This window comes from Thamnophis elegans, chromosome 3, assembly GCF_009769535.1.
Source record: "Thamnophis elegans isolate rThaEle1 chromosome 3, rThaEle1.pri, whole genome shotgun sequence".
Taxonomy (NCBI): domain Eukaryota; kingdom Metazoa; phylum Chordata; class Lepidosauria; order Squamata; family Colubridae; genus Thamnophis; species Thamnophis elegans.
In genome coordinates, this window is record NC_045543.1 from 45,228,276 (window position 1) to 45,372,454 (window position 144,179).

At 39.8% G+C, this 144,179-nt stretch overlaps 4 protein-coding genes across 5 annotated transcripts; 2 read left to right on the top strand and 2 right to left on the bottom strand.

The window, feature by feature from the left end:
* The first annotated feature begins 4,242 nt into the window (after positions 1–4,242).
* CORO2A (coronin 2A) lies at positions 4,243–67,064 on the top strand. Its single transcript, XM_032212685.1, has 12 exons — positions 4,243–4,672; positions 43,859–44,059; positions 48,025–48,141; positions 50,534–50,683; positions 51,602–51,781; positions 53,932–54,048; positions 60,330–60,434; positions 62,614–62,710; positions 63,662–63,774; positions 63,886–63,976; positions 64,982–65,241; positions 66,416–67,064. Exons 1-12 carry the CDS (start codon positions 4,658–4,660, stop codon positions 66,545–66,547), a joined length of 1,578 nt encoding a protein of 525 aa, XP_032068576.1. The 5' UTR covers positions 4,243–4,657; the 3' UTR covers positions 66,548–67,064.
* A 1,999-nt stretch (positions 67,065–69,063) lies between these two features.
* ANP32B (acidic nuclear phosphoprotein 32 family member B) lies at positions 69,064–99,852 on the bottom strand. Its single transcript, XM_032212686.1, has 7 exons — positions 99,367–99,852; positions 93,328–93,477; positions 82,087–82,209; positions 80,851–81,037; positions 78,892–79,019; positions 76,559–76,631; positions 69,064–72,697 (listed from the first exon to the last, which is right to left on the bottom strand). The coding sequence occupies exons 1-7, from the start codon at positions 99,418–99,420 to the stop codon at positions 72,621–72,623; spliced, it is 792 nt and encodes a 263-aa protein (XP_032068577.1). The 5' UTR covers positions 99,421–99,852; the 3' UTR covers positions 69,064–72,620.
* Positions 99,853–108,357: 8,505 nt separating this feature from the next.
* HEMGN (hemogen) lies at positions 108,358–117,075 on the top strand. Of its 2 annotated transcripts, none has more exons than XM_032214396.1 (4): positions 108,358–108,552; positions 111,873–111,966; positions 113,458–113,711; positions 116,863–117,075. In XM_032214396.1, exons 1-4 carry the CDS (start codon positions 108,471–108,473, stop codon positions 116,961–116,963), a joined length of 531 nt encoding a protein of 176 aa, XP_032070287.1. In that variant the 5' UTR covers positions 108,358–108,470; the 3' UTR covers positions 116,964–117,075. The 2 variants fall into 2 exon arrangements, with proteins under 2 accessions (XP_032070287.1, XP_032070288.1); XM_032214397.1 differs by having other exon boundaries at positions 108,361–108,552; positions 111,873–111,954.
* A 5,479-nt stretch (positions 117,076–122,554) lies between these two features.
* Positions 122,555–123,628, bottom strand: FOXE1 (forkhead box E1). Its single transcript, XM_032213142.1, has one exon. The coding sequence runs from the start codon at positions 123,626–123,628 to the stop codon at positions 122,555–122,557; it is 1,074 nt and encodes a 357-aa protein (XP_032069033.1).
* Between the last annotated feature and the right edge of the window lie 20,551 nt (positions 123,629–144,179).

A 144,179-nucleotide genomic window follows, 5' to 3' on the forward strand; every position in this document is an offset into this window, starting at 1 on the left:
AGCAGTATGCCTGAGAAGAGCATAACTGAATAAACAGAGTTGTTGCTAATATGTGATTTCATTGTTAGTTCTCTGTAAGCATTTTTATCCTCCCTAACGCTTATAACAATTTGCTGTTCTCATATGGATCACACTAGTTCTCCTTTGTATTCAATTTGAGGAATTTATCTTTTTTGGGATAAAACTATTCTACTCTGTAGTACTAAATACCACTTTGTGTTGAAGGAGTGAATGGAAGAGAACAATGTGAACAATGCAGTCAGAACCATTTTGAATCTATCATTTGAATTGATAGAATTGTATTGACAAATACAATTCTATCTCTGAATTGACAAATTGTATGTTAATTGTGACTAAAGTTTCATGATATGAGCTACTCCAGCCTTGACTTTTTGTCCTCCTTCTGATAAATGGTTGTATTGTTTGGACTTTATCACTGATAAGTTTGAAGCAGCAATAAATGCACTTAAGGAATCACTTTGATATATCTATTTGACTTGGAGGAAATCTCTATTTAAATATAAACCATTGTGTAAACTTCACAATAATTCTTTCTCTTTTGGTCTAGAAATGTGAGGATGAAATCTGATAAATTTTCTTTAAGAAATGAGTAACAGTGCCCATTTTCCCAAGATATTTCTTAGTGATATAGAGGTAATATACTTCCTGTTTTATTTTATTTTTTAAAACAGGAAGGTATGGGAACCTGTGAAGTCCCTTTGTATGAGAAGGACAATGCAGGTCTCCCCCACCCTACCCCGCTTCTGCCCTGAGTCTATACACTGGGGGCCCACTTTACTAACAGGAGGTACTATTGTATTTTTACAGTGAAGTCTCTGGATAATGACAATCAAAACAATTTCCTTACACTGTTTTTGCCAGGTGACCAGGGGATAAAGATTTTAAGGCATATGGGATCCAGAATGCCAAGAAAGCTTAGAAGCAAATGAGGAGGAAGCATGAACAGCATTTTTTAAAATTTATATTTTGGTTACCCGAGCAGCTCGTTTATGCAAAATGGAACTTTTATAAAACAGCAACACATAAAGAGCAACATTTAGAGTATTAAATATGTTTGTAATTCATTGTTTCTATTTATTAAATTTTAATATGTTTTGTGAAAATTTCCCCTGATAAAAGTTTGCTCCTAGGCTGAAAGATGTGTCCAGGTGCTTCTCACCTGGAATGAAAAAGGATCAAATTGCAGGACAAATACATGAAGGAAGAGGGAAAGGGGGGAAAGAAAGGGAAGCCTGAGCATCTCAAATATGCATAAAATTGAGATCTTCAAATAGAGGAAAGAAGATGGAAGAAAAAAGACAATGTATGAACAGGTGTATAGACATAGTGGAAGCAAGGATGACTTGCAAGATTAAGATCATTGAAAGTTATTGAAACTATTGTGAATATAAACTAGATTAAAATACATTTCTCTGCTTATTTGTCTCACCACCTGGCATAAATGCCACAAGTTAATTACATGGGAAGCTGAAGGGCAATGTCTAAAACAGTATTACTCAAAGAGCTTGATATTGACTTCCAAGAATAAACGGGACTATCGTTGTCTCTACACTGATTTTTCTCCATAGCGCTATTAGTTAAAGTAGTATTTAATAATTATTTTCATATTAATAAATGTTTTTGGGTCGATGAACAATACAAAACTTCATATAGGCATCAATAAGCAGCTAGTGAGTTTGGGAATTGCTTCTCTAAAATAAAATACAGGAGTTCAAAGTGATAATATTAATTACAAATTTAAATGGATATATATTTATAAAGCATTTACAAAGTTTTCAGAAAAATGGCCAGTGACGCTTTCATTAGATTTTTCCTCCTTAACTGGATGAGAACCTAAAATATTTAATATTCATATTATTAAAATATTATTTAAAGTATTTTTGTAGTAAGGGGAAAAAAGTAAGAATAGCTTAAATAGTCTGAGATGTAAGGCTGTAATTTTTTTTAAGTGGGCTTATGTCAGTGATAACAGTCACTGAACAAATCGACATTTTAAGAGGGGAATGGACTTTTAAAAAATCAGTCTCAAAAATGAAACAGGGAAGGACTGGATGGTGTGGTAAACAGGGATAAAAATCAAGACATCACATCCATAACCAATTTATATTTGCCTAAATATGTTGAAAAAACATCACTTAATATGATGACATGTTCAAGGGATTAAATATGATTTCAAACAGCTTTAGGATTTAAAAGCAAATGCCCTTCAGAAATGAGCTTGTGTGCAACCAGCTGAATATTCTACAGTCATTAGAAGGAGGCTTACTTCCTTAATAATTGGGGGAAAATGCCATTCTTGCACACTTACATTGTTGCTGTATGTTTCAGCTTTCTTCAGTTCAAATGAAAGCCCAGTTCACAACGGCTTTCCTGGCACAAGAAAAGAAGCTCCATTCTCAAAATGAAACTTATCCCAGGTAGCAATTCTGAACTAACTTCTTGGGAGTTTTCCAGTAGAATTTCTGGGCAGGGCCTCAAATGAAAAACGAAACACGCATCTCTTCAGCTGCAAAGCCACGTCAAATGAATAGCTGGCTGGTGCATGCCAGTTTCAAACATCCAGATACTTCATGGAGGAAGTGGAGGAGGTAAAGGAGAAGTAAAACTCCAGATATTTAAAAAAATAATGGGTAGACGGCTAAGAGAAGTAAAGCATGGAAGTTCCTAATTCCAATCACCCCAGTCTCCAACAAGTGCTATATTCCATTTAGCAAGAGTCTCAGTTAGTTAGGGAGGTATGATCAGCAGGGCAATGGGGAGGGAGATGTTTAAAACAATGACAGGCCTGGAAGGCACCATGGAGATTGTAGGAGGAAAAATCTGGTTTATTTGGTTTCCAGAAATTTCAGTGACAGTAGCAATGTTTCTGGGGTAGCTGACCAAATGGCTGAGTGAGTGGATGGATCTTTACAGGATGATTGAGATGCTCCAGGGGGTTATGCAATGTAGTGAGCCTTCTTTCTGTCTTTTGCTATTATAATGGTGGTGGGTAAATCTTATTATGTCATAAAGGTCATGTCCTGTCTTTAGACCTGGGTGGGGAATATAGATTTTAAGAGTCTTTGTTTATCTACCTTTATTCCCTTCTGAGGGATCTCTTGAGGGAACTTGTTAATGAATAGGCTGGCCTAGATTTCTTAATGGGCACAAAATATCCATCTCCAAAGACTTTAGGCATCTACTGGAGGCTGTTTCCTAAAGCAGGAAGACTGGGGCTGCTTTCTGCTTTTAAGAGCATGTTTCTTTATTTCTCCTTTGGAGAAATATTCTATCCTGCCTCTTTTAATATTAAAAATAACAAATATTTTAATCTGGGGAGGGGGGGGTTCCTACAAGATCTTCTGGTCCAACCTCCTTCTCAGGGCAGGAGTGTGGCTATATGACTCAACCCAGATTTGGAGGTGATAATAATGGTAAGAGTTCCCATTCAATGGAGATCTACAAAGTCCCCCATTTAGAATATGTAAAAGTTTATTAATGTTTTAAGCAGCATCAGAGCCTGTTTTGTATTTAATTAAAATTCCTTCACAGTCCTGAGACAGCACATTAAAGAAATGCCTAGTTCTTAGGGCTAGGAAAGTCATAACCAAGGCCCAGGGAAAATTCAGAAAACGAAATGGGCACCCAAACAGTGGCAGATTGGGATTGCACGGATTACGCTTGTTTTCCTCTTCATAATTAACCAATCCAGGAATACTGAATCAATAGCCTTGTCCACGATTATATAAGAAGCAAAGGACAGCCTTGGATGGGAGACCTCAAATTCTTGTTTTATTTTTAACAAGCTCTGCAAAACAGACAATGGCAAAGCATTGACATAGCGGGGCAGAAACCGCCCAGCGATGCCCAGAAAGTCAACAGGAAAGAAAGCCCTATGGAGAACTGACTTCGGAAACTGCAAAATGTTCTGCGTGGCTCTTATTTCTAAGTCGCGCGCGCGTTTGAACGTATGTCATTCTCAGCTGCAAAATTATTATTTTTTTAAAAAAAATGTATTTCTGAAAGCGTCTGCCCACATCAAGCGCCTTTTCTGGAGAAGCCCGCTTTCCTCGCAAAGGGGTCAAGGTCTCCCTCGGCCGCTATGCCATCGGCCGCAATGCCCTCGCCCTCCCCGTCAGAGCGTCTCGCTCGCGCACTAAAGAGGAGGGGAAGGGCGAGGAAGCGGCCTTTGGTTTCTTTCTCCTCTGGCTCCGCCCACCCGCTTTCCCTCTCACTCCCAGTTCGCTCGCTCGCGTGTGTGTGTGTGCGTATGTGTGTGTTCTGCAGTGACTTCGCAAGCGTGCGCCCTGCCTATCGAGCGCGCTTGCTGCAAGCGGGCGGATCTTTCCTATTAGAACAGGCTGTCTTTTTTTTTTTAAAAGCGGGTGGGAGATTAAAAAAAAAGACTCTTCCTTGATTCCTCCCCTCCCCTTTTAAACTGGCGTCTTGCGGTGCTTTGCATACGAAGCTGCGTCTCCAGACGCGATATAATGAATGAACGGGATTCTTTGATCGCGCAGCGACACCTGTAAGGGGAGAGAAAGCGTAGGCGGAGGTGTGGTGCAGACGGGGTCATCGAAGATCTTTGCTGCAGAAAGACAAGACTGGTACCAGACGGGCATCCAACATAAAACATTTTTTTTTAAATCCAGCCTGCATGACCGTCACGAAGGTAGGAAACGTTGCAAAAAAAGGAGGAACTAAGACGATGAACCTGCTCTTGAATTAAACTGCTTATTTTATTTTTTGCGGGCTGTAAACAAGAGCGGGCGATTTCACACCTCTCTTATAATACTCTGTAGATATAATATTCTTGGTGCGCTATAATAATTGTTAAGTCAGAGAGAGCTTCTGCTCCTGGAACTGAACGATATTCAGGAGGTGGACAAGACTGCATCATTCTGCATCTGAAGGGCGGGGTAAGGAAAACAATCAAGAGAAAATCCTGTCATTGAATTTACATATATTTGGCAGCTATGGTCCCTGCGTATATCACAAAAATATGGGTCTTATTTTGTGGTAGATTCCCCATCCCAGCCTTTTCTAGACTTAAGAGAAACTGTCTACCAGGAAGTTCTTGGGTAAGAAATGTTTCTCTTCCTGGAAAAGAAAGACATATTTTCTATTATAGTCTAGAAATTAGATCAATCAATTAGATGCATTGATCTGTATCTGCATTTTTGCAGCTCTGATAAGAACTAGAGTTTGTTTTTCAACATTGTTGTGCTTGGAGATGAATAACATTTGTTTCTAGCATCAGGAAGTAAAGAGGGTAATAGTTTGCAGAGATTTCTTGAATTGGGTGGAGCAGGGAATTAAGTGAAGTTGGGCACTGCTGGCAGAGTCTGTTCATTGCTTTTCAGACTGGTAGCTATCCTTTGCACCATTGCCTATGGCAAGGTAAGAATTTCCTCCAGGTAAACAGCCAGTGAAAAATCCTTTCATATTGGAAGTAAACTCTCCTTTTTACTGAGTCTATCACAATTTAACAAAAAAAGGACTGTAGCTTTCATGGACGTATCTTGAAATATTGTTGAAATATTGTTTCATGGACGTATCTTGAAATATTGTTGAAATATTGGCTTATTTTCAGAACTTTAAAAAAGGGAAATGCTAGGTGATAGACAGCCTTGGCCAGCTGGTTCAGTGGTTAGGTCAACAAAATGAGATTTAATGCTGATATATTTTCCCATTTAAAATATCCTGGTTAATTTTTATTTATTTATTTATTTTGCAAAATTAGGTACTCTGTTTAGTATATGGCTAGTAGAGAAACTTTTTTCCCACCAAGTACCTCTTAGATGTGTCAGACTACAATTTGAATAATCCCAAACCAGCAGAGATATGTGGCTGGAAGAGAATTTGTTTATTATGGTTATTATATCCCAGCTTTCCGGATAACAGTTTTCCCAAAGTGGCTTGCAAACAGTGTAAACAATTGTAAATGAAAATACAGTACTACACCCACTTCTCTTTCTCCTTCTCCCTCTTCCTTTAAAGACCTTTCATTGACATATTTGAGGGAGACCAGAGGAAGGCTGGTTTAAATAATGGATTTGTTGGAGGTATAGATAGAACTGTTGACGAATACAGCAGAATGTGTTTATTGCTCTGCCTTTGCCCTGGGGTTTTCGTCAGAAGGAATGTTGATGTGACTTTGTCCCTGGGTCCAAAGAAGCTAAATTGAAGTGTGCAAAAGGATTGCTTTTTTAAAAAATTGTAATGAGACTTTTGCTAAAAGAAAGACTCATGTGAATGATGTTTATAATTTATAGATGATGAAAAATATTTTTGTGCTCTGAGAAGCTTGTGGGTATCAGGTAGTTGTCGAAAGAGAGACCTTGCTTAGAGACTGTGGAGGTAATTATTAACGGTCAGGTGTCACTTAGGAAAACATGTGATTTATCTGAACCTTGAAATAATGACTTGGTCCCTGTTTAGCCCAACATATTAGTTCCGGCATTGAGCAGTTCTTCATGAAGCTCATAAGCAAAATATGAAGGTAACAGCCACCTATTACATTTACTCTTTAACACTTTCTGCAATTAACTGGAACTTCAGTAATGGATCCAAGAAATGTTAATTTCTTTCTTTGTTAAGACATTATGTTCTCACCCCTCTTTTTCTTTACATGTCCTACTTCTAGAGGCTGATGGCACAATAATAACCATTCTCAGAATATGATACAGCAATCCAGTAAAGTCTTTGATAAATAAAGCTTAGATGCCTACATCAAAATATGTTGTTTATGGAGTTGAATCTTCATTTCTTGAATTCCTACTGCTCCTTGGTGATTCTTGGCCAGCTGCTTTTTCAGATTCACAAATCACCTTTTTCAAACTCCCTGCTTCTTCAGCTCTTTCCATCTGTTGTCTGTGCTTGTTTTTTATAGATTCCCAGCAACTGTTCTGATGCAGGGCTAGAATAGCAAGGCTTCATCATTGTAACAGAAATGAGACTCAGTCATTCATCCATTATTATCCTTATTCTCTTCATATCCTCTCCTCCAGAAATATTGGCCTTCAGTCCCATAAACCATAATCTGTAGGGTTTGGAAGACACATTGCAGAAGGCTTCACTTCAGTTTATCCACATATGTCATCATCTGTTCAAATAGTATTTCTGGAAATTGCTCAGGATTGAACTCAGTAAACCTCAAGGGGAAGGGTGTTCCACAGTTTTCTGGAGTAGCTACAGATAATACAATTTTGCATGGTTACTTGATGTCAGCTTAGGCAATTCCAGATGTTTTGTTTTCCCAGCTATGATAGTTGTAGATCTGGACATAACAGAGAGAAAAGAGACCTTATGAGGACTCATACCAGATTTGTATAATGGTTTCTGTCATGTCAGTGCTAAACTTGCTAATACTTTAAGACTAGTGTAAATCAGTAATATTTGCTCAAGATCCACATGGAACTTGCATGATTCCACCTTCCTTCAGAGATCTAATAAAGAGGGGAAGGGGACCTGTAGGGAAGAACCCTTATTATTCTTGACAATTGAACTAGGCTAGCCGTAAGGATTTTCTGAATTCTGCTAGAATCAATAAAGTTCTGTTGCCTTTGGAGGTATGGATCAAAGACTGAGCTGTTTCTTAACCATGTACTTGCTAAGTTATCAGTGGCAAGCTGGATATTATTATAGTATACATTATTATTAAAGCCACAAAAGTAGTGCCATATAACTGATTAATATCATTAAAATATTTGAATCATATTCTTCATTTCATAGTCACCAGGCAGTATTTTAAACATGTTTTAAAATCCTAGTGGTATGTTTAGTAAAATAATTTTTTTTAAAAAATCAACTAAATCAATTAAAAGCAGCAAACACATAAAATATTCAGCACACATGAACCAGCTTAATAAATTAGTTTCAAATGTCTAGACAAAAATCTGATTTGGACGCGGTGCTTTAAAAAATAGAGTGTCAGCATTGATTGGGTGGCTTCTTCAGAGTCTGTGTGCCACAGTAGAAAAGGCACAATACTTTTTCATCTTTGGCCACTGGAGTGGGAATTCTGGGTGTTGCAATCCTGAAGCATTTGGAAAGTCCCAGTCTCCTCAAAGGTCTAGTGAAACATCCTTTGGATAGCAGTGCTGTAAATATCAGTGAGTAGGAACTGGCAGATAAGATCTCAGAACCACTGAACTATATCTTTCAGAGATCCTGGAGCACCGGGGAACTGCCAGAGGACTGGAAAAGAGCTGATGTGGTTCCCATCTTCAAAAAAGGGGAAAAAATAGATCCAGGAAACTATAGACCTATCAGCCTGACCTCAATACCAGGAAAGATTCTGGGAAAAATAATCAAGCAAAGAATTAGCAAACACCTAGAAGTAAACAAAAATAATAGTCAAAAGTCAACATGAGTTTGTCAAAAACAGATCATGCTAGACTAATCGTATTGCATTTTTTGACAAAGTGACAAAATTAGTGGACCAGAGGAATGCTGTTGATATAGTTTACTTGGTCTTTAGTAAGGCATTTGATAAGGTAGATCATAATCTACTACTAAATAAAGTAGAAGAATGTGGGTTGGACAGCATCACCACCAGATGGATTCGTAACTGACTGACCAACCACACTCAATGTGTAGTCCTCAAAGGAACTGCATCTACATGGAGGGAAGTATGCAGTGGACTACCCCAAGGCTCTGTTTTAGGCCCAGTACTCTTCAACATCTTAATCAATGATTTGGATGAGGGAATCAATGGGAAACTCATCAAATTTGCAGATGACACCAAGCTGGCAGGAATAGCCAACAATCCAGAAGACAGGCTTAAGATAAAGAAGGATCTTGACAAACTTGAACATTGGGCACTAACTAATAAAATGAAATTCAATGGTTAAAAAAGTAAGGTTCTACATTTAGACAAGAAAAACGAAATGCACAGGTACAGTCCTAGTGGACAACCATTTAAATATGAGCCAGCAGTGTGTAGCAGCTGCCAAAAAAGTCAACATGGTTCTAGGCTACATAAACAGAGGGATAGAATCAAGATCACGTGAAGTGTTAATGCCACTTTATAATGCCTTGGTAAAGCCACACTTGGAATACTGCATTCAGTTTTAGTTGCCACGATGTAAAAAAGATGTGGAGACTCTAGAAAGAGTGCAGAGAAGAGCAACAAAGATGATTAGGGGACTGGAGACTAAAACATATGAAGAACGGTTGCAGGAACTGGGGTATGTCTAGTTTAATGAAAAGGACTAGGGGAGACATGATAGCAGTGTTCCAATATCTCAGGGGTTGCCACAAAGAAGAGAGAATCAAACTATTCTCCAAGGCACCTGAGGGTAGAACAAGAAGCAATGGGTGAAAACTAATCAAGGAGAGAAGCAACTTAGAACTGAGGAGAAATTTCCTGACAGAACAATTAATCAGTGGAACAGCTTGCTTCCAGAAGTTGTGAATGCCCCAACACTGGAAGTCTTTAAGAAGATGTTGGATAGCCATTTGTCTGAAATGGTATAGGGTTTCCTGCCTAGGCAGGGGGTTGGACTAGAAGACTTCCAAGGTCCCTTCCAACTCTGCTATTGTATTGTATTGTATTGTATTGTATTGTATTGTATTGTATTGTTTGTTGATGTTTCAGCCCCTGGAGTGCAGTGCAGAACTTTCCTGTTTATTAATTATCATATATAGAGCTATTTTCTTTAAAAGTTTCCATGTCTTTCTGAAGCTCAAATTATCAAGTGGTTAATTATGAAATCACATTGTGTCATCCTTTGGAAAGTATAATCATGTTTATTAGAGAGAAACATAAAAATGTGGTTATATGTTATAAAAAAGAGGATGGCCCTGTGAACTAGCAAGCTTGGAGTATATCCAAAAATGAATTTCCAATTGATGGATCCTGAATATTAGGAGCTGCTAATAGCTGTGATTTATGAAAATTGGATCCTTCTAGAGAAGAACAGTAGGGACAACTCCCTGTTTCAGCAGTAGTTTTATTGAGTTCTGATATATTTCTGTTTTCTTTAGTCTTGCCTCTTTGACTTTTTTATTTTTTGGAAATAATATATACATATAGTGAATAGTGGCCGGTGTGACATTATATTGGATTTCAGCAGGGGTGTCAAACTCGAGGCCTGTGGCCCTCCCCTCCCCGGACCTCCATTTTCACTGACAGAGGCTGCAGGAGGCTGTTGCTGCTGAAAACGGAGCTTGAGAGCCCGTTTTCGCTGGCAGACCGCTCAGGCCACAGGCGCCCCTCACATGAATGATGTCAAGCTGGCCACACACCCTAGTCCCTTCAGTTCAAACACAACCCTGATGCGCCCTTCAATGAAATTGAGTTTGACACCTCTGGATTACAATATTATCTGTAATCTAGGAGTGTCAAACTCGATTTCATTGATTGTGTACATTGCTGGTTCTTACAACAGTTAGCCAGTTATGTGCTGTACTGGGCTTGAGTTTATTCTAGGTTGCTCCTTTGCTCTCTGTATAATACTGTATTACATCCATAATACAGCATGGGTGGTGAATTGTGGAGACTTCAATAGAGTTTGTCTGTTTACTTACATACATTAATTCTTCAGCTAGTTCGGTTCTGATCAATGTGACCAGCAACAGAATGTCACAGCTTCAGGGATCTTTTGTAACCAGGATAAAGGCAGAATATAAATCGAACAAATGAATAAATAACCTGGAGACACCAAGGATTGAACTGTGGAACCAAACCATCGTGTTTATATTTGTCACTGAGTGTTTTTCTTTCCATGCTTTCCCCCCCCTGTCTGTCAAAAGTAAGGGATGGGATATAACATTATTGCAGTATTCACAGGCTGGCCACGGTTATGAAGTGACTTATTATTAAGGAACCTATCTCAGGTGCAAGATATATAGAATTGTAGCCAATGACAGTTTTGCAAAATGAACTATTGGTTTTAAAGGTTGGGAATTCATTTTTGGCAATTCCTGCTTCCCTGCTAATATGTGGAAATAGCATAGGTTATGCCAGGGAGGGTTGCAGTAGTTATGGGACAGCTAACAAATGAGGAACCCTCATTATACACTATGGTAAGCTATGTGTCAGGGTTCTAAGTAACACCCCTAACGAAAGAAGAGGCTTGAGTTTCCTCAAAGTTCCATTTTATTAGAGATATCATATTGGCACATCTGGGAAAACGTGAATCTGAAAGCTTCCAGGTTTTCCCCACCCAATTAAAAGTTCAAGTCCCTGCCCAGCCCCCACATGGCCGTCACATGGCCCAATCAGACCCAGTCTCAACTGGAGATGCCATCCAGTCACACCATTACAAGTGCAGGGCAAGATGTCCTTGACTCTCTGAGAAAGGAATGTTATTTAGACCAGTGTTTCTCAACCTTGGCAACTTGAAGATGTCTGGACTTCAACTCCCAGAATTCCCCAGCCAGCATTTGCTGGCTGGGGAATTCTGGGAGTTGAAATCCAGACATCTTCAAGTAGCCAAGGTTGGGAAACACTGATTTAGACTATGTATCTCCCATACTCCATATAATCCCCCCTCCCATTTTCCCACAGCATTAAGTGTTGCAGGCCTGAAGGCCCAATGCAAAAGATGGCTTCCAGGCCTGACACTGATTTACTTAACTAGGATTTGTTGCATATTTTCTGTTGACTGGCTTCCTATACTTAAAGTGAATACCAAGCAAACCATGCCAAAGATCAGCATGTTGTGTTAATCCAGGTCAGGTTTCAGGTGCTGGTTAAATGTCATGTTAGATAATGGGAAATCTGTGACTTGCTGTTCCAGATCTTATTAAATCAGAGGTCTCAACAGATGCAGCCACAGATATAGGCTGGTTCAAAGATCAAAAATGTTGGAAATTGCAGTTCAATACACAGAAGGTAACATATTCACTGTAAAGTCATTGTTAAAGATAAAGAAAGGCCTCAACCTACATCCTTCCAACATTCCTTTCACTGTTTTGTAGGGATTACTACTTATACACACCTATTTTGTAGGTGTGAGTTGGCGGTTGATCATGTTAGAGTGGATATTGTGCTTGTAGCTGTGGATCTTGTTACATGATTTCATGTTTCATTATTTATATCCCTGTCTATTAATCTGTACCAGCTCTAAGCACAGCTGGCTCTGTGGTAAACAAAGGAAAAATGGCGATTCCCTGATTGTTGCTGTGATTGAAAAACCACTGCTGACGTTGCCATTTTACAATGTTGTGGGCTGGGCCTGTTGAGGAAATCTTAGGTTCTTGGTCAGCAATGACATGTTTGTCTCTGTTGGGAAGATAGAAGAAGACAAAGATGGAAGATCAAGAAAATTGTAGAAATAAGCAAGTTCCTAGAATAGCTGTTTTCCTTTTTCTGAAAAAGTAGGTTCTAAATGGATTGAACTATGTGACTGATTAATGAATGACTCGCTGTATGTTATCTTCTTTTCGGATTGATTTAATTATCAAAATGAAGACAGAGACTTTGGCAATGATTGCCCTCTTATTTAAAAAACAAACAAACAATCCACTCCCTCACAGCACCGTCTAATTTAATTATGGTCCTTCTGGAAAATGTATTACTCCAACTGCAAGAAAATAAAGTAAATCTTAAATTAAAACTCTTCTGTTTTGCTACAATTTCCACTCCCCTTCTCTTCAAAGATGATCACAAATTGTGAGACTGAGAACAAAAAACAAAAAAAAAACAAAGATTATTTTACCTTTGAGTCACCAGTTGCTCTGTAACAAGAAAACTTTCTTTGCTCTCATCCTATTAAAAAAAATAAAAAGAAATTTAAAAAAATTGTCTGTGCCCTCTTCCCCAGTCTATTCCTTTATTTCACATTCCATGAATTTGTCTAGTCATATGGACAATAAAATAATAAAATTAAATAACAAAATAATAGAACAAACAAAATAAAATAAAACCCAAAGTGGTTGTTGTAAAGGGTGTTGATAAATTGTCAAATATGATGAAGCAGAAGTTTATGGGCATTGAGGAACAGACATATTGCAAACAATGTAGAGCTACAATTTTTTAGGGAAAAAAAAGTTTCAGATGCACTGTGACTGAGCTAGAAGTTAATTAGTGTACTTGATGAAATCACCTGACAAGTATGGGATTATAGAGGTTCAAAGCTGCTTTCAAAATGCGTTCTCATTTGGAAATACCTTAGATTGCAGTGGTGGGTTCCGGATCCCGGTGCAACTGGTACGATGCAATGGGGCCTGGTGTCTCCCACATGTATGCGCGCACACATATGCACAGTAAGCACATGCGTCCTTGCCTCCACAACGCCTCTGCGATGCTCCAGCTGCTTGGCGGAACATCGTGCAGGCGCCGTATCCTCCAGGCGCGGAAGTGCCAAAGAGCTCAAATACAGGTAAGGAGCTTGGGCAGGCGGCCCCTCCAGAGCACCATACCGGAACAGTACTCAATGCTCGCGGCAGGCACCGATACGCCCATACCAGGGCATTCCACCTGTAACCCTCCACTGTTATATTGCGACCATTGCAATACCATAAGATAGAAGGTTTTTTTGAATGATATATATATGCCAGTCTTTGTACACCCCCCCGCCAAAAAAAAACCCTATTCATAATTAAAATGGAGCAGCTTTAATTAATTCTTGGGTGGCTTCTACAGGTAGTTCTAAACTTACAACCATTCACTTAGTGATTGTTCGAAGGTACAGTGGCACTGAAAAAAATGACATGACTGTTTTACACACTTACAATCATTGCAGCATCTCCATGGTCACATGATCAAAATTCATGGCAACTGGTCCATATTTAAGACAATTGCAGTGCCCAAGAGTCATGTGATTACTTTTTGTGACCTTATGATAAGCAAAGTCAATGGAAAAGCCAGATTCCCTTAACAACCATATTACTAACTTAAAACTGCAGTGATTCACTTAAGAACCTTGGCAAAAAAGGTCATAAAATGGGGCAACATTCACTTAACAACTGTCTCGCTTAGCCACATAAATTTTGGGCTCAGCTGTGGTTCTAAGCTGAGGACTACCTGTATTTCCATATCAAGCCAAGTTTATTTAAAAACAATTTTGTTGAATGGCAGGGTGGCCCATTGTTACTGATTTTTCTTTGCTAGTCCCCCGGAATCATTCAGCTTATCTGTGTTTCCTCCGCCCTCTATTCAGGACACAGAAACAATGAAAAAGCTTGGATTCCTCTATGATTTTTTACTTTCTTTGTACCTTCAAGTCAGTGTTGACGCCTGGCAACTGCCTGCCTCTCAGTTTTCTTTGCAAGATTTTTCAGAAGTGGTTTATCCTTGCTGCTTCCTAGGGCTGAGAGTGAGTGACTAGCCCACAATTTTCAGCCTGGTATCTTAACTACTGTGCCAAGCTAGCTTTTCTTTGATGTACCTTTACCAGGATGAAGCTGATTGCAACAAGGATGCAAAGCATTTCTATGCTTCCCCTGGGCTTTCCTACTATGGGAAGTAACAGAAATAATCAGAACATTCTGACACCTTCATATCTGACTGGAGAAATCAGGTCTCAATCTCTTCCCTGCATTATGATTCATTGGTTGGTTGATTTGCCAACGCAAAATAAAATGCAGGTCTGAAAGGAAAAGCTGAATACCCAATGGCTTATTATTCAGAAGAGACTGAATCTCAAATTATTGCAGTTTTAAAAATAGATAAAATCCACAGGAAAATCCATGGGAGAAAGAAAACTCAGTCAAAGCAATAGATGTTACTCATAGTAACGTCTATTGCTGAGCATCTTCCCACTCATTAGACCAGGCTTGTGGAAGCTGTGGCTTTCAGGATCAGTGATTTTCAAAGTGATCTTCAGACCATTGGTGATCCATGGATGTCTAGCATGTGCCCGTTTCTCTTTCACTGCTGATCAGTTGACTACAACCCATTCACTGCCTCAGTCTCTGATTTTCAACGTTCACCCCCAGTCACTTGGTCAAACCAGAGCCCTCTTGCCACCTCAATCCCAACTTCTCCCTCTTCAACACGAATCAGCTGTTCTAGAATGGATCAGTGGCTGAAAACTGCTTCATGAACACAGGGAAAATGTGTAAACAGCAATGTATTTAAATTCAGAAAATGGCAGAAGTCACCAGCTCTTGAATCTCATTGACTGTGAGTCCACAGGTATTCTCTTATGTAGAGCAGTGATCTCAGACAAGCAGTTTCAAAAGAGACACATAACTAAGAAAGATCATGATGAATAATGATTCATTGTTTTAGATTAGATTAAAAGCCTTCGTGGTGCAGGTTAAAAAATGTGGTATTGCAGGCAAGCTTTGCCCACAGCCTGGAGTTCGATCCTGACGGGGCTTAAAGTTGACCCATCCTTCCGAGGTCAATAAAATGAGGACATAGATTGTTGGTGGTAATATGCAAATTATGCTTACCTCCCAGAGAGCACTGTAAAGTGCAATGGGGTGATATACTGTATAAGCCTAAATGTTATCGCTATTGCTAAAATTGGGATTTTATTAAATGAGAATCATCTTCCCCTTTGTTCCTCAAAGATTTCTACTGAAGGGCTTTCTTTACCAGCATATTTGTCCTAATAATTTTTAGGATGGCAGGGATACATAAAATAATTTTAACGATATATAAATTCTTAATTGGGATTATGGTTGGTATAGAAGTTCATTTTAAAAGATCTTCTTAAAATAGAAGGAATGAAAAGACCTTCCCAAATGCAACTAGACCTATTATGATCTTCACTGAAAAAAATGTGAAGACAAAAACACTGGGAGCGCTCAGGGGTGGGTATTTGATATACTGTATTTGGTCTTCACATTGTTCAAACTTTTCTTAGTCCATAATGGCATAACATTTGAGAAACACAGTTTTAGTTTTTTGGGAAAAATACCCAGCAGCTGTAGGCAGCAGGAGAAACAATGCTGGAAATTGTAGTATAATAAACTCTTGAAGACCACATATATCCTAGCTTATATCTATCTATTGATCCCAGTTTCTTACCCAAAACTCCTTGAGGCAATTTTGTCTGCAGATGGAAAAAGCCGATAACTCAATAATGTTCTTTGTTGACAAAGACCATTGTGCTGTCTCTGTCTCCTCCCCTGCAAGCAATATTCATCAATTTTCAGGAATTTCTTCTCCGCTGAGAATTACCAGAGTTGTGGGTGAGGTGCATTTTACTTTATGCACTTAGCAAGAAAATTTATGTCAGCAATTCTGCTATTTTGTTGATAATTTGTTATTTCTTTTCTGACTCTCCCCGTTATTTGGATGTGTTCTCTAATTTTTATTTCTATTAATCCTGCCTTTCTTTGCTTGGTGGGATTATCACTAGGGAATTTAGAAGTCATCCAACAATTGCATTCACATTACAGCAAAGAGATTTTGTTATCATCTCGTGATAGCTGATGATGCTAGAAGTGGCTATAATCACTATGGGGGAAATGGCTTTTAGTCAGTGGATTTATCATACATCTACCAGCTGTGGCCCAAAGAGGCAGTACTAACCATTTTTAAAGGACATGACCTTTGTTTCATACCCAGCTTACAGCAAAAAGCTTTAACTATTTCAGTGTTAAAGTAATGTTCATCCTCTTTTCCCAACACAAGTCTTTTTGTGAAAGTGACCTACAAGGCATCATCAAGAATTGGGTGATGGCATGGTTAGCATCTGGGATCTGCCCAGCTCTTGTTGCATTTTAAGATACTGTGTTGGCATGCCTCCTCTCCTTCATGTCTGTTCAGCAATTTTCTCTCAGAAGAGCTATAATGATGTGGTGTCCAGTGGCCTGGATCATCTCTCTCCCCCTTTCCTTTCCCTCTCCCTCCCCCTCCCCCTTCCCTCTCTTCTGTGTGTGTGTGTGTGTAGGGGGTTACGGCTGGCGTTATTGCCAGTTTGCTGCGTGTGTGTGCACAGTTGCCTGTAAAATGTTATGCGCATGCACAGAACATTAAAAAAGGAGAAAAATCCATGCCCGCGGCGACTGGGGAACCAGTTCGAAGGCATGCTAGCCTAGGTCGCTGCCAGTTCTGTGACCCAGGCCAACAAATACCAGTTCGCCTGAACCAGTAGCAACCCATCTCTAGTATGTGTGTGTGTGTGTATTCCTCTTTCTTTCTTTCTTTCTTTCTTTCTTTCTTTCTTTCTTTCTTTCTTTCTTTCTTTCTCATATCTATCTGTCTGTCTCTGTCTCTTTGTGTGTCTATATGTGTTTCAACAACTTGGTGTGTAACGAATTGGCTCTAGCTCTTGTCTGCCAACCTGAAAAACAAGAGACAAGTACTGAAGCTATTTCCATTTCAGTATCCCCAGGGCCTGCTAGTTTTTTTCCCTCCCCAACATGGGTTTAATGCTTTTCCAGAAGAATGGTAAACTTGTGTTTAAAAATAGTCCTTAAAAAACAGCTGAACGACGCAGCGAGAGCAGTTGCATGGTGAAGTGGGAGGATCTCTCACTGGACTGAACAATCCCTTCTCGTTGCCTGATGAAATAGCCTTCTCCACCTGAGGATCCGAGGCACCTTTACCAGGCAGGTTCTGACCAGTGGTGGTTGTGGAAGGATATCTTAATGAAATAGCCTCTCTTGGTAGGTAGTGTCTACCATCCCATGGATCAGTCACAAGTCCAGTAACTGATCTACTTTTCTGGGCAGCCCTCATCTGCTCCACATAGATCAGGTTTTGACAGATAGCTAAAATTGAGGGTCTAGCCATCTGTCAACTGGTTGCCCCAGGTTAACCATATTTAGGGTAACTGATTGACAAAAGTTTTCCTGCCAGTTAGCAGTATTAGGTGAGAGGAGAAATGAAGCTTGGAGAGTCCATCAGTCACCTAATACCAAGCTCCTATGGTACAATATTTATTTCACTAGGATTAAGGCCTGGTCATAGGATAGAATAGTATTCATTGCTCCGATGGATGCTTTTCATTGAGACCTGAATATAGGAAATACAACTTGTGTGATCTTGCTTGACTTTTCAGCAGCATTTGGTCCCATTGACATTAATATCATTCTGAATTGCTTATAACATTCAGGGTTATGGTGTTTCTTCTCCTTCCTAAAGGAGCAGAGAGATTCTCCCAATTGCCCTCTATTGTGGGGTCCTCTTCCCCCTTCCTGTTATTATTTAAATAAGACCTGTAATTTTCAGGAAAGTATGCTGATAATTCCAGTTTTACTTTGTCATCCAGGCCAGGCCAGAGTCTCTATGGTTAGTCTGGGCCCAAGTGCTTGAAGATTGTGGGGTCTGGATGAGAAGAAACAAGGTGGAAGTAAACCCTAATAAGATCAAGACAGCATTTGTCCAGGAGCCATTAGGCTGTGTGTCTGCTCTGAACAAGTATTGTTTTGTAGAATAATCTTTAGCTCTGGCCCAGTGAGCACCTTTTCACAAAGCTGCCCAAACAGTTTGTCCATGAAATACCTGATATCTAATGTTGCTTGATTGTCAAATTGGTATTAGAAAAATTGAATGTATTTATTACTTATTTATTTTAATTGGTACATTGCTGTTATTGTTTGCAGTTTTAATTTAATTTCTTGTTCTGTTGGCCTGTTGTCAACTGCTGTCAGTCACAGATTTAACTGAGTAAAATCCATTTCTCATTGTTGATATGGGCTAACCTATCACACACGGAGACAAGCAAGAAGTACTTTCCAGTAGTAAGGTTTCTAGCATAAACGGTGAAAAGGTCATAGGAAAAAAAGCAGTTTTTTAGATCTCTGGCCAGAGTTGGCAAAAACTCTCTGTCCTCTTTTGTTTCTTTATAGGCATCATAATGCCTAGAATCTGATAAGTAGTGCTGTATAGACTCTGTACAAAGAAAATAAAAATAAAATAATCAAATACACTGTTGCAAATCTGGATGTGCATTATATCCAGTTTGTGCTTTTGGTTCATTGATCACGATAGGGTCACCTTTGAGTGCTTCCATGTGAAACATTTCTTATACAATTGCTTAGACTTGCTTGCAGAATTTTCTGTGGGTTGGGTGCTCAGTGATTGCTATCTTCCATTTGTAAGTCTCTAGTGCTTTCCAACTTTTTCATAATGAAGAATCCTAAGAAAGGAAAGATGGAACAGTCGGGTAGAACCTCTGTTGATGCTAATATTGCAACCTCTTACCTTGAGCCTTCGTCTCTCAAGAGAATCCATACAAAAGCACAATTACCTGCACTCAATGGTCGACACAAATTGACTCTAAGTCTAAGGCAATAGTATATCAAAACAACAGAGGAGAATGTGTTGAGTTGTGATATTCAAGATATACTGTACATTTTTCACTGGCGCTCTCTAAAATGTTTCTCTTAAGAGTTTTACAGCTGATGGACTCTAATTCATAACTCTTCCCACTTGGACTAAGTTCTTCTCTATCTTTGGAGTATCACTTTGCTTTTCTGCAGAGGTATCTTGACCAGGGCAAGTATAGTATATTCCTCCAAACTTCAAGAAAATGACTAAGAAAAAGGAAAAGCTTTGTAAGCTGGGGTTTGCTATGTCATTGAAACTGAAGGTGCCTGATTACTTACAGAGAAAGCTGATAAGGAGCTATGGATTTTTAGCATCCAAGCAGCCAAGGTTAAAATGAAATGAAGCATTGTCTCTATAGAAAGAGGATTTGGATTTTATTTAGTTTTAGTGATTCTTTAATATTGGTTCAGAAAGCTGGAGCGTGAAAGGTGGTATTTACACAGGGAAAACATTTGCAAGAGACATTCAGAGTCTCATTCTGTGTTTTGTTTACTATATCGGTATCTCATTACAAAAACCCAATAGCAAAGCTCACTAATTTTAGGTAGCTCTAGGATTTATATTTAAAGATGTATGTTAGAAAGTATAACCAATCTCTTGGATCAAACTTTGGTTCTTTCTCAACTTGGCCTAGTTTTCCCCTTGACAATAAATCTGCACTTCTCTAATTATATTACACCACAAATCTAACATATCCTCCAGATATGTTTGACTACATCTCCCACCACAATAGCCACCATGCCTAATTTTCTGGTTGGATTGAGATGTTTACCTCCTTGCCTGAACACTGATTTTGACATGAACACCTTTCTCAGTCTTTAGTGACAGAATTAGCCAAGATGCAGGTAGTCCTTGTCTTAAAACAATTCATTTAGTTCAAAGTTACAATGGCACTTCACACTTAACAATCATTGCAGTATCCCCATGGTCATAGGATCAAAATTTGGATGCTTGGCAACTGGTTCATGTTTATAACAGTTGCCACGTCCTGGGATCATGTCGTCAACTTTTTCAAGTTTCTGACAAGCAAAATCAATGGGGAAGCCAGATTCACTTAATCACTATGTTACTAACTTAACAATGGTGGCAAGAAAGGTTGTAAAATGGGGCAAAACTCACTTAACAAATGTCTCACTTAACAACATAAATTTTAGGTTGAATTGTGGTTGTAAGTTGAGGACTAGCTGTATAAGCTTCTGATCTTGTTGTGGATTTTTATGGCAATCTTGTTCTTTCTCATTTTGATTTTATTGACCTTTTCCTTCATTTGTTTATATTGATCTTTTGACATTTGCAGTTCCTTTGTAGGTCACCATCCTGTTCTAAGCCTTGTAGAGATAACCAGGTCTTTAGCTCCACAGCTTTCCCAGCTCCACTACTCCTACCTCAGTATGACCTCAGGAGAACCTCAATGATGATGATTCCTTCAAAGTGATCACCTATATCTTTCTAAAGACTTATTTCTAAACTTTGAGATAAGAAGGCAGTGTGGCCTCCAAGATGTACTTAGGGCTCTTAGTAAACATAGCATTGGAAACTACCTTCCTGCTAAACCACATCTGACTCTCATAGTTCTCCTCCACCATCCTCCATAGCCCCTCCTCAATGCATAGTTTTCATTTCAGCATTTTCTTTTTAAAATGTTTTCTGTCCAGTTATTTGTATCCAGGCTAATAAGGAACATTGGGCCTTTACAATCCTGTCCTGACAGCTACAGCTCAGAATTTCCACACAGAAACAACCCCATGTGGTAGGTTGGACTGAAAGACTGAATGAGTAGGTGAAGGATCCAAAAGTCACCTAGTGAATTTCCATGTACAAGAATGGAATTCACTCCGGGTCCTCCCCATAACTTCTTAACTACTATACCACATTGGTGGATATATGTATCTGTTAAACACATATAGAAATGTAGGAATTTCTGTAGAAAAGAATGGGAGGACCTGGGGTGGGTTGTTCCCCAGTTCTCAGTTCAAAATATAGCCACTATAAGAATGTGTGTGCCATTTAGTTCTATTGCTATTAAGTAAAGATATCACAATGGGACTACAAAATATGGACAGCTTCTAGAGTCTTGTTGTACAAAGCTTAATAATTTGAGAAAGAACATTCCAGAGAATGGAATCTCAGTAATCTCATTCCCCCTCCAGACCCCCCTTTTCTGGTTTGAAGGATTTACTTCCAGAAACTGTCACACTACTCCTTGTGTAGTCCAGTTCTGTGTTAAGTTAACATTTCTCTAATAGGTTTAACCATTCAACTCCTTGGATCATATGGAGCAAATAGCATTTACTGGGTTTATTATATCCATAAACCATAATATCATTTTTAATTTTTCCCCCACAAGCATTCTGTGAACCAAACAAGATGTAGATGTAAACCATGAATTATGAACATAATGTGTGGGTTCAGATACCCTGATTTATTCAGCACCTGAATATACCTAAAATATACTATGGCTTAACATGATGTGTAGCTGCTTCTTAACCCACCTCATAAAAAAGTGGTGAAGACAAAATAGGATAACCTTCAAGCATGCCAAATTGTACTGCTTCGAGAAATAACATTTGATCTCCTTTAGTAATGCTCAAATCCCAGAGTAATCATTTTATTGGGCCTTGAAAGAGATGGGTGCAGAGTATTATTTTAAAGGGCTTTCCTGACTAGTAAGTGCTCTTAAGTTGGCAGTGAACAAAGGTTTTGAGATAAGAGGAGTATCAATTATAGTACTTTGTTTTTATTGCTCTCTTTCTCCAAGACTCTCTCTGCCAGTAATTCATCTTGAGGTGGGGAAACTCAGTTGTTTACTTCTCTGTTGATAAGACATTCTTCCTTTCTTTTCCCCAACTCAAGAATTAGAGTCAATTAAAGGCTATCTTTGCTACTAATCAGAGAGGCGCTCTTCTATCTTTGGAACTAGATTCACAGTCTGGGGGAAAAAGTCTACTATAGGCAAGTGTAAAAGGAGTAGAAGTGCTATTGTTAAAACCCATCATGGCTTAGTATGCAGCTTGCACCTGGCTTTAGCGCTCTCTCTCTCTCTCTCTCTCTCTCTCTCTCACGCACGCATGCACACACACACACCCCCCCCCTTTTTTTTATTTTTCTTGTTCTTCTTTAGACACTTGACTAGAAGTTTTCCAGAAGGCCCCCAGAGTCCTTTGTTATAGAGTAGGGGCTGAATTCCCCTCAATTAAGCTTCCCAGATGGTGTCCTAGGATGTTCAGGAACCATCCTATCCAGTGGTGGGTTTCAATTTATTTTACTACTGGTTCACTCACGTGCTCGCTCGCATGATGCTTCTGCGCATGCATCCGAGTGGGCGGGTGGAGCCTCCCACCACTACTGGTTCACCCAATCCGGGGGCGAACCGGTAGAAACCCATCTCTGATCCTTTCCTGCTAAATGAATGTGTGAGGGAAAAATGACTCTTTAGATGGAATCAAACGTAGGGATCTATTTGAACCCACAATGATGTCACACAAACTATAATATTCTTGTGATGATGTCATTTGCTTTCTCTCTCCCCAACCCATCCCATATGGATACCTATGGTTTCAAGATTAATTTGTATGCTGCCCAGAGTCATGTCTTGTGAGTTAGGCTGCTACATAAATATGATAAATAAGTAATTAATCTATAATGCCATATTGTAGTCCACTCCTAAGATGGGTTGACACATTACCCAAAGTCAAAATTATTCTTGGCATCTGAACTGGGTAAGTATAGAAATCAAATGGATGGATGGATGGATGAATACATGAATGAATAAATGAATGAATGAGAGAGAGAGAGAAAGACAATGACTTGCTTCACACATCATGCTAAGCTATAAACTGTGGTTTAAAGTCATATTGGGTGTGGTCAAGACAATGTGCTAAGTAAAATCAAAACAACCCACATTATGGGTTAATATTATCTGCAAATGAAGTTTTTTGTGACCTAGTTTAGATGTACTCTTGAACTTGGAAACTACATTTTTCTTTCTTCGCTCTATCTATCCCAATTCAGCAAACTGAGCCTTATGGTTGTCCTCAGCACTTGATCAATAGCATGTATCAATCTATATATTTTAAACCTTGCCTTGATATTTAAGGCTCTGGTTTTTGAAGCCCTAGGTACAGTATATATAGTGTTTTGTGTTAAATCAGAAAAATTGAAGATCACATTATGTATAAGGTTAGAAGAGGCAGTGCAGTTATCCAAGAACCTTTTCTGTCTTGTTCAAGAAGTGCCAAACATTGATGAGATGCTTCAAGCTGCTTTCACAAACATTTCATGATTGAATTGCTTATAAACATGTACGTTAAATAGTGATATAAATCTTGCAGAGTTGTTGGGAACTTGACATAGTAAAGCTAACTATGTCAAAAATCATTCCTTCATGATAGATCACTCGACAGGTGATAAAAGTAGTGTTGACCCTTGTTCTACAGAATTGCTGCAGGGTGGCTGAATAGCCCTGACTATTGCTTGATTTTATGATGTAAGCACTATGGGAATGCGTAAAGCTTCTAACTTTGAGAACTGGAATTATACAGCTCAACAATGTCCTCACTTGTGAGAGCTTGCAGGATCTGTGCACCGCAGAGACGTCACAATGAATAACTTGGCTATCCACTGGTATTGATGCCTCGCCCAGCCTCTGGCTGACTCCTTAGCAACTGTGGTAAACAGAGATGATTTCACAGAGCTTGTGGTTGGTTTATAAAAACTGCCCTGTCCTAACTTCTAAGATAAAGTAGCCTATGTACCTGGTAACCTCTTAAGTTCCCAGATGGGAGCTGGGCCAGGCAAGGCTCTATCAAGATCCTTTTAAAGAAAATAAGTATTGTGTTGATGATTTAAAGAAGCTTTATGCCAGCCATGATTTTCATTTCCTGAGATAAATCTATTGTGTTACACTAAAACCTTGATTTTATAAACACCCATTCAGCAGATTTTGGAATCAACACCAAGCTTTATCCCCAAAGAATGCATATACATCTGTTATTTGGCAACTCAGTTTGGATAATTTTCTTATAATAGTGTAAATATATTTGATTTATTCTTGCCTGTGTAGATTAGGATTTGCAAGATATGCTGGATGACAGAATGGCTATGGGTCTTGTAAGAATGTGAGCAATTTGTTTTACCTATTATTTGATTTAATAAGACATGCAGTTACACATGTGCACATTCTGTTTCCTTTGGAAGGGAATCAACATTTAGGTTTAGTTCTCACAGGTATGGATACTAGCTAATTTCCTTACAGTTGAACATTGACTGAGATCCATTGAAAACATTCCATTTCAGATGATAGTACAGAATGGATGGATGCGTAGATGGATGTGTGGATGGTATGGGTGGGATAGATAGATATGGTAAGTATCCATATGTCTTTTAAATAATGAAGAATATATACAACTATATATTATTCTGTGATATTTGGTCTCTAATGAACTTCTATCACAATATTTAATTTTATGTTTTATTAATATTGGATAAAATGACAATGATTCTAACAGGATTAGCTAACTGTTGAGATTCTGTTGAGTCTTTCCTCCCTCCATGCCTGATGCTTCACAAACATACAACCCTTTCAAAATTGTTCTGCTGCAGGGTGTTGGGCATAGGATGCAACGTTATGGCGCCTAATTTTCTGTGGATGCTGGAAAACATAAATGCTGTGTCATTTCCAGAGTAACCAATCAGAATAGCAAAAGATCAGCTATCTCTTTTGCTTCTTGAACCCCATTTTGGCGAGGCTTTGGTTTGAACCTTGAAACCTCATCACACTGATTCATTACACATTTTCCTTTTGGAACCAGCAATATTATGCAAAATGCAGAAAACAAGTTAAAAAAAAAGTAAGCCAAAGAATTTAAGGCTTGAATAAAAAAACATTCACAGCATTGGTTCTGCATTATGCCTTTGTATCTTTACAAACCATCCTTGCTTCCATTTGTCACATTTGTATATCACTTCACATATTGCCTTTTATTCTTTAAATGTCCTACCACTCTTCTTTGTGGATCTCATTAATGCCATCCAATCATGACCTTTTTTATCTCCTTAATCTGTTTGCTCTTGTTTCAGATTGTTGTTTTATAATCTGATGTTTATATACTGTGTCTATTTTGTTAAGCCATCTCAGTGTATCTATTTTTTCCCCACTGGCAAACTCAATTTTGTATTCAGTCCACATTTATTCAGCATCCATTCAATTTTTACCCTCTCTCTTCTGGTATTAGGAAATATTGTTCTTAGGTAATGCACTCCTTGCATTCTATAGTGGTGCTTAAAAGTTTGTGAACACTTTTGAATGTCCAATATTTGATCTTGTTCAATATGCATAAATAAGACCTTGAAGCACATCTGTTCTCCACAGTTCTTCTAAAACTAGATAAAGAGAACCCAGTTATACAAATGAGTCAGAAGCATTATGTTTCTTAATCGATTTATTGAGGAAAATGATACCTCCTTGGCACTTCCTTTGGCAAAAATAAGTGAACCTTTATCAGTTGATTTGAAAGGAAAATTAGTCAGGTGTTCCAGTCAGTGGGATAATAATCAGATTTGAGTATGGAAGGTTTTGGATATTCACTATCCAAATATGATCTTCACAACATAGGTACGGAGAAGTGTGTCATAACTCAAACAAAGGAGATTTCTGAGGATCTCAGAAAAACAGTTTTTTATACTCATCAGGCTGAAAAAGTTATAAAACCATTTCTACAGATTTTGGACTCCACCACTCCACTATCAGGCAGATCATATGTAAAGGGAGGCAATTCAACACCACTGTTATCCTCCCCAGAAGTGGTTGACCAGACCAGTCAACTGCAATGGGTGTGGCACTCAAGTCTTCAGTGTTGGCAGGAAATGCTGCGTAGGACATACACATAACCAATCTACACATTTTCTATCTTTAAATGTGTTCACATGGTCAACCTTTGTGTGTACATCTGTTAGTAGCTATGGAATATGGATATAATATATGTTTGTTAATATATTTGGATATAAGTATAGGATGAATATTTACATAGATTACATAGATTATATGAAATAATATGGACTTGAAATGTAATGCAATAAAGACAATAAATGCTATTTGGTTTGACAGTGAAAAGGGAAATACTCTAAGTCATGTCCAAAAAAATCCAAAATCAAATCAAGTTATTTAAATATTGTATCTTGGTAGCATGTTTATTAAAGAGAGGAAAGTTAAAGAAAAATTTTTAATGAACAAATGCTAATAGAAACTTAGTAGTAGTATATGATATGTCACAAGGAATGTATGTTTGTCACAAGACGCAAAAATGGGTTCTGTCCACTTTGATGTACAAAATGAAGTATGCTTATAAATATGTAAACCTTTTTGAATCCTTTAGAATATTCAATATTTCTGTATAAATAAGGCCTAAAATGTAATCTATTCGCCACACAAATTCTAAAATTAAATAAAGAAAACCCAATTAAGTAAAGGAATCAAAAACCGTATGTTTGTTCATTTATTTATTGAGAAAAATGATCCAAAGCTACATGTTTGCTTTCAGTAATTGGTATTTATTACTTCTTTATTAATTTTTTTAAAGTTTTTCAGATTGATAGTTTTTGAGTGTGAAACTTGGACTGCAATCCCCAAAATCAAATGGGCGAGAGCACAGTTTTAAATTAATTTACATTTACATTTAATCAGACTACAAGAATCCAGATAGTCAGTAGATGGCAGCAGAGAGATCCATCTAGTTGTCATCTTGGTTTTTATGGCCCAGCTCTAGTAGTCTTTTGCTGCAAAATCTGTCTCACCACCTGGTGATTTTATAGATGTATGTTTTTCATCTTGATAGTCCCTATGATAATCCATGAATGTTCCATAGCCATTCTTTTTTTTAAAAAATTAAAAGATGTAAATATATTTCCATTTTCTTTATTCCAATGATATACCTGATTCTTTCTGTTTGCTTCATCCACTGTCTTCTCCTTCTTTTCTCAACTTGGAAAAGCGTAAAATTTTTTTCTAACAAACAATTTACTCCTTTATTTAATCATTATACATTTCAGTTTGGTGGCCACTTGAGGGTTTTTCCCCAAGATTTTTTAGGGCACTTTGCTGTCATCCCAGGCATTATACTGCCAGATTATACAATGGGCCACAAATATTCCTAATGTAACAATTTTCCACTTGAAATTGCTTTTTTTTTTTTTTTTTGCAGGAGAAAAGGCAGGAGAAACAATGCACAATAAGCACAAGGAGAGTTTAGAAAGAAAAAACAATGCCCTAACAAGGAACAAAGAATTAAAACAATGCTCTCATTTCTATTGATCTTGAAATGTTTTTTCATGATCAGTCAGCCCAGGAAGAATAAATCCAAATGAAATTTCTTTTTTAATTTATCTCTTTAATCAGGCTGATTATGAGCTCTATATCAGAGACCATTAAGCCAGAGGAAATAGAGAAGCAAAGCATCTGTATTATACTGCTTCCTCAATTGAGATACCCATTAATTTTTAGTATTATATAAATTTGTTTCCTGTTTTGAAATTTCTTTATGAAATACTCAAGAAAGAAATTATTCATTTAGGTGAGCTGACTTTTCAGTGTAGGTGAAATGTCTTCTGTAAATTTCCCTTCATAATTTTTCTAATTTGATTATTTAATAATTAGTACTTTATGTTTTACAGATAATAATGGATAGCCTAACGTATCACTATCTTGTTTCCCCAATTATAAAACTTTCTTATGTGAAATATTTCCAAGATGGGATACAGTCTTGAGGTAGATTAATGTAGGTAAAATTATATTCTCAATAACTGAGATTGCTCTTTATTGTTTTGTTATTCTTTTTAGTTATTTGTAGCTTACTCATGAAATACACAATAAATTAACGAGTTTCATGATATTTCCTGAGTATTTTAAAATCAGTATGAAATGAAGAATTGTTGAATCCCTTTCTGTAATTCTCTGATCCTAAATCATTTCTGCACTTCTTTCATATTATATGACCAATGCGATTTTCTTGGTTTTATATGTTTGATTTCTCAGTATGTTCTTGCAAATCAGTGGAATGATGGTCAGCTATGTGTAAATACAATTTTGATCTTGAAACATATTTTTCTCAACATTGCTATAAAAATGGGTTCCCATACCAACAAGGATTCTATTGGAAACCATTATGTCCACTGCAATGAAATGCAAGCTTCTTTGTTATCAATAAAGAGACTTGCTTCCTTGCAGATCTTGTGAAGGTTGTTGGATAGAAAAAGGAGAAAATCTTCACCTTGATGCCAATAGGATATATTACTGTAGTTGTAAATTTTAAAAAAAATCAATTCTGGAATTCTTGTAACCCACATTTTTAATTTTATTAAGTCTTGTTAAAGAAAACACTGTGGGAATCTTGTTTGGAAAAGAATTACTGTATTTTTCAGAATATAAGATGCACCTTCCCCCCCCTAAAAGAGGGTGAAAATTTGGGTGCGTCTTATACTCTGAATGTAGTCCTGCCTACCCACCGGCCCCCACCGTTTGGCCTCTGCCTCCCAGCAATTTACCTCCTTGCAGCAAACTGAGAAAATGGGGCTTGCAAAGGTGAAAAAAGGCTATCCCTGCAGCCTGAAACAGCTGATCATCGAGAGGCCCAGGCTGAAACTGAAAGTGAAACTTGCTGTTTGCTGCAAGGAGGCTAATTGCTGGGAGGCAGAGGCAGATTTTTTTTCTTCTAATCAGACTAAACTGAAACAGGCTGTTTGCTGCTTGCTGCAAGGAGGTAAGTCAATAACTATAAATGTCTATAGAATGTTCAAATTATTAGACTTATTTTTTTAAAGACTGCTTTATTATTGTTCTAGACAACTTAACAAAATGAAATGCTTGATCTGAAGAGCCCAGTGCTATTGTATCTTCTTTTAAATAGTAGAGAATAATATATACTTCCAGAAAGCCACATCAATTTTAACAGCATCTGTACAAGTATAGTCTGAAATGTAACACCACATACAGTGTATATCTTCTGTACTGTTTGCTGTTTGCTGCAAGGAGGAAAATTGCTGGGAGACAGAGGCAGATATCCCCCCCCCTTGATTTCCTCCCCAAAAGCTAGGTGTGTCTTATACTTTGAAGCATCTTATACTCCGAAAAATATGGTACTTTCAATTATAGATTGGTGCTAAAGAGCTTAGACTTAGATGAGGGAATAGAAGGGGAATTTAGCAAATTTGCAGATGATACTAAACTGGCAAGAATACCTAACACCCAAATGGATCTTAACAGACTTGAACAGTCGGCCCTATCTAACAAAATGAAATTCAGTATAGAGAAAAGTAAAATCTTACACTTAGGTAAGAAAAACCAACACTACACATGGGTACTGGGTGAAACCAGGCTTAATAGCAGTAACTGTGAGAGGGATCTTGGGAGTCTTAGTGGACAACCAATTAAATATGAGCCAGCAGTGTGTGGCAGCAGCCAAAAAAGGTAACACAATCCTAAATTGCATTTACAGAGGGATACAATCAAGATGAAGTAAGGTACTAATACCACTCTGTAAAGCCTTAGTAAGACCACACCTAGAATACTGCATCCAGGTTTGGTCACCACACTATAAAAAATATGTTGAGACTCTAGAAAAAGTGCAAAGGAGAGCAACAAGATGATTAGCGGACTGGAGACTAAAACATATGAAGAATGGTTACGGGAACTGAGCATGGCTAATCTAGTGAAAAGAAGGACCAGGGGAGACATGAGAGCAGTGTTCCAATATTTGAGGGGTTGCCACAGAGAGGAAGGGTCAAGCTATTTTCCAAAGCACCTGAAGGCCAGACAAGAAATAATAGATGGAAACTGATCACGGAGAGTTTCAACCTAGAAATGAGAAATTTTTTGACGACGAGAACAATCAACCAATGGAGCAGCTTGTCTTCAGAGGTTATGGGAGCTTCATCACTGGAGGCTTTCAAGAAGAGATTGGACTGCCATTTGTCAGAAATGGTGTAGGGTCTCCTGCTTGCTCGTGTGTGTGTGGACTAGATGACCTATAAGATCCCTTCCAACTCTGTTAATCTGTTAGAGATAACCTGTTAGTTTGATAATCCTTATGTTATCTAAAGAAAGGATCCTGAGAAAGGGAATTGTCTTGATGGTTATAAGTAGGCAAATCTGTATTAGGGACTGAGAAAGTGAAAGGTTCATCTTTCAAGGAATTCTAGTCTAACATGCTTCGGTGGCCCTGGAAGATGGCAATCATATGATGGATAAACAACTCATCATTATAAATTTTATGGCTGGGCAGATGATACTGTGAGAAGATGGTTCTAGAATATCAGGCCTAAACCATTCAAAGTGACAAGTAGCATCTTGAATTACACCTAGAAATCAGCCAACAACCAATGCAGCTATCTGAATATAGAGTTATAAAAATGTTGCCTGATGCCATGGCAACAGTCCAGTTGAAAAGTGACTGAAGCAGGAGTGACAATGAGTAATTCTCCTACTCCAAGAAAGGTTGTGATTGGTTCACAGGATGGAGCTGCAGAAAAGCCCTTGTGGCCACAGCTGCCACCTGCTCCTTGAGGAGGAGTTGTGAGTTGATTTTCAGAATTACATTGTTTTCCTTCCTGTAATTATAGTTTGCCTCCATAGAAGAAAGCGGAACATCAGGGATGTTACTTTTCCAGTAAGTGTACCAATAATTAATTAGGAATTGCAAGTTAAAATCCTTATCAAACCACAAAGCTTGCAAGTTAAACCAAACATGTTTCAGGAGATACTTGTCTCCTAAGCCACTGAAAATTAGAGCGTATATCATGCACAAGACCTCTGAGGAGTCTCATCTATGTTTCTTGTCATACTGGTGCAATGGAATCATGGTGAAGAGAACAGAATGCTCAAAAGAGACATGCCTTGCCCTCTAATCACTGTTAATTGCTATACAGACCAGAATGAGAACAATGGGTATTTGTATTTGCGGTTGGCAGTATGAATAAACCTCTTTGTAATAAATACACGTCTGTCCTTGTGTGAGAGAGATGAGCCACAAGCTCTACTTATCAAGAAGACCTGTTTTGTGCAATTATCCTTTGAGGGTCTTCCTCACTTTTTTTAAAAAAATCATTTTATCATTTTTATTATTATTGCATAGTTCCTGATGAACACCTGAACTGCTCAAAGATGTATCAGTTACGGAGGGCAGATTTATTTCCTTGACTTGTTCTGATGAGGTGAGGCATAAATATAACAAATTCTACACTGTAGTCTGAACAGTAGACTCGATTGTACAATTTGGGATCCACGGAGCCAAAATATACTTTTTAGTATATGAGGGGGGGAAAAACCTCACTTGTTACTATAGAAATAGTTGAGTGGGCATCCCAGTAGATTTGATTTGTCAAGTCTAGTTGAAATGAATTAAGCATACAGGCCAAAAGCAGAACCAGTGCCTTTTCCCTGGGTAGCTGAGTTTGCACAACATGCTTAACTCAGTTGTGAACTAACCCATTCTCTGGGTTCACACAAGGTGCCACAAAGAAAAAAAATAACAAAGATTAAAGTGAATGGAATTTAGAATGATGAGCAAATGAAAATTCCAAATCTTAAGTAACACTATCAAATAGGTTCAAGCATAGATAGAGGATATGTACCTTGTCCTGTTACTGCTTTATAATTCATTGTCATTTCATGTAAGGTATAAAATGTCTGATAGTGCACAGCCCCAGACCGCATCACATTTTGAAGATGTTTGAAAAGGCTTTTGTATTATTTAATCTTTTTCAGCTAAATATCTGGGGGATCCCTATAATAGTCTGCTCTTCACTCCTAAAAATATTATCCTTCAGATGTAAATCTGTTCTGTGTTCCTTTGGGAACAACTAGATACTAAGGTGTTAAATATAAGTAATTTCAAGTAAACAATAGTAACAATGAGAAATTAGCCCAAATATGCATTTAAGAAGGAAAGGCTCCATAATCAGAAAAACAGTTCTGTGACTAAGATACGAAAACATGCTGTTGAACATGCTGTCTTTGCTACAGTAGCATTGATGATGTTACCTAGTTTAATGAAATATCTGCAAGAAAACAACCAAGCTTAATTTCTTTTAGCTTAACAGATAATCTGTGCTACCAAAAGATGCTTTTCATTCTTAATTCATTCAAGGTAGATATGGGAGAAGATGAGATCAGTTTGTGTGTTACCCAAACTAGGTAGCATCATCCGTGTCAGTAAGGAGTGTGGTTTGCTCTCATTTTATAGTCTAGTGACTTGCCCTTGTCAGTGTAGGTCTTGGAGGTTCTTTGGTCTGTTTACTGTTGGCTGTTTGGCAGTTCCTTGATTGAGATATTGCTGCTTGCTTGCTTGTTGGTCTGATGTTAATCTTGGAATTAATCTAAGCTCACCTGGGTGGTGATTGCTGGTGGGAAGTTTGTTTGGTTTTTTGTTCCCTTTTTGGCTTGTTGATTGTCTCTTTAGTATAGATATTGTTTATGTCTATGTGTCTATTGATGGCCAAATTGTCAGAGTTCCAGGCTTCTTGAAATTTCCTAGTATTTTGGGATTTGACTTGGTCTAGGATGGTCACAATTTCCCAATTGAAATTGTGCTATATAGCTAAGTCTGTCCATATGTTATGAAATTAAAATAATTAAATTAAATTAATTAAATTCATGTCTTCTGATTAGTTGGTATTCATGGGTGCATTTTAACGAAACATCTGCAAGAAAACACCCATGCTATGCTTAAAGAGCATCAAGGACTCCTCATTTCAACCCTGAGCTACAAATATTCTTCTTTTTAATTGGATTCTCATTGTTTGTCTTGGTGCTAAAATAATTTAATATACTTTGTTTTTTTGTGGTTAATTTCTCATCAGCAATATACTAAGTACTAACTGTATAATCTTGATAATGCCTTATCCACTTACTGATAATAATAATAATAATGACTTAAGGATGATAATAATAATTACTTACTGATAATAATAATAATTAGTATCAACTAAGAAAAAAACAACAAGCCACAATGGCTGATTGTACTCAATACACTAAAGCAAAAGCAAAACCATCTTTGCAATGTATGAAACACTCCTCTAAATGGATTTCTATGTAAAATAAGCCAAATAGTGACTTATGGTTCATATCTTTTCTTTTTTAACATTTTGCAGTTCTAAAAGACATCTTTGGAATAATAATTATTTTTCTTCAAGGAAAGGTGGCTGATAATAATATTGTGGTCTGCCGTCTTACATTTCTTGCAGCTTGCCATTACACAAAAGGACCCTTCATTTAGGTAGGGCATCTAGTGTAATGTGTCTTGATGTGAATAGGAGGAGCAGATGGCAAGTGTCTGGCAATTTGTTAAACAGCGCAGCCTGTAAAGGAATGGAACGGCAGCAAGTTGCAGAGTCAAGCTGCTCGTGTCATGTTCTTGCGTCAAGTGGTTAAGCCAGCTGGATCCAGGGTTTCAAGACTGTACATGTAGCAGTTTCTACTTTAGCCTGAGATTACTTTAAAACACGGAACAACATCTCTTGGCCTGCCTGTGAAAGATCAGGATCCACACGGGGTCACTTTTTATACTGGACCACTGCCATTTAGAAAGAAAGAAAGAAAACAGCATTAAGGAGATTGTGTTGGTGGAGAAATTAAAGGAGAAAGACAGGGGAATGCAGATAATGCAAACTGCAGGTGATTTTACACTACAGTCAACTGTTTTATGTGTGAGGCTTATGACTAGGAATCGTCAGAACTACAATATTAATTGCTGAGGGTATTGGACATTTTTTGTCTGAGAGCCATAATTTTTCTTTCTTACAAAATTGCAGAGTTCCTTTTGATGAGGGAATGCCCATATGCAGCTTAAAATTCCTTGTGTGTCCAATCACACCAATAAAGAATTCTATTCTGTCCTGCCCTGTCTTATCCTATCCTATCCCTACTCCTACTCCATTCAAAATATGTCCCAAATGGAAAGAGATGAGCATATGAGACTAATATTAAAAAGATAGGTCTGCTCAAAGTTTTCAAACAAAGAAAAAAAATTCAAAAAATTGAAATATTGGAACTGTCCCTTTGTTTGTTCCTTTCCGGTATTTATACAAAAGGTGGTGCATCTTCTAGACAGCTTGGTGCCCCCTAGTTGTGCTATGGAATTCAAGTTCCAGAATTTCCAGCCAGTTGCATGGGGAACGTGGAGTTGAACTCTCAAGAAAACTGAAGAGCACTAGATTGGGAAATGCTGTTCTGAGGAGGAGGAGGAGGAGGAGGAGGGCGTTTAAAGGAGTGTTTTCCAACTTCTCTTAACAGAAGACTTCTCTTAGCATATAGATGATTTATGATACCTCAGTCCCAATCTTGATGGCAAAAGTGGTCAGAATTGACATCTGCAAAGTTCCAGTTGGCCGGGTTAGACTGCTGCAGGAATACTTCTTCCTCTCTGATCAGGAGGAACTATTCTCCCTGGGATATTTTGACCTGAGATGCAAGAGAAACCAGAAACTTGGCTTCCGTAAAGGCATTAGCCAGTTCTGTGCCTGACCCACCCTTCACAAAGTGCCATTTGGACATTATACGGGCTCTTTCTATATACAAAGTACTCTGATCTGGGAGTTCTGCTCCTAGTTGCTCTTGCCTTAGTGACTTTTTGATTGGATTATTGCAGTAAAAAAAAGGGAGTGGGCTGCTGATGTGTTGAAACTGGGAAGGAAATGTATTGCTGGTTCTGCTCCAAGTGTGCATTAGTGGTTTTGATTTTGCCAACAGGGTTTTCACATGGCTACTTTCTGCTGTCATTATTGCTTTGGGAGGGGGGGGCAGTGGTATTTTGCGTACTCCATGAGATGCTTCTGGGTATTGCCAGCACTGCCATTCCCTTGCATTATTTACTGAATGGCTACTGGGCATCCGGGACAAAATTGACAGGAGTTCTGCCAATTTTCCCATTTAATTCAAGTGTGGGAGGCCTGTCTGCCAGTCCTCGGGAAGAAGGGAAACTTTTGCCCCCAAATAACCCAGTTAGTAGGTTGGTGAGGTAGAGAATGACTTGAGAGGAAAGGAAACAAGAGCTCACTCTCAGGGCCTGGTGCAGACTTTTCTTTCTACTTCATCAGTCACTTTCCCTATTTCAAATCTGAACCAACTCAAAAAAATAATACCAATATAGATTTCTGCAAAAATAAAGATACAAAATGTGATCTCTGCTCTTGCTATTTTATTTTCCAAAGTGTCAATTTGTTTTATATTATGACCTGTATTTCCTTTAGTACAAATAGTCCTCAACTTAAAGCTATTCATTTCGCGACTGCTTGAAGTTACAATAGCACTGAAAAAAGTGATTTACAGCCAGTCCTCCCAGGTACAACAGTTGCAGCATCCCCATAGTCAGGTGATCAGCATTTAGGCACTTGTTAACCGGCATGTAGTTATCACAGTTGCAGCATCCCAAGGTTTGGGACCTTCCCAAACAGCTTTTGATGAGTAAAGTCAGTGGGAGAAGCCGGAATCTCTTCATGACCATATGATTCACTTAACAATTGCACTGATTTGCTTAACGACCATGGCAAAAGTTGTAAAATCAGGCATGGGGAAATTCTGGTCCCAGTTGTAGCTGTAAGTCAAGGACAACCTATAGTACTTTCTCTTAGGGGTTCATTTTGTTAATTTACAAGGTGAATTAATTAGGGAATGAATATTCTTTCTAAAATTATATTGTCTTATTTTATGAGAACTGTACATCCAGTGGGATGAAAAACAGATGAATAGATATTTTTGCAAAGGGAAGAGGAGATCTTGTGTGTAGAAGCCAATCAATTCATAAATGGTTTGAGAAACAGAGATAAACTTTTCTTCTCCCTCCTTCATTGAAACATTGCACACGAAAGAAACTGGCCCATCCAATGAGACAGTCTGGTACCTTCTTCCTTTCTGTAACATGTGACTGATTGCTATTGGCAGGAGATCTGTGGTGGATGGTCTGATGCAATCAGTTTCTTCTAATGTTAACTTTCCGTTCAACTGACCTGAGGATTCTGGGAATTATAGGGATCATTAGATTAGGGAAAGCTGTTAGACCTGTTATTTTCTCCATAGGACGGTTCACAATTTGTATTATTTCATGTTTATGTGTTGGCTTCACCACCATGTAGAGGTAATAGAGATTGTAAAATCCAGGCTGTCCATGAAACCCTGGGCAGAGTTGAATTTCAAATATTGCCCAATAATTCTTGGAGTATCTGGGTTGGGCAATTGGCAGTATGTTGAGATGAACCAATATCAAAGCCAGAAACTATGGATAATCCATAGTTGCCTCCAAGACCAAAGAGCAAGAACAAGGTGCAAACCAGAGAACAGATACAGTCAGATCTCTTTTTAAAATTTCCAGTGGAAATAAGAATTCTGAAATTCTTATATTTTAGACAGCCAAGGGAATTTGAAAACAAATCCAGAATTAAAGGAGCAAAATATAAATATAAATTGGTGGCCATATCTCCAACTACAATCGAGATACAAAAAAGACGTAAAAGAATATGGAATATACACAGAATTACAACAAATAGATAAAATTTTAATTGGCCTGAAAAATAAATTCATAACGAAAATTTACAAATATTTATTAGAAGTAACATTAGAAGAAGAAAAAGTTAAAGGTTGCATGATAGCGTGGGCCAAAAACTTTAGTTACAACATAGATCTAGTAGATTGGGAAAGAATTTGGAAAACAAATTATAAACTAACACGATCAGCAGCACTTAAAGAAAATATATACAAAATGTTTTATTGTTGGCATTTATCACCAACAAGATTGGCTAAAATATACCCAAACATGAACCTGACCTGCTGGAAGTGTAAAAAAGTACAAGGGACTTATTATCACATATGGTGGATCTGCCCGGAAACACAAAAATATTGGACAAAAATTTGGAAATGGGTGCAAGAAATTACTTTCTACTGGGAATGATCAAAGGGAAATATACAAAGAAAATTAAGTACATATTAACACATCTGCTAACCACAGCTAGAACAGCATTTGCACAATGCTGGAAACAAAATAATACCCCCTCGGACGAATTAGTGATAAAAAAAACTTTGGATTGTGCAAAGATGGACAAATTAACACTGAAATTAAAAGATAAAGAAGAGTCAGAATATTATGAAATTTGGAACAATTGGTACAAATGGCTGCAGAACAGGAATAAAATTAATTAAGCCAAAAAACAATATATATAAATATATATAGGACTGTGTATAAAGTGTGTAAATATAGAAGCAAAATATTATATACATGTACAGGTATGATGACACAACAATATTGATGTAATGACTGTAAGGTGTTGTAGAAGGGAAAAAATAATAAAAAAATCTGCTATAAAAAAGAATTCTGAAATTCTACTGCTCTGTGGCCAAAATGATGCTGTGATCAATCTAGGAAGAAAAAAGTCCACCTAGAACAGTATTTGGCCCACCAGATGCATGGATTTCAAGACCCAGAATTCCCAAGCAGTATAGCTGAAATCCATGCATCTGGAGAGTGCCCAGGTTGATGAGGTGGAAAGTCTGAAGGAAGCCCACAAAAAAGGTTGTGTATAGTTCAGTGGTTTACTACAGGAAAGCACACAGAGATCTCCAAAGTGTTGAACAGGAAGAACCTAACATTGTCTTAGTTTGAATAAAAGTAAACGCAAATCACATATTTTTCATCCTAGTCAGTACAGTAGTCCAAAAGGTGTCTTTTAAGAGGCAGCTGGACTTTCTTGTTTTTCTTTGAAGAAGTTTTGCTTCTCATCCAACAAGCTTCTTCAGCGCTGACTGGATGGTAGGGAATGGAAGGATTTAGATTCCTTGCAGACAGCTGGTCATTTACATTCTTTTTAGAGAGTCATGAGGCCACTTGGCCTTTTATAACCAAGTGGGGCGTCTGGCCAGGCTGATACGGTGTTTCCCTGAAAATAAGCCCTAACGAGTCTTTTGGAGCAAAAAAAATATTTATTTTCGGGAAAACATTCGGGGATCTTTAAACAAAAAAGAGGTGCATTTACTTCAATATGAAAAACAGTCATATTGGGAATACCTTATGGTCTCTATCCATTCTTTTAGCCCTGACTTCATATCTAGATATGAAATGGGATATAGATCCAAATTTGGGTCAAATAAGACAATATTAGACGTGATTGACTATTTTCCATGTCAATATCCAGTTGATTTTGAAGTTGTCTTTGAAGTGAAGAAAAGTAAAATTCCTGTTCTGTCCCATTTTCTTAATAAGGCAAGTTCTGTGTTTAAGGAAATGCACATTTCTATCTATCATAGAAAAATAGTGCATATTTTTTATTAGATGTTACTCAGATAAAATTGGTAACTTCTGCCTGGTCATTCTACTGTATTATTCAAAATGGTCCTAGTCTGTCGCTAAGTGTTTTTTCAGCTAGAATTGGAACTTCATCCCTGATGTTGTGTGATTAAAAGCTTTCCCATCTCTTGCTGGGCTTTGGGGCTGAATCAGCTTAGCAAGGGATTTATCAGAAGAAAAAAGACTATTTTAGAAATTTCAATGTTCAAAGATAGTTGTTTTGCAGTGATTACTATTCTGCTAACAACTTGGTTTGAAGATGCCTGTAGTGTAATTTGGGTGCCATGCCAACTCTTTCTTTGTGCATCCTTTATTTCACAATAATACTTAGACAGCCGTGACTTCCCACTTCCCAAAACACAGGTTGCACAAAACATATATTTTTGAAGACTGTTTTTGCAAAAGATAGTTTTGACCAGGAGAGGGCATTTGTCAGCCAATGGAAATATTCTTCTGGCAATGGTGAATCTTGCAGTTATTTCACTGCATTGCATCTTAAGAGAGTGGTTACATCAGCAGGTTTTGCCATGAATAAAAATATCCTACCCTGCCTGTCAGAGCTGAAGTAGCTTCTTGGATGAGAAATGAAACATCTTCAAAAGAAAAAAACAAGAAAGTCCAGTTACTTCCTGAAAAAACACCTTTGGGACAACCATGACCTGGATGACTGAGAATCTCTACAGACTATTAAACTGTCTTCCTGTCCACCGAAGTAGAGAATTGACTTGTTGTCAGTGTTAAAAGCATCTTTTTTCTGAAGCCAAGCAAGCATCTTGTGGAAGAGTTCACAAGCAGAGGCTTATTTCTTTTAGGTTACGCAGTACACAAAGCAGATAATAATCAAGGGTCTGTTTATAAAAAGATTTAGAGCGAGGGTCCTAGAACTACGGCCCGCAGACCACACATGGCCCCTCAAAGCCATTAATCCAGGCCATGCAGGACCATGAGGCTGCTCTACCCACATCACCCCGCCCACCGAGAGAGAGAGAGAGAGAGGGAGGGAGGGAGGGAGGGAGGAACAGGAATTACATAAAACCCTTGCTTTTCATTGCGATTTATTTGGTGGCTGTTCTTGAGTTTTGCAGCCATATTTTGTGATGATTTTAATCCAGCCACATTATGACAGCCATGTTTTACATTATGCTATTTGCATATACCATGTCCTTTATTGGGCATTTTGTCATTCACTATTGTGAGAAATCTCTGGGCATTTCAGAGAATATTAGGACAGATTTTGGTATGTCCATGTAACTCATGCATAACAGTGGCTGAGAGTAGAGGATCTTACTTATGCCTCACCAGAATACTGTAATCTGCAAGATTTGTTGTGGTGGCACACAACTTTGTGACGATTTTTGAGGTGCATTAGCAGTCTATATAGTGTGCAAGCCAGCCTGCTGGCAAAGATTCAGAAGAGCATTTTTGGTTTTCCACCTCCTCATTTGGTATTTGATGATAGGTATTTGCTGAAGTGCAGATCTTAGTATTTTCTGGAAGCACTTGATGCTCACTCAAACCTAAGCCCCTGGTAAAACTATTCCACCTATTCTCAGAATTATCAGAAAGGGAGGAGAGAGAGAGATATTTAGGAGTAATGGTATTGCTTCTTACTGAATTTCAGTTAAACTTCCCTACTCTGATGTTTTGTAGATATGGTCAGGGGAATTGGAAATGATGATAAATTGGCCTTATTGATGTTCCTAGATAATTGGGATACTGGAATTATAGTGGAATACTGAGTAATTTTTAATATATTAAACTATTAGTGATTCAACAGAGGACAACAAATACATTGCATGAAGAAATGTTATTGATGTTTAAATGTATTTATGAAGAAATGACAAAGAACCATAAGGAGATAATGGTATTGTTTAAAGACAAGGATGTGAATGTAGAAGAACCCCAACAAATTGGGGAGGGGGGAGATAAGTACAAATTGGGAAATAGTATTACATACCCTGATATATAATAGAATTATAATTACAATGTGCATGTTAAGGTTAGAAGTTGGAAGACTATGATTATGTATATTTAATTGTATTATTATTGTTAGCATTGTGTAAAAAGTATATTGATCCAGTCAAAACACTGACCACAAAATATGTATGGCTGTTAAAGGAAAATTACAAATAAAACTCTGTGTGTGTTGCGCGCATATATACATACATACATACATACATACATACACACACACACAATGCTAACAATAATAATACAATTAAATATACATACAGCTCTGCTTCAGAGAGAGAAAGATGGAGAAAGAAAAATATAATGAAGAAAGTGTTTAACATTAGCATGTGCCTGTCATAAAGAGAAAATCTGTTTAATACAAGCCTTGGGAGATACACTTCGGCTTCGGCTGCTGCCCTCAAGAAGGTTAATCAAACAACGGGGTAGGTCACCGATACCCTGAGGTCACAGGTAGACATGCCAAGACTGCAAAATGAGTTTATTCAGCTGATGGTGAGGAGGCAGCTATGGCCACACCCCAGCAGATGAAGTTTCAGCTTCCAGTGATTTGTTTGCTTTGGACGTAGTGGATGGAAGCACAGGCTGAGAGGAGACGTGTGTAGCCAATGGGCATGGCTGACTCATTTCTGTCAGGATTGTTTTCATGGCTTCATTTGTTTTGTTTTTCGTGCCACCCGACATTTTTGCTTTCATGAGGGTGGCAGAATGCAACCTATGCAGGCGGTAGAAAGATTAAAGCGATTGTGAGCTGAGATCAAGCCAGTGAAAGGTAAGCATCCTTGCCAGGTACTGTTTTTGTTATGATGCTGGAGATATATAGTCCCATCAAACTAATCTTGGCTGATACAACCGGTGACCTCTCAGATTAGACCAGCGGTTGTATATGGCAGCTCTCCAGGAAAATAAGAAGTTTGGGGGGCGGGGTTCCACTGGCTTACCCTGAGATACCAAAGAATAAAACAGGTTGTTACATACTTAACAAGTTACACTAATGTGGCTGATTGGTAGGGTGTGTTCATTGACTGGTAACACTGCATGAAAAAACTTTACCCATTAGTAGCCAATAAAGGTGCAATTAGAGGTATATAAAGTGCCCTGCATGGACAGACCAACATGTCTATGCACAAATTCACTTAAAAATTTGTATGTAGCAATCACTTGCCTGCTATTATTAGCAGTGGTGGGTTCTGGATCCCGTTCCAAACGGTATGGTTGGAACGGGCCAAGCAGCGTCCACATGGACGCGCGCAGCGCCCGCATGCATCTAAGTACCTCCATGAGCCTCTACGACGTTCCAGCTGCTCCACGGAGCATTGCACAGGTGCTGTACATGCCATGCATGGAAGTGCAGAAGCCTTAAAAGACAGGTAAGGAGCTTGGGAGGGCGGGTGGGCCCTCCGGAGCACCATACCGGGGCATCCCACCTGCAACCCATCACTGATTATTAGTAATCCTGGCTTAATTGGCAATTTACTGTAATTAATAACTGTTCTCCATGTGACAAGCATTTCTCCATGTCGCTGTCAGACGTTAGAGGGGAGCAGAATAGGCTTTATCTCTTTTCCTGTTCTTCCAATTATTATGCTTTGGGATGTGCTAAACATCTGTTGCAGAGGTGGTATTCAGCCAGTTCGGACTGGTTCATCCGAATCGGTAGCAGAAATTGCGGGTGTGCCCATCCGGCCCCCTCATCCCACCCCAGCTCTATGCCGTCCTATTTAGGCATGTTTTTGAGGCCGGGTGCATGCGTGGAAGGCTGGGTGCATGCACAGAGTTGGTAAGCATGCGCGTGGGGGCAGTGAACAAAACAGGGATAACAAAACGTGCAAATCATGGCTGATCAGTTTCATAAAATAAACATTCACGTGAAGTCAAGCTCAACTTAAGGGTACCTTTTCCTTTTTTTGGTATTTCATAGTTAAAAGTACTGGTAATTGGTGAAACCTTATATAGAAAACATAATATGCAGTAGTACAGCAATGCATCCTTACAGGCTTTGAAGTATAGACACCTACGAAAAATATGTGCTGAATTAATGAAGAGAACCATGTCAGCATATCCTGGAGCCGAAAACCTACAGTATGTCTTTAAAGGGAGATAATAATCTCTTCCTCTTTAAATACCAGGAAATCTGATTGCTGAGTTAGTTCTCTCTCTTTTTTTTAAATCTGTAAATAAATCACCTAAGACATCAGTTACAGTGCATAAAAAAGGATTTAAAAGGACGTTAGAATTTAGCCTGAAGCTCTGCTTTGTAGAGTACTTGACCTTTCCAAGTCCTGGTATGCTTTGATATTTAAATAAATAATAAATAATAGCAAGATATTATGGTATGTATTCTTAGCGTACAGTATTGTCTGCCCCACCCCCCACCCCCGGCCTCTCTGCCCGCAGGATCTGGCAGCAACCTTACATTCTTTGCAGCTTCCTGGTTTGTTTTTGTAGCATTATATGTCCTTGCATTCACACAAGGCAGTAATCTGTCATATGATTTGTTTGATTTTGATATTATACAGTGTTGAGCAATTCAGTTGTTTCTAATATAGCTGCCTGGGGTTAAATGGTACTGCTTGCATAAAAGAGATCTTCACAATAAAACTGTCAAAAATCTAAGCACAGATTAATATTTCATCAATGACTTTTCAATTCTAAAAGGTTCTGGGTTTCTTAGGGAGATCTTCCTCATGAATCTTTCCCAGAGCTTCCTCTGTCAAGATCTTATATAAAGTGACCTTCCTATTGATTAACGATTGGGAAACTAGTCCAGCTCAACCAATGACATATTTAGGAGATTCCAAGCAGTCAAGCTAACCTTAGGCCAGGGGTGTCAAACTCAAGCCCCTTGGGATGGATGCAGCCAGTGGGCTGTTTAGATCTGGCTTGCAGGACCTCCCTGGAAACAGCAAAGGACCACCTGCAGTGCCACAGCCAACGAAAATGGAGCTCGGGAGGGCCCACCTGACCTCCGTTTTTGCTGGCAGAGGGTTGCAGGAGGATGTTGCAGCCAAAAACGGAGCTCAGGAGCCCGTCTTCACCAGCAGAATGCTCTGGCGACCACAGGTGCCCCCAACACAAGTAATGTTGAACTGGCCATGCCCACCCTAGCCCCCCAAGGTCAGACACAACCCTGATGCAGCCCTCAATGAAATTGAGTTTGATACCCCTGCCTTAGGTTGTCTCAACTTTGTCTGAACTTCCACAGCATAGTTGGAAGATAACTTTAACTATAGGTCAAGAGCAGGGATCTCCAAGCTTGGCGACTTTAAGGCTGATGGGCTTCAGCTCTCAGAATTCCTCAGCCAAGTCTGGAGACCTCTGGCAAGAATATGGAAATTTCAAGCGTCTGAAGACTTCATGCTTGTATTCTCTTTCTGCCTTGCAGATGTCATGGAATCCTCAGTATCGGAGTTCTAAATTTCGCCACGTTTATGGCAAGGCCGCCAGTAAAGAGAACTGCTATGACAACGTGCCCATCACCCACAGTGTCTATGACAACCAGTTTTGTGCTGTCAATCCCCGTTTTATTGCCGTGGTGACCGAATGTGCAGGTGGAGGCGCCTTTCTTGTTATACCAATCAGTCAAGTAGGTATTTCCAAGCCTGTCCTATATAACTGGCTTATTGATGTGTGTGTGAGTGGGGCAGATAAAGGCATGGGAGACCAAATGTTGATAAAGCCCAAATCAGTAACTCGTTTTCAGTGAGGGCTTTGTTTTTGCCCTGAATGGTCACTTAAAAAATTAGCAATACTGTCTGCAATAACTGCATAAGTTGATACACAAGCAGTGGGTTCATTTACAGCCCTTGACTTACAACCATTGTTTAATGACCACTTGAAAGTACAACGGCATTGAAAAAAAGAGACTGATGACTGTTTTTCACTTGGCTGTTGCAGCATCACCATGGACACAAGGATCAGAATTTAGATACTTGGAAACTGGCTTACATTTATGATGGTTTCAGTGTCCCGGGTCATGTGGTGATCCCCTTTTGCAACCTTCAGCAAAGCAAAGTCAATGGGGAAGCCAGATTCACTTTACAACCATGTTATTAACTTAACAACTGCAGTGATTTACTTAACTGTGGCATGAAAGGTCGCCAAAGAGGGCAAAACTCACTTTACTATCTTGCATAGCAATAGGAATTTTGGCCTCATTTGTGGTCATAAATCGTGGATTACCTCTGTAACTACAGATCTTTATCAGGCTTGGAGAGTTGCCAGGCTGATATCTTCCAAACACCAGTCTGTAGCAGACAATAGTCAGGAACAGATCTTCACCCTAATGAATTGAACTAATTGTCTCCTGCAAACTTCCCTCCTCTTTTGCTCCTCTTTATTTCTTATGGGAGGGGCCATTCACCGTCTACCTGTGACTTTACTCCGGAGTTGACCATTGTTCCTTAGCTGTTCCCTTCTCCTGGCAGCTCTGCACATGTGCACACTGGGAACAGGCTTCAGCTGTTCTTCTGCCCCACTGATGTCCGACTCCCAAGGCAACTGATACCTGTCAGAAGGCCCTGACCTCACCTATTCCTCTGATGCAGAGCACTCGTCAGGGACTTCCCCAGACTTCCGAACTGGCCCATGTTCCTCCCCAAACTCCTCACTGTCTGACTCTGCTGCCAGCTCTGCTTTGATAAGTGGTATTCCAGGAGCCCTAGTGATATTTCAGCCTGGATGTAAAACCTACAAAATCTGGGAAAATCTACGACGAGGGTGGATAAAATCCTGTTCCTATTATGGGTTGCTTGTGATGTCAATGTTATTTTATTAATCTCCTGGATTTCACGAAGTGCTGTAGTAGCTTAGTGTAATTTTGTTATAACAAATGCAAATCGATCTCCATTTACCTGAGCTCATGGAGGCCAAAGAAGAGTAGGGGCAGGACTCCATGGTCCCATACATACATGTCCAGTTTGAAAGGAAGGATAGTTGTGCACAAGGGCAGCTCACCTCAAGAGAGAGAAATCTTTCTGGGCCCATTCTCCTGTTCCTTTAATGTTGGCATAATCAACTGTTAATCCCTGATACTATTTTTAATTCACATCTGTTCATGACTCTGTTGTCACATGCTCAGCATACGAGGCAGCGTAAAGTTGTCTTTAGCAGTTCCAGAATTCATGTACATGTAGTCTTCGACTCCATTTCATTTAGTGACCGTTCAAAGTTACAACAGCACTATGACAGTTTTCACACTTACAACCATTGCATCCCCATGGTCACATGATCAGAATCCAGATGCTTGTCAACTGTCTTACATTTATGACGGTTGCAGTGTCCCGTCCCCCCCGGGGTCATGTGATCACCTTTTGAAATCTGATCAGCAAAGTCAAGGGGGAAGCCAGAGTCACTTAAAAACCGTATTACTAACTTAACCACTGCAGTGATTCACTTAACAACTCTGGCAAGACAAGTCGCAACATGGGGCAAGACTCAGTTAACAAATGTCTCATTTAGCAACAGAAACGTTGGGCTCAATTGTGGTCGTAAGTCCAGGATTACCTGTATTATTATTTTTTCTCATTTCAAGTTTAGGTTCCTCGGGTAAATAAGAGAAAGGCAACAGCATTAAGATGTAGCAGAACAAAACTGTCCCTGGGGCATGTTTGTTCAGCATTTAGGGAAACTTCACTTCACAGTTTATTCTTATGAAGAAAATAGGAGGAGGAAAGAGTTTTACCGATGTTCACTGCCTTGAATTACTTATAAAGTGATAAAGGTGGGATAAAAATGGAATATTAATAAATAAATAAATGTGAAATAACCTGTATATGCTCTGCATAAATAACTCATAAAGTTTGCATATAGCCCTAGCCTTCAGTGCCAAGGTTATGATAGACTTAATAGAAATGGACTTTGCTAGATGGCAGCCTTGCATTGTTTAATTTATTTGTTTTACAGTGTGCTAATATTTCTCTCCCAGCCTCCTCTTGGGGAATGACTTCTTTAATAACCATTAACTATAAGGAAGCTAGCAGTAAGACATACAGAGGCTGCTTTCTGCTCCAGCCACTCATGTCCCTTCCTTTAATCTACCCTGTTACATCTGTATGACTCCATATTGGCCTGGCTCTGCCACAGTTTGATAACAGTCTTGCTCTGTGCTGCCTATGTGTTACGTTTATCCCGAAGCAGTTATTTTTTTCTTATTTCCTTACTTTATTTACGCCCTACTTTTCTGCTTTGGCAAGTATTTAAGGTGGTGAACAAAATATGAAAACAAAACTTAGAAAGTTTTAAATGAAAAATAAAATTATAGATATCAGATTTTTTTAAATTAGCTATACTAAACATTTTATAACACTAAAATTACCTGATTAAAAAACTGGGAACTCACGGGCATCTTTGCAGATGTTCTCTGCAACAGTGGGGTCCGGATGCATATTCAAAAGAGTATATTTCATGACTTGGGTATAAGACATGAGAAGACTCTCTTCCACGTGCTATAAATAAAAGCTTCTCTTTGTAACGGGAGTCCTTGACCCTTGGACCTAGATCTGGAGATGGAACAGCCATGTATCTCCTTATTTAATGTTGTTGTACCTTTGAATGGTTGTTCATTGAATGGTTGTTAACCGAGAACTATCCGTACAAGCTCGTGCATGATAGGTAATGTTAAGATGCATTATGTATTAGAGAATAAAGCATTTGGTATTTTAAAAAGAAGAGATGAATTAAAAATCAGCCTGCTTTTGATCCAAGCAATTGAGACCACAAACATGCATGCTACGGAAAGTTCTTCAGGATGTCATAAGATATCAAATTGTATATGTGTGAATCCAAGCAGTGCAGCCTTTTATAATTGATAGATGGAAATTTTAATAATAATAACAACAACAAAAACAACCTCCATGATAACAAAATACAAAGACTACAAATAAAAATAGAACGATTGTAGCAAAGGCCAGTTCGCCTGAACCAGTAGTTCAAAAATGCTACCGGTTCGCTCAAACTGGTAGTAAAAAAAACTCTACCAGTTTGGCCAAACCGGTAGTTCCGACAATCAGCTGTGCGACAATCAGCTGTGCCGCATGATTTATATTCGCTAGAAATCAGGAAATCCTGCTTTCTAGCGAATCTAAATCATGTGGGACAGCTGTTCCCCCCCCCCGCTGTTCTACTTACCTTTCCAGACTCAGAAAAGCCTTCTTAATCCTCCTTTTTCAGCACTGCGCAGTAGCGCCTGTGGTGCGCATGCATGCGAAGCAAACCAGTAGCAGACTTCAGAGCGTTTTACCCCTGGTGCAATCCCAAAACAATTGGAGCACCGCTTGAACACCATCGGCATTGACAAATTCGCCATCAGTCAATTACAGAAGGCAGCTTTACTTGGAACAGCTTACATCCTGCGGTGATATATGTAACACCATCAAACATCCAAATCTGCCTATCCCAGGTCCTTCGTAAGGACTCAATAGGTAGACAAAAATGCCAAGCCCAGTCTGAACATCTGGCTGGCTGCATGATGATCATCAATAATAAATATGATAAATAAGCCTTTTTAGAGAATTTTTCATTGTAGAATTAAACTTTTCCATTTGTTTTCAGACAGGAAAACTTGACCCGCATTATCCTCGCATCTGTGGGCATAAAGGACATGTATTAGATATCAAATGGAACCCCTTTGATGACTTTGTAATAGCATCCTGTTCGGAAGATAACACAGTAAGTCAGAGTTACGAATCTTTGCCTGAGTCAGGCAGAATACCGCCCAATTTCTTCACAAACAAAATCAGGAGCACAATCTCTCAAGTGTCCTTTTCTGGTTTGTTATTACAATTAGTTAAGTCTTTACAGCTGAATAGCACAGTCTACTTCATGCCCATGGATTTTTAACCACCGTTGTAAATGGTGGAACTAGCCAGATCAAATAAAATCTGATGTCACTAGGACAAATGATCACTTAGCAGCATTCCATGGACTCCATAAAGGTTTGTGTAGGATGTCCAGTGAGTATTGTGACATTGCAATGCAAGCTCTGCCTCTACACGTGGATATGTGATGTCATGATGCATGTTCAAAAGGGACAAAACATACATTGCAATTCATCATTTGCCTCCCCCCACTCCACAGATGCCCCATTATCCCTTTTAAGAGCCGAGGTGGCACAGTGGTTAAATGCAGCACTGCAGGCTACTTCAGCTGACTGCAGTTCTGCAGTTTGGCTGTTCAAATCTCACCGGCTCAGGGTTGACTCAGCCTTCCATCCTTCCGAGGTGGGTAAAATGAGGACCCGGATTGTTGTTGGGGGCAATATGCTGACTCTGTAAACCGCTTAGAGAGGGCTGAAAGCCCTATGAAGCGATATATAAGTCTAACTGCTATTGCTATTAACTGTGAAAATGAAACTGCAGAATCCATGTGCCAGATTCTGACATCTTAATGCTATAGAATAGAATAGAATAGAATAGAATAGAATAGAATAGAATAGAATAGAATAGAATAGAATAATAAAGTCCAGATGATTAGCAGGCTGAACAATGTCCCACCTGCATTTTTCTAACATCATTTTTCGAAGACCTTACAAAAGATCGCTGTAAAGTCCCCAAATAACGTTCTAGTTTTGAATTAGAACTTTGGAAATCAAATTCATAGGTGCCCTTGAGCAAGATTTGTGTACTCTATCTCTTTTGGTTGTTGAATAGCTAAAATGCCATGCTTTGGAGAAAAAGTGCCAAATAAATTGTAACAAAAAAAGAAGTGCAAGTGAAGAGAACATTTGCTTTGGAATGAAAACATTTTTGATATGTAGTCTCTCTTCCATCCACCCAGAAATGCAGGGGCTAAGAATAAGCAAATGCCTTTTTTCATTTTGATGGATGCCAAGGCCACCTTCTGCTGTGCAGGGGAACCTTTCTCCTTTTATTATTGGTAATCCTGTGTGTAGTACTGGAACATGATATAACAGTCAAAGGACCTGGACAGGGTGAAGATGGGGAGGCACAAGGGAGTCTCTTGTTCCCTTCCCTTCCTTGATAATCATCTCTCCATTTCTGTAAGCTCAGCAGTTGACTAATATTGGTCTTTCAGGCCACACTAGTCTACAAGGAGAAAGCCTTAGAAATCAAAGTAGCTTAATTTTACCAAAACTGGGCCACTAATAAAGGGAAATTAAGTCCTGATTATTCATTGGCTCCAGTTTCCAAGATACAGCTTCAAGCCAAAATTGCATCAAAATAATTCAAAATTATGAGGGGGATATGCGATTTGCTCCATAACTTTTCTGCAAAATGTGATATAGCAATGAGAATGGTGGCACACCAATCATTATAAATTATTATTGATACCAATAACTTTCCATTCATTTATTGTTTTTGTGTGTAGCATTTTAGTGCTTTTGGCCTGAAAAACTGACAATCTCTAACATCAGATTAAACGACAAGGTTCCATCTTTATTCATATCTAAACTGCACTTTTTGGCTTTTCTCTTGTGAACTGCAGTAGGATCATCCATGGTGCAATTCCAGCAGTAATCAGCAAGCATGGATGGACTTCATTTCCTTGATATCTTTTCTCCATGCCTGCAATATCCTGGTGGAATCTCTCTCTATGCTCATCATTCACTGCCCCACAGTTCAAAGGGGAATAATCTAAATGCGAGTATAAGAAGTAAATTTTCAGTGACATGTTTGCACCAAGTGTTTTATAGAATCTAAGCAAATTTTCCATGCATTTTTCATAGACCTCTGCCCTGCTGTTCTCAAAGTGAAAGTAAATTTATACACTTCCAAGTGGTACCATTTTCATTGTTCTGTCGTACTTTGTTGAGAAGTCACGAGGCACCATGATCATTAGACACCACCCTCCCTTGTAGGCAAATATACTCGCCGGTGTATGTCTTTATTGTGAAATATCTTGAAAACTGACCAGTACCTTTATCATCTGTTTTCTAATTCATATAATCAAAATATGTAAAATTAATACATTTTATCTCGGAGATTGATAATTTACTAGAATTTGTAGACCAGCGCTATTGCTCTTGAACGCTGCTGTGTTGAATGAGATAACCTGGGTTAATAGAGCCTTCTTGGATTGTGCTGAGTCTTCTGTTTTGTAGGTTAAGGTCTGGAATATCCCTCAGCATTTGCTAACCAAAAGCATCACAGATCCCCATAAGGACCTTCTTGGCCATTCCAGAAGAGTGGGGCTTATTGAATGGCACCCAACTGCAAGTAACATCCTCTTCAGCACTGGTTATGATTACAAAGTGAGTTGAGATCGTAGGAACATTCATTTCAACCCTGAAATACTGCTAGTCTTCTGCATGAGAGTCTTGTGAAGGAAACCTGGGTGATAGAGGAGAAGGAGTATATATGCCACAGTGGAAGAATTCCATTCCAGTTACCCTGTTTCTCTGAAAATAAGACCTCCTCAGATAATAAGCCCAATCGGGGTTTGAGCGCATGCACTAAAATAAGCCACCCACCCAAAATAAGTCCTCCCCGAAAATATTGTAGCACAGCAGCAGCCATGAGGTGACCACGCTCGCTGCCTCCTACACTTCAAAAATAATAAGACCTCCCTGAAAAGAAGGCCAAGCACTTATTTCGGGAGTCAAAATAAAATAAGACCCTGTCTTCTTTTTGGGGAAACACGGTATTTATTTCAATATTCGGTGCTGATAAAGTGTAAATTGGCCATGCAAAATGAATCCAGTCACTTTACATCTTGAATACAAAGTGTTTTTAGAGTCAGGCAGCACCAAAATAGAATTAAATAATAAATAGTTTACCTTACAAATCTATGAACTAAATCTATAAACTAAGTAAGAGAAAAAGACATTCTTTTGGTCATTTCTTTCCTTTGAAATCATAGCATTTGTGATATAGAAATTGACAGTCTATATACTGATCTATGAGCATTATAAAGTTTTGATTTGATTTGGATGTTGTGCAAATTGCACTCCCCACAGAATTAAACTTTTGCTCCCAATTATTTTAAGGACTCCCTTTCTCATCCTTCTCCACTCAGCCATGGTGTCAGATTTAGGCCTGCATTGAATGAGATAGAATTTGTTGGTGCATCACATTTGGGGTACAGTTGATGTATAGTTCTTTTATAGTCCGCTTGCTCAGGGGGTGGAAAATTTAGAAAACATTCTCTGATACCTGCATTTTTGTCACAGGTCATGATCTGGAACCTTGATACCAAAGAACATACAATTCAGACGCCAGTAAGGACAATCGACTTCCATACAGATGTCATCCTTTCCATGTCATTCAACACGGATGGAAGCCTCTTAGCCACGGTCTGCAGGGACAGGAAAATAAGGATCATTGACCCGCGAGCAGGAACTATCTGTCAGGTATGTTGGTTGGGGAGAATGATTGGCATGAACAGTAAGGCTGGTTCTAACTAGGAAAGAGGCTGTTGTTTGTGAGTGGGATCTACCGGATGGTTTTAGCCAGAAGGTGAATTGCTTCTTTCTTCAAAGCAGCATTGTTAGAGGCTAGTAGACTGTTGTGATCTAGAGATGGAGCTCTCGCTTCACAATCAGGAGGTTGTGAGTTCGATCCTAGGTAGAGGCAGATGTAGGGTCTCCTGCTTGGGCAGGGGGTTGGACTAGATGACCTGCAAGGTCCCTTCCAACTCTGTTAAACTGATAAGAGGCAAGTTATCCAATTGCAAAAACTGGCTGTAAATCTGGACCAGATTTGCAATATTTGGAGAGATACAGTCAGACAACCCCAAATCTACAGCCATGTCATGTTCTAGAGATGGGAAGAACTTCTAAAAAAAATCACTTCCTGAGAATCCAGCATTTGAAATGAAATTCTTCTCTTGAGTTATTTCAAACTGTATTAAAGAAAAGGTGCATGGAGTCTTCTAGCCTCATCTTAAATTCAAAAGATCTTTGAAGGTTATAACACTTGTTTTTCCTTGATATGGTTACTTTTCTGCATTGCTAAGAAACATGAGTTGTGCAGGTTAACAAGACTTTTTGTGTACAGTTTTGTTCTCCACTCACAAAAATCTGTACCACTCAAGAAAAACCTCATTTGCTGATCTTCTTATAAATGCTTTCCAAATGTTGCTAGATCTTCAGACCACAAAATATCATGGTAAGGTAAAGGTAAAGGTTCCCCTCGCACATATGTGCTAGTCGTTCCTGACTCTAGGGGGCAGTGCTCAGCTCCGTTTCAAAGCCGAAGAGCCAGCGCTGTCTGAAGACATCTCTGTGGTCATGTGGCCAGCATGACTAAATGCCAAAGGCACATGGAACGCTGTTACCTTTCCACCAAAGGTGGCCCCTATTTTTCTACTTGCATTTTCACATGCTTTCGAACTGCAAGGTTGGCAGAAGCTGGGACAAGTAATGGGAGCTCACTCCGTTATGCGGTGCTAGGGATTTAAACCACTGAACTGCCGACCTTTCTGATCGACACGTTCAGAGTCTTAGCCACTGAGCCACCACGCCCCATATCATGGTAGTTTAATATTAATTGATAAAATTTATATGCTACCCATCTCACCAATAATGTAACTCTTCTCCAATAATTGTCATTGGGTTGGACCCACTATTTTACATCAGCATAAATAATTCAGGCAATGAGTTATTTCTTTTAAAAAATTGCTGGCCAACTAAAAGGTCTTTCTGTCAGAAGCACCCTTGCCCCATTCAATTGCTCCTCTACTGAGTCTTGAGGATTCCTTTGAGATCCTGTCTCTGCAGTGTTAAACTTTCACTATGCTTTACTTCTGAAATGTTTTCAAATGCTTCCTCTCAGTCTTCTCTTCCATAGGAAGGAACGTATGCATAGAGAAGATTCCAGGATCAGTCATATTTGCTCTGGGTGTGACTTTCAAGTATTAACTGGAAGCCATCAAAAGTCAAATTAATTGTACCAGAGTAGTTCACTTGAGCAGATCTGTTACCAGAGTCATGGATGCAAGATCTCTGTCCTGTTCTGATAATTAAATGGTGTGGAAGATGGGGCATTAGTAGGCCCATCCTTTGCATAATTTCTCAGTTCTGGTCATTCATTCAAGTGGTCTTCAATTCATAGTGGACAAAAATGGTTTGATAGGAAGTCCCATGATCTAGGCCAGGTGTGTCCAATATTTTGGGTTGCCTAGGCTGCTTTGAGTGAAGAGGAATTGTCTTTGGCTGCACACAAAAACATATAGCTAATGTATATAAATGCACATAATGGTAAACGTTTACTATTTTGGGGGTGCCACATTGCTAGCTGTCCAGGGCCACATAAGTAGGTATTTCCAACCTTGGGCCACAGGTTGGAAATACCTACTTTTAATTAGCCTACTTTTTATTTGATCTGCTAGTATTTCTTAAAATACATTGCTGTGTTAACTAAATATAACTATGCAAGGGAGATGATTGTGGAGAGATTTCAGAAGACTGAAGAATTAACCAAGGTAGGCAGATTTCCATGAAAAGAGAAATATTTGGAGTATTTGATTTCCGAAAATTTAATGTCCTATGCCTTCTTACAGGAAGCAAGCAGCAAATCTCACCGAGTGAATAAAGTTGTGTTTCTAGGAAACCTGAAAAAGCTGCTCACCACAGGGACATCCAGCTGGAATAATAGGCAGATTGCCTTGTGGGATCAGGTGAGTTTCCTGGTAAACCACCATAAGATCACTTCACTGATGTAGAGAGTAAGGAAGATGATTTTAATGGAGGTATACAAGCTTCATTGCCATGGTGGCAAGGAGTAAAATGTGTTTTAATTTCAGAATGTCCAGAGAACATTCTGAGGCAGCCCAGAAAGTCACGTTCCTAACTCACTAAAGTATAAGGGGAAGAGATACAACTCAGTTATATTTGCAAGATTCTATTATAACAGCCAATCTCAATAAGAGTAGTTTTATTCTACTTGGGAAACTGATTTCCTGGTCTGGAGGTGGGGCTGACAACCAAAGGCTGTTTCAGTCATTCTTTTAGCTTTTCAGATGTGATGTGGTAGCAAAGTATAAGTATAATCTTTATTGTCATTGTACTTAAATACAACCAAAGTTTTGGAAGGATAAGGAGGATTTGCTTGTGTCAATCTCATCTACACTCTAAATGGGTGTGACGCTGGGACAAACATGCCCCTTCCTTTAGATGTATTTCTTATGGAGGCTTCTCTCAGCCTGGTTTTATATCAGAGGGAATTTAGGCTTATGAAGAAGCATTCAAACTGTATCCCAGTGTCCAAAGCAGTGGTGCAATTCAGCCGGTTCTACCCAGTTTGGGCAAACCGGTAGTGGTGGCAGTGGGAGGCTCAGCCCACCTGCCCGGACGTTAGCATGTCCTGTTTTTGATACTCTGCACATGTGTGGAAGGTCCGCTCAAATTTGCAAACTGATAGAGAAGGTAAGTTGATTTCCCCCCTGGTCCAAAGTGGTTCAGGGTAGAAAAAGCTTGACCATTCAGTTGGGCTGATTGCCTAATCAATCAATTTTTATTATGATCACAGACCAGCATTACAAATAAAAGCATTAAAAACAATAATAATAAAAAGTAAAAATGAAAAACAGAGAAAAGAATACCTTATGATTTGTGTAGATTATCAGTGGGCAATTTGAATCATCCTAATTTTGAATGCAGTATAACAAAATTTGTCCATATTCAAAGAAACTACAGATACTCCTCGACTTGCCACCACAATTAAGCCCAAAATTTCTGTTGGGAAGGGAGACATTTGTTAAGTGAATTTTTCCCCAGTTGTTAAGTGAATCACTACAGTTAGTAACCTGGCTGTTAAGCGTACCTGGCTTCTCTATTGACTTTGCTTGTCAGAAGGTCGCAAAAGGTGATTATGTCACCCTGGGACACTGCAACCATCATAAGTATGAGTCAGTTGTCAAGCATCTGAATTTTGTTCACATGAGCATGGGGATGCTGCAAACGTAACTCTGAAAAACAGTCACAAGTCACTTTTTTCAGTGCCGTTGTAACTTTGAATGGTCACTAAACAAATTGTTGCAAGTTGAGGATTTCCTGTACTTCATGTGGATCTGATAACGTGGTTTGTATAGTTGTACATAAAAGAGATCAGCATTTCCTGGGTATTTTATTAGGTGAGATGTTTTCAAGTGAGTCCTTATAGAAGTTTCAGTACCTCCTTGTCCACAGGGTTATAATCTCAGCTCATGTGGTATTTTTTGTATCAGTCCCACAAAACTGCTGTGGGAAGCGCATTGCAGTGTGCTAAGGTTAATGCCTTCAGATTTTGGGAACACTTATATAATACTGTACTGTAAGTCTTTTCCTGCTTTGAAAGGAGGCGCTGATTGCCTAAACTGGTCCTTAGTTCTTGTGTTTGCTTTACCTTGGTCAGAATTTGGGTTAGACTGGAAAATTGTTGCAGTTCAAATTAAAATAGAGATCTCAAGAGCTCTGTTTTGAAAATGATCTGTATCCCATGCTGGAGAGATCTAGAACAGCATTCTGAATCCTTTAGTTTAATGATCCATCCTTTCTCCTCTTATATCACAGCCTCTGAAGCAGCTGGTTCCATTGCTACAGGGGTGGGTTCCTCCCGGTTCGCACCGGTTCTTGCGATCCGGTTCGTCAGTGAACCCGGAAGTAATTAACTTCCGGGTTCCTAGCCCCTGTCGCTGGGTGCCTGCAGGGTTTTTCTTTTTAAAAAACACCTCTCCGGAGAGGAAGCCCTGTCAAAGCGCACCTTTCCTGCCTCAGCGGCTGCAGGGACCACCCCGCTGCTTTATCTTCCTCCTCCTCCTCTTCCCCTTCTGCCATGAGCAGCAGCAACGGCAGCCGAGCTGGGAAAGGGGCGCTTTGGCAGGGCTGTGGGAGCCCTGTCAAAGCGCACCTTTCCCGCATCAGCGGCTGCAGGGACCGCCCCGCTGCTTTATCTTCCTCCTCCTCCTCCTCCCCTTCCGCCCACAGCAGCAGCAACGGCAGCCGAGCTGGGAAAGGGGCGCTTTGGCAGGGCTGTGGGAGCCCTGTCAAAGCGCACCTTTCCCGCATCAGCGGCTGCAGGGACCGCCCCGCCGCTTTCTCTTCCTCCTCCTCTTCCCCTTCTGCCATGAGCAGCAACAACGGCAGCCGAGCTGGGAAAGGGGCGCTTTGGCAGGACTGTGGGAGCCCTGTCAAAGCGCACCTTTCCCGCATCAGCGGCTGCAGGGACCACCCCGCTGCTTTATCTTCCTCCTCCTCCTCCCCTTCCGCCCACAGCAGCAGCAACGGCAGCCGAGCTGGGAAAGGGGCGCTTTAGCAGGGCTGTGGGAGCCCTGTCAAAGCGCACCTTTCCCACGTCGGCGGCTGCAGGGACCGCCCCGTCGCTTTCTCTTCCTCCTCCTCCTCTTCCCCTTCTGCCATGAGCAGCAGCAACGGCAGCCGAGCTGGGAAAGGGGCGCTTTGGCAGGGCTGTGGGAGCCCTGTCAAAGCGCACCTTTCCCACGTCGGCGGCTGCAGGGACCGCCCCGTCGCTTTCTCTTCCTCCTCCTCCTCTTCCCCTTCTGCCATGAGCAGCAGCAACGGCAGCCGAGCTGGGAAAGGGGCGCTTTTGCAGCGCTTCCGCCACGCCCCCAAGGACCGCTGACCTCGCGCCTCCGTTTCTTCTTCTTCCCCAGCCTTCCCAGTTAGCTTGCTTGAAGCTCCGAGGAGGCGGGAGGAGGGTCGCAGCAGGAGTGGAAGTGGGGGGAGGTCTTCCCGGCCGGGAAGAGCTGAGAGGCTGCCGGCCCCTTTCGCAGGAAAGTTAACTTTTCTTGGCGAAATCCTGCCCCCCCCGCGTGGGTGAGTGGTCGGCTGTCCTCTTCCCGTAAGCCGCCCGGAGTTACCTGTGTGTGAGGTGGGCTGCCCTATGCATTTGCGTGTGTGCGCTGGAAAGAGAGTGAAAAAGAGAGGGAGAAATAATTATATTAATTAGATAGATCAATCTTTCTCCACCTTGGAGACTTGAAAGTGTGTGGACTTCAACTCCCAGAAAGGGAGTTGGGAGAAAGGGAGAAAGGAGGAGAGAATGAAAGGAAGATGGGGGAAAGAAGAAAGAGGTAAGGAGAGGAGGATGGAAAGGAGAGAAAGAGGGGGAGAGAGGGTAGAAAGGGGAAGAGGAAGAGCAGGAGTAAGAGAAAGGGAAGGGAAGAAGGAAGGGGAAGGAGAGGAAGAAGGAGGAAAGTAGAGAAGGGAGGGAGGGTGAAAAGAAAGAGGTAAGGAGAGGAGGATGGAAAGGAGAGAAAGAGGAGGAGAGAGGGTAGGAAGGGGATGAGGAAGAGCAGGAGTAGGAGAAAGGTACAGGAAGAAGGAAGGGAAAGGAGAGCAGGAAGGAAGAAAGTAGAGAAGGGAGGAAGGGAGAAAAGAAAGGGAAAATAAGGTGGTGTTATAACAGGAGGAAGGGATGGTAAACAAAGCAACCCAAACTGTATATTATAACCTATTAAATGAAATAATAAATGTATAAGAATGATAAATGTTAAAACACTTGTAACCAAACGACATGCTATATGTGATGATGGGTTTTTTTTCTTTTTGTTTTGTTTTGTTTTTATTGTTGTGGGTATGTGTTGTCTATGTAACAAAAAAAATAAAAAAAAATATTTTTATAAAAAGGTGGAGAAACACTGAGATAGATGATAATGAGGGAGGGAGAGGGAGAGAGAGAGAGAGAGACCATAACTAGATAGACAGTTAGGCAGGCAGATAGACGGATGGATAGAGAGAAAGAGAGAGAGATAGGTAGGCAAGCAGATAGATGGATGGAGAAAGAGAGGGGGGAAAGAGGGAGAGGGATACCATAACTAGATAGGCAGTCAGATAGACAGACAGACGGATGGATGGATAGAGAGAGAGAGGATGTATATAATTAAGGTGACCAGACGTCCCTAGCAAGGTCGCAGGCTGGCAGTAACTGCCGTGGCCTAGCTCCCCCCCCCCCGGTCAATGGTGTCCCTCTTTACCAATCTGAAAATCTGGTCACCTTACTTGTTTAGGTAATTCTGAGGTGGTTGATGGTTCTGTGAGTGCCTGTCCTTTATAATTTTCCACATTGCCTTGATGGTTTTTATTCCAGTGACTTAGTCTTTCCTGTTCTTAGGCTTAGGAAAAAAAAACTGGTTTCATTGGCAGTCTTTCTTTTTTTTGGGGGGGGGGGATTTTTATTTTTTTGGTGTTTTCCTAGCACTGTCATAGTTTGTGGGTGTGGGTGGTGTGTAATGTCCCACAGTTATCTATGCATTAATAATGATCTAGTAATATTAATAATATCTAGTAATTAGTAATATCTAGTAATAACATCGTCTTGGCCACTCCCACCAGGTCACATGGGTGGCAGGCCACTCCCATCCGGTCACATGGGCGGCAAGCCACTCCCATCCGGTCACATGGGCGGCAAGCCACTCCCATCCGGTCACATGGGCGGCAAGCCACTCCCACAAAGGAGGCCACGCCCACAGAGGTGGTTCGAACAATTTTTGAAACCCACCCCTGCATTGCTAGCTCACTTTTATACCCAGAATGCCTGGGACACAATGGGGCCTTAATAGACTAATATTAAACATTTCCACATAATTGTCTGTAGGAGGTGAAAATGTGACATCCTTCTCATAAAGAACACATGCCCTAATAAGTTTCCAAATAAACATGGGTCAGTCCAACAGTATGGTTTGCACTTAATTGATTTCTGTGCTCTGTGTCTGCTTGAATTTGAAATCTCTTACTGCAAATGCATATTGATCAGAACACTGTCGGTAATTGCAGATGAATCCTGGAACATTTCCAAAATAGTGAATTGCTCTGGGATTGTCTTTCAGATGTTCAATTCAAATGCTCTTACCCCCCCCCCCCTAGATTCAGCAGTCAGCTCTTGGGTAAGAGAATCACAGATTCCCTTACATATTTCCAGCAGAAGCTGGAAATACACAGCACTATTAGTTCACCCCTATAACACCACCAAGATCAGCCAGAAGTTCATAGTCCTTAATTTAGTCCCTTAAAGAGAGATGAAGGAAAGTGAAGATTCTGCTTGACATATATAACATATTCTTCGGAGCATAAGATGCACCAAGATTTTGAAGAGGCAATTAAAAAAAAAAGGTTTTGCATTCTGAAGACCTCCCCAAAACCGCCCCTTTTTTTGTGAAAACGGGCCCAGTTTTTGTCAAAAAAAGGGCATGCATAGCCTTTAGGAGGCTTATAGAGTGCTCCTGCGGGATGGGGGGGCAAAAGCGAGCAAAAAAACGGCCCATTTCTGGCTCATTTCTGCCCTCACCACCCCCCAGGAGCACTCTGGAAGCCTCCTAAAGGCTATGCACGGCCATTTTGGTGAAGGGCGGGGTTTTGGGAAGCCAAAAATGCTGTATTCAGTGTATAAGACGCACCCAGATTTTCACTCTCTTTTTTGAGGGAAAAAGGTGAGTCTTATACTCCGAAAAATATGGTAATCATAGAGTAAAAGGCCCTTCATTTTTAAAGTGCCAGGAGAAAGAATGCCTCAAGATTTCACCTTTACACACCCCTGTCTTATTTATGTCCTAGTGTTGCAGTTCTCTTTGCACTGCTTGAAATGATATTGGTGCCTCAGTTATATATCTTTCTCCCCCCCACCCCCCAGTTCAGCTAGGCTGAGTTCTCTTTGTGATGGGAAAGTCTGCTTTGCATTATTTCTGGCAGAGAGGACTGCTAGGACTTCAGCACAGAAAACCTACAGCACCATTTCTTGCACCTGTATGTAAAAACTGTTTAATTTTTTTGGAGTTCCGACCTGCAACCTGAAGGGTTTTTGAAAGCATTAATTCAAACATATCATGGCAGTGAGAATAGGGTCCATTGGACATTATTGTGGGGGTGGGGGGTGGGGATGCTCATTATTTGTGTTCTCTGATTTTTCGGGATACAGTGAAAACCTTATAGCAATAATTTCTTTTTCCATGATCTGTATATACAGGATGATCTTTCTGTGCCTTTACATGAGGAAGATGTGGATGGGTCGTCGGGCCTCTTGTTTCCTTTCTATGATACAGACACACATATGTTGTATGTCTTAAGCAAGGTGAGTTCTTACCTATAGACCAAGTTGAAATAATTGGCTGTGACAATATGTTGTGTAGTTCAAAGCAATACAGTTGGTGCTATAATCTGTAATTTATACAGAACAGTATTTCTCAACCTTGGCAACTTTAAACTGTGTGGACTTTAACTCCCAGAATTCCCAATGATGTCTTGCCTGCCAACTCTCTTCCAACAACACTCTTGTTTTCTAAGTCCTTCTGGCTGAAGATAGGAGATGCTACTCAGATGTGCTGTTTGTCCAATATTGCAATTGTTCTGGTTCCCTTCCCCCTCCCTTTTTTACTGGCAGAATTTAGGATGTTGATGTGTTTTGCTGTGTTTTGCTTATACATCGGATCCAAGATATATAAGAAACTTAAAATGGTGCCAGTCTCCAAGACTGATTGCACTCATTATAACTCTCAAGGAAAGTTGAGTTTAGTTATATTTGTTACATGATTTTTGCTGATCTAGAATATGGCCTTGGCATATGCCCTGTTTCCCACCTAATGTGGCTAGGTTCCTTAGGTGAGTAGGCAGAGAGTCATTGTGATGTAAATGTTTCAACTCTGAAATCCTTTATCTAGTGGGTCCTTTAAGTGTGGCCTCCCTGGTGAATATGTGAGGTAGTTAAGATTTAAGAATAACAGAATAACAGAGTTGGAAGGGACCTTGGAGGTCTTCTAGTCCAACCCTCTGCTCAAGCAGGAGACCCTCTACCATTGCAGACAAGTGGCTGTCCAGTCTCTTCTTAAAAGCACCCACAACTTTTGAAGACAAGCCGTTCCACTGGTTAATTGTTCTCACTGTTAAGATATTTCTCCTAGATTCTTCTTCTAAATTGCTTCTCTCCTTGTTCAGTTTCCATCCATTATTTCTTGTCTTGCCTAACAAGCCTATCCAGATTAGGTATAAATGAAACCTCCCTGGAGGACATATAAGGGAATCTTTTTTTAAAAAAAAGATGGCGACAGTGGCTGCATGTATTTGTAGATGGTGCTCCGAAGTGTTTGCAGAGAGGGTTTGGAAAATTTGGAATGTAGAAATTGGTATGTGAAAGTGGAGGAGTGTGTAGAGAGAAAGGAAATTTGAGGAAGATAAGCTTGATAAGCTAATTGAGAGGCTGGAACTTGTTGAAAAAATGGAGAGGTGAAGAAACAGAAAGGCCAAGAGCTTCAAAAGTTGGAAGGTGAGAGGGAGCAGAGGAAGTGGATGATTTATGATTGTGTGGCTTCCCCCTGGATTCTCCCTGTGGATTCCCCTGGCTAAAGCTAAACCCTGGTCAGAGAACCCAGGAGTCAGCAGCTGCAGCTCTGAATGATGCCATAGGTCATCCGATGGAGGCAGAGCTGACAGTAGAGACAAGCTTCACTGGCCCTTGTCGGCAGCTGGGCCTATTTGTATGGTTGTGTGGAGAGTGGCAGGCTGGCATTGGAACTTCCTGAGGTTAACTGGCGAGTGGGAGCTTGGAACTGTGAACTTCATGAGACATTGTAGAGACACAGCTGCTAAATTTCCAGTGCAGCCCAGCAGGCCTTCTGGCTACTTTTTTGGCTACTTTCTGCAATCTTGTTTCTGCAATCCTCTGAATGGTCTGTAGTCGGGCCTGAGAAGGCTGGGGAATCCTGGGGCTGGAAAGGAAAGTTGAGGGAGATGCAAGTGTGTTGATCCCTTCCCCCCCACCCCCACATGAGAGCTGGAGGGGGGGAAGAGTGGCTCCCTGCTTGGTAGGTGAGAGCGACTGGTCACGGTGCCATTTGCGCATTGAGAGGGTGTATTCTGAGTGTGTTGGGAGATAAGGGGGTGCTGGATGTGACCCCTCTGTGGCAATGAGGAAGGGGTGGTGTGAGTTTGAGGGTGCTGAGAGCAAGTGCTATAGTGCCTGTAAGGCTCACCTTGCTCCCAACAGTTTGTCAGTGGGAGGAGGTTTCCCCCCTTTTAAGGAAGAGTGTTAGGGATGGGGGATAGAATGGTTCTTAGGGAAGGAAGAGGAGGGCGACCTATTTCAGTGGTGTCGGTAACAGGAGATACGGGACACAGGGGGGATGGCACCTCGGTGTTTAGTACCTGCCTCCCCCTCCCCCACTTAAGCTGCTCCCCTGGAAAGAATTAAATATTTCACTTAATAGGGAGAGGAAGTGAGTATACATTGAATTTGTATCTCTTACAATTATCTTTAGGGAGATGGGAACATCAGGTACTATGAGATAAATGTGGAGAAACCATACCTATATTACCTGACTGAATATCGTTCCCCTTTGCCTCAGAAAGGAATTGGTAAGTTTGCAGCAGTTTCATTGCAGTTTCTATGCTGGGGAACTTGAACAGGGTGCCTGTGAACCACTGATGCATTGAGGGAGGGGGCAGCTGGTCGCAGGCAGATAATAAGCATCAGCCTGTTTTCTCTTGCTTCACTTTTGTCATGGCTGCACAGCAATGGCTCATGACATTCATTTTCTGTGCCTTTATCTCTCAGAATATTGATTAAACCAGCCTTCCCCAACCTGGTATTCTCCTGATATGTTGACTTATGGGTTCAGGTTATCCTCACCATTGACACTGGCTGCGTTGGCAGGAGGTGATGGAAAATGTAGACGAGCATATCTGGAGGGACCAGATAGTGGAAGGTTGAATGAAACCTTTGCCAGCAGGGCAAGAGAAGTTTGAGAATTGTTTTTTTCACCTGCTTCCAACTCTTCTAAGGAGTTTTCATCTAGTCTACTTGAAAGCACAAGAGCAAGAAAGTCCTGGAAGACTGATGGTGCATATCTGCCAGTCCATGGATAGAAGGAGAGTGGATGGTCCCAAGCCTACAGCTGTAGAAGTTCTTACAATTATATGGGTGCATCAATCTTCCACATGCTCTGCCTTCTTAGATCATGAAACTGAAAGAGGAATGAATTGAAATGGCTGGAACTATAAGAGACAGAGAGGTTTTCAAATTGTTACCTAGCAACTCTAGACAAGATCAGAAAAGGAAGAATCTTTTTAGTTACATTTTTTTAAAAATTAAATTACAAATGGAAGTAATTTGTTCTCTTTTTAAAAAAAATGGCTAGGCCCAGGGTGTGGTGCTGGTCAGGGGAAAGATTTCAGCTTTCTCTGTTTCCTTCCTGCATGGCTATCCTATTCTGCAGAGGTGAAGAGCAGCAGTTGGATTTCCCAAACCCATGTTTTGGCGGAATGTCATATGAGCTGATCATAACTTTTTTTTCCTTTTGCTGTCAGGTGTGATGCCCAAGAGGGGCCTCGATGTCTGTGCCTGCGAGATCTTCCGGTTTTATAAACTGATTCCAGTCAAAAGCCTGATTGAACCCATTTCTATGATTGTACCCCGACGGGTGAGTGGATATCTCTTCTTTGGCAATATACCATGAAGGGCCTTCATTTTGAGGATACTGTAGTTCCCCAGATAAGGAAATGGAACTCTACTCTCATGTTTTCCTTTGTAGTCTGAATCGTACCAGGAAGACATCTATCCAATGACAGCTGGGGTACAGCCATCATTGACAGCACGAGACTGGCTGAATGGCACTAATAAAGGTTTGTGATACAATTGCTTAAACTGTCAGAAACAAAAAAAAATGCTCATTTATCTATCTGCATCACGTTACATTAAAGGCAGATGTACGGTAAGGCTGGAGGCCCAGAATTATTCACAATAACAATATTATAATCTGGATGGCTGTGTTTAGAATTCTCATAATAAATTGACAATGTTCTTCAGCAATTAAAGCAATAACATAGAAGTTGTTTCCCTATATCTCTATTATAAGGTATTACGGCTAATGTTTTATGGTAGCTGTTTGCTGGAGAGCTGTGCATCTGAAGGACCCACACAATTTATTCAGCCATAAGAAATTGTAAATGTCACGAGCCCCAAAACAATAATGAATGAAGTTCAACTGTGAGAAGCATCCAAAGTTTTCACTGCTTCTTTTCCGCTCTTGGGAATTGTATGCCAATTACCAGCTAATCTGTGGTGTGGTGGGAAGAGTACAGTACTTTGATCCATGATTTCAAGGAACTAATCTGAACCTAGGTTGTTTTGAACATAAAATGAGTTCCAAATATCTTGGAAGAAGAGCTAGGCTCAATACTTGTGTAATAGGTATGGAGTACAATTCTTCCTTCAGATCTTTTGGCAATGGCTCACCCTCTCCTCTTGAATTATTGTGGCATCTGCTATCCTGGTATTGTTATATAATGGAAAGGTATCAACTTCAGTCAGTTAGATTGTGGGTTAGGCCTATAGCTGTATTTCACTTGGCCTTGCTCTATACCAAAACCAAAATAATGCATTATTCCTAAATTTGAATTAATTGATGTCGATTGAGGGAATCAACTTGCTTTGAATCAAAATTGTAATGCTTTTGTGCTGCGTACATTGTCCTAGCACACAAACTAAGCTAAATGCCCTTCTTGTAATGAATGAAATTTTCTTTTTTTTCTTGCATTTAGTGGCTTTAGGTTCTCAGGGTCACTCAGTACTAGTTGTTATTGTTCCTTTTTGCTTGGGACAAAATTATTCTTTTCTGTGGCCTACAGGTCCTGTCTTGATGTCTTTGAGGCCAGGTTCTGTGATCTTGAATTCTTTACCACCATTTCTTGAAAAGGAGATTGCCATGGAAGCAACTAAGCCTGCCCCGCGTCGGGACAGAGTGACTGATATCACCGAAAAGTTGAATGAGATCCAAGAGAAATGGGGGACCAGGAAAATAGAGGAAAGACAAGAGCAAAACAGACGAATGAAGTTATCTAATGGTGTTGATACCTATGAATGTCCTCCACCTAAAACAGAAAATGAGGTATAGTGATGTGACCGAGAAAAAATTATGTTAGTGAGCAAATGGGATAAAATAGAAAAAAATAGCTACTTTCTCAGGAAGTACAAGCAAGATAGGAAACAAGGACATCCCTCACTGGATTTAATATTGACATAGAATTATTTCTTAGAAGCATCTCTCTTTGTGCTCCATTCACTTATTCTGTTATTGCTGTGACCTCTCACTTGAATAGAGGTCTGGAGAAAACATATTTCTACTCTGTTCTTCCTCTCACTTAAATTCAAATATCTGATATTAGATGAGGAATGAATGGGAAGTATAAAGGATATTCTGCTGCAAGAGTAGCTGATGGGTAAACTGGATCTTAAATCCACAGTTTTTCATGTTGGAATATTAGTGGAGTAATTGATATATTTATTATACCGTATTTTTTTGGAATATAAAGTGCCCCTAAAAAATAGGGTAAAAATCTGGGTGCTTCTTATACATTGAATACAGCATTTTTGGCCTCCAAAAACCCCAGCGCGTGGTTCTTGTTTCTCACAAAAATGGAGACCCAGAGGGTTTGAGAGGCCTGTAAAGTTCTCCTGGGGACTGGAGAGGGCAAAAACAAGTGAAAAATGGACCCACTTTTCATAAAATGGGGGTGTTTTCATCCTCCCAAGCCCCCAGGAGTACTCTACAGGCCTCTCAAACCCTCTGCCCATCCCATTTTTGCAAAAAACAGACCTGTTTTTCACCTCCCAAACCCATGTGTCACATTTTTGCCCTCCCTAGCCCCCAGGAGCCCTTTGCAGGCCTCCCAAATGCTCTATATGCCCTGTTTTTCACAAATTTCGCAATTTACCTCTTCAAAATCTTGGTGCTTCTTACACTCCGATATGTCTTATAGTCTGAGAAATACAGCAATTTCCAATATTATTTAGCATGATCTGCATATGTTTATGCAGTTTAAGCACTCTCTTGTATAAGCATCTCATTTTTATATTGGGATAGTTTATATGTGTGTCTAAATCAGATCATACCTTTATTGTCAATGCACAACATGTGTACAATGATAGTGAAACTAAATTTAGTTTTAATCTAAATTTCCATCAGTGTCATTTTCTCTTTCTTGACTCTGTAGTTTCATGTAGACATCAGATGATTTTAATGTATGATTGCACAAATGACATATGAAATCTTTACTTTCCAGCTGCTACAGATGTTTTATCGACAGCAAGAAGAAATTCGGCGGCTCCGTGAAGTGCTGATCCAGCGGGATATTCAGATCAAACAGTTACAGCTGGAAATCAAAAACCTGCATGTGGATTCTCGCCGATTCTGACAGGCTATCCTTTGGAGTCTCAGAACAAATGTTGCCAGAAATCACTATATTTTGGAGATTATAGATTAGAAGGAGAATTTCAGATTTATTGGCAAGTTATTGTCTACCTTGAGTGCCCATATCCTGCAAGCTGGAATTTACTGGAAGTTACTGGGAGGTTTTGTGGTGCTCTATTTATCGGACTCATTCTTTGCAAGAAAATCCATGTTTCAAAGTAGTCCCATAATAACTCAATTGGAGATGTTTCAAAGTGGAAGGCAGACCTGCCTGAGTACGAACCTCCTTTCAGGTCCCCAGTAGACAACTGAACTTTGAAATACGGTTGCTTGGACTTTCAGGCTTTTTAGCATTCAACTCTTTCACATGGTGATGAACCAAATAGAAGTTGTTCTGGACTCTTTTTGTTCTGCATTCTTGGATGGATCAGAATGATTTTAGAGGTTTTAGAGGTTTAGAGGTTTTATTTGCATTTGTAGGCCGCCCTTTTCCCTGAGGGGACTCAGGGCGGCTCACAGAAAACCAGGGAAAGGGGAAATACAACATTGAGACAACAACACATAATAAAATAATGAGCAACATGCATACAACATTCGGGCGGGGTAGAAATCCTTATCCCCAGGCCTGACGGGCGAGCCAGTTCTTCAAGGCAGTGCGGAAGGCCTGGACGGTGGAGAGGGTACGAATCTCCACGGGGAGCTCGTTCCAAAGGGTCGGGGCTACTGCTGAGAAGGCCCTCCTCCTTGTGGTTGCCAGCCGACACTGGCTGGCCGATGGAATGCGGAGGAGGCCTAATCTATGGGATCTTATAGGTCGTAGGGAGGTAATTGGCAGAAGGCGGTCTCTCAAGTATCCAGATCCACTGCCATGTAGGGCTTTATGGGTGATCAATAGCACCTTGAAGCGCATCCGGAGATCGACAGGTAGCCAGCGCAACTCGCGGAGGATAGGTGTAATGCGGGTGAATCGGGGTGCACCCGCAATCACTCTGAATTAGTTTACCCGCAATCACTCTGAATTTGCACTGAATTAGTTTTGTTTCTTATAACCAAGGAGAGTTTATGTGGGAATCGAAACCATCACCTTCTCTTAGTTTCTCATCTTCTTCTAAAATTGTATTTATGCCTAAGAGGTAAGGACCAAAGAACTAGGTGACATTAATTTAAAAAGGAAGTCAGAAATAGATGCTTCTGAGAGTCAAGCTTTGGAAATGAATGCTCTTTATTTGAGATGGAGAAAATAAGACCACTGCTGCTGAAGTGGTCTTATCAGAGCTAGAGTGGAAGCCTTCTGTAACCCTGTAGTCAATGTGTCTTCCATCTCTACCCATAATCTCTGAGGATCACTTCATGCCTTAAATCAACTAGGAGTTTAATTACTAATGCTCTTAAGATGGCTTTCTTCCAATTGTCTGAAGCTGAATTTTCTACTCACAGATTCTTTCCTCCTTTATTACTCTGAATGTTGTATCAGATCTTATAGGCATATTAGTTCAATGTACAGAAGTGTGAAGAAACTTTTACTTAATTCTGATAATCCTCTAACATCCTGTTTATCACAAACAAAATTCCCACAACTGTCAAATTGCAATACTTTTTTTCACTTTTCACTTTCTGTTTTGATGCCTATGACTGATATTTCAACTGATGTTTCATATTTGTTTCCTTGCTGATTTCTATAATAGACTATGCAAAGCACTGCCACCAACAATTGTTTGAGAGCAGGATCAACTACTCCAAAGATTATGAGGTCCAAGATGGAAGGGGGGGGGGGGTAGATGCCTTTTGTAACATAAGTTTCTCCTTAATCATGAATGCTGAAAATGTTCATGTACAAAATGGTTGGAAAATTTGAAAGGAAAAAAAAACACACCTAAAGTTTCACCAGTCATAATAAAATTGTAAAATACAACTACTTTTATAGTTTGGGTTAAGATATTTGTGCAGGATTTCAGAAAATTCCCAAAAATAGAAATTGATAAGTGAGAATAACAGAAGACTGAGCTGTAATCAAACTGAAGAATCTTGTATAAACATTTAATACAGAAATACCCATTCACATCTCCTCTGTACTGCTTCTGTGTTTTATGACTTAACATTTTTTTTCTCTTACAGTTCTCTTTTACCCTCTTTTTCTTTCAAGACCGAAGTTAAAACATTTCTTTTAATCCATCATTAAATTGTAACATTTCCTAGTTCAGGGGTCCCCAACTGAAACCGGGCCACACAAACGAAGCCCCATCCCCGTCCGTGGGATGCAGACAGCACATGAAACCATACTCCCTGTGGCCCACAGAAAACTCTCTCCATACAACTGCTCCCTGGTGCCGAAAAGGTTGAGGGCTGCTGACCTAGTGGATTGATAAAATTGCCCAAGCATGTCCCAAAGGTGCTTTTTCAAGAGGCAAGTAGACTTTCTGATTTTTCTTTGAACACGTTTTGCTTCTCACCCAAGAAGCTTCTTCAGCTCTGAAAACATGCCCAAGCATGTCTTTTTCTTTTCCATATTTCTTTTCTGTATTATTCCCCTTCACTTCCCCACTGTTTTTTGAGCAGGAACCCATCTCATAGCCAATATGTACATACAAGAAGCCCTCAACTTACAACTTCATTTGGTGGCCATTGAAAGTTATAAACACCACTGAAAACATTGACTTATGACCATTTTTCACAAGACCGTTGCAGCATCCCCATGGTCATGTGATCAAAATTTGGGTGCTTGGCAACTGGTATGCATTTAGGATGCTTGCAATGTCCCAGTGTCATGTGGTCACCTTTTGCAACCTTCTGATAAGCAAAGTCAATGGGGAAGCAATTTAACAACCTTGTTACTAACTTAACAGCTGCACTGATTCACTTAACGACTGTGACAAGATCATAAGAAATTTTGGGCTGTATTGTGGTTATAAGCAAAAGAATACCTGCATAGCAGAAGCTACATTTCTTTTCTGGATTGTACTATTCAGTTCTCATGTGACTGGATGGGGTGACTCTCAATTCAATTCAACTCTGCAAAAATGACTTTCCTATATACAAACACCTATGTTCTGGCTCATCTTTTTCTTTGTCCAACTCAACAAACTGTCATTTAATGGATTTTGGATGCAACAGACCAACTTTATGTTTTGGATGGAAACAGACCAAAATTATGTCAGTTTGGATTTAATAAACATCCTAGTCACGATTTTGGTTTAAAGTTAAGATGTACTAGGAAGAAAATTTAGAGCTGTAGATCCCTGAGATTTCAGATGCAATAACCCAATATTACAGTTGGCATTGCTTAAATATGCTTTTAAAGAAGTATTCACAATGGTACAAAAGACATAATGGAACTTCTATATTTACACCAAGCTTTATGCATATAAAATGAATTGGTCTTTGTAATAATCCCAGTATATAATATTAAGTGCTCATGGGATTTTAATTAGTACCCTTTAAAACAACTGGTATGTTACAGTTATGATCAAGACATTAAAACATTTCCAATTATTTAGGAGATTAGCCAGATGAATTATAACTTGTCTTGAAGTTAAAACTTGGAGCATAATTGCAGAGTCAGAGAGATGATCTTGGGGAAAAGAGGCAAGAGTGATAAAACATGGAGAAGTAAAACACAATCAGAATTGCAAGATTCTACTTCTATAGGCTAATCACAAAGAGTATAGCTGCAACCTTCCTGTTAGGTCAGTTTCCTGATTTGTGCTACCTTGTAGGGCTGACAGTAATAGAATTACTATTTTCTGTAACTAATCTCGAATATATGGTAAGATATACCCCCACTTTGTATTTTTGGGAAACAGCTGAATGTAGATTAAACAACTAATTGGTACAAGTCCATCTTGTTTATTAATACATTATGAGCTTATAGATGTTTGGGAAACTACAACACAACATTTTGTGGCAAAAGTAGAAGTGCTGCCAGTTAAGGAAACAAAAGAGTAAAATATATTCTTGGATTAAGGAGGATGATCGCTTGCAATTTGGAAATTTGTCTCTCTTATCTTGTTTACAGGCAAATAAATTATTTAAAGTATTTGTCAGCTTAAGATAAAGGGAGAGGGTTTAAAATGCATTTCTAAAGTGTGCTTTTTGATTTTTTTTTGCATATTTTATGTATTGCTTTGATCAATGTTAGCCATTTATTACAGGGGTTGAAAAATCCCAAATCTACTTGAAAAATGTATATATACTGCTTTTTGTTCTGTTTACCAAACTTGTATAAAACAAATTAGCACTTGAAAGTTATTTTTAAAAATTACTCTTGTTTTTAAAAACACTTTTGAAATAGTACATGCAGACCAAAATTTCAGTCATGTATGCTTTCTGAGGCAGAGGGAAAGAAAAGAAAAATCTATATACAGTGATGACAGTGATTATGCTTTATTAAATAGCGCCTAACTATATTTAAAGATATATGGATGGTGGTATTTTTTTTTTCTATTACAGTGATTTAAAAGCAAGGAAACTGAAATGCCAATGGGGACATATCCCCATACGAAAGAATGACAAGGCTTGTACTTAATAAATACAAGGAATGGTCTTGGAAAAGCTAAGCATTTTTAATACTTATACCAACCATGTAACTACGGTAAATCCAGTTACTAGTCTACAAGAGCATTTTACTATTGTTTAATCACACATGCCATAAGTGATAACTCAACAGTTTTAATCCATGTATGTCTCTCTCTTTCCCTTAAAGCTGAAATTCAATCAAATGGCTTTTTAGTAAGGCTGGAATTAGAACTTTCTCTTACAACAAAACTGCTGATTGGCAGGATTGCAAAAACTATTTAAAGAAACTTTAGAAATACATCTGATACTTCATTTAAACAGATTCCAAAATTTACCTTTTGATCAGAGAAACATTACCAACCAAGTCCTTCTACTGAATGTATTATTTCTCTCAAATATTGAAACATGGACATTTAAGCCAGAATCCTTTACACATGGCAGCTAATTCCTCTGGGCACAATAACAGCTACTATTATCCTATAAGCATAGGATTATAATGTTAGTATGGCTTTGTAAAAAAAGCTTTTATGACCACTGCAAGCATAGTAATGGAGCTGGTCCTTATTGGGATATGCTGAAAGAAGGTGATCATTAATGGAAAAGGTATTCTGCTATTTGAAATACTTATGCAAATTAGCTAAAAATACATCATTGGCTACAAACAATAATATCTGAATAAGTAACACATCTAGATAAAAACCTCTGTGAACAGCTAAAATCTTCCAAGCCTGGTACTGGTCACTCACAACCCGGAAGCACGTTAACTTCAAAAGTCAAAATTTTCTAAATTTACTTATGTTGTGAATTGTACTAGTAATAAAGCAATCTGTGAAGCTGGGGAGAAAGATGAAGCAGGGCTTCTTGGATTATTTACTTGCATAGCAAAATAAATTACCTAACTTAAACAACCTTCATAGATCAAAGAATCTAGATTCTGTTTTATTTCACAAATGCAGAATATTCACAACCCTGTCTACTAAAGTTTAAGCAAAAAAAAAGGCACATTTTCACATCTCTCTGAATATAATAACTGCAAGATTATAGTTTATCAAATAACGTTTATTTAATTCAAGTTCTTAAAAATACTTTTTTCTGTTGTTGCATAAAACATCCTAATGTAAAAAATATCCAACGGCTTAGAAAAGGAAAAAGAAGGCAGGGAAAGCAAAGCATGAAGAGCAGTCCCCAAAACTTCAGGACTCTATTTACAAAGCCTTGTTGCACAGAGATTAAAAAGGGAAGTATAGTCAGTGGGTGGTGTGGAGTCCCTATAGCCAGGACTGACCCATCACTCTTGTTCTTGCTAGGGCAATGGGAAGAGATGAAGGCCTGGGAACTCTCAAGAGGGTGAAGGTGCTAGCCCAAGAAGGCTAGGTCTGTAACCACCTGGAGAAATCAGCTGCAGGGTACAATGGAATGTCACAGGAATAGCCGACTCTTTGGCTTTTTTGAGTGCTGCGCTTGGAGGGGGAGAACTACAGGTGCGTCACACGTGCTCCTCAAGACACAGATCATCCAAGGGGTACCCCAAGAAATACTGAACAGTCCTTTGGAGACACAGAAGACTAATCATCATCATCTTCTTCTCCTTCATCATCTGTTTCTCTTTTTCGCTTTTCACCTTTCTTATTCTCTTCTTCATCTGCAGAAAAAGAGAGATATTATTCAATACAATACAATAGCAGAGTTGGAAGGGACCTTGGAGGTCTTCTAGTCCAACCTCCTGCCTAGGCAGGAAACCCTATACTGTTTCAGACAAATTCCATAAGGACTATTCCAAAAAAATACAGTACATTCAGTTGAAATATCCAACAAGCCTATTACAGTCTTCCTACCTCCCCGTCCTAGAATGACTGAGATAAATGGCCTGCCGGGGAGAGCGGAGGCTACGGGAGGGGAAATGGGGCCTGCGGGTATGGGAGTGGGCCAGAACGTTACGGTCATAACGGGGAGAGGCAGGTACGACAGGAACTTCAGGGCTAGCCATTACCGGGGAAGGAGGGTCCGCTACGTCACAGCGATCCCTCCTTCCGGCCCTGCTAGTTCCACTCCAGGGACAGATGGCGAGAATGGTCAGGGCCCTGGTCTCAGGCTATTGTTGCTAAATGCCAGGTCTGTGGTTCACAAGGCTCCCCTCGTCAGGGACCTAATATTAGACGAGGGGGCAGACCTGGCATGTATTACTGAAACCTGGCTGGGCCCGGAGGGAGGAGTCCCCCTCACTGAAATGTGCCCAGAAGGATTTCAGGTGCTCCATCAGCCGCGACCCCAGGAAAGGGGTGGGGGAGTGGCTGTCATCATCCGGGGGTCATTACTTTCTCGTAGGATCCCTGCTCCGGAGCTTGTCGGGTGTGAGTCCTTGTTGGTGAAGTTGGACCTTGCGGGTCAAGTGGGCTTGTTGTTAATGTACCTTCCTCCCAACAGCGTTGCAACAGCCCTCCCCTCACTCTTCGAGTCAGTAGCTGAGCTGGCGGTTGAGTTCCCCAGGCTTATGGTGCTGGGGGATTTCAACCTGCCTTCGCTCGGTGAACACTCTGATGGGGCGCAGGAGTTCATGGCTTCCATGACAGCCATGGACTTGACCCAAGTAATTCGGGGTCCGATTCATTCAGCAGGTCACACATTTGACCTCATATTCCTCTCGGAGCAGTGGAGGCGTGATCTAGATTTGAGGGGTATTAAGATCTTGCCCTTGTCATGGTCTGATCACTTCCTACTGAGGCTGGACTTTCGGAAACCAATCCCCCACTGTAGGGAGGAGGAACCGATTAGGTGGTTCCGCCCCAGGCGCCTGATGGACCCTATGGGATTTCAGACGGCGCTTGGAGAAATACCTGACACTCTCGTCCACAGTCCAGTGGAGTCCTTAGTTGCTGCTTGGAATACAGCGCCGGCGGGGGCTCTAAACCGGATTGCGCCTTTGCGGCCTCTCCGAGGTGGCGGATCCAGGAGGGCTCCTTGGTTCACCGAGGAACTCCGGGAGATGAAGCGCCAAAAGAGACGCCTAGAGCGCCGCTGGAGGGCCAGTAACGCTGAGTCAGACCGAGCACTGATGAGAGCCTATATCAGAGCCTATCTCGTGGCAATACGGGCGGCGAAATGTGCACATTTTGCCGCTCTTATTGCATCCGCTGAATCGTGCCCAGCCGCCTTGTTTAGAATAACACGCTCCCTCTTGAAAGAGAAGGACGCGGAGGACCCTTTACAAGGTAGAGCTGAGGAATTTGTTCAGTTTCTAACAGATAAAGTCGCTTGGATTCGAACAGATCTGGACTCCAATTGCACAGTACCAGCCGAGGTACCGGGGGAAGGTCTTGAGCGGAGTTTATGGAGTGAGTTTCAACTTGTCGCTCCTGAGGAAGTGAACAAGGCCATGGGAGCGGTGAGTGCCTCCACCTGTATACTGGACCCGTGCCCCTCCTGGCTGGTCTCGACCAGTAGGGAGGTGACACGCGGCTGGATCCAGACGATAGTTAACACCTCTCTCCGGGAGGGATCCTTTCCGCTCCTCCTAAAGGATGCGGTGGTGAGACCCCTCCTGAAGAAACCTTCTCTGGATCTAGCCATTTTGAGTAACTATCGTCCAGCCTCCAACCTCCCCTTTGTAGGGAAGGTTGTTGAGAAAGTGGTGGCCTTTCAACTCTGGCGGTCCTTGGATGAAACCGATTATCTAGATTCTTTTCAGTCTGGATTCAGGCCTGGTTACAGCACGGAAATTGCTTTGGTCACGCTGATCGATGATCTCTGGCGAGCCAGGGATAGGGGTCACTCCTCTATCCTAGTGCTCCTTGACCTCTCAGCGGCCTTCAATACCATCGACCATGGTATCCTTCTGCGACGGTTGCGGGAGGTGGGAGTGGGAGGCACCGTTCTTCAGTGGTTCTCCTCCTACCTCTTGGACAGGTCGCAGTAGGTGTTGGTCGGAGGGCAGAGGTCGACCTCTAGGCCCCTCACTTATGGGGTGCCGCAGGGTTCGGTCCTGTCCCCCCTCCTATTTAACATCTACAAGAAGCCGTTGGGTGAGATCATACGGCGGCACGGGATTAAATACCATCAATACGCGGACGATACACAATTGTATCTGTCTGCCCCGTGCCAACTCAGTGAAGCAGTAGAAGTGATGTGCCAGTGCCTGGAGGCTGTCAGGGTCTGGATGGGAACGAACAAGCTTGCACTCAATCCCGACAAGACAGAGTGGCTGTTGATGCTCCCTCCCAAGGATGGTCCAGCTATTCCATCTCTCAGCCTGGGGGGTGAAATTATTCGCCCCTCAGAGAGGGCCCACCATTTGGGAGTCCTCCTGGATCCAGAGCTGACCTTAGAACATCATTTGTCGGCTGTGACCAGGGGGACCTTTGCCCAGGTTCGCCTGGTGCACCAATTGCGGCCCTACTTGGACCGGATAGTCACTCACGCCCTCGTCACCTCAAGACTGGATTACTGTAACGCGCTCTACATGGGGCTGCCCTTGAAGAGTGTTCGAAGACTTCAGTTAGTCCAGAATGCAGCTGCATGAGCGATTGTGGGTGCACCTAGGTACACCCACGTTACACCTATCCGCCGCGAGCTGCACTGGCTTCCCATTGGGCTCCGAACACGCTTCAAAGTGCTAGTTGTTACTTTTAAAGCCCTTCATGGCATCGGATCTGGTTACCTGAAAGACCGCCTCCTGCCAATTACCTCCCAAAGACTGATTAGATTGCACAGACTAGGCCTTCTCCAGATTCCATCTGCCAGCCAATGTCGGCTGGCGACACCCCAGGGGAGGTCCTTCTCTGTTGCAGCTCCGGCCCTCTGGAACGAGCTCCCCGTTGAGATCCGGACCCTCACTACCCTTCCGGCCTTCCGCAAAGCGACTAAGACCTGGCTGTTCCGGCAGGCCTGGGGCTGTTGAGTTGTCCAGCCCCACTTCAGGTTTGTGACTGTTGTGTAATTTTAAACTGTTGTTTATTTTTTATATATCCCCCCTCCCTTATTGTAAGCCGCCCTGAGTCTCTTTTGAGAGTGGGCAGCATACAAAATTTAATAAATAAATAAAGGAAAAAGTTTTAGAAACTTCCTAAAATTGTTTAGTATTGACCATGCTGATTGGCTGTAGTAACCGTTTTAATTAAAAATACCGGAAAAGTTTTTTTTATCATCTACATATAGAAAAGCAGCTAATCATACACATTGTTTTATACAGTTGCGCTAGGAATGACTGCTTCTGGAATCCAGCAGGGATGGTCACAATGACAATGGCAATCAGGTGACCCGACTCACTACCACATTGCCATTGCAAAGCTGGGCAGCCAGATCACAATCATGATCACAGAGATATTACAACAGCCAGAATTTTCAGGACTCAGTGTAGGTCTATTTCCACCCTGCACCCCAACAAATCATCATTATCATCATCTTCCGAACTTGCACTGTTATTTCACTGGTACATTTACCCGTACTTTTATTTTACGTTCCTGAAAGTTTCTAAAATAAAAAGATTGGCATAAACATTTCCACTTACCTTCTTCCTTTTCATCGTCTTCGTCGTCGTCATCATCGTCTTCATCTTCACTGTCATGGGCAACCTTTTCTTCCTAAAAACAATAATAGGTTTGAATAGGTTTGCCTTAGAAAGTAAATACCTTTGCTCCTGTTATCATATCTGTTTCCCATTTTCTGCTCAGTGGGCAAAACATTTTAGACAAACACTGATGCTAATGTATTGTAATCCAGCCTTCAATTTTTTGTTACCATGTTAGTAGCAACTAATGAGAACATAAACAGAAGAGAAAAAAAACCAAGGTCATTATTTCAGCTGCTCAACTATCAGAGTTCCTTATCAACATGAAGGGCGGGATTGGGGAGTGTTGGGTTGGTTTCAGTATCATTATGCTGATGATACCCTATTACAGGTAGTCCTTGACTTACAACAGTTCATTTAGTGACCATTCAAAGTTACAATGGTACTGAAAAAAGTGACATGATCATTTTTCACACTTATGACCATTGCAGCATCTTCAAACTCACGTGATCAAAATTTGGGTACTTGGTAACTGACTCATATTTATGACAGTTGCAATGTCCTGTGGTCATGTGATCACTTCTATAATCTTCTGACAAGCAAAGTCAATGGGGAAGCAACAACTGTATTACTAATTTAACAGCTGCAGGAATTAACTTAATAACTATAGCAAGAAGTCGTAAAATGGGGAAAAATTAACTGTCTCACTTAGAAATGTTGGACTCAATTGTGATCATATGTCGAGGGCTACCTGTGTATCTTTTGACCTCAGACCAGCCATGTAAGGCTGCCAAAGTTCTGTCCCAGTGCCTGGAAGCTGTTTTGTATTTGGAAGGGGAGGAACCATGTCTGCCATGACTCAATCTTACCAAGATCGAGTGGCTGTAGTCGGTGTTTGAGCCAACCAGATCTGGAAATATTCCCTCTCTAATTTTGGATGGGGTAGTACTTCCCCTTGAAGTTGGCGCACAATCTGGGAGCCTTCCTGTGCTTGCAGCGCCTGCCTGAAGAGCAAGTGGCAGCTGTGATCATGAAGGTTTTACATAAATGCATCAGGGACACCAGTTGCTACTTTTCCTAGATCAGGGAGCCTTTCAGATAAGACACCTTGGGCCACGTTACCTTGCGTTTGACTCATGCAAGCAATATTTTACTAATGTAACACATTATGCCCTTGAAGACTACTAATAAGCTTGAACTGGTCCAGAATCCAGTGTGAGCAGTACAGGGCAAGCATTGGGATGCCAATGTTAACACATCTGCTTTGTGAGCTGCATTGGTTGCCAGTTTGCTTCTGGTCACAATTCAAGGTACTGGCTCACTCTATATATTAAAAAACCCTATAGAGCTCTACATGGCGTAGGCCTGATTACTTGAAGAACTACCTGTCTCCCATAGCATCTGCCTGGCTAATTTGATCCTGTAAGTCAGGATTCTCCAGATTTCACTGATCCACCTATCAGGACCTCAGAAGACTACCTTCTATAGCAGTGCTTATAACAAGGTTCCACTGACAATTCAGATGATCCCCACTCTACTGTTGTTTTAGAACAGGGGTGTCAAATTCGATTTCATTGAGGGCCACATCAGGGTTGTGTTTGACCCTGGTGGGGACGGGGAAAAAGACTGGCCAGCTTGACATTACTTGTCAAGGGCACCTGTGGTAGCCTAGTGCTAAAGCAGGACTTCCCTCAGACCCTCTGTCTCCTTCTTTCCTTCCCTCTTCATTCTTCGTCCTATCCCTCTTTCCTTCTTTTTCCTTCCTTCCTTGCTCTCTTCCCATCTTTCCTTCTTTTTGTCTTTCTTCTTTCCCTTTCTCCTTTCCTATCCCTTCTTGCATGCTCAAATGAAAAAGGGGAAACCTTTCTCCTTTTGTTTTGTTTTGCTTTCAGTTTGTTTTGCTACCCCTTTGCCAGCAAAAACAGAGCTTGGGTGGCCACACGTGCCCCCCCCCCTGCTCCATTTTCACTGGCAGAGGCACAATGGGCCGGTCCTTTGCTTGTTTCCAGGGCGGCCCCATGGGCCAGATCTAAGCACCCCATGGGCTGGATCTAGCCCACCAGCCTTGAGTTTGACACCCTTATTTTAGAACAGCTGTGAAGATGTGACTCTTCATCCATGCATTTGGTAAGGGAGACACTTGCCATCTAACTTTTATGTTGATTTTATTGTAATTTCTGTTTGATTGTTGTAAGTGGCTCAGAATTATTTGGGGCACGATGCTATGCTTGTAGTAGTACTAGTAGTAATAATAGCTACTCTTCTTGTAGTTTGATAAATAAGCGTAAAAAATTTACTACAGACTTAAGAAGAAAACAATATTTTAAACCAACCTCTCCACTAATTTCATCGTCTTCATCTTGTCCTCCTTCATATCCAAACAAACCATAAAATGAATCCTCCTCGCCATCCTCGTCTTCGTCCTCATCCTCATATATGTCATCGGAATCCTCATCCTCATCTGAGAAAGAAGAGTTTTATATATATCAAATAGGAAAGCTGTCATAAAATCACAATAATATTAGTTCAAAGGAGTTTCCTGTTAAATATCTGCTAAAAAGAACATATACTGATATCGACAAATGTTTCATAAGTTATATCCAGAGTTACAATTTATAAATGAAGCAGTATGAGTTTAAATTGTCAGTCTAAAAGAGGATGAGTTAATAATTTGCAATCTGTTACAACAGTTTGCTATATTACTACAGATTCCTTAATATATTAGGATCTGGATCCCCAATGTTATCCCTTGAGTGTCGATGTATCCCTAGAAATCTCACTAGGCATCTACCAGGCTCCATGTCCCCAATGGTAATTTTATTTAAACAATCCTTTGCCCACCTATTGAGAAAACAGTAAATTGAGGTTACAATCAGGTAACGACGATAAAGGGGAACATCACATTCCAGTTTTTCTTCTTGGAAATTGGTGTGTTTTGTGATAGATCATACAAACCATAATAGTTATTCTATGCTTTAAAACTGATCTTTTTCAGCTGACAAAGTATTTTTGATTCAAATACAGTGGATACAAAAATGCCAGGTTTTTAAAATGAAAAAAAAATCAGACCAAAATAAATAATGGAACCATGGAACATCATGGAGACAGTCATCAACAAGTTGAGAAAATATGACACAGCAGTGACATTAGCCAGAACTGGATGTTCCTCCAAAATGATGAAAAAACAACAAGAAAACTGGTCCCAGAGGCTGCCAAGAAGCCTGCACCAACATTAAAGGACCTGCAGGAATTTTTGGCAACTACTGGTTGTGTACCATATGTGACAACAATCTCATGTATTTTTGAATGTTTGGTCTGTAGGGTAAGGTGGCAAGACGGAAAAACATCCAATCCCACCTACATTTTGCAAAAATTTATATCAAGTCTGACAAAAGCAATGGGAAAATGTGTTATAATCTGATGAGATCAAGGTTGAACTTTTTGGCCATAATTCCAAACGGTATGTTGGGCAAAAAAACAGTACTGTGCATCACCATAAAAATACCTCATATTAACAGTGAAGCAAAGTGATGGTAGTATTAGACTTTGGCTGCTTTTCTTCAGTTAGGATTGCCGCTTTAGTCAAGATGGAGGGAATTATGAACAGTTCCAAATATCAGACAATTTTGGCACAAAATCTTCAGGCTTCGGCTGAAGATGGATTTCACCTTTCAACACAATGACTCAAAGCATACATTCAAATCAACAAAAGAATGGCTTCACTAGATCAGAATTTTGGAATGGCCCATACCGGAGCCCATACCTGAATCCAATTGAAAATCTGTGGGAAGAACTGAATAGGGCTGCACACAAGAGAATCCCTCATAATCTGACAAATTTGGAGGGAAGAGTAGGCAAAGATGCTGATAGGCTGCTATCCCAAAAGACTAGATACTGTCATAAAATCAAAAGGTGCTTTAACAAAGTATCATTTTAAGGGTGTACAGTTATGCCACCATATTAATTGTATATTTCTATTGTTGTTTTCTCCCCTAAAAGATTTCAGTTTGTTTTTTAGTTGAATTGTACAGCTCATGTGTTATATTAAAGATGGGAAAATTCTGAAGTGATTTATCTTGGTCTGATTTTTTTTACATTTAAAAATATGGTCGTATAGCAGAGTTTTATGGACTTTTTATAGCCACTATATAATGCAGAGAATATTTCCAATTTGGTAAATTAGTTTAATGCAGTGTTCCAAATGACTCAAATATCATATTTACATTAGGCAGATCTTGATCACAGTCAAGAATTAACCCTTTCCAATCTACAATTAATATGATTGAGCTGACCTTCCTCATCTTCCTCATCAAAACCATCTAATTCAGCATCTGAATCAGAAGCCTCTTTATCTTCCTGATCATATCCATCCAGATATGTGAGTTGTGGAAGAAGTGTGAAGACACACTCTCGATAGTCATTTAGATTTGTTACTTCACAGTTGAACAAGTCAAGGCTCTTCAGAGAGTCCAACTTTTTCTGAAATAAAAATATGCTTTTGTTAGTTTTAAGTATTATTAATATATTGACATCATACACAAACCTGGCAAGGTATGCTGATAATTTCAGTTTGGATTGGGAGGGGGAGCGAGATAAACAAGCCATGAACTGAGCTGATACAGTGTATTCTTTCATGATATTCCCAAATTAAATATGATTTTATAATGTAATTAACCTAACAGCCCTCAAAAGAACAAGACATGAATTTTGAACCATATATATTTCTCACTCAATATAACGGAAGAAATTATCACATTTACTAATAAACATTTTTAAAGAAGTCTCCCTTAATCAATGTGAATTAATCTAAACCTATTTCAGTTCATTTAAAGATCCCTTTCTAATCTTTGTGTGAAAAAACAAGATCAAATGATGCTATCTCTCTGATCTGCTGCTTTTTTTAAAATGGAGAGTCCCTTCTTCCCTGCCCATGAGGACACTACTTTCTATCTCACTCTGAACTCTTATATTCTAGGTTGGATAAAAGTAAATGCAGACTGTGCATAAATATAACTTCCTCCTATTTTAATACATTACTCCATATTAAGTTAATATTTTAGGATGATTTCTAACAATAAGGTATTGTTGTCTGCCTTCACAACTAACTTAAGCAGCTTTAATATTCCGATTTCTGGTGAGGTAGAAAAACAATTTTAAAATTATAATCTACCTGACAAAAAGTGTTATCTAATCAGAAAGAAATCACATGTATTGACATGAAAACATAATAATCTTGAACAAAAATATAGCATCCATGCTAACTTAGATTATGCCAAGAGTTGACAAAGAAATGTTACTGTCATACACAAACATTTCAACGCTCTCTTGGATTTAAGGTGAACTGGCATCTTTCAAAGATATTAGCCCCTGAAATGGGGTTAGGCTCAAAATGCTTAAAGTTACGTACAAAACGTAACACATCTGATTTGGGCAATGATTTGGATGCATTTAGTGTGAGTTCAACATGTACTACTGGTGTTAGTATTGTTATCCCCATTGAGACATAACATAACCTTTTAATGACATACCAATGGTTCCAAAGTATCAATATCCTTCAGTTTATTTCCACTGAGATTTAAATGTGTGAGGTTAGGAAGTTTTTCTGCTAATACATCAAGGCCTCCAGAAATTCTGTTCTCACTTAGTTCAAGCTGTAATGAGAAAAGAGACACACAGGGGAAATGGCACATCAGCAATAATGCAATTAGAACTCAAGAAGTCTAAAGATGCAGTATAAATAACATTGGTAGCCCAAGCAGTCTTCATTATCAAATATTAACAAAACGCAGGCTAACAAAGAGATGTTTAAATAGTCCAGCAACTTAGCTAGAATGCAGTGCTGCCGGGAATTATTACATCTTGTTAATTTACATTATAAGAAATACAACCATAGTGTTGCCAAAAAGATCCAGTCAAGATATACAGGCATGCATGGAAGGTTTTCTAGATGAATTTCTTCAGTGGAATTGCAAGAACTGCAACTTGGTGAAAATTGTCTTTTGGATATTCCTTGTTTCTTTACAGGATTGCACCTACCTGAATATTGCTTGGAAACAAGTCTATGTTTTAAAATACTATGTTTCCCCAAAAATAAGACCCGGTCTTATTTTCTTTTGTGCTCCAAAATAAGCACCAGGTCTTATTTTCAGGGGATGATTTACCTGCTTATCTTAGGACCACTACAGCCAGGCCTCCCATACCCTGACACCCGCCCAAATTCTTCTGTGGCCACTCATGGACAGACACCATGTAGCTCATAGTGCCAGTGCTGCAGCTGACAGCAGAAGGCTGCATGGTGTGTTGTGCATTAGCAGTCGCCACCAGCACACACCATGTGGCAACCTGTTGCGAGTGGCAGCACCGACATGATGTGCCATGCGGCATCCTGTCACAAGCAGCAGCATTAGTGCAATGAGTAGCAACCTTGACAGCTTCACTTGGCTGACCTAGCTGTTAAGAGTGCATTTTTCCAACTTCTGGTTTCTTTTATGCAGGCAAGTTGTCTCCGCTATTTGTGCATCCAGGAGTTAGAGCATAGTTTTATTATTTGCCAATAAAACTTTTTTTTACAGAATTATATTAATCTCCTTAGAATAGAATAACAAAGGGACAGGAAACCCTATACCAATGATGGCTAACCTTTTTTGGATCGTGTGCCAAAAGCGGGGGAAGCTCAGAGGGGTTGTGCGCAGGCATGCCACACACTAATGCTATGCATGTGACCCCAGGAGCCTAGGGAGGGCGAAAACAGCCTCCCTTGCCCCTAGGAGGCTTCATATGTTTCCCTGAATCCTCCAGAGGGCAAAAAACGGCCCAACGTACAAACCGGAAGTCCCTTTCCGAACTTCCAGTTTGCTTCAGGGAAGCCTCCGCAGGGTGAAAAAAGGGCCAAAAAAGGAGGCCAAAGTCAGTTGGCCAGCGGACACATGTGCGCTGGAGCTGACAGGGCAACACCTGGCGTGCCCTAACAAATGGCTCCACGTGCTACCTGTGACACACATACCACAGGTTCGCCATCACAGCCCTATACCATTCCAGACAAATGGTTGTCCAATCTCTTCTTTAAAACTTCCAGTGTTGGAGCATTCACAACTTCTGGAGGTAAGTTCTTCCACTGAATAATTGTTCTGTCAGGAAATTTCTCCTTAGTTCTAGGTTGCTTCTCTCTTTGATTAGTTCCCATCCATTGCTTCTTGTCTTGCCCTCAGATGCTTTGGAGAACAGATTGACCCACTCTTCTATGTGGCAACCCCTGAAATACTGGAAAACTAGAGTCATGTCACCCCAAGTTATTTTCATTAAACTAGATATACCCAATTACAGCAACCGTTCTTTACGTTTTAGCCTCCAGTCCTATAATCATCTTTGTTGCTCTTCTCTGCACTCTTTTTAGAGTCTCAACATCTTTTTTTTTTTACATTGTGGTGCCCAAAATTGGATGCAGTATTCCAAGTGTGGAATTACCAAGGTATTATAAAGTGGTATTAACACTTCAAATGATCATGATCCCTCTGTTAACACAGCTTAGAACTGTGTTGGCAGCTGCAGCACACTGCTGGCTCATATTTAAATGATTGTCCACTAGGACTCCAAGATCCCTCTTAATTACTACTATTGAGCGAGGTGCCACATACACTGTACTTGTGCATTTTGTTTTTCTTGCCTAAATGTAGAACCTTACTTTTTTCACCATTGAATTTCATTGTGTTAGATTTCATCCAATGTTCAAGTTTGTCAAGATCCTTCTGTATCTTAAGCCTATCTTCCAGTGTTGGCTATTCCTGCCAGCTTGGTATCATCTCCAAATTTGACGAGTTCCCCATCTATCCCCTTGTCCAAATCATTGATGAAGATGTTGAAGACTACTGGGTATAAAACAGAGCCTCGGGGTATCCCACTGTATATTTCTCTCTATGTAGATGCATTTCCATTGAGGACTGCACGCTGAGTGTGGTTGGTCAGCCAATTACGAATCCGATGGTAATGCTGTCTAACCCACATTTATCTATCTTATCAAGTAGTAGATTATGGTCTACTTTCTCAAATGCCTTACTGAAGTCCAAGTAAATTTATATCCACAGCATTTCTCTGGCCCACTAATTTTGTTACTTTGTCAAAGAATGCAATAAGATTTGTCTGGCATGATTTATTTTTTTTGACAAACCCATGTTGGCTTTTGGTTATTGTTTTATTTGGCTTTAGGTGAATTTGTTGCTTGATTATCTTTTCTGGAATCTTCCCAGGTATTGAGGTCAGGCTGATTGGTCTGCAGTTTCCTGGATCTATTTTTACCCCTTTTTTGAAGATGGGAACTACATCAGCTCTTTTCCAGTCCTCTGGCAGTTCCCTGATGCTCCAGGATCTTTGAAAAATATAGTTGAGTGGTTCTGAGATCACGTCTGCCAGTTCCTTCAGAACCTTGGGGTTTAACCCATCTGGTCCTGGTGATTTGAACTTGTCTAGGGTGGACAGATGCTCACTTTTCATTTTCTTCTCTATTTTAACGTGTTCCTAATCTGTTTTTTACTGTGCTGTTTTTGACAGGTTGGATTGTTTTTTCCTTTTGTGTAAAGTCAGATGCAAAAAATGAGTTAAATAGTTCTGCTTCCTCCCTGTTGCTTGTCACCTTCTTGCCACTTTCTCCCACCAATGAACCAATCATTTCATTGACTTTTTTCTTGCTTTTAAATTGTTGAAAAAAGCTTTTTTGTTATTTTTGACTTTTGTTGCAAGCCTTAATTCATTTTGAGCCTTAGCTTTCCTCACTTCATCTTTGCAGGCTTGGGCTATTTGCTGATATTCTGCCCTAGTTATGTGCCCCTTTCCCCACTTTTTATACTTTTCCTTATCCAATGTTAACATTCAAATTACCCATTTATAGTGTAATAACTTGTTTTAATAGAAGATTCACCAATAGAGTATTAATTAGGTTTAATGTTAAAGAAAAAAGTATGTCATCACCAAGATTTGTGTCATTGTTGTATTGATGTGAATCACATAAATTCATGCAGAGGTATTATTGTAAAAATATTATTGTAAAACTTAACTATCTTGGTTTACAGTTTATTAGGATTTGTATGCCGCCCACTCTCGAGACTCGGGGCAGCTTATAGATAAAGGCAGGAAGGGGGAACATATAAAAATTAAAAAGAACAGACATTAAAATTTCACAACATTCATATAGAGCCGAGGTGGCACAGTGGTTTAATGCAGCACTGCAGGCTACTTCAGCTGACTGCAGTTCTGCAGTTCGGCTGTTCAAATCTCACTGGCTCAGGGTTGACTCAGCCTTCCATCCTTCCGATGTGGGTAAAATGAGGACCCGGATTGTTGTTGGGGGCAATATGCTGAATCTGTAAACCGCTTAGAGAGGGCTGAAAGCCCTATGAAGCGGTATATAAGTCTAACTGCTATGTAGCTTAGAATGGGGCTGGATAAATCAACAGCCCCAGGCCTGCCGGAACAGCCAGGTCTTAATCGCCTTGCGGAAGGCCGGAAGAGTAGTAAGGGTCCGGATCTCCACGGGGAGATCATTCCATAGGGCTGGAGCAGCTACAGAGAAGGCCCTCCCCCGGGGAGTCGCCAGCCGACATTGACCGGCAGATGGAATCCGGAGGAGGCCTAGTCTGTGTGATCTTATAGGTCTCTGGGAGGTAAATGGCAGGAGGCGGTCTCTCAGGTAGCCAGGTCCTAAACCATGTAGGGCTTTAAAAGTAACGACTAGCACCTTGAAATGTGTCCGGAGACCAATGGGAAGCCAGTGCAGCTCGCGGAGGATAGGTGTAACGCGGGTGTACCTAGGTACACCCACTATTGCTCATGCGGCTGCATTCTGGACTAACTGAAGTCTTCGAACACTCTTCAAGGGCAGCCCCATGTAGAGCGCGTTACAGTAATCCAGTCTTGAGGTGACGAGGGCGTGAGTGACCATCCGAAGGGCCTCCTGGTCCATATAGGGTCGCAACTGGTGCACCAGGCGAACCTGGACAAAGGCCCCCTGGTCACAACCGACAAGTGATGTTCTAACATCAGCTGCGGATCCAGGGTTAGGGTTATTTGCGAACCCTCTCTGAGGGGCGTATAGTTTCGCCCCCCAGGCTAAGAGATGGAATAGCTGGACCATCCTTGGGAGGGAGCATCAATAGCCACTCAGTCTTGTCAGGATTTAGTGCAAGCTTGTTCGCTCCCATCCAGACCCTGACAGCCTCCAGGCACTGGCACATCACTTCTACCGGTTAGACTACATTGGATGTAATGGATCTGCCAGATATTGCTGGAGAATATTTGAAGGAAATTTCATTTACAGATAGCCCTCATTTACTGACTGTAGTTACAATAGTGATAAAAAGTAACTTTGTGACCAATCCTCGCATTTATGACCTTTGTAGGTCTCTAAAGCAAAGGAAAGCTGAAGTAAGTTCATAGATACAATTAAGGATTCCTTTATACATTACTAAGTGTTGAATCCTACTGTGCTTACTAAATGAGAACCACAGGTAGACTTCATTTACGACCACTCTTGGGACCAGCAACTTAAGTCACTAAGCAAAGTGGTTACTAAGTGGGAAATTATATGTGACTGCTTTCCAGCTTGAAATTGATGAAAGCTGACTTGGGTGACTTTGAGCCTAACCTACCTCACAGGGCTATTGCCACAAGTGTCAAACTTGTGGCATCATATTGCCATCACATGATGTATTGTGACTTTTTCCCCTTCACAAAGCTGGGGTGGGTGTGGCCTGTGCATGATTCTCTCTCTCCCTCTCACCCCCTCCCTCTCAACAAATCAATACTTGTTACAAAGTTTTCTACTTACTGTATTTTTCGGAGTATAAGACGCACCTTTTCCCCTCAAAAGAGGCTGAAAATCTGTGTGCGTCTTATACTCTGAATACAGCATTTTTTGCCTCCAGAAACCATGCCCCCTTCATCAACATGGCTGTGTATAGCCTTTAGGAGGCTTCCAGAGTGCTCCTGGGGGCTGGGGAGGGCAGAAATGAGCGAAATGAGCGAAAAACAGGACACTTTTGGGAGGTCTACAGACTGCAATTTTTTTAAAAAATTGGCCTCTTCAAAATCTTAGTGCATCTTATACTCCGGTGCGTCTTATACTCCGAAAAATACAGTACTTTACTTCACTATTACTATTATTAGGCAAATAAGTCACCTCCGTTATGCATGTAATTTTACCTTTACTTCATGATGACCCAGCAATATCCCATAAGTTAAAAAGTGTCTAAAGAGAGCTCAGAGGGTGGATAGTATGACAAGTAGTCTTCAACTTACAATCATTTAGTGACCAAAGTTACAATGGCACTGAAAAAAGTGACATGATCATTTTTCACTTGCAACCATTACAGGATCCCCATGCCAACTAAAAACACAAGACTACAGTAGCTTTAGTTTGTCCACATAGTTATTTAATGGAGGAAAGACTAGCATTCCTCAGACTATGATAGTCCAAACAGACACGAGGAAGCACATAAAGCCTTAGTGCAATCAGTGTAAAAAGATAATGTACAATGCACTTTGACTCTCTACTCCAAATCTAAAGCAAGCAGTTTAGAATATAGAAAAGCCTAATAGTTCCTAGATTTGCATTTAGCCTCTTCTTTTGAAGGAACTTTCACGAAGGAAGATGGAAGATCTCCAAGGGAGGATATAATGGAAATTCCATTCAACAATTTCAATATTCTCTTCTAACATGGTAGAGGTGGGTAGTTGCTTGAAGTGTTTCACAAATTGTTCCATTAAGGGATGCAGAAACATACAATGCAGAGAACTTACTGGGGAACAGATTTTGAACAATAACAACCAAAGACTTTACAGTACATCTTAAGAAGTAATAGGTACTGGGGGGAGGGGGGACGATCTTGAAATGACCAAATAAAAGAAGAGATATGGAGACAACATGCCCCAATTCCTATTGTACAAAATAAGATTGATAACTCTAAGTCTTATCCAAACTGCCAGGCAAGGAGCTACATTATAAAAGTCAGGGAAAGATCTAAGTGATACACTTGAGCATCATTCAATCAAAAAAACTCCCTTCTGCCTGGCAATGAAAAGTACAGTATCTGAGAAAAGAGACAAAAACACTGGCAATCAGGGTTGCCAGCCATCAAGATGCAATCAAAGGTACTGATATAATTACCATAGCCATGGGGTGCTGGGGTGAAGGAAGCATATACAAAACTAATTGTTTCAAACTGAAAATATAAACTCTAATGATACCAGGTTGTATCCATTTTCTTGCAGAAAACACTATATTGGTCATTTTTACAGCAACAATGAGGTTGTTTCCCATTCACAGTATAATGTTGGAAATTGGGGCGTCCATCTGGGTGCTGAGTGACTCCATTAAATAGATAATACATTAACTTCCATGAGAAATGGAATCTATCCAAAGGTGCATGAAAAGAGTACATTTTGTTTGTTGATACACTGAACAAGCTGAACAAAATGTTATGTTGCACAATGCAGCCAATAGTTAACATGTATGCCAAACAGATGCAGACATACAACCATAATCATACATTGTAACATATTATATAGAAACATGTAGCTCCAGGATCCAGTCAGGAAAACCATTCTCTCCCCGCCCCCCCAACACAACAAAATAAACTAATCTGAAATGGGACTATCCTGAATTTATTGAGCTAGATATTATTTGATGAGTTGCAAAGATCTTCATTGTCAATTTTGAGGATGACAAAATAATCAAATCCAATTCACATCTGAGAGTCTGGTACTGATCATACTTTCTTTTTGAGCAAAACTTCATACATCAATGCGGAACTGGGAAGGATAAACAATAAATACTGCAAGGCTTGAATTCTATGGCATACCCCATAGCTATCAAAGTTGAGACTAAGACTCTGTAGTGTAGGATTTCCATCCTTGGAGAGCAACTGCCAGTGGGAACTGAAGTAGCGACCCTGGAGATTATATGCTAAAAATCAAAGATGATGTTTAGGAGTATTTATTAAGGTTTTTTATAAAAATAAAAGGATAGGCAGCAATTTTGAGAAATGTTGTTGCCTCATGTTGCACATTAGCTTATAGCAACTGTAATGCTAGAGAAGGGCAATTTAATTCCAACTATGGGTTTTATTTGCAGCAGAGACACTGCTACTGACTAGCATGATTGGCACTCTCATGCAGTGTTTTGGATTTTGACTTTCCCCATAGCATTAGTTGTACTCTAGAAAAAAAATACTTCTGTGATGAGCAGAAGATCTTCCATCATGTTCTGAACCCCAAGAGACACCAATGGTCCTGATCAGATGTAGCAGTGGAGAGCAATAACTCCTTTTAATGTAGTCAGCCACATAGGCAGCTGTGTTATATTCAGCGATGTTCATCTGCTGCTTGGAGATTTGGGAGGCGTCTGCTAAGAAAACGGAAGCAAGGTCTCATTTATCATCTAGCATATACAGTAGAAAATAGGTCATCTTTTCACAAAGAAAAATCTGATATTAGCCGTTATAGGCTTGGAAATTCCATTCTAAATAATAACTTTGTTGTGAATTTTAAAAAAAATATGAAAAGTATGTTCTCCTTTATCAATAAGGGCTGTAAGACACTTTGCACTAAATTTTTATGCGGAACCTCAACTACCAGTGATTTCAAGACCAAATGCCAGAAAAAAAACTGGTACCTCTTTTAATGCAACAGCTTTTTGGTCAGATGCATAGAGGCTGATGTTTGCCATATGTTTTTTACTGATTTCAACAAAGCCAGAATATTAGCAATATTTCTGGCTTATAAGCATCTCAAGACAATAGAATACAAGCTTTCTACTCAAGAATGTTACCTACTGTAACTAAAGATCAAGAGCCTCACACAATCTGATCCGCAGTTCAGGATGTGTTTGACGTTCTTCAGAGATCCCACTGACTGGTCTCCAACCATGGGATCCAGATAAGTGGGTGGATCTTAACAGATTAAACCTGTTGATCAGGTGGCAAGTCATCAAAAGTCACAACTTTAGCACTGAAAAGAATTAAGTCTTGTGCAATTATGGTTGCAGTCTCTTTCAGTAGAGATCTGTTCTCTTGCTTGGTAGGGCAAAGACCATGCCTTGGCAACGGGAGACTGCCCCAGATGTTGGCTCTGAAGACTTTGAAATTATGTATGAGGTTCTTCTCTGTTGGATCAAATGGCCTAGAGGGATTAAAGGGTAATCTGATATTGATAGCACAGATCTCAGTGTAATATCCTTAATAAGGCTGCAAATGAGTACCAAGTCCAAGGGAGTGTTTCCTAACAGACTGAAGTATCTTGTTGAACATTTATTGCAATCTAGTCTAAAAATCCCATTATGCACACTACACCAGATAAGTTGGATATCTCTGTTCTCTGCAAGCAGGTGTCAATACTGAACTTCCATTTTTAAAAGTAATATACTGGTATATTACATCTTAGTTGTTACATCTTAAATAAAATCACAAATATGTCCATACATGTAATTCCAAATAGCAATAGCACTTAGACTAATATTACAGTGATTTACAGCCCTCTCTAAGCGGTTTACAAAGTCAGCCTATTGCCCCCAACAATTTGGGTCCTCATTTTACCCACCTCGGAAGGATGGAAGGCTGAGTCAGCCTTGAGCATGGTGGGATTTGAACTGTCAAATTGCAGTCAGCTGGCAGTCAGCAGAAATAGCCTGTTGTACTGCACTCTAACCATTGAGCCATCATGGCTCCTAGAAAAACTTGAACATTTTAAAGCCTACAACATTTACTGATTAATATGCTAAGTCAAACCTTGACTGATTCAAGGAACTGACCCCCACCCAACAAGTGACTACATGGTAATATTTGCAAGCAATTCTCATTTAATTTGTCTCCTTCACTACTGGAGACAAGAATTATAACAGTTATGTTGGATAGATAATAGGTCTATTAACCCATGTAGTGTGACTATAGCATTATTATTTTTCCTTATTATTTCCTTTCCTTTTTATTGGTGGTGATATTATTATTGTTATTATTTTGCTTTGCATGTACGCTGGATTCTTCTGTACCAGAGACAAATTCCTTGTGTATCTAATCAGTTTTGGCCAAATAAAGCATTCAATTCAATTCAATTCTGACAAATAAGATTATAGCAATAAAGAATGTCTTAATGATGAAGTGAAAAAAAATGCTATGGAGCAGAGCTGCAAATCCAAAGATGATTTGGATTTCAAGAAGAAAGCTGTTTTAGAGTATGCACAGGTATAAATGTGTCATTTGCAAGTCTTTGATTCAAACATAAGTTTTTCAGGATTAAGGGATACCCATGAAGAATTCTTGGGGGAAATTACAGCTTCTTTAAGCAGTAACAGACACATGTTAAATATGCACTTAAGTGCACTCTGAAGCACCTTTTAGTTTTTAATTCAGAATTACTACATACTTTTATTTGGGAGATATAGGGCACAGAGTACCTTGTATTCTAAGGTATATTGATTAAGCATTTTAATGTACCGTACTTCTTCCATACTCCTAGCTCCCAACTATGATGTTATATGCCTTTTGTTTTAATAACAACTATAATCACAGGCAATTTCATCTGTTCATCTATAAACACTTACCTTTTGGGAAATGTCATCAAATTTTGCTAGTTCATATTTGTATTACTAATTGAAAGCATTAAATGCTTGGCTCCTCCCCCATTACCATTTTCATTTCTAAATGGCAAGACACAGAGACTAAAAGGTACTAGTATTGTTTCATTCTCCAGATCTACAACAGGGTACAGATCTTGTTGCTAGCAACAGGTGTAAGAATAACCATTACTGATATGGACTACTTCAGACTCAAAGATAAAATGGTGCTCTGGAGAATGAATATATCATGTTTCTTCTGTGAGTTGTAGTTCTGTTCTATGTTTGTTCAGTCATCTGTTCTAAAATCACCTTCATTGCCATTGAATATAAAGTGATTTTTAAAACCTTAATAACATTTTTTAAATTTTTATCTCCAACCCTAGCAACCCATCTCCCAAACACACAAATAAATGCATAGCTTAATAGCTACTTTCCTAGAAGGGCTCCTTTTACACATGTTCATTGTTCCAGCATTTTTCTTATCACTTTCTCCTCAAACTTAATTAATTGTGTTCAGAGAATTTCAAAGCTTTGAAGATTTACAATTGGAACCAGGATCCAAAGAAGATAAATAAGATAAAATATAGTGTCTGGAACTATTTCTTAAACCTTTATGTTGCTTCAACCATAGCAAATTCTATGTACCATACACTCCAATTCAACAAACAGAATTTTAAAAAAACATTTAACACAATATAACAGAAATCTATTTCAAGTCTTTCTGTGCTAAGAAATAATCATATCAACTTGGTGAATCATTCATAGTACAAGGAGGAACCAAAATCAAGTACTAAAGTCTTCCTGGGAAAGCCAAGTTTCAATAGGATTAGCACTGATCTAATTCTGCAGGGAAGATCGTTCCACAGAAAGGCAGCAAGAGAAAATGGGCCACCTTCATGATGGTTGATAGTAACTCTCATTTAGACTGTGAACTCCCAAGGGAATCCTACCTTCCAGATCTTACTAGACAATCAGGTAGTCCTGGGAGCTGTTAGTCCCAAAAGGTTTAGTATAAGAATCATTATAAAATAGTAATTAGGAAGACAAGAGAAATTTTTCCCTCCAAACTGAGTTGCATGTTATTAAGTTGGAGTCAACTCTTAATGACCATATAGACAGACCTTTTCCATGGTATTCTGCCCTTCAATAAAATAACAGATAAGATCATTACCTTTTTCAATTTGGGGAGTTTAGGGAGATTTGAGACAGAGAGCAGTCCAACATTTATTAAACTGAGAAGCTCCAAGTTCACAAACTCTTCTGTGAGTCCCACAATTTCACCACAATTTGATCTGCAGTTATCAAGAACAAGCTCTTTGACCTGAAATACATACACACAATGAAGTTATTATTTCTTTTGTTGTATTTTTATAACTTTCAATATTAGGAATTCTGTGGATGATTCATAATCAATTAAAGCATTATAAACAGTAAAATAATGGAATGCAAAGCAACATATAAAACAATGTAATAGATGTGAGCATACCAAGAGCACCACCAATGGCAATAAATAATAAAGAGGATGTCTTAGCTATGGAAGTCAGCTGAGTGACTTTGGGCCAGTCACTCTCTCTCAGCTCAACCTACCTCACAAGGTTATTGTTGTGGGGAAAGTATGAGAAGTGTGTTGAATATGTCTGTTACATGTAAAAATAATAAAGGCGGATACAAATAAAATTTAAAAATACCATAATGAAGCAACACACAAACTTCACTGTGTTCCACAGCCAGGACACCTTTTTTTTTGGCAATCATCCAACTTCACTATATGGAGGCACCCTAAGGAAGTCCTTGGGTGAAGGTGTTGGAATTCTGGTAAGTAAATACAGGACATGCTCTTTCGGATACGGTGCCCCAAACACCATCTAGATTTTTATGTATATTAATATCAGCATTTTCAATTAGACCTGAGAGGACAGTATAGATGGCAAAGTAATAGTAAATGTAAATGCAAAAGTCAATTAGTAATCTCTGTATCGTGTTATAATACAGTAATACAAACAGGAGGTTTCTAGAGCATGAATAACTACTGAAAAGCTATTTGTGTCCAATTATATCATAGTGGCTTTATCAGCCAAAGATGATAAAAAGTGCTATGAGCATCCCTTGAGCCTCTAGTGAAAATGATGGGTCCAAACATTTCTATTTCTTAGAGCAGAACTGACAATCTACAATCCTTGAGCTTCCCTTTTTAGCTCCTGAGTTGCCTTGAGTATAACTGCTGAAATCTCATCTTTGACAGAAAAACAGACAATAACCCTAAAATTACTTAAGTCAGGGCTCCCCCAATCCCCAGTCTTCAGCCTGAACCCAGGTCACGGCCTGTTGGGAAGTGGGCTGTGCAAGCAGTGGGCATGCAAAGCTCCATTTGTGCTTGTGGAAGGTGCACACACAAAACCACCCCTTTCTTCCCCCCTCCCCCATTGCTGCTGCCACTTCTGGGAGCTGGGGAGGGCTGATTTAAATCAAACACATTAATAAAAATATGCTCAATCATATCATACTAGTAAGTATTACTGTACTTTGTCACCTCTACTATCAATCCATTCCAAGCTAAATTCAAGTGTTGATATTAACATATAAAGAACTGAATGCTTAAAACAGTTTATCTGAAAGGGTGTCTCCTATTTTGCCTACCAGGAGAGCGAGCCTCAAAAATCTTCTACATGACCCAGAAAAATGTAAATCAGTCCCACCCATCAGTATAGTCCTCAAGCTTCTCCAAAATATTAAATATAATCCTTAGCCACCAAAGTTTTCCCTCCTTACTTAATAGGAAAACAAAATAAATGAACACCATTTAATTGGACAACTATTCAGTGAGAATTTTAAATATCCTAATGACAGAGAGTTTTGGAGCTAGAGCATCAGGTAAATGAAACTGACGATTACCTATTAAATTATCTAAAGCAGTTTCTTTCTTTGAGATCACATCTCAATATAAGATGTGCAACAAAGATAAGCAATAGACATTATAAGAATAATTTGCAACAGGCTCTATCAGTCCATTTTGACTCCTCTCTAAAAAGATGGCTAAGGGCATTTCTTCATCGGTTTGGTTAGCATGGTGATGTGGAACCTTTGGGCATTTTAGATTTAACAGCAGTATTATAGTAAGACACTAATTTCTATAAAAGTATGCATAAGCTATATTACAATGTTTGTGTTACATGAAACATATAAGAGAGTTTGTGTTGATGACTGAATATAGCAATGAAAGCTTTGATAATTATGCTTATAAATTCAGAGAATCAACACATTACTTTTCATTCAATGGAAAAGTCCCTGAAAGCTAAGACTGAATAGGCCTTTGCTTCTTACTAAAGATCAGCAGGAAATGTAGAAGAAGGAAAAAGCATGAGACAAGAATAGCAAGTCCTGTGAGAAAAGAACCTAAACATACTGATATTAGAACACTTGTAGTTCTGGTTATAGTTTTGGTTTGGGGATAAGCATTATCCTGCCAAAATAAGCTGAGACAAAATCTTCAGGAAAAGACAGAAGAACCCACTGTGTTAGCAATAAGGAAATCTTACCACCTGCACTACTATTACTGTAAGAAAACAATCTGCTCTAACAAAACCTTGTAAAAATAAGCCAGGATGTAGATTGATTAGAATTATATAATTTGTTTGTGAAAGTTAGAAATTTGATGAAGATAATGAAGGATGGAAATCTGACTTTAGGCAGAATTTGAAGCTTTTCCAATCCACTCTTTGTCCCACTCCAATAACTGTGTAATAGCATCAATGTTAATGCAGATCAACACCTGTATATCTGTGTCTGATTACTAAAATTAATTTATTTTTTTACAATTCTGTCTTTGTGCTTGTTCATATTTCCACTTTCAACAAACATAATTTAAGTTTAAAAAAATATAAATTTGGGGGTTCTCTTTATGGAAAAAAACCTGTCTCTGCTGGCCCTCTATTAATTATTCATTTATTTACCTCAGTGTATCTCCCCAGTAAAAATATTATTATTCATTTTTTATTAGTTTGGGAAATTTGCATTAGCATATCTACCAGTACTTTGAATTAGATAATAATCTGCCCTTCTATAAGCAAGTGATTTCAATTAGGCTTGCGGAGCATGAAAATTAATTGGCTCTACCTGCCTCAAATGTATAAGTTCTATTACATGAGCCTGTGACATCCTCCAGTATATTTTTAGGACTGTATGCAAAATGATAGAACTTCATTTTGCAGCTGATTTTATTGCTGACTCTCATATATGTAAACATCACCACCCCCAAACACAAACTAATGATAATTAATGTAGATTCCACAAGTCTAAGTTTTACTCAAATATTTTCTGTGTTTCACGGATCATTCATTCAAAAACATTTCCCCCAAAATAGAATTAAGCCTGGTGTGGAACTAGGCTTTCAAATACAGTATAGTTAGTTCAGAAATTTAAACACTTTAAATGGATTATACTTTGGATTTCAAAACTAAAATGGATTTAAAAAGGTATAATTATTGGGTTACAATCTTGCACCAAGTTATAATTACACACTGTAAGGTTACAGTACAATTACATCTCTTTATTTAAGAACATCTCTCATTCATCCAATGTATCTTACATTCTATTGAATAATTTTAGGGCTTCTACTTATTTATTACAGAAAACTTAGAAAACTTCAAAGTAAGGAATGGGTAAAAGCTGTTCTTTTTGGAATACATGTAAAATTTATTTCTAGCAACATAAAAATCAGTTCGGTCCAGCAGGCCACTTTCCTTTTATTACAAAGGAGACTGCACTTGAAGTTAAAAGAGAACATGCATAGGCCCAATTTACTAATATGCATATTTATTCATTTATGCACTTTATCTCATGAGCGAGCCACATAAACCACTAAACCATTATTAATACAATTTTTGTTAAAAAAAATCTATAAAACAGTTAAATATTCTGCTGGTATACAAATTAGACATCTAAAAAAAGTAATAAGATAATAAGGAAATTAAGAATATATTAGAGAGATTTGTTCCAGAAAGATCTTCATAAAGCAGTCTAGCCCACAACATTATTATCAAAGTAGAAGCTTCAATTTCATATCAATATTCTTTAATTCCAATAATTTTCCCCATTTTTGGCGAGCAACAACATCTAGCTATGTAATCCTTAACCAATACAATCAACTTCTGCAGCCACAAGATTTAAGTGTGAAAATCACCAAACATCTTCCCATTAAAAGAAGACATACTAAGGATTGTATCTGCTCATGTCAAATTTGGTCCAGTCTCCAGGCCTTCTAGTATTACAGCAGAATGCAGGTCTCTGCAGAGATAATTCTGCAGTAAATTCATAACAAAAAAAAATGGAACAACAAAAGATATCCAAAATTTGTTTGCTACCATTATTTTAAAACATATATTGTTTATATATAATACAGCACTGACTGTCTTTCAACTGTTATCATTATTTTTATTTTAGCAGATAAGAACAGCCAATTCACATTTCTTTTTCTAGTCAAGTAATTTTATGAAATTAAAAGAAGACTCCCTGCATGTTCTGAATAAGCTTACAAACCATCAGAGGCCAAATTCAGTGCTAAGGAAGCAATTAATACAACTACATATTTTTCTGTTAAATCAGATTATACAGTAGACTCTCATAATCAGTTTCCAAATGAGATATTTTCAAAGTTTGCAATATGATAATGCATTTTGAAGTAAATACTCTCATATTTAAAAACCCGCTTTCTAAAGGCCCTAAAAGGAATATAGTAATGGCTGAATTATTAAGAGAACCCTAAGGAACTTTGAAGAATCTTATTTCAAGTTTAAAAGAGAATAATCCCTCTCTATAGGCTCTTTTGAGCAGGCTTGAAACTACCTTGGGCTGACAGATGCATAAGAATGAAGTAACAGAGAGCACGATTTTAAGATACTTGCCAGAAATGGCCACCAATTTTAGCTGGAGAAGCCAAAACTCAGCATATAAATTTAAGACTACTGTATAGAAGTATGTACCTTGTTTATTTTCTGGGATACCATGCTGGTTTTTGTTAATATTTTTAGGCAGACAAATATTTTATTAGGGTACAAGAGATGAGAGACATTGACAACTTATAGTTCCTGCCTTAAAATAAACAAGTGAAATGTTGTACGGTAGGGTTTTTTCCCCGCTTCAGAGTACCGTACATATGAAGATTATTGAAGAATATAAAAAAAAGAAGCAACAGCATGGTTTAAAGTTCAGATATGTCAGGAAACCACAGGCAGATTAAAAAACAGAAAAACTTTTGATTTATCTTCCAACAATGTATGGTAGGATATTTATATTCAATAGGAATCTTTATTTAAAAATAATCTAACTAGACTTCAGAGCACGATCAGACTTTTCTGTCCCAATCGTCCTGCTAAGATACCTATTAAAGACTTTAGTATCGCTTCCTTTATTGCTTTTTCAAAATTAGGATGCAAAACATTTTGTTGTATTTTGCACCACAAAAGCCCTTTTGAGGCCATCCTTGAATGCGTCCGCCACTGGAAACGCATCATCACAAAATCTTTCAAATTCTGCCACGGAGGCCATCAGAGCCTAGAAGTGGCCGAAAAGCACCTTCCCTTTACTATGGGTTAAAAAAAAAGAGAGAAGTTTTTGGCGGGAACACGGTTTGGTGGGGAGAGCGGAATAAAGAGGGCGCGCACGCGGCCGACTCTCTGCAGCTGCGGCCCGTTTAAAGGGGAGGGCGCAAGGCAGGAGCGAAGGCCCGAGAGCGCGGGCGCGCGCAAAGCCACAGGCAAACGGACGCGGCGCCGAAAAAGAGCGCGCGCCCCTTCTTCCACGCGACGGTTGCCCGTTTAAGAGGGGGGGAAACGCGCGCGCCGCGGGCGGCAACACGAAGCGGTTGCTGCGTGCACGCGGGGCACCCTTCGCTCCTCCGCAGCGGCAACCCACGTTCGCGGGACCGACGCAGTAGCGGCGGCAGCGGAAATATGGCGGCCACAGAGTCCCTTCTCGAGTCCGTCAGACGTTCGTTTTGGCCCCGCAGCCGCAACTGCGGCTCTCCCTGGCAGCGTCCGCCCTCAGGTTGCTCTTTCAAGCCCCCCCCCCCTCCGCCCTCCGCGCTTTAAATTTAAAAAACTAGCCCGCTCTCCCCGGGCCGGTGTGCGCGTGTACGGATGGCGAGAGAACAAGCTGTGTCGAAAAGGGAGGACGTCCCCGGCTGTTTCCCATTTTCCCGCCCAGGCTGGCTTACATCCGGCGGAGTCAGGTTTCGTAACTCCAAGTGGATCCGTTTCTTCATCTCCATGACGGCGATGGGACGAACGGGACGGGCCCGAGTTCAGGCCCTGAGCTCACTGTGCCGAGTCAACTCGCAGGGAAGCGGCGGAGGGGGAGTTGCAGGAGGAGGGCGGGAGCGCTCGGCGCCTCCTTCGCTGCGACTGCAGTTAAATTGGCAACGGGGCCCTTAGTTGGAGTGAGCTGCAGCAAAGCGACGGAATGGCCGCCAGGAGGCACAGCGGAGGCGTAGAAGAGGCTGCCCGGAACTTCCTCAGCCAAACCACACCCTTCTCTCCTTGCTGACAGTAGCGGCGTCCCAGCCACTGCGGTCTTTCTCCGGTGGCGCCGTATTTCTACAAGCAATGGTGGTTTTAAACCCTTTTCCGATTAATATTCCCCCTCTGCGCAGGAGATTTATGGAAGTTTTCTCATCCCGAGTTTTTGACTAAACTAACGGAAGAGTTAGGTTCTTCAAAAGGTCCGTAATACAAGCCTAAATGCAACAAATAACGCCAAATGTATCCAGGAGTGCTGTTTCTTTCCTACCTGGAAAATTAAGGATGGCGTTCACATCGGACGTTTCTCTGAATGTGCTGTGTTTATTTTCGACATACGAGCCCTATTTGTGGATGAAATGCAGGGCTGATTTTATACATTGCACAAAGTTCTACTAATAGCCCCAATTATAATTGGTTAGATTAAAAATAAGAATCCTAAACACATCAGAATGTAGCCTAAAATAGGCTGAATAATTGGCAGGAACACATTTTAAAAACCTAGTGACTAGTCCAAGAATGTTTCTCTCCTTTCATATTGGCCATTGCTTTTCTCTTGCAATCCTCATTTGTTTTCCCATAGCTTTGATCTTTTTTTTCCTTACAAGAGATAAAGGGTAGTTACCAATAATATTGATTATGAGTACTAGATTCACTCTATTATTAAAGCAGGAGAAAAGGGGGGGGATGTTCCTATAAGTTTACTGAGATTTGACAGCATAGTTTCCTACCATTTTAAGATAAGATCCAGCTAACAATTATACCAAACATCATGAATTAAAAATAAACCCCCTCAATTATATTCATATTTCATGTACTACAAAATTGGAAATTATTCCTGTTTTTTTTTCATTAAAAGACAAGCATTCGGCAGATTTGTCATTTTAAATCTGACCAGGTAGCAACTTCATAATAGTAATTTATTATTTATTATTCACCAGTTGATTGATGAGTACAAGTGGTTTTCTGTCATACTTGGTAGTCTTGTTATGCCTTCTGGGTTTCTGGAATTTAGAGATCACTGATGGGTAACCCAAGGATGTTTATTTTTAATTTCTTTCTTACTAATTAAATCCCATGTTTATAACTAGACTTCTCATACCTTAAATATTTTGATTGCATAGGCATGAACAGGCATTCTAACCACTCCCTCATTCAGAGTTTGGGTGGTGTACAAATTTAATAATTAAGTGAACATTGTGATCTTATTAATGCAATGATGCAAGGTTCATTGAAATACCATGTTTTCTTCTTCTACCGGATCATTTAAAATGTGCATGTTATTTGTTAATAACAGTGTAACATACACAAATAAGTTAATGGTGTTTTCATCAACATGGAGACCACCGATGCTTTTGGGCAGCTGCAGCTAAATACAGAGTTTGCATTTGCACAGCACAGTAAGCCATAAACTATAATCCTGTTGTGTAAGCTGGCCAATGTAGTACTGTAGGCTTATTAATCAATGAATAATATGAATCCAGAAAATGGAACTGAATAAATCATAATTCAATTAACAATTATGACTCCAAGCATATCTCTTTCTAGTGAATGTCTGACAAGGAAGAGACCCAGACCCAAAAGATAATCCAACAACTGTACTAAAAGTTAAAAGCCAGTTTGAACATTATTTAAAATTACTTATGGAAGGACAATAACCAAGGGCATGTGTATGGGCAAATTGTTTCAAAAGACAAGGCTACCACAATGATACTCTACTTCGGAATGCTGACCATTCCCTTTCTCAATGATTATACAAGGCAGGCAGATTATATTTGGGGGACATGATTCCTAAGAATGTACCTTGTATGAAATAATGAAATAGCAGAAAATATTCACAAAATTGAAAACCAGCTAATTTATCCTTTGGGCTTTTCTGTAGCTTATCATTTTTGAAACAAACTACTAACTGTTAAATGTTTACCTTACAAATTCTACTTTCAGGATGAATATCAATCAAATGTGTCTCCACAGATTTGCAAATTGTGTTCAGATTTACATCTTTAAAAAGCCTATATTATAAAGTAGTTATTAATCACACATCGTGGAGTATTTACAGTACTCCATTTATATGATGTCACAACACTTCTGTTTCAACAGCAGGTGATGCTCGTGTTATATAATTATATGTTCTTGTTATAAAAGGAATGGCTGAATGTTTTGACTGGCTTGTGCCAGCTATATTTTATTAACAATAATTAAATTATTTGCATGACCACAAATAAATTAATAATTTTCTTTTAAAAAAATATTTAAAATATTTGAATGGTCATTCATATATGATAACTCTGGATGGCTAATAACAAATATACAGATAACAAAATTAAAAAAATTAAAAGCCTATCACAGTGATGGCAAACTTTTTTCACCTCGGGTGCCAAATGCACGCACGGGTGTGCTATTGCGCGCACTTGCGTGCCCACTCCCATAATTTAATGCCTCCCACCCCATGGCCCTTACACATGCATGCGTGACACACACACACACATCCGCTGCCACGTGGATGGCTTTCTTGGAGCCTGGGGAAGGCAAAAAACGCCTCCCCTGCCCCACTGGAGGCTGTTTTTTGCCCTCCCCAGGCTCCAGAGGCTTTCTAGGAGCTCTCCTGAACTTCTGATTTGCGCATTGGGCAGTTTTTCTCTGCCCAAAGGAAAAAACTGCCCAATGTGCAAACATTGGACAGTTTTTCTCTGTGAAAAACAGCCAAACGTGCAAACTGGAAGTCCATTCCTGAACTTCTGGTTTGCGTGTTGGGTGGTTTTTTGGCAAAAAAACAGCCAAAAATCAAGGCAGAAAATCAGCTGGCCAGCATGCTGGAGCTGACAGGGCAACACTTTGCTTGCCCTCAGAAATGGCTCTGCGTGCCACCTGTGACACACGTGTCAGGTTCGCCGTCACGGGCCTATCATATCCTCAAGCATTATACAGATAGTCTTTGACTTGCAAACATTCATTTAGTGATTTACTTGACCATTCAAAGTTGCAATAGCACTGAAAAAAATAGATTTATGTCTATTTTTACACTTGTAACCATTGCAGCATCCCCATGGTCACATGATCAAAAATCGGCCTCTTGGCAACTGGTTCATATTTATAACAATTGCAATGTCCTGGGCTCATGTGATCACCTTTTGTGACCTGACAAGCAAAGTCAATGAGGAAGCCATATTCACTTAACAAACAGGTTACTAAACTGCAGTGATTTGCTTAACAACTGTGGCAAGAAAGGTTATAAAATGGGGCAAAGCTCACTTAACAACTTTCTCACTTAGTCACATAAATTTTGCGTTCAATTGTGATTGTAAATCAATTTGTAACCCAACCACAAATCATAAATTATCTAATGCCTGAGGGGAAAGTCCACTTTCTAGCAAGGTAGGATTCCTCTGCACATGGGGGGAGAGGGGGTTGTTCCACAACGTAAGCACAGCTATGGAAAAGCTTTCTAGGTCCCAGCAGAAGGCAACATTTAAGAGGAAACTGGAGTGAGTGCATCCAATGCAACCCAGTGGGGAAAGAGATCCTGAAGATAACCTATAGTTATATAGTATATAGGACTTTAAAGGTGATAACAAGATCTTGAATTGTACCCAGAAAGAAAAAGGAAGTCTGTGCTGCAGCAGTGCAGCATGGGCAAATTACAGAGTACCCAGAACTCTATACCACTGCATTCTGCACTAGTTGAATACAGTTGCTGAATGATCTTCAAAAGCATCGCTATGTAGAATGTGTTGCAGCAGTCCAATGGGGAGTGACCAGGGCATGATTGACCATTCCTGGTTAAATTGAATATAATTGGGACAGAAAGTAAACCTGCACAAAAGCCTTCTGGCCCATAGCTGTGAGTCCAAGAGGACCTCCAAATTATACAGCAATTCTGTATGAAGGAGTGCTATCTCACCCAGAGTTAGATAGAACTCCAGAAACCCAGAGTCACACTGTCTTGCTAGGGTTGTGTCCTATCTAATTCCTTCCCATTCAGAACCTACAACCTTCAGATACCTGGTTTGCACATAACCTGGCATTACCTGTCTGGCCTGGGGCAGAGAGACGCCATTATAGATTATCAGTCTTTTGGTGATACTCCATCACAAGCCATGGTATGAATAATAGGGACAAAGACTATTATGTCATCATCAGCCAATTGATGATTCAATAGGTTGATGACTTCAAACTAGGGAATGAATTCATCAATTCACATAGATGGTAAACATAAGGGATGAGAGAACTACTATAAAGTAGGATGCTCCACTCTCATCCCCCCAAATCAGTTCAAAATGATATGGCTCTTGATTATATTGAACATTAGCAAGAGGACTAAGATGGATGCATCATCATCATCCTGCAGAGGTTGTTCACAAGCATGTTCAATATTGAACTCAGAAAGGGATCACCTTCTAATCTGCTTGCAAGTTACTTAACAATAGCAATAGTGCTTAGACTTATGAACCATTTCACAGTGCTTTACAGCCCTCTAAGTGGTTTACAGAGTCAGCCTATTGCCCCCAATATTCTGAGTCCTCATTTTGCCCACCTCGGAAGGATGGAAGGTTAAGTCAACCTTGAGCATGGTGAGATTCAAACTGCGCAGTACTGCATTTCACCTCCTGGAAAATCTTAACCAACTGAGAAATGCACAGGTCGAGAATAGAGATGACCCAGCTCACAGTCAGTCACTCACTGTTGCAGGACAAATGCATAAAATAATCTTAGGTGTCCGGCTTCTCTTATGAGAATCAGATGATCTAAAAAGAGCATGTATGTTTATTCATATGTGATTAGAAGAACTCAGAATGTTCAGGTCCCATTTCAGTTATTTCTCTTTAATTATCACTATCAGTTGACCTGGAAAATCTTCATTAAACTTACAAATTGAGAAAATGATGCATATGAGTTGGTAGCTGCTGCATCTAATTAGAAGTTTCTTACCATAGTCTGTAAATATCCTTCAAGACTGGCTGTGTTTGCATAACATACTGAACCACAATATGTTATGTGTGGTTACATGTGTTTTGATTTCAGTCAATGTATAATGTAAATTTAGGATAAGTAAGCCAGGATTAAATTAGCCACAAGTATTGTATAAATTGCTATTATTGAAGAAATGAATAGAATAATCATGTTTTTGCACAATTTGGCCTTGTTCATAAACTAGGAAACATTATCTAATTTAGCCTGTCATTTTCAATATTTTGCTGGGTCATACTTATAATGTACTTATCAGTTTTCAACAGACTTTAAGAACTCACCAGTTGTTGCTTACATTTTCAAAAGAGTTTTGTGCAGATTATTTGGAAAGCTTTAGGTAGTATAGCGTATATCTTTCTGCTGTTTCAATGTTGAATTTATATTTTTAATTTTAAGAAGTACCAATGGGATATATATAATATATAAAAATTGTTTACTTTCTGGGTTCCTTTAACAACACTGGAGCAAAAACTTATCACAATTTAGTTTGTATGAATTTAGCTGCAAATAGTTTAACATTTTAAAACTTGATAAATTTAGCATAATAGGAAGTTGTCCTAGCATTGACTAAGAAAGATTTAAACCCGCTGAATAGTTAATGGGTGGCTGGGTTCACACAAAATGTATACCTCAATTATCCATATGTCTGTTCTGCAAACCTCAAAATATTTAGGATTAGGGATTAGATCATTCTGGCACTCAAATAATCAGGTTATTATTAGTCAAAGTACTTTCATTAGATGTGAAATTATTGCAAATCCTAAATCCAGATAGGTTAGCAACCTTAGCCTGCCCAGTCTAGTCGCCAAGAAAATGAGATGAAGGTGCAGAATCTGAAAATTCAAAGTATATCATTACCAGAGTTTTTACCAACACTAACCAGCCTAAGAAGATATTTCCCAACAAAAGGATTGCAGCACTCATACTACATTCACTGCAACTTACCTAAATAATGAAAAAGGAACATTCACATAATGAAGGCTTTCTAGCATTGTGTTTCAAGGGCTCTTGGAATACTTAGAAGGGTTGGAGGAAATAGGTAGGAATTCTTGTTCTCCAATATGGCATCCCTTAACCTACTTAATGTGATGGTATATTGAGCCACAACCTAGCAAACAAATTTATCCTAAGGCATTGTCTGGATCTTTCACGAGAAATGATGTGGAACTGGAATGAAGATTTCTCATTCAAATGACACTTTCAGGTAAAAAGACTATAATGTAGCTTAATAATTGCATTTTCCCTAAATGTTTTCTAAAGCTACTGTTTTAATAGTTAATGTCTGGCTATTAGAGCAAACCATGGCTTATTAAACATATCCCAGCTGGGTTCATATACCATACATAAACAGCAGTTTAATATGCTGTTTATAAACAGTTGCTGTATTTATTTTATATCTATATTATGATCACAATGACTTGGTTCTCATATTGTGTCAAACCCTAATATGTTTTATGTGGCTAGACCAAGAATAAATCTTACCGTGATGCGTGTAGGGAGAAATTGTATGTGAGAGATTCTAAATGAAAATCAAGTATCTGATTTGAAGCATATATCCCATATCTGCCATGTATATGGTTTTTTTAAAATAGTTATTTGTCTTTTTCCTTAACTAATTTGCTTTTCTGTGAAATCCATTTTGGATTACAATTTTACAACAATGTCCATAGCACTTTTCTCAAAATAAGACTGCAAAATGTATTTAACTGCCCTCAAAGTTTGGAGATTCCTATGGGATGAGTTCCTTCACTCCCAAGGCAACCTTTTCCTTTTTTCAAAAACAATACTAAATTTATAATTTCATAGAGAAAAAAATAAGAAAATACTGTGTAAATAATTTCTTTATAATGGGGAAATATTATTGCTGAGCTTCACAGAAATGTTTATTTTATCAGAAACAGTGATAGATTTCTTTTCTTACCTTAAATAACTTGAAAAGTTATGAAATCCTAGCCTCCCAGCTGATATGTTTATAAAAGTTTATAGCAACAACAACAACAAAAAAAAAGGTCAGTGTTATACTCTAACGTTCCAAAGGTAATGTAACAGTATGGTGTTTAAATCACTTAGGCAACTCAAAACAAAACACAACAGTTCAGCCTTTTGATGTACAGTATGACCAAAATGAAGTACTTAAGTTGAATGACTCAACTCCAGGAGCTACCCATTAAAGAACTATTGTAGTGTTAGCAGCAGATATTTCTTGAATTTCCGTAACATTGGCACATAACATTTTAATATCAGTTAAAATGATAAACATAGTTTATGGCTTGGAAGAAAATTTTGAGTTCTCCATCCCATCTGTCTGATATGATTAACCAAAGTTTATTAAATAAGCAACCATTGGGATTTTATGCAATGAATTAAACTATAAACTGTTTTCAAATTTTATGTTACTTGATAGCAAGCCTATAAGGCTATGTATAAAAAATAATTTGAAAGACAAAAACTAATTTCTTGTCATAGAGGTTGGTTACAACCAAAATAATATAAAGGCCTTCACTATTTTTGTTTCACTACCTCTATATAAATAAGTACTTTCAGTTTAGAAAAGCACTGAATGCTTCTGATGAAAATTTATGCCATAATAAACTTGTTGATCTTGAAAATGACTGAATACTTTTTTGTTGTTCAAGAAAATGTAATATAGGAAACTGCATCTAGTGCCATAATAGAGTTAAGGATTCCTTCTCAATTAATTGAAGCATGCAGTTTTTGCTATGAGTGCCTTGCCTCTGCATATCACAAAAAGCAGTAGGTGCATTTAGTTCCTTTTACCTCCACCCTTCTTTCTTGTCACTTTTAGTCTGCCCCACCTTTCTAGAGCAGCAAAATAATCTCATTTAAGCCCAAGGGAGGTGTCCAAAGGACAAGGGAAAAAGGAACTCCCAATATTAAAAGGTAATACATATCCAACATTTTACAGAGGTAAATTTCAAGAATATGGTTTTAAGAAGGGGGGGAAAAGAAAGTGGAAATTAGGCAAACTAAGAAATGCCAGTGTTTGTAAGATAACCTGGAGTTACATCACATTTCAGTTATTTGTAGTATTAATGGCAAAGTTTGATGTGAATACACAAACACACACACAGAGTGTACAAAGTTTGATGTGAAAAGCTAAAGGATTTTTTCCATTGCAGAACCTTCTTCAAAATAAATTGCTACACTGTAAATGTGCCAAATGTTTCTATTTATTTATTTAGCATATGTTTTTAGAATTGTACTGATCCCTCCCTACAAAATAAATATACATAAAAAAATCTCAGGAGTACTTTCTCATTTAGATTCTCTTTAAAATCTCTTTTATTGGCATATTCCTAGAGAACAAAAAACATAGGACAAGGGATCTTTAAGCAAAGTGCATGCAAATATATACACAGATACATCTGAACAGATTTTTTTCCAGAGAAGTATTCTTATTGTGCCTAAATTCTGCTTGCAATTTTATCTAATAATCTGTTCTTTTCAAAGCTGTTCGAGGAGGTAATTATTTCTAAATGGTGGGGTGTTTTTTCAGGAATTTCCAAATGTGCTATGTTTTAAATAGGGCACATTTCTTTGATAAAATAATTATTTCGTGCAAGGAAAAAGTGTTTGGAAATTGATATGACAGGCTTTTAGCATCAATATAAACACCTTTGCAACTTGATAAGAAAAAATAGTATTAACATAGCCATGTCCGTGGCAGATAAGATGTGTAGGGCGGGTAGTCTGTTTCTTTTTCCCCCCTGCGTTTTGGAAATTCTTTTTGAACTAAACCATTAGATGCGTTACATGATCCTATGGTGGAGCTCAGCTCCTTTTTCTATATAAATATTAAAATAAACTGTTACAAATGGCAAATTTAGAAAAGGATCATTCATACTCTGAAACGCCACAGCAAGCAGAGGCCACACCTGAAGAGTATGCAGTTGCAGGTAATGCAAATTATTTTGGGGAAAGGGATTGCTTTTTGGGAGACAAGTTTGCATTTTTTCAAGAATTACCTAGTCTATGATCCTTGCCCCTAATAAACCTCTATTCTTATTTTGCTTTCGTTGGGAGGATTTTCTGCAAATATTGTTTGTGTGCATAGGTTTGGCTTGAACCAGGTAAAAGCAGAAGCAAAATGTTAAATATAGCAGAAGGTTATCCACTCTACTTTTGAACAGCTTTAGACTTGGACTGAGATGATGAGTTTGGATCTGGATCTTTAAGCTCACTGGGTGCTCTTAAAAACTCCTCACCTAATTTATCTTGCAAGGTTGCAGATGTAGAATGAGGAAGTACAGGATATAAATATGGATCAAAAGAACACTGATTTGTTCAAACTGCTTCCACATAAAATCTTCCACCTGTCTTCATCCTCAAAAGTCTGGAAAGTAACCCAACCTTGGCAATACTTAACAAATGTATATTTCCCTATAACATTGTTTGCTATAGGGAGGCAAATGAAAAAGACCCAAGGCATTTGCAAAGGAAAATCAGAGACCAAGAGAAATGATGAAGTATATCTACAGTAGAGCTAGCCACCAATTAAGTCAAGGGAACAGATGCAACTTGCAAGCATTTTATTTCAAGTGTCAGGAAAGATGTGCAAATTATTACTTTATTGCCTTAATTTCATTGCCCAGGAAACAAAGAAGCCTTGATCCTTCTGCCTCAGATACCAAAATAATTGTTGGATGCCATGTTCTATCTTAACTTAGGGAAAGGTTGGGTGCTGTTTTATGTTCTGCCTCAGGCAACCAAATGTCTTAGACCCACTGCTAATTCTCCCCACACCCGCCATAAATTGCCATGAATAATAGAAGGAAAAGCAGAGATAAATGTGAAAAGCAGGCAGATAAATACCATGACTATATTAGACTTGTTTTCAGTCCAGGAGTGGGAACATGGGATAATATGGCTGGGAAAACGAATTGGCATGAGAAAATAACGGAAAGAATTAAAAAAAAAAAACTATTTCTGCTAGTTGGATGTCCTCATGCATGTCTATCATAAGTGTCCATTATCTTCACATTAGCCTTACAAAGAAATAAATCCTATTGTTGAACTCTAGCTTGAATTCAGAATATTCATTTCTAAATACACATCACAAATTGTGCAGTCCTTTTTATTTCTGTTGTAATATTGAAAAAGGCATAAGAGCAGATGATATTGCCATAGAATTGCTGGGTTAGGCAACTGTGGTCCTTACTGTGAGAGGACAGTTTGTCAATCCAATCTTTCTGTTTTATGCTCCACTTTGGGGGTGGGGGTGTGTGGGGAGAAATACAGTATTATTTACCCTTTTTTTGCTTCATTGTACCAGTTGGACATTAGTACAAAGCAAAAACTATAGAAAATGATAATGTGTAATGATGAAAGAGTGTTGGTGCAGTAGGTACTAGCTAAATGGTAAACTATAGAGAGAAAAACTCTTTACATTGCAAGATACTTGGTGCTTTTCTCACCATCAAAGGCTGGAGGATAGATTCATTTCATGCATTGGGAGACATCACTTGCTGCTGAAGTGGACATTATGCATAATACTCCACATGTGGATTGAAACAAACATTTGTGACTTGCATGAATCCAAAGCACAGAAAAGCATCAGGTGACAGATGTTAATAAATATGCTGATGCAAGGTTGTTGTTTTTTACGGTAGAGTCTATTTAAGGTAGATACCCTTTTAATACTTATATTTGAATACCATAAATATAAATAAATGAACCTTGAGGTGCCACTAAAAAAACTCACTGCTGCTGCTGATGTGCTTCTATTACAAGTGTGGAGTTAATTTATGTCATGGGTATAGACCACTTGTCCTCTTGATAACCTCATTTTATAATAGCATTATGAACAGATTCTAATGAAGGAGAATCAAGTAGAAATGTCTCAGACTTTGGGGAAACCATTACCTGAGAAAAATGTTAAAAAGTATTTATGATCAAGATGCACCTATCTTACATGTGTCGTGCATCTGTGACAAAGGCAAATGAAATGTAGATTCTGTCACAGCTAGAAAATTAAGTTGTTACCACATGTTATAGCTTTCATATCTTAAATGATTATGAAATATCCAATAATGGCTATATAAAGAGGCTCTTATAGATTTTTTTTTCCTCAAAAGGAAAAAATGGGCTATTTCCCATTGTGATATTGGTCAGGTTGAATGTTACTCAAGTAAATTCTGATAGCACATGGAATCTGACATGCCCAAATCAACAGGCCATACTATAAACTTTCTTAAGGTTGTTCTGTGTATGTTATCTCCAATAACAAAAAATGTGTCTAAGTTCAGAATTCATCATCAAGCAAAGTTCTACCCCATGTTCTCATTTTCTGTTTGGACAAAAGTGTCTGATGTCATTTCTCTAATCTGGACAAGATGTCTCTTTCTTCTCTCATTTGGAGTTGTGATAGGTGGGTCAAAAGTGACATGCAACACAGCAAAATGCACCAGACTTGTTTTTAATGAAATTAATTGTACCCAAGAGTGAAATCCAGCAGGTTCTGACAGGTTTTTTGAGTAGTTCGGAGAACCGGCAAATGCCACCTCTGGCTGGCCCCAGAGTGGGGTGGGAATGGAGATTTTGCAGTATCCTTCCCCTGCAACGCCCACCAAGCTACGCCCACCAAGCCACACCATGCCCACCAAGCCACGCCCACAGAATCGGTAGTAAAAAAAATTGAATTTCACCACTGATTGTACAGCTTGCAGCAGCAGGTTACATTACAATGTAAGTGTAGCTAAATGGATAAACATGAACATAGGCTGACTACAATTATATGAAGATACTATACAGAGAGAATTAAGCTTTAGTATTTTTTAAAGCTTTGGCTGCATAATTGCTTACTGAATTTTGCATACTAAAATAATATTTGAACACACTGGAGTGGTTTTAACAAGGAAGTAAAATAATAACTTTCATTCCGATATTTCTCTGGCTTGTCTCAGCAGATTTTTTTTAATGGAGACAAAAAATGAGCACATATGATAAATCTTTCAGCCATTATGAAAATATTTAATTGGAATAATGTTCACTTTGTGTTCATGTAGCCAATTAAATACTTACGGGTTTTCAAAAAACCTCTCCGCAACTGTCATGCAAAGGCATTCATTGTAGGCATTTAATTTTTTAATCATAAGAACCCAATATATTCAGTACTAGTAGTTGCTGAAATGGTTCTGTCATAGCTTTATTCAGCATCTATACCTGCAATATCGATTTCTCTTAGCATAATTCATGCAACTCTTGTTACCTCTTGCAGATGTTGGCATTTCACACCGTTTGAGAGACCGAGAACTTCTCAGAAAAAGAAGAGCAGAAGCAGAAGAAAAAGACACTGAACAGTGGGTTCTGGGGTAAATTAGGATGGTGATGAAGTGATGTTTATTTTAGAGTTAAAACAATCTGCTGTTTTGTATTTGTTTGTACAAAGCTTTTAAAAGGATGTTTTGTGTCTAAATAATGACACTGACATTACTTTTGCTCTCATAAAAAGCAAATTAGTCACATGAAAGTTAAACCAAAATTGGTAGAATAGATTTCTCTTCTAAGACAAATAAGAATTTTTTTTTTTGCTTTTCCTCATATAGAACTCTCTCCTAGTATACCTCACAAAGCTACCCTTCTTCTTTGCCCATATTTCATTCCAACTCAAATATTAAAGTTTTTGCATATTCCATTGCTAGGTAAGATGACATCCCCCAGGTGTACCCTTGAATCTTTTGCCCATCTCATTCTCACAATGACATGTACGTTTTCACAGAAATGGTTGGAATTTAGGTGACTCTGAAAACGCATGTTTTACTTAATTGCTCAGCAACACCTACTGAATCTGCTCTATGCCCAGGAAACAGAATTATGCAGTTATTACCCTAGGCCCATAAAATAGATTTGCAACATTTAATTTAAAATTTTGCAATATTTAATATTTGGCATCATTCATTTTGCTTCTTATATTGTAGAGATACAAGCAAGGCATTATACTACATACAAAAAAAATCCCCTTTGACCATGGAGCTATTGTTTTGGCTTCTGAAATTTCAGTAGACATACTTTTGTGTCATAAATGGTAAAACCTTGTGTTAGTGTCTGTGTGTTTATGTTTGTGTGTGTATATGTATCTCCACATATCAAAGCATGTTAAGTTGCATCTATATGTAATGTCAGAGTTTTTTGTTTGCCATTGTACAATATCCTTAGAAGATAAAACTTTGACATGGTGTATCAACCAGGTTTTAATTTTTTTCTGCAACTTTTCATTGTTGCTACAGCTATGGTTGCAACCCTTTCCATCCACAGTGCATTTATTAAGTTTATTTCTTGACCTATGCTTACCTAATAACCACATAAAGGAACCCCAGCAAGGAATGGAACTTTTGTGTGAACAATGTGAGATAAGCAGCCATATAAACCCTGAAAGAAAGAAAGAAAGAAAGAAAGGAAGGAAGGAAGGAAGGAAGGAAGGAAGGAAGGAAGGAAGGAAGGAAAGAAAGAAAGAAAGAAATACATTTTTTGGAGAAATTGATTGAAGGTAGAAGTCATAGACACCACCACCTATCCTTTTTGCCCAAGCGTTCCTCTGCTGCCTGGGTATGATTATGGCTTTGAGTTTTGCAGGATGTTGAACCACTGACCAGGAACACATTCAGTTCTCTCTTGAATTGGGGCATCAGCTTGGGTTTGCTCATCTTGAATGGAAAAGGTGCTATATAAATAATCTTAATTATCAAACTGAGAATTTTAATGTGATTCAAGAAGTGAGTTAATGGTTTAGTAAAAAGGCCCTTCGAAGCAATCAGTAGGGTCCTAGAATTTACAAAATGATTCTTATGTGTACATTCACCTAGGGAGCAAAAGAGACACAAGCGAGCACGGAAAGGAAGAGCAACTGGAAGGGCCCGAGGCCGGCGCCAGACTCCACAACCAGAACCACAACCAGAATTGCAGTCAGAGAAAGCCGAGAGTCATGAAACACAAGTGACCACAGTGGAGGAGAAACCTGAAGTCACTCATGGACTCCATGAAGAATACTCTGTCCCTCTGGTGGTAACGGAAGGGTTGTATTCCCAAGAGGAAATAACTCCATCTGTTTTCAGATATGGTAAGTTCTGTAATAGCAGCCTTTGAAAATAAAAGCTCTTTTGGTGAGAAGAGTATTATTTAGCCCAAAGGAAATTTGGTCTGGATGATAAATAAGGTCTCTGAAATAATTTTGGAGAACATCTTCCCTGTCCCTTTCCATGGTTCTTCAGTTGGATCAGATAAAGAGTTTAGTACAAATGTGTCCAACCTTGGCAATTTTAAGACTTGTGGCCTTCAACTCCCAGAATTCCATGCTGGTGGGGAGTTCTGGGAATTAAAGGCCACAAGTCTTAAAGTTGCCAAGGTTGGACACCTCTGTACTAGTAGCTATTTCAATTTTATTACAGAGCAAATAAAGTACAACAGTAGTGGTTCTTTGTGGAATTATTGAACAGTTGGGCCCCTTATATATAATAAGAGGAAAGCTGTTGTATCTGAACTGCAAAGTTCTGATGACCATCAGGGGACGACAAAGAACAGTCAGCTGGTAGTCATCTTTTGCAACCCTTATTTGGTAGCCCTAATTTAGAGTTTTGGCAGGACCGTTAAATTTGAACTTAGCCAGCTTTCTATTTCTCCTATCATTATGTTCTCCTTTATTAATTTTGGCTAAAAGGACAACTGCAACAATATCAGGGCCAAATGATAGATTAACATTTATTTAATTGATTGATTAGTTCATTCATTCTGTTTGCATAGTCGCCCAACTCACTTCAGTGATTCAGGGCAGTTCTTAACAATTAAAACAATATCCTCCCAAAAACCCACATTAATTTAAAAAAAGCCTATAAACTTACAAACTGTCAATAAGACTGGATTTAAAAACAGAAAAATAATCCTAATCAGTGGCAAAATTCACTCAGTGTCCTGCTTTCTGCACAGCCACTGAAGATGCTCTTCTGTACCACTAGATCTCCAAGTATGGTGGCAAAGTCATATTTTCAAAACCTGGCTAAAGGCCAACAAGGTTGGAGATAATTAGTCTGCAGAGAAATTACATAAATGGCAGAAAAGGCTCTTTTTAGATCCCATCAGATGACACTCCTTCGTAGACGGGACTAGCAACATGCCTCTCCTGCGGGATCTGATGAAATAGGTAGATGCAACCAGAGTGAGGCAGTCCCTCAACAGGAGTGTGTTCCTGCCTGTTCTAACCTCTTCTATAGAAGAGGTTCCACAAATCTACTGTGCTGTTTAGAACTGGTTCCAACTCCCCCCACCCCTGCCCAGCCGCACCACACTTTCCCTGCCCGCCACTCACTGATTAGCTAGCTCACCAATTGCCCTGCCCGCCTCTAAACCTTAAAGTCTTAAAGCTTTCAAGTTTGAACATCCCTCGGGTTTTTTCCTAAAGAGTTATGGGTGCAAGGTTCTTGTAACTTGACAGCTTTAAGACTTGCGTGCTTCAAATGCCAGAGTTTGTGAGCCAACATTTTGTTTCCTAAGCAAGAGTGTTGTTAAGTGAGTTTCACCACAATTTACAAGTTGGCCACGCCCACCCAGTCACATGAATGCCAAGCCACTCCCACAAAGCAGGCCACACCTACAGAAGAGGTTCTAAAAAAAATTTGAAACCCACCACTGTCCCTCAAATATCCCGTTCACATACCATATAATGCTAGTGTGCTATATTTTTTTTAATACTTTGCTTGGGATATCTAGACTAGGAAAGTGATATGGAATATTTCCCTCTACTACCATTCAGAACCTTCCACAAGTACTATTGAAATATACAGTAAATGTATCACAGATCTGATGATATGTCTCTTGCATCATATGTAGCCTGGCCATTTGAGTGTAAACTCACTCAACAAGGTAGAAAATACTTTTAATGGAAGGAGTAAATTCCAGTTCTTTCCTAGAGAGTTAATGAGGAGTCTTAGGAAATAAAATAGATGTACATGTGGCCCTCAACTTACAACTGCAATTAAGACCAGAAATCCTGTCACAAGTTGTTATGGTCGTAAGTTGAGGCACTTCCAGTCGAGTTGATTGGGAGTAATTTTCTGCCCCTTTTTGCAAAGGTCAGTAAGTGAATGCTACACTCATTAAGCAAACACATTCCTTTGAATGGGAATTCTTTTTTTTTTTTTTGGTTGAAAAAGGCCAAAAATGCAAGAACCGGGGGGGGGGGGGAACAGGACATTGTGAATCACAGTCATGTGACTGCTGAATGTTGCAACCAGTTGTAAAACTGACTCACCTGATGGATGGTCATTTGTGTATGTGTGTGTGGGGGGGCAATCATTCATGATGGCCAAGTATGCTTTATGGGATGCAAAGAACCATTGGATGGCTGTCATAATGTTGTAAAATTATCCAATCAAAATATAATTGGCATCGTATTTTAAAATAAGATTATATATTAGAAAAAGACGTCTGTAGTCTGCCATGTAGCTGTAAGCTAGGCTAGTGCTTTTCAGGTTGAGGGAGAATCTATGGCCTATGTTAAAGTAAATACAGCTTTCAGTTGGTTTCTTTTTGTGTGATGGGAGGGAGTCTCATCTCATGCCTTTCCATAAGTGACTTGTGCCACCATTGTTAAAATGTAATTCTCTAGTTTAGTGTGATTGAGGTGGTTCTGCCATCAAAGACTCTCATTGATTAATTACTGTACTCCAGCTTTAATGGACAGAAGTATTAAAAAGACAATGTTAATACCTATTGTAATTTATTTTTCATCACTGGAGCCCTTTTTGTGTTGGTACACTTTTACTTTATTTTAAGATTTGAATGTAACCTTTTGTTGTATTGAAACATCTCTAAAGGGATTACAGGAAAATAATCACAAATACAATGATTTGTGAAAGCCCATAAATATTTAAAGTAGCTGGTGCCTTAGGTAGCAGAGAAATAGCATCTGGCTGATAATGTTTACCTTGCAAACATTATAGTTGTGGAAACTAATGGTTTTCATAACAATAGTATTTGGAGAATTGTTAGTTTTAATTCTTCTTTGCTTCTGTTACTACAAATATGTCATCATTAATAAAAAAAATATTTGAAGACATTATTTACTGTATAATCAATTTGGAAGTTGATGTTTCACTCCTTTTTGCTTAGATAGTTAATCTTGGTTATAGTTATTGCTCAGAGACATCAGCATTATTTAGACTAAACCAACAGAAATATTTGTATGTGATACCTTCTTTATTCTGCTCCCCCCCCAGCCCAGCACCCAGGATTAGAGGAGACACCAAGACCAGAAGGCTCAGAGGACCCCCAATCTTTGGAAAATGATCACTTGGAGCAAAATTTATTTGGCTTTTAATTGAAAAGTTGTGGATTATAATTGTTCCTTATTCAATGTGGAAAAGCTGTTAGGCTACATGATACCTATCATTCTTGTGTGAGCAATAAAAATTTGGTAGCCTTTGTTGTAATTTTCCTGCAATTTCTTCTTTTTGAAATACCCAGTGACTGTGTCTTCCTTTGGAGGATTCAGCACAAGGGATTTTTTTTTTAATGTTGGGTTTACTGACCTATGTTCAAATGAAGTAGCTTCTTCATCTAGTATCTTTAACATGCCTTAGCCTGGAAGGATCATTATCTTCAACCATGATGATGGAGGACAAGGGTAACTATCATCCAAGCCATTGTGGAGCTCCAGGCTGGGAAAATTTGAAATAGAGGCAAGCAGAATGCCTCTGCCAGATAGCAGCCATCAGCCTTTTTCACATCGGAACTGTCTAGAGGGAGATGTTTTGCATCCATCTATGGGTGCTTCATTTGCTTATAAGTAATGTGTTAGAACAGGGAAGAACAAAGATGAATAATATAGAGGAATAAGCAAAGACATACCTCTCCAACATTTTTTTCTCCTTATGTTTCTTATTTGTAGTCATTGGGGAGGTGAATGTTTGTGCTATACCATTGTGTATTGTACATGGGACCTACATGACTGAATGCACCTCTGTGTTTTTTTTAATCCCTTCACAGAATTATCAGGAAACAATAAATCAATTAGTCGACCTCATTCGTGCAAGTTTTTAGGCCCATCTCAGAAGCAACTTATCCCATTTATATACTTCTGTCATTTTCCACCATTATTATTTTCAAATAATCCACTGAGGGGAAAAAGTCAAACCACTGTAGGAGGTCTTTAGACTAATATATAACACTTGGAATTCTCTATTTAGAACAATCTCTATATTAGGACAATGGGTTTTAGCCCTATAGTGTTCTTTTTCCTTTTATATATAGAAATTATGTGTTTGGGACCATGCATGTAAAGCCTTTAACAGGGACTGGATAATCCATGTGTAGATGTACAGAGTAATATAGTTACACACATCTCCTGCTTTTCTGATTTCGCCTGATAAGAATAAAAAGAAATAAAGGCTAGTAAAACTCTTGACATTAATGACATTTTTACTTCATAACTCTTAGAAGCAGCTTGAAGGCAATGCATGGTCAGAGTTTGAAACAGATGGATCTGGAGATTTGGAAATGTTTAAAATAATTGCTAAGTCGATTTATTGCAGAATTTCTTGTCTTAGTATGTTTAGTTTCTGTATACTCTTCAGAGACTTTGGCAGTGAATGGTTTAGGAAATTAATAAATCAATATATATTCTATGAATTTGAAATGTTTGGCATATTTCTATGATCTATAATTGCCTTTGTGCCAAGAACAAGTGTAGAAAATGGCTGCCTTGACCTGAACAACTGGAAGTCCTACAACAATCATCTATCTTGCTCCTCTCAAAGCATTCCCACTCCCTACAAAAGGAGTGAAGGAAGGAAGGAAGGAAGGAAGGAAGGAAAGAAAGAAAGAAAGAAAGAAAGAAAGAAAGAAAGAAAGAAAGAAAGAAAGAAAGAAAGAAAGAAAGAAAAGGCCAGGAGCCTAGTAGATCTTGTCCCCTAATGAAGTGAATGTAGAAACAAATTCTTGCTGATTTTACTCCTGTTCTTTCCACTATTGAAAGGAAGCTGCGAAACTATTAAACCGGCATTAATTTCAAGGGACCTGAAACACAGGAGCCCAGAAAAAGAATGAGACAAGAGTTCCATCCAATGGTGACATGGAGTCACAGCATCTAACAGCAACATTAATGGTAAAGTTAATGCTGACTTAATAATACCCTGCCCTTGTGAGGTTTCAATTAAATCATATCTGAACTGAGAACAGCTTTACCTTAATGATGATATCATAGAGAACTGAAATTGAGGGACCCTTTCAAGCTAGCACATACTATACAAAGAAGTGACCTAAACAGTACCGATTTTGATTGTTTTACTACAGAGAAGAAACAACTTCAAATTTCTACATTTTTAAATTACTACTCTTGGAACCCCAAATTCAATCAAGGTGCAAGGTGAAAAAGAGTTACAGAAGTCAAGCACCCACATAGCAAATTTAAAGAGTATTCTAAACTTAGAGCACAAAGGGGAAATCAAGATGATGCTTCCATTACTAAAATTGAATCTCGTACTCTTTCCTTAAAAAAAAAATTTCGGCAACCTAATTTACAGAAGAAAAAAGCCTTTTGTTAATTGGGTGGTATCCAAAAACCTTTTCAGATATATTATCAATCACCCAGGATTTCAGCAAGTCTTAGTCTTCTTTCTGTCCATCTCTGCTTTGGTTCATTCGGCTTTTTGTTCATTTTTATTTTAGAGCAGTAGTTTAATTGTTCTGGGGAATGTGCAGGAATGTTCCTGTAGACTAGAAAAGCAGAAACATCCGTCTAAGAACAACCCCCCCCCCACAGCTTTTTTTCATCTGCAATGAACATCATTGTTCAGGGACTTCCTAGTTCACATGATAAAATAGTTTGGCCCAACAGGGCTGCTCACCATTCTGTATGGATCAAATCCCTGCATCAGAACATTCTCCAGATTGCCTCTCACGTTATACAGGCTCTTTAGTAGAAAAGTCAGTGCTTGTATAACAAGCTCTGACAAAAAATGGATTGCTTCCCTAAGAATCAAACCACATCAAAATATCTTTTCAATGTTTTACAAATTATAAAATGAATGGAATACAATATAATTTACTACAGTCTAAATTATCCCGTGGAATTCTTTCTCAAACTGCCTTTAAAATAACTGAAAGAATTTGCTTATTTGCATGCCACAGATTTTTTTGTTATAGAAAACTTAAAATACTAGAGATGAACTACACAATAGGTGAAGAATGTAAACTGCAACTGTTCTCCCATCTTGCAGTGCAAAGAAGAAAATTCAATCCTTTTTCCTATGCTGTTTGGCTATAAAACATACACCTGCATAGCAGTAATTTCAATGCAAATCAATTCACCTGGTACGAATGAAAAATTAAAAATAGAGCTATGGGAGTAGCAACATATTTAATTTAGTGTCCATCTTGATCCACACATAATGCTTGAAGAAAGGCCACCTCAGTTAGTAGATCATTATCCTTTTGTCTTGGGTTCTTTCTGTCTTTTCGAGGTAGAGGCATATATACAATACATGCATGACTGAAAATACTGAGACAAAGAATGGGCCAAAGAACAGAGCAAGAAGTGTTTGAAGGATACAAGAGCATTCAAGGTTGCTTGGGAGATGTAATTTGTTGGTACAGAATTTGATAGTATTTTAACAAAAAGAAAGTTTTCAAAATTCTTAAATAAAACAGAATTCCAGAACTTATTTGTACATCCCTGCAGGTTGCTTGGACAACAAAGTCAGAAATGCAATAGAATAAAAGGGGTATCAATTGGTCTGTGGTTGAAGGAAAGTATCTTCTTCTCAACTGCACAGAACTAGCTGGCAATAAATTGAAGCAATTCCGACCCCTTCTCCTTTTACCAAATTAATTTGCTTGCTACACTGAACATAGAATTAACATATGAAAAGCAGGTGCTATCCAAATTACTGGTGGGAGCCACTAACTTCAAAAAAATTTGACACATTACACAGATGGTGTTTCTCTCTAGGGTTTTTACTAAATGAAACCATTTTCATAAATGCTTTACCTTAGAAAATCTATAAAGATGTTGGGAACAAACAATAGCAAGTATACGCTGAATTTCGTGCCCTTCTTCTAAGTATCCAGAGGAACCTAATTAGCTACTATTTCTTCAAGAATGCTGAATTCTGACACTTTTGGTCTAACCCAGTAAGTCAAATTCATCATCCTGAACACACTATCTGGCTCAAACTCTGCATGTTCATCATATGAATGTTATGGTCCAAAATTCATTTCAAATCTATAAGTGCACGTCCATGGAAATTGAATTTTGAATATTTTCTGTGTTAAGAACTTCCTATACATAGAACATTAAGGAAAGGCTCATTAGAACTTTTCTAACAACTAAATAACTAATATGTTATTACCCTGAATTTGCAAAAGATTCTTTGTCATTTATAATAAGTTAGTCTCTCTATTCCTGAAGTCTGAAATGGTGCAACCGTAACAATGTTGTACTATGTGATTTATAGGGACGTGTGATATTAGTCTTGTTTGGATTGTAAACAGCTTTCAGCTAATGGGAGTCCTGATACCTATAGTTCTTATTAAAACGTTAGTTTTTTGATCCAGGATTGCAAGACGATAACCGATTTTACTCTTTTTACTTTTAATGATAATGTACAGTATTTGATCATATGGGTTTAGCCATTCATTTTAAAGCTTTTCTTTGTATTTCTGCCTCAACTACCAGTATAACAATATCAAAATCTTGATTGCTATGAAAGATAAGTAAAGTAGGGTGAGCAGAAGTCTTCAAAAAACCCCAAAACTGCCCCCTGGTAAAAAGCATCATTTTGAAAAAAATAGAATTGCCTTTTTGGGTGAATAATTTGATTACTGTGTTATTCAGAAAATATACAATAGCTTTTATGTTTTGAACACAGTATGTATTTCTCAGTCACAAAAATCGAAGCTGAATTTTAAAAGCAGGGAAGTTACCGTATATGGACAAATGTCTTCTTTCTAGGGGTGAATTTGACATTTTCTTATCTCTTACACATAAGCCATTAGTGAATGTACTCCTATCTGATTACGTAGCTGACTATACAGCTGCTAAGCATATATTTTTACAACCCATAAAAATGAAGAGAAATCTGACTTAATTTGATGAACAATACATGCACTGAAGTGTGGAGGCAAGTTCCTTTATGCGCTGCAATGCAAGCTATCTAACTGAAAATAACCAGCTACAAATCAGAAAGTTCCAAGAAAATCAGTTTCAAAGGTTATTTATTGCATTTCCAAAGCCAGCAGAAAGCATTCAAACAGAAGGGTGAATCATTGACTCCACATTTATTTCTCCAAATGAACTTGTGAGTCACTGAAAACTTGACATTGAGGGTATTAAGCATACACCTACTAGTTATTCATAATATTGCTAATAATTGGACTAGGTAAAAAAAATGAAAAAGAAAAAGCTTGCTACTTATTGAGGCTACAGCTACAACAAATGATTTTGTAAAGAGGGAGCTCACAAAAGAAAAAGTGGAGGAGAGTTGACAGGAATGGAAAAGCACACAAAAAGATCTGATACGTTGCATTGCCTTTGGTTCTGACAGGTGGTGCGTTTCATAGCTCACAGCATGAAAGGGTCCCCTGTGTCTTCTCAACACTCCCACCTACACAGCAGAGTCATTAGCTTCATACTGTATAGTGCATTCACTTCACAAAGTTAAATCTTTACACCAGCCCTGCATTGTGAACACCTCCATTGTCCTGTTCCTCTTACAGACTTAAATAATGGTGCTGATTGGCGTATCGATGTGCAGTCTCACCGAATGAACACCACAACCTTCCTGCCGGTGCCAGGGTAACATGCTCACGATGGTAATCTAAGCCCAAGGGGAAGATAATACAACTGGAGATCTCACCCTTCCCCTGCCCTGCCTTGCTCTCTTTTTCCCCTAACCAAGTTTCTCCTTGACTTCAGATGGCTGAAACGAACCTTTCCATGTTACTGGGGTAAGAGGTGTGGCGCAGGTAGGCTCCGGGACTGCTGAGCTGCCCACCGGCATTGTACCCGTGAGCCAAAGAGCTGTAGGAGCTAGGCGACATTCTGCCATAGAAATCCATGCTGTCATTAGTGATGGGGGGTGAGGTAGGTACTCCTAGACGGGCAGAAGCCCCAAAGAGGTTACTGCTGCTGCTCTGGGAATAAGCGCCTTGGTTAACCTGGAGTTGCTGGGCACTGGGGATGGCGTAAGAGTAAGGCATGGTGTTGTGGGGCCTGCCTAGACCAGAAGCTGCGGTGCAGGCTTGGTTAGAGTAAGCTGCGGACCCAGCAAAGGAGCAGGCATTGCTAGGAGAAGAGTTTATGTCCATGCTATGCTGCTGCACCAGCTCCGGGCTCGGCTGGGCCATGAGGGGCCCCAGGCTGAAGAGGGGCGGCTGGGAAGGATAGCAGAGAGCAGCAGGAGGGGCGTAGGCTGAGCTCAGCGAAGGCCCGACGGGCTGGGCCGGCGCCTCGTGCATGTAGGCCGGATACGTGGAAAGGTCGCTACGCTTGAAGCGCTTCCTGCGGCGCAAGAAGCTGCCGCTCTCGAACATGTCGCGGGCGTGGGGGTCGAGGGCCCAGTAGCTGCCTTTGCCCGGCCGGCCGGGCTCTCGGGGCACCTTGACGAAGCAGTCGTTGAGCGTAAGGTTGTGGCGGATGCTGTTCTGCCACTTGCGAGGCCCGTCGCGGTAGAAGGGGAAGCGTTCGGTGATGAAGCGGTAGATGCCGCCCAGGGTCAAGCGGCGCTCCGGAGAGTGCGCGATGGCCATGGCGATGAGCGCGATGTAGCTGTACGGGGGTTTCCCGCGCTGGACCGGCCGTTTGCGGCGGCGTCCGATAGGCCGCGAACTTCCCATCCCGTCTTCTTCCGACGGCTCCGGCTCCAGGGCCTCTCCCGGGGCTGCCGGCTCCATCTTCACCAGCGCGGGAAGCCTAGAGGCGGCTTCGGCTTCGGCGTCGGGCCGGCTCACCGCGCAACCCGTCGGTTGAGGGCTTTCGGCCGTCATCCCAGGCTCTACCTCCGCCTCCGACGGCGATGCAGGTTGCAGGCGATTAACGGGCAACTTTGAGGACTGGGGTGCGCCAGCCTCGCTCTTTCCTGGCTGACGTCCGAAGGAGTATCTTCAAGGCACCCTCGGTCCCGCTCTGGCAAGGATCTAAGAGCGCGAATGCCGGTGGGGTTGCGAAGAGAGCAGCTTCGGAGCCCGCTGCGTTTGGGTGCTGGAGCTTGAGAACCTCTGGGAGAAATCTAGGGCGATGATGTCCCCCAAGACCTTCAACCTCCTGGGCAGCCTGACTCTGTGGTGCCCGGCAGACCTAAAAGGAAGCCGATCTTCGAGGACCGGCAGGGCAACGCGCCTTCAGACTTTCCATGGCTTAGCGGCTCAAGCGACTCAAGCGAAGGGTGAGAAGCGGTCCTGAAATACCTGCCGGCCGGGTTCCGACGATGGATGGAGGCGCTGGGACGACGCGGTGGGAAACAAGCCGATCTTTCCCTTTAGATGCCGCTCCTCCAAGAAGGCGCTTCGGGAACGCTCGTAGAGGGAGACCTGCGATCTCCGCTTCTTTCACCGCCTCTGGAAGAGCTGCGAGCGCACCTTGCCCAACCAGGAGGCGAGCTACCCTAGCCGCGGCAGGACTCCGGAGCTGCTTGCGCTCTCTCTCTGCAGCCGAGCAGCCGTCGGCCGGCACTCCCTTCCAGCTGTCGTGCCTTCAAGGGACGAGTGGAGACAAGCTTGCCAGAGCAGCCTCTCTTGAGAATGCCAGGGGCGCAGCAAAGCCACAGGGCTTTGCTGAGAGGGCTTGTAGAGGGAGGGGCCTGGCCCAGGGCAGGCAGGAACCGGGAGGGGTTATACCGTCGGGAAGAAGAGCGGGCGAGCTCGGCTGCCAACCGAGAGACGCCTCAAGGAGTGACAGCCACCCGTGGGCGTCCAGGGCAAAACGTGGTGAAAGGAGCGCTGCGGGGCGTTCTTCGGGCGGGTCGAGGGTCATGGGAGTGCCCTCTCAAGCAGCGGGACATTGGGGGACAAAAAAGCCCATCCGCTGGCCCATCCGGCTGCGTGTTGTCGCTGGAGGTGGGTGGGGGTGTTGCGTGATGGTATTTTTTTAATTTAATTTTTAATTTTTTATACTGAAGTTTTTCTGCCTGTAAGCTGCCCAGAGAGTGGGTGGACAAATATATTTCCCCTATAAATACATTTCCCAAATAAAATAAGGTTCATTTTGCACTTTGAAGCAGATGGCTAGCCCCGTATTTGTTTACAGAATTCCATGCTGTCCGGGTTGCTTTGGGGCTTGGTTCAGAAGACGCTGTACCAAATGGGGAAGGTAGTGGGCCCCTTTCACTAGTGGAGGGATCTCACATTCCTAGCACACCTAGTCCTAGCGGGGAAACTAGAAAACCTGCCCGTTCTCTGTATTTCTCTGTGAAGTGTGTCTGACTGCTCAGTAGGATTATAACCAAATCAGTGTGCAGTGATATATGAAACCTTAGGTCAACAGCCTTACATCTACTTATCTGAAGTATTCCGTCTCACTGAATTTAGTGGAACTGACCCCTGAATAGAGACACCCTTCTGATTGCACTCTTCTGTTGTTTGCTGAGCAGCCCTTCTATCTCCTCCTGCAACACTTGATCAGGCCTTCCACAACCGCTTGCTTTAGCCAACTCAATCTCATTTGCTGAGATCAGGCCAGCAGGATAGCTGCAAGGGTGTATATATCTGCTTTTTCAAGAGAAACCAAAATGGATCAGGTCATAGGTAAGCAAATATTTCTCTCTTTCTCACCTGTTGGAGTACTCAGGAATGGGAACTTCTCCTTCCTGGTTCTGTACTCAGTTTCCCTATCGTTTTCAGGGAGTAGTGGGTGCCTGATTGGTGTGTGATACTGCAGAATTTGACCAAAGCCCAGGAATCTTTTTCATTTAAACTTTAGTTTCACTTAAAGGAAAGCTGATCAATAGTGAAGTTGCAGCATCTTCCCTGTAGAAAGACAATTACGGAGTGAAATAATAATAACAATTATTACAACATAGTTTCAATTTGTAAATCCCAAACGGTGCAAATGAAGAAAACATACATACCTTTCTCCCAACTGTTTTAATAGGATGTGTGTGTAGGGGGATACAATCCAGTGAAATTGATGTTTCCGCACACATAAAAGAAAGTATATCTAATCATCTTTTACCATAATGTCCATTCTCATGTGCAGTTTTGAAAGGGGGTGAGAGAAGAACTGGAGAAAAGAGTTCATTTATGAAACTTGCAAAAAGGAATTTCCCATGTTAGAAGCAGATGAGGCCAACAGTCACATGGTGAGGACAGGAGCTTCTCTGTTCAAACCTTTACTTTCTAGGAGAAAGCCATCACTAATTGAAAAGAATTGTACAAATATTTATGTTTCTTTGCAACCATAACATCCAAAGCAGGTTACAAGAATAGCAAAAACCACATATGACTGCACGGTTCATAGCAATCAAACCACACATTCAGTAAACTCCAATAAAAGCATTTCAATATGAATGTTGGGAATACAAACTCTGTGCCTTATTGCTTTCAGTGAATAAACTGCACAAGTTCTTACTTTCTTTCAAGTCCTGTTTAAATAGGATTCAACTAGGCTAGGATGTGAATGGGTGAATTGGAACCTCCTCATTCCAAGCCACCAGAACAGCATGTGAACCCAACTAGAATGAGCAAATTGACCAAAAGAACTAAAACCCTGTGGTGCCTAAAAGGCTGAGGTGTGAACCAGATAAATCCCTGGTCTATCTCACAAAGTTATTATAAGGATTCCTGGATTAATTTGCAGGTATAGTATACTGAATGGTTTAAGCTCATTTGATGGCTTAAATTTGAATAGACATGTATAGATGGCAGAATTGTAATACTACTGTGTAAATATATGTTCTTTAAAATGGTTAAAGGGCAATGCTCCTTGTCTGGTTGAAAGCTGCTAATGCAAAGATAATGAAACACAATAAAAACAAGCCAACAATGCATCAAAAACACAACAAGAATAACAAGCTAGTAGATAAAGCAATCAAAAAGAACAGCAATAAAAACATAAAAGAGATCAGTAGGAGCAACACATTTACAATGAAGCAAAGCCACCATGATTAATTTTGCAATCCAAACAGCAACTTTTTCCAACTCCTGTGCTGTGCAAATACCCTTAATCATCCCTATGCAGCAGGCCATTATACTAAATGGTAAATATGAATTTGTGTGAAACTTGTTTTTTTTTAATTATGTGGGCATAGCTATGTACTTTACCTAGCAAAAGTTTCATTGCCATTGAATCCCAATAACCTGATCGAGAACCTGATCGGTGACATTCAGCAGGAATTTAAACAGGCAGTTTTCTTCTATCCTTATCTCATACTTGAATAGCTACATATGCTATTAATTACATTAGTACTTAGTATTAGGTATAGTGTACGAACAAAATCGTCCTTGATGAGAATGTAGTAGTTGAATGTGTTACAGTTGTAGTGCAAAATCACAATATAAGAAAACGAATAGGCCAGAATGAAACCCCTTTCACTGGGCCAGAATGCCTGATTTTTCTAAGCAACCTTCTTAGGAGTTTTCCAGAATCATTTTGCTTTTTCTGATGCCTAATTGCTAATTTCAATGGGATTTGCTTGGAGTGCAAAACATTACCAATTGTCATCTGATGTCTCTTTACTGAATTTTAAGCCACGTATTTGCAAGTATACAGACACCAGTTTCAGTATTACAGTAGTCTTGAATGGCAAATTTTAATTATTTTAATACATTTCATGTGAATTAATTCAATATATAAGTAACCTTTTACTGGGATAATATGAATTTTAACTAGTTTAGCCTTCAACTCATTGTTTTAACTAACCCACTAGTTTTTAAACAAGGGTAATGTAACTAACCCAAGAATTAGTTTGTCTCTTTCTAATTCTGGACTTCTTTGGTCTACCTATAGCCAGGTAAGATAGAAAGAAGTTAACGCACAGGCTCTGAGGAAGGAGAAGCTTGCACCATAAAAAGAAGAGGCAAATGTTGCTGATTATTTAGGGTGGGGTGGTGTTCATTAGATAAAAGTCGTGGCACAAGATAGAAGTCTGGCATTTGGATAAATGTAAGATTTACTCCGTTTAAAGCAGACTTTATCAAATAGGGCTTCATAAATCCAGATTTTCTTCTAGTTCGTGATGAATTTCATCTATACAATCTTGGGTAGAATCCCATTTACATTAAGGTCTCTGTTGGATTTAAGCTACTCATAAGGTAAGCTCTTCAGAAAGCTCACGAATGCACGTGGAATTCATCAGTACTTTATTCCAGATTTTAATATAGTATTCTAATATTCGGAAAAATTATCTGGTTCTTGCCGATTTTAACAGGACATTCCGAAAGACTCGTTTCACTGAAAGTCAGTGTCCGACTTTCTACGGAGAAAGGCGTGTGGAAATCCACAATTGCAACCCGACAAACGTATTTAGGAGAGCGGGGTCACTCCAGCTCGCGGGTGGGCAAAGTTGGGGGGCGCGCGCGGGGGGGGGGAATCTCTCGGAGATCGTTCTGTAAATTTGCTTTTGCAGACAGATTTGTTTGGGTTTTTTTAGTTGCATCGAGCCCTTTCGGGGTATATTTCACGGGGAAGTATTTAGCCGCTCCAGCTTGAAAATCAAACTCCTCCGGCAGCTTTTTCGTTTTTTTCCGCCCGTTCTTTTACCCTTTCGAGCGTCTTCCCTGCCTCTGATCGCTGTCAGGGGATCGGGAACCGCGTTTTGCCCCCTTTATTTCGGTAATAGAAATATAAATAAGCCGCGATTCGTTCGCGGTAACATCGAAAACACGCTTGTCAACCCCACGTATTTAAACCCAAATACCAAAGCAGCCAAAAAAGCGACCTTGCAGAAGCGAGAAAAAAACCCGTTTCCAGGACAGAAAAAGGCAAAGCTCCAGATTTATTGCCGACAAAAATCACATCCCCCCCTCTTCCTCTCTCCCCCTGTGTGCACAAGGGAGCGGAGGGGAAAAAGTTTGCTTTCCTGGGTTTGAAGTTTTTGTACCTCTCTTGTACAAACAAGCCTGGGGAATAAAAGCCCATTTTCATGTTTCTTTTGGTCAACGTGGCTGTGCAGATCAGCAGCCGTCGGAATTAGAAGGTGGTGGGACTCTGGCGCTCCCGGAGTGGCTCTTCGGGCGCGATGCTTCCAAGAAGCGTTTGCTTTCTTGGGACGCCCGGAAAAGCAGGCAAAGGAAAGTTGCCAATCGAGGAGGAAAAGTCTGAGCTTCAGGAGGTCCCCGGTCCGGATCATCAAATCCCTGCAATTGGGAGCAAAAACCCGACTATCTCCGGGGTGGGTGGGGGTTTACTTAGACGCCAAGTCGCCTCGGACCTCCTTCTCTTGCCAGTTGAATTTGCTTAGGTTAGGGGGTTGTCTCTAGGGGAGGGCGGCATGCCCCACCCTGCTGACCCTCTACCACCCACTCCCATCTCCCTGCAAGGGCTGCAGGGCTCTGGAGACGTCTCCAGCCGCGCAAAACGCCTAATCTTTGGCTCAGATGTCCCGGCGGAATCGGCTACGGCTTGCGGAATGACCGCGGGAGGAAAGGATGGGGGCTTCGTAGCGTTTCCTTTTCGGAGAAGGGAAGGGAACGATTTCGGTTCCTTATCGGAACCGGGCGACTTGACGCAGCAGCTGAACTCTTGAGCCCGGAGCTATTTCGCCCCTGCAGAAAATCCTGATAGAGTTTAAACTAAGCAATAAATGCGGCCTCTTTTTTAACCTGAGGTCTGATTATTCCCCATGTAACGGTTACTAAATTTACTGTCATGTAGGGGTATCTTTCTCCCCCTCTTCCAATCTCAAATGACTCGTTGGTTTAAGAAAGGGTCTCATTGTCGTGTAAATGACTTAGGAAAAGGTGGATCCGAAAATCCTCCCGCAATTGCATTGCACCTAAAACTATTTTCGCTTTCCCTAGAGAACTGGAATTAGGTCCCTTCCAGCGAGACCACTTCAAATGCCTTGACTGGGAGTTTAATTTTAAGTCGGCTCTTCGGGTCCCATTCAGTCCCCCCCCCCCCCCCCCGCTTGGTGGGGAAAAGAAAGAGAAGGAAACTGGGTTTTTTGGGGGGAGGGACTCTATATCTCGTATCTATATTTTTAAACGTGGTACTCAAAATAATGCCGATCGCCGTCTGTTAGGTATAAATGAAGACGTAGTTATTTTATGTGTCAAGAACAAAAACCTCCGGTTTCTCCAATCCACTTGCTTAAAATTATTTAAAAGAGTTTATTCTTTGAAGAATCGTATTTTTCTCTGTTTTGGGAATCTCCAAGCATCAACCTCGCCTGCTGACTACCTGCTCCCCCTTCCCTTCCTCCCTCCATTAATTAGCAACCAAAGGACTTGGATTTGCAAGGATTACACTGAACCAAAAATGACAATGAAGAAGACACCAATCTCTCGAATAAGTGGATGCAATTAGCTTTTCTTCCCAATACGAAATCCTCCTCCTTTTGGGTGGGGGGAGGGAGAAGGATTTATTGTTCTTTTGGCTGATGAAGTCCCAAATCAAACTCTCAAAACAGCTCATTTGAAACTGATTTTGAAACTGATTATTAACTACTATTGGTGGTGAGCCTGCTTCACTGGCCCACCTAATACCAGAGCAGTGCTTTTTTTTTAACTTTAAAAGTTTGTTGAAAACCGAGATGGCTATTCCTGTCCCTCCGTCACTGCCTCTCACATTTCTATGATAGCACTCAGTGCTATAGGTGTGATATAGTTTAAGAAATGTATCTATTTCAAAATCCATGCGTCCCAATCCTTTTAAACATCCTCCGAAAGGTGCTATTTCCCAAAGGCAACTGGACTTCCTTGGGTTTTTCTTTTTCTCTTTGAAAACATTTTGCTTTTCATCCAAGAAGCTTCTTTAAGCTTTCTGTAGCACCTGTGGGACAAGACCTGGATGATTGAGAATCTCCAATCTCTGTAGACATTTAAAACATTATATACATTTTCAATTCACAACCAAAGAAAAGCACAAGGAGAATCCCCCAGTTTTCATAAGAAGGCTTCGCCCTTGAAAAGATCTCTGGAGAAATATGACCAGGCAGGAAGAAGGTTAAGACATCAGGTTAGAAACTGGGAGACTGTGAGTTTTAGACCTGCCTTGGGTACAGTTGGGTGCTTTGAGCCAGTCACTCTCTCTCAGCCCAAGGAAGTAAGCAATGGCAAACCTTTTCTGAAAACTTCACCATGAGTAAAAATGCCAGAAAGTTTTGGATGCAAATACTAATTCAGAGGATTTTAAAGATAAATATAGAATTGAAACCAGAGGTTTTCCTTATAAGACTGATGGGCAAACAGTAAGAGAAAAGTTACGGAGCATTGTTTTCACAAATGATAAATGCAGCAACATTATTATTTGCCCAAAGGTAGAAATATTTGATACTACCCACAATGGAGAGAAGGTTGGTAAGGATAACAGGACTTGCTGAAGACTTTGCTCAAAGAAAAGAGAATATCTGCATTTATTGCTGACTGGAAACCCCTTGTAGATTTTTGTGTGAATCCGGGGTGGGGTGGTGGGGTGATGATTTATAGTTTTGATGATTATAAAGAATAGATTATAGAAAAAAATATGGCTATGTTGTAACCATAGAGCAAAAATGATAAATGTATTTACAACTGCTGTAAAGAAGATTGAAAGCTACATATGTCTTTGTATCTTTTTATCTTTCTTTGTTTTTGCACTTTAGCACTTTCTTTGACTCATTATTTTTCTTTCTCTTATTCTATATCACTAATTATGATAATATGAAATAATATTAGTAATAATAACATGGAAAAATGAAAAACCTTGCCAAGAAAACTGCAGGGACTAGTCCAGACAGTCATCAGGAGTTAAAAACTGCCTTGAAGGCGCCAAAAAGGATGAGCAAGATCTCTCCTCATCAATAATACAAAGCAATCAAATAATACTATATTATTAGAATAATAGATGTCTATGAACCTCTGCTGGAGGTGGGGAAGGAAGGTCATTATTACAAAATCGAGGTCATTTTATGTTATGTAGGTAATATTAAATGCATTTTTAAAAGGGTCTTGCTAATGTTTTACATACCTCTACATTTAAAAAACATCCTGTATTGTATTTACAAGAGGGAAATAAGAGATTAATGGTGTAATCCTGTTTCAGATTAATCAGAATTAAGCCCCACAGAGCAGTGTGATTCAGAGACAAAAAATGGAAGAGGGTCTATTTTAATACCTTTTTAAAATCAATCCTGGATTAGCTTTATCCTTATTATTTAGAACCACTATTTTTCCTTGGCCCCAACCCTACAAGTAAGCTACATTTAACGGAGCTTTTATCTTTTTGCTTACCTTCCCCCCAAAATGATGGAAGTGCCACTAATAGAGGTTGGCATTGCAGCAACTAGAGTTTAAATCATGTTAGCCGTAAATGTTGAACTTTTTTCTGCTCTTGTATTACTCTGCTGTGACAATTCTAATTTTCAATGGAATCAATGAATGCATTTTAGACCATTGAAATGGCCCACACCATTTAAAATTAGAATAGTGAGAGTAATGTTCCAGAAGATAGATTGAAATGAATGAATGAAAGAAGGGAGGGAGGGAGAAAAGAAAGAAAGAAGGAAAGAAGGAATTAAAAAAGAATGAAAGAAAGGAGGGAAGGAGGAAGAAAAGAAAGAAAGATGGAAGAAGGAAGAAAGAAAGAAAGGAGGGAGGAAAGAGAGAGGAAGGAATTAAGATAGAAAGAAATAAAGAAGAAAGGAAGAAGAAAGGAAGAAGAAAGGAATTAAGAAAGAAAGAAAGAAAGAAAGGAGGGAGGGAGGGAGGGAGGAAAGAATGAAAGAAAGAAAAAAGAAAGAAGGAAGGAATTAAGAAATAAGATAGAAAGAAGGAAGGAATTAAGAAAGGAAGGAAGGAAGGAATTAAGAAAGAAAGAAGGAGGGAGGGAGAGAAGAAAGAAAAAAGAAAAAAGAAGGCATTAAAAAGAATGAAAGGAGGGAGGGAGAGAGGGAGGGAAGAAAGAAAGAAAAAAGGAAAGAAGGAATTAAAAAAGAATGAAGGAGGGAGGGAGGAAAGAAAGAAAGAAGAAAGAGGGAAGGGATTAAGAAAGAAAGGAGGGAGGGAAGAAAGAAAGAAAGGGAAGAAGGAATTAAAAAGAATGAAAGGAGGGAGGGAGGAAAGCAAGAAATAAGAAAGAAGGAAGGAATTAAGAAAGAAAGAAGGAGGGAGGGAGGGAAGAAAGAAAGAAAAAAGGGAAGAAGGAATTAAAAAAGAATGAAAGGAGGGAGGGAGGAAAGAAAGAAATAAGAAAGAAGGAAGGGATTAAGAAAGAAAGGAGGGAGGGAGGGAAGAAAGAAAAAAGGAAAGAAGGAATTAAAAAAAGAATGAAAGGAGGGAAGGAGGAAAGAAAGAAATAAGAAAGAAGGAAGGAATTAAGAAGGAAAGAAGGAGGGAGGAAAGAAAGAAAGAAGGAAAAAGAAGGAAGAAAGAAAGAAAGAAAGAAAGAAAGAAAGAAAGAATGAATGAATGAATGAATGAATCCTAGGAGAAGACACTGGGAAAACATTCTCAGATTCTAGCCAAAAAACTGCATGTGTACATGACGACTTCGCCTTTCTTCTTCCCAGGAATGTGGTGTGACTTGGGAGAAGCAAAGCAGAGAGAAGGTGGCAAAAGTAATGAAGATGAGAGGCTTCACAAAGGAAGAGTTTTGGAATGAACTTTTTTCCCAAGCCAGGGGATTGTGAGGCAGCTGTAGCTAACTACATCAAGACATTGTAGGACAGTTTTCAGGGGGTTCTGAACACATGAAGTGTGTTTTGAAAACATTGCCATGGTTAATGAGCCACACAAGCCCTTTTCTCTCCCTCCTATTTTCTCTCAATTGTCTCATCCCTATGTATGGAAATCTCTTTCAGGGTCCACCTTTTCCTTAAGCACTGTTAGGTGTTCAGAAATTGTTCTCACAGTCTGAATTGTTCATCAACATTGCCTGTATACACAGTCAGCAACATTTTCATTTCGAAGGTTTCTCTCCTGATTTTTCATTTGGCTGTGGATACAGTTGGTGAACATCCAGCAGCAGCTGAGGGGACCACTGGATGTAAGGAATCTTGAGAATTATTATTATTTTATTTATTTGTATCCTGCCTTCATTACCTTCCACTTCCTGTTTGTCCCACATCAACAACTCTGTGAGATGAGTTGGGCTGAGAGCGAGTGACTGGCCCAAAGTCACCCAGCTGGCTTTCATGGTTAAGATGGGACCATGGTTAAGACAGGACTTGAACTCACCTTCTGCTTAATCATTAGACCGAATCTGATTCCTTTGTCAGGTAGAGGAAAAGTCCTGATCCTACTACAGTTAAACCACTTCACTCATGAAACTCACAATAAAATTGGTTACTCTTAGAAAGTGCTACCAGACTCTTTTGTGTTAAATTTAAATTTACCAACAAAGGGGGACTAGTATAGCTATTTCAAGCTGTTAGCCATACCTGTCAGCCTCTGCTTTGCTGCTGCTTCGGCTGCCATTGAAACGGGGAGGGGGGCATGGTATTTGGGAGGGGAATACTAATTGTGCTGGAGGAAGATTCTGGAGTTTCTGCTGCCTGTCTTATTGAGCATGCAGAGGAGGTTTCCCGCCAAGGCCAACGGGAAAGACATTCCATCTGGGTGATGCCTTTCGAAGTTATCTCACACCTGACACTTGGGAGAATTATGATTGGACTGTAACTGGGATGCCAAGGGGTGGGGAATGGGTTATTCTATATATTATTTGCTTTCGCGCCTAAATAATCAGTCTTCGCTTTGCTACGCTTCTAATCATTTATAATTAGTAAAACTACACTTGATTTCTATCAATGGAGTCTCGTGGTTTTCTTTCCTAATTATTCAATGGAGGAGTGCTGACAGTACCCTTCTGGGATTTGAATCCTGGCCGCTTGCATATTAGACAGATGTATTAACCTTTTGGCCACGGGCTCTCCTCGCTTTGCTGGTTGTACCAGGGGGAAGATTAAGTGTTTTCCCAGTGAAATAATTTGTCATGGAAGCGACTGTTTGTGAAGCTCCAGGATTGGGGCTGAAAGGTGAACGCAAAAGCAGTATGCTCCATCTCATATTTTGGTAGACCAAGTTGCCTTGATAAATCGGTCTCACCAGAAAAAAACATTTGCTGCCAGACTCACTCTGGGGTTTGGCTATCAGAGATGGAGAGGGCCTTCCTCCTACAATAGCTCTGTTTCGGTCAATATCCTGCAAACCATCTAAGATTTTACTGCAGTCCATTGCTCTTTTTGGGTGGGGGTGGGGGAGTTTTCTCTCAGCTTTCAGCAGACTGGCCCAAATTCTTTGTGTGAGCTGCAACCTGAGCTGGATTTTCAACACAACTGATAGGTATTTGTAAGGAATCCAGCAGATCCAATCCAGTGAGCAATTTTGCATGTTGTTCTTACTTAGTCAGAGTGGCCAGCTTCCACTTCCTGTATGGCTCAAGGCAATGGCATGGCCACAGAGCGGAGTGCTGTCTGTGGTTCTTGTTATGCCACGAATATTTACACAGGAATATCATTCAACACAGAATTCAAGGCAATGTATATATAAAATCCAGTTCCTTGTGTGCTCCATCACATTCTAAGTCATGCTGAAGAAATGGGGCCTAAGGTGGAGTTACACATGTGAGATGTTGAGGACGGAAAACTGGAGCCGTCTTGATACTCCCCATCTTAGAGGTTCCACTTTGGTTTCGGTGAGAATCCCATTTGTGCCTCAATGAATTTCATTTTCCAGATCAAGAATACTTCCACAAGGTTGAGCATAACTGCAGGAAGTCCTCAACTTACAACCATTTCATTTAAGGATTGTTCAAAGTTACAACAGCACTTCAAAAAGTGACTTATGACTAGTTCCAACACTTACGACTGTCCACGGTCACATGATCAAACTTTGGGTGCTTGGCAACTGGTATGTATTTGCAATTTTACAGCATCCCAGGGTCTTGGAATTGTCATTTGCAACCTTCCTGGGGAATTTCTCACAAGTCAAGGAAGGAAGTCGGTTTCGCTTAACAACCATATGATTCACTTAATAACCATAGCAATTCACTTAACAACCATGGCAAAAAGATTTTAAAATGGGCAAGAGTCACTTAACAACTGCCTTGCTTTAGCAATATAAATTTTGGGGCTCAATTATGATTGTAAATTGAGGACTAACTGTAATATGTGTTATTGTGTCATCTTGAGTAAGCATCCTTGCAGAATGCAGATGGAGAGCTCCTGGTACAAACAGTTCAGAGATGTGGTGGAGCTACTCTATTTTTCCTTCTTAATGGATTCTTTTCAAGTAAAGAGAAAAAGCAGTGGAATAAAATAAAAATAGGAGTGTTACTGAAGAATTTAATTGTGCCATAGTAACTAACACAGTCAATTAATTATTGTAGCTTCAGCATGCGGCTTCTCTATTCAGAGGAAGATTCCTGTTGGGCCAAGGGACCATATTTCTTTCCAAAAATCACAGTGACTAGGATTTTATTTATTATTTTTTATTGGCAAAATTCAAACATCACATGGGACAGTGATATGATCCGAGGAGTAGGACAGGATTTTTCAGGTGGGTTTTTTTTTCCATTTGGTGAGAGTTTGGGACTTCAAAAAAAAAGGGTGAATGCATAGGTAAAGTTACTGAAGCTTAATATTTTTATAACTTCTCTCTGATTTGTTAAGAAAATGAAGAGAGGGAAAAAAATAACATTACCAAGGTTTTGAATGTGGATGGCTTGTATTGCAATGATTGTACTGACTGAGGGAAAGCTGCAGAAGTCTGGTACTGATTGTATTTTGTTGTTGTTTTGCTTGGGTATTATCGATGAGCAACCAATGGGATGACTGAAATGGAGGAGCAATACTTCATCCCAAAGAATGCTGAATCACCAAAGGGAAGTATTGCTACAGATAGCATTGATTTACTTCCATATAGGAAAAAGCACTAAACGTAGACCACCTCTCTGTCATGAAAAATGCCTTTTGTATGGTTAAGTCTTGATGAGAAAAAAAAATGAATAGCATAAACTTGTCTTTGACAGGATCTGGATCAGTGATTTACAGTATTGTATAGGATCTCTGAGAGTGTCACAATGGCTCAGTGGTTAAAGTTGCTAAGCTTGTCAGCTAGAAAACTGACAGCTGGGGTTTGAGATTCGAGTGCCACATGATGGGGTGGGCTCTCTTTCCTTGCCAGTATTCTATGCATCTTTGGGGTATAGCCATGACCATGGAAATTCCCTTCAGAAAATACTGGCTCCCTTGGCCAAGAAATGAAGCATCACGCCCTAGAATCGGACACATCTGGCCAAGGAAAACTTCAACTTTATAGTATCTCTCTGGTTGTCACCCTGCCACTTTTAAAGCAATATGAAGCCTAATCGCATTACTGTTGTTTTGGAATAAAATGATTGGATGACTCTGGAAGATACTTGTAGTCCAAGTTTTTTATAATTTGTAGATTATCTCTCTTTATTTTATTTTTCTGACCATATTAATGAAAATTGTATTAGTAAAATGTGGGGTCTGCTGTTATCAGACACTATATTCCATTATTGCAAAGTTTGACTTTGTTTGTTAAAACTGATGAAAGTTGACAATCAGCAACTTCTGGAGAGGCCATGTTTCCCACTTTTGGTTTAGAAGGGATGGTCCTGCTCGGAGCTCTAGGCTGTCAAGGAAAGAGGTTATGCATTAATATGCAATGGCTTTCTAGGGATCTACTAAGGCAGGGGTGGGGAACGATGGCCCCTTTATGACTAGTGGACTTCAACTCCAGAATTCCTGATCCAGAATGACTGGTTCAGGAATTCTGGAAGTTGAAGTCCACAAGTCATAAAAGGGTCATAGTTTTCCACCCCTGTTTTAAGGTAAAGATAAAAAAAATCCCCTTTCCAAACATGTCCCACTCTAGGGGGTGGAGTGCTTATCTCTGTTACTTAGCTGAGTGAGCCAGCATTGTCCAAAGATGCTTCTGTGGTTATGTGGCCAGCATGACTATATGCTGAGATGCATGGAATGCCGTTACTTTCCCATTGAAGTGGTACCTATTTATCTACTTTAGTTAACATGCTTTCAAACTGCTATGTTGGCAGGAGCTGGGGCAAGAATAGGAGCTCACCCTGTCATGCGGTGCTTGGGTCTTGAACTGCCAACCTTCTGGTCAACAAACCCAGCATCTTAACCACTAGATCCTAAGGATCTTCTATTTTCTCCTGAACCTGAGCATATAGCACAAAACACCCAACTGAAGAATGAGAGTCCAACTTTTTCTTTCTTTCTGAAGTATCCTTTTACAGTGGAAGATGACATTTTATGTTTTGCCAATTTGTAGTATACATTCCACCGTAATCTCCTCATCTAGGATAATTTTGGTAAATTGCAAGCATTTTAATCAGCCAATTTTCTTATTCGGTTTCTACTCAAATGACGCCCTAATGTTCAGATAAATACAGATTTATCTGATAACGCCTATAATCTGTCTGATTCTGTGAGGCACATGCAGTCTCCGGTTCCTTTCTTGTGCTCCTTTTGTGTTTCCTGAATTTGTGCCAACCAAAATGTGGTGACAATGTGCCAAATAATGGTGGTGCAATTTTTAAGCTTTGGGAAAGCAGTCTGCAAAACAAGAAGGAAAACATGCATGTTTACCTGGTTTTCATCATTTATTCTATTTATAAAACACTCATATACACATTTAGAAAACACAAATATGAAAAGGAGTAAACAAAATGTTGGCTGTGCACCCACTGATGGTGTCATTATACCTTTTTGCTCTTGATAGTAAAAAATGCTGGAAAAAATGCAGCTCCCTGCTATAAAAGTGTGTTCATTGTTTCTTAGACCATCTCATTCTCTTTGTTCAACTGTTAAATTGAGCAGTCATTCAAGCTCTTGATTTTACAATTATAGGGAAATTATGAAAAGCAATTGATTTTTTTAAGAACAGTTCTCTTTTCTTCCAATTTTTCCAAGACCTTGGCTACGGTGGCAGGGGTCCCTTTAACAACTGCCTTGGACAACAACTATGTGCAGTTATGACAGGGATGAAAAAGTAATTTTGCAGTGTCTACTTTTATGTCTGTTCCTCTTTCTCAGTCATTGTTCACAATTATAGTCAGTTAGCACTGGTGTCCTGTGACTGATCCTTGTTTTTCCTTTTCCCTGGCAAAGCAGAGGGATTGCCTAAACAAGCAATCTAATTCTGAACTGCTCTTCTTCACAGCACAGCACTTCCCTAAAAAGTGTTAAACTCAAGTTAACAAGCTCAAAACTGTAACCTCAGTTGGTTAGAACTATACAGTGCTTGTGGCTGCTGCCTGAAATTGACAAGACCCCAATTAGTTTCCCATTGAAGGCTTTCTTTTGTTTCCTAAGATGCTCACTGCTCACATATGTGAGCACAGGGCAAACAGCTAGCAGTGGTGCCAGCACATTGCTTTCAATGACATTCCCCAATGTGTGCCTGCTTATTCCCTTGTAATCCCTTCCTCTCCAGTTCTATGGGATCCTATCTTCCTGGTGTTGTAAAGCAAAGGAAAGCTGAAGTAAAATTCTAAGCACAGTCACAGTCATGTGATTTTCATCTACAACCACTTGATTTAAACCAGGGCTGTCAAATTACCAGCCCATGGGCCGCATGTGTCATGCACTAGCCATGCCCATGCCTGGTTCAGCGAAGGGAGATAAAGTCCCAATACGTCACGTGACACTGCAATGACGACATGAGTTTGACACCCCTGATTTAAGCAATCAAGTATCTGATTGTAATTATGGTTACTAAAGGAATGCCTGTATGCTTTTCTGTCTTGATATGGATTCACCATCTATTCTTTATTTTTATTTGCTCTTCATTTATCTTGTCTTTTTCTTTTTCGCATTGTATTTTATCTTGTATGTTATTTTGCCAGGAGCAAAGGAGTCCCTGCAGATTTTGCCAGCATGATGTCATGGAATGTTGTTTCCTCCCCATCGAAGTGGTACCTATTTATCTACTCACATTTGCATGCTTTAGAAATGCTAGGTGAGTAGGAACTTGGCAAAGATGGGCACTCAACTCTTGGGTCTCTAACCCAGGCTGTCCGTGACCCGTCAAAAGCGCGTTCCACAAAAGCGCGGTCGACGAAATCGCGTATGTGACATCATCACAACGCGACGAAAAAGATCGAAAAATTGAAATAAAAATTAAATTACAGCAAGCCGATTCACATAAAGGTAAGGGTTAGGTTAAGGGTTAGGGTTAGGGTTAGAGCGTTAGCGTTACGTTTAGCGTTAGGTTAAGGGTTAGCGTTAGGTTTTTCGCTACGTTAAGGGTTAGGTTTAGGGTTAGGTTTAGGGTTAGGTTAAGGGTTAGGTTTAGGGTTAGGTTTAGGGTTAGGTTTGGGGGGGTTAGGGGAAGGTTTTAGCTTTATTTTTACATTTTTCGATCTTTTTCGATCTTTTTCGTCGTGCTGTGATGACGTCACATACGCGCTTTCGTCGACCACGATTTTGTCGTCCGCGGTTTTGTGGTAGAACCAGGCTGTCAACTTTATGATTGACAAGTACAGAGTCTTTATTGCTGAACCATAATTATATTATTATATTGTTATACTGTCATCTTCCCAAAATTGATTTGGGGTCAGGTGATGTTTAAATGATATAAGTAAAGTAAAAAAGTTGTTGTGGTCTTCCAGCAGCCTGCGAAGTTGGTAGCAGAGTTGGACAGCAAGGAGATTGGGGAGGAACATGGGCTAGTCCTGGAGTCTGGGAAAGACTTGGATGAGGGCTCTGCATTGGAGGCAGAGAAGAGGCTGTCAGCCAGGGCCATCTGGGAGTTATGTGCTGTCTCCGGAGTCTCCAGAGTCAGATAGCAGTGAGGCACAGACTCCCCTGTTCCCAGTGTGTGCATGCACAGAGCTGCCACAAGGCAAGAACAATTAAAACAGAAGGGTTAGGGTTAGGGAGTACAGTTTGGAGGTGATTGGCCCCTCCCATAGGAAATAAAGGAGGAGCAAAGACACATGAGCCTTTGCAGGAAGCAACTTGCTTCATGTTGGTCAGTTTACCTTCTGAAATTCCATTGGACTCTTTGCTCCATGTGGCCTTGCCAAGCTAATTGCTAATTAAGTCTTTGGCAGCGTTTTCAAAGAAGATAAAGATGGATGTTTATCAGCCTTATCCCGAAGGACTTTGGCAGCTTACTGTAGGACTCTTTCCAACTATTTGGGACTCATTACTGGCTGTGAATGAACATAATTTACAGCCCTTGAAATAAAAAGAGGGTTTTTGGCCCTAATCATGCACTTTTTAGTGTATCAGGAAGCCTAGGTCAGAACAAAAGTAAAGTAAAAAAGGACCAGTACTTTTCAACATCTTCATCAATGATTTGGACAAGGGGATAAATGGGGAACTCATCAAATTTGCAGATGACACCAAGCTGGCAGGAATAGCCAACATTCTGGAAGATAGGCTTAAGATACAGAAGGATCTTGACAAACTTGAACATTGAGTGCTATCTAACAAAATGAAATTCAATGGTGAAAAAAAGTAAAGTTCTACATTTAGGCCAGAAAAACAAAATGCAGTTACAGTATATGTGTTACCTTGTTCAATAGTAGTAACTGTGAGAGGTATCTTGGAGTCCTAGTGGACAACCATTTAAATATGAGCCAGCAGTGTGCAGCAGCTGCCAAAAAACCTAACACAGTTCTAGACTGCTTAAACAGAGGGATAGAATCAAGATCACGTGAAGTGTTAATACCACTTTATAAAGTTTTGGTTGCCACGATGTAGAAAAGATGTGGAGACTCTAGAAAGAGTGCAGAGAAGAGCAGCAAAGATGATTAGGGGACTGGAGGCTAAAACATATGAGGAATGGTTGCAGGAACTGGGTATGTCTAGCTTAATGAAAAGAAGGACTAGGGGAGACATGATAGCAGTGTTCCAATATCTCAGGGGCTACCACAAAGAAGAGGGAGTCCAGCTATTCTCCAAAGGACCTGAGCATAGGACAAGAAGCAATGGGTGGAAACTAATCAAGGAGAGAAGCAACTTAGAACTAAGGAGAAATGTCCTGACAGTTAGAACAATTAATCAGTGGAACAATTTGCCATCAGAAGTTGTGAATGCTTCAACACTGGATGTTTTTAAGAAGATATTGGATATCCATTTCTCTGAAATGGTGTAGGGTTTCCTGCCTAAGCAGGGGGTTGGACTAAAAGTCTTTCAATGTTCCTTCCAACTCTGTTATTCTATATTATAAGTAGGAAACATTAAGTAACATAAAGTCATAGGGAATGGCATCCAAATATGACCTCAGTATTACTTGTTTAAAGTCCAGGGCCAGCCAGGAAGTATGATGAACTTTTTTCTTTCTGTCAACAAATTGGGTGGGTGGGAAGTGCAGGGGCTAATAAGCAGGAATCTTTTAACTGTGCATCACCTTCCTCAGACCAACGGACGTAACAATGTGCTGAATTATAATGGTGATGATGAAAGAAAGTTAAGTGTGGCATTTAATGGAGCCCGTAAGGTCTCAGAAGGGACTAGAATTATTCAGAACCCGGTTATGTTTGTCTAGTTTCATGACAAATAAGAACCTGGAAACTTAATTTAGGTCAATGTTGCCAGTCCAATTTTCACAAATATGTAATTGTGCCAGAATTTCCAGTTATAAGACAATCCAGAGCTCTTGCTAATACTGTACCACTTCTTTCATTTGTTCAAGGCAGCCAGGAAATTCCCCAGTGCAAGCCTGGTTGGAATAGGAAGGAACATCAGAGGAGCTTCTGGTGGTATTTTGATCATGTTATGATAGCATTTCGTCAGTAGGTGGCACTGGACTTAATTGTTCCCAGCAGGAGTCAGGGTTTTCCTGTTAATATCCTGTTTTGCCCCATTTCTTGACTGATGACTGCCTGGGTTTTCAGTACTGCTAATAAAGCACTCCGTTTTTGTTTGATTTTCTTTGATTACGAAGAAATACTTAAAACAACAGGATTGAAATCATGAAGGAAGTTAATTCAGGTGTTTCTGATTGTTTATGGAGAGATTCATTCGTGTAACTGAAGACATTTATATGCCATTTTAAAATAAAGACATTTTAAAAACAGTGATAGCGTTAATACCAGTGTTTTAAAAATGCACCGCAGTATTTTAGTTAAAGTAAGTATAAACATTTTCATAAAGGTCCTGATTTTACCCAAGACAAATTAGCCAAGTGGACTTGCTGAAAAGACAACCCAAGCGTTGTAAATTGTACATTTGTACATTGAACTGCAATGTACAAATTTTACACAGTTAAAACTAAAAGCCCTTTAATACAAGGATTCCAGACTGTGTTGTCATCAGAAGTGGGCTGCTACGGGAGAAACCGTAGCTAACGTTATGGCCAGTTCAGACAACCTCCAAATCCCACCCCTGGCTGGCCCCACCCACCCCATTCTGCCCCTCCCCTCCTATCCCACCCCCTCCCAGAAGTCTCCACATGGCCCATTTTGGATGCGAGGTAAATGCAGGGCCCACACAGAGACTCGGGGAGAGGGGGAATGGGTCTCCCAGAAGTTCTGGATGGCTGGAAATGGGCCTGCTTCCAGCCTCCAGAGGCCTACAGAGCCTGGAGGAAGCAGTTTTCACCCTCACAGAGACTCAAGAAAAGCCTCCGGAGCCTGGGGAAGGCAAAAAGCTTCCCCCTCCCCTCGGTGCAGGAGGCCAACTAGGCCACGCCCACCCAGCAACCTGGCAGAGAACCTGTTGCTGAAATTTTTGAAGCCCACCCATGGTTGTCTTCATCAGAGAGCTTAGCTGATTTATTTCTGGCCAAGCTGCATTTCAGCACGTTTTCTGGTTTTCCTTTTGAGATGCTGCTGGAGCTCCTTGATGGTATCTCCCCTTGGTGGGAACTCCTAAGCTTCCTCTTCCTGGCTTCTCCCCATGCTCCACCAACATCTTGAGAGCTTTTGGCAGGTGGTTTGCAATAAGCATTGGCACCGAAGTGATGTGTCAGCTCCTTCCACCCATAGTATTGGGGTGACTCCTTATAAAAATAGAAATAAAGATGGCATGGTGACAGCACTGGCCAGATGCTGTTATTTGGGTCTCCAATGAGTCATCTGGAATAGGCAGCATGATATTTGATATTGTTGCAATGAGCATAAAGGGAGACTGCTGGCTTCAAATATTTTCTAAGTTTGGGGTATGAATTGGGAGTGCCCTCAAACTCATCAGTATAGCTCATAAGACTCAGAGCCACTTTTTAGTTTAATCATGTACAATATTATGCAACAGGATACATCATAGTGTGTCACAGTGTACTCAAGAAGACCCAGTTTGGAATGACATCATAGGACTCTGGTGAGTGAAGATATAGGATGACTTTTCTTAAAGGATCGTTCTTCCCTTCTGTCTCCCCTGGAGGACATCAAACCTCACTGCATAGTATTGTTGTGCCACATAAGGCATATCCCAACTTTGCTGCATATTAGAAAAGCTGGATATAG

Bases quoted from the DNA above. Each gene is read 5' to 3' on its own strand.
- ANP32B (XM_032212686.1), bottom strand. From the start codon at position 99,420: ATGGAGATGAAGAAACGGATCCACTTGGAGTTACGAAACCTGACTCCG. The intron at 79,020-80,850 runs GTCAGCTCAATC...CTTCTTTCTCAG, and splicing joins TGATGAGGAAGATGAGGAAG to ATGAGGATGAGGATTCCGAT. The intron at 72,698-76,558 runs GTAAGTGGAAAT...CTTTTTCTGCAG, and splicing joins AGACGATGAAAAGGAAGAAG to ATGAAGAAGAGAATAAGAAA.
- FOXE1 (XM_032213142.1), bottom strand. From the start codon at position 123,628: ATGACGGCCGAAAGCCCTCAACCGACGGGTTGCGCGGTGAGCCGGCCC.
- HEMGN (XM_032214396.1), top strand. From the start codon at position 108,471: ATGGCAAATTTAGAAAAGGATCATTCATACTCTGAAACGCCACAGCAA. The intron at 111,967-113,457 runs GTAAATTAGGAT...ACATTCACCTAG, and splicing joins ACTGAACAGTGGGTTCTGGG to GGAGCAAAAGAGACACAAGC. The intron at 113,712-116,862 runs GTAAGTTCTGTA...CTCCCCCCCCAG, and splicing joins TCCATCTGTTTTCAGATATG to CCCAGCACCCAGGATTAGAG.
- CORO2A (XM_032212685.1), top strand. The intron at 48,142-50,533 runs GTAAGTCAGAGT...TCTGTTTTGTAG, and splicing joins CCTGTTCGGAAGATAACACA to GTTAAGGTCTGGAATATCCC. The intron at 65,242-66,415 runs GTATAGTGATGT...TTTACTTTCCAG, and splicing joins CACCTAAAACAGAAAATGAG to CTGCTACAGATGTTTTATCG.